The sequence below is a fragment of the Pararge aegeria genome, chromosome 1, assembly GCF_905163445.1.
Source record: "Pararge aegeria chromosome 1, ilParAegt1.1, whole genome shotgun sequence".
Classification (NCBI taxonomy): Eukaryota; Metazoa; Arthropoda; class Insecta; order Lepidoptera; family Nymphalidae; genus Pararge; species Pararge aegeria.
In genome coordinates this window covers 2,816,212-2,938,107 of record NC_053180.1, presented here as the reverse complement: position 1 = coordinate 2,938,107, position 121,896 = coordinate 2,816,212, and the positions used below count along the sequence as shown (strand labels likewise).

General features: G+C 35.9%; 5 protein-coding genes across 5 annotated transcripts in view; 1 reads left to right on the top strand and 4 right to left on the bottom strand.

The window, feature by feature from the left end:
- Window positions 1–677: 677 nt before the first annotated feature.
- On the bottom strand, window positions 678–23,437 carry LOC120626325 (myrosinase 1-like). The gene is made up of 12 exons (XM_039893850.1): window positions 23,404–23,437; window positions 16,047–16,153; window positions 15,163–15,310; window positions 12,402–12,568; window positions 11,124–11,384; window positions 8,415–8,503; window positions 7,450–7,597; window positions 5,752–5,915; window positions 5,303–5,455; window positions 4,703–4,794; window positions 1,342–1,592; window positions 678–688 (listed from the first exon to the last, which is right to left on the bottom strand). The coding sequence occupies exons 1-12, from the start codon at window positions 23,430–23,432 to the stop codon at window positions 678–680; spliced, it is 1,620 nt and encodes a 539-aa protein (XP_039749784.1). The 5' UTR covers window positions 23,433–23,437.
- A 5,640-nt stretch (window positions 23,438–29,077) lies between these two features.
- LOC120626255 (lactase-phlorizin hydrolase-like) lies at window positions 29,078–66,399 on the bottom strand. The gene is made up of 22 exons (XM_039893723.1): window positions 66,353–66,399; window positions 64,450–64,565; window positions 62,200–62,347; window positions 61,473–61,639; window positions 60,558–60,818; window positions 58,949–59,037; window positions 57,637–57,784; window positions 56,261–56,424; window positions 55,039–55,191; window positions 54,844–54,935; window positions 53,211–53,467; window positions 45,047–45,083; window positions 41,093–41,199; window positions 39,971–40,118; window positions 38,434–38,600; window positions 36,914–37,174; window positions 35,188–35,276; window positions 34,491–34,638; window positions 33,291–33,454; window positions 32,780–32,932; window positions 30,635–30,726; window positions 29,078–29,348 (listed from the first exon to the last, which is right to left on the bottom strand). The coding sequence occupies exons 1-22, from the start codon at window positions 66,397–66,399 to the stop codon at window positions 29,078–29,080; spliced, it is 3,279 nt and encodes a 1,092-aa protein (XP_039749657.1).
- An 84-nt stretch (window positions 66,400–66,483) lies between these two features.
- Window positions 66,484–85,466, bottom strand: LOC120626183 (myrosinase 1-like). The gene is made up of 12 exons (XM_039893599.1): window positions 85,403–85,466; window positions 84,321–84,424; window positions 82,506–82,653; window positions 81,811–81,977; window positions 79,696–79,956; window positions 78,193–78,281; window positions 76,767–76,914; window positions 74,935–75,092; window positions 73,026–73,178; window positions 71,164–71,255; window positions 69,205–69,419; window positions 66,484–66,578 (listed from the first exon to the last, which is right to left on the bottom strand). The coding sequence occupies exons 1-12, from the start codon at window positions 85,429–85,431 to the stop codon at window positions 66,484–66,486; spliced, it is 1,659 nt and encodes a 552-aa protein (XP_039749533.1). The 5' UTR covers window positions 85,432–85,466.
- A 15,029-nt stretch (window positions 85,467–100,495) lies between these two features.
- On the bottom strand, window positions 100,496–115,500 carry LOC120625028 (myrosinase 1-like). Its single transcript, XM_039891940.1, has 12 exons — window positions 115,441–115,500; window positions 113,630–113,739; window positions 109,813–109,960; window positions 109,400–109,566; window positions 107,979–108,104; window positions 107,500–107,634; window positions 106,679–106,767; window positions 105,699–105,846; window positions 103,439–103,605; window positions 102,036–102,191; window positions 101,018–101,109; window positions 100,496–100,658 (listed from the first exon to the last, which is right to left on the bottom strand). The coding sequence occupies exons 1-12, from the start codon at window positions 115,467–115,469 to the stop codon at window positions 100,511–100,513; spliced, it is 1,515 nt and encodes a 504-aa protein (XP_039747874.1). The 5' UTR covers window positions 115,470–115,500; the 3' UTR covers window positions 100,496–100,510.
- A 5,992-nt stretch (window positions 115,501–121,492) lies between these two features.
- LOC120623661 (protein SYS1 homolog) overlaps window positions 121,493–121,896 on the top strand; it is a 3,643-nt gene continuing 3,239 nt past the window's right edge. The window contains exons 1-2 of the mRNA XM_039889825.1: window positions 121,493–121,569; window positions 121,657–121,857. Of these exons, the coding sequence (XP_039745759.1) occupies window positions 121,678–121,857 (180 nt within the window). The 5' untranslated portion in view covers window positions 121,493–121,569; window positions 121,657–121,677. The remainder of the gene's footprint in view (window positions 121,570–121,656; window positions 121,858–121,896) is intronic.

Below are 121,896 nucleotides of genomic sequence, written 5' to 3'. Positions count from 1 at the left end.
TTTAAAATTTGAAAGTCCAGTTGACTTTTAATCTGAGATTTTAATACATTTTTAGGCTTAAGATAAAATCAGTAAGAGCAACTCAAGGTTTTTATGACATGAGGTAAGCAAGTAATTATTCTTAATCTCTACTTCTCATAACGAGTAAGTATTCTTGGTAGGAAAAGTTTTATTATACTGTAACACTTCGGCGTGCAAATATAAATAGGTAAATAGTTGACGGCTGATTAGCGCAGTGGGCAGCGACCCTGCTTTCTGAGTCTATAGCTGTGGGTTCGTTTCTCACAACCCTTAAATATTTGTGTGAATAACATGGATGTTTTGTGTGTCTGGGTCTGGGTTTATCTGTACATTACAAAACAGCGGAGGAGATATGTATGGTAAATATTGAATAAATAAATAAGTAAATAAATATATTACGACAATACACACACCTACTAACATAACTGATGAATAGTTTTATAACATACATAAATACTTATAATATACATATAAACACCCAAACAGTGAAAAAAATCATGTTCATTTGCAGTTCATGATCATTGTTCCACTGCGCCAATCGACCATTCGATTAATTCTAAAAATATAAACGTTTATTATAATCTAAATAATATACATTAAATTTTATTTGCATAATACGCGAAAGCCTAAATATTATACTGTGTCAGTATAATATTTTATGGTGTTACTAAAATTAATGAATTATTGAAGTTATACTTCTTTTGGCGCATTAGGGAAAAATTATGAGAGTAAATTTCAACGATGCGGCGCACACTGTAACAAAATCCGACCCCAGAACTTTGAAGTTTTGTTAGCTATAAAGTTTGACAGTGTTCACTTTCTATTGTCTAATCTGCGGGCTCACTATGGTGATTTATTGGTTCAATTGTACAAAAATCTCTTATTTTAATGTTGAGTGAAACTTGATTGTTCGATAATGAGTCTATGATTATTCCAAATTTAATTATGTTTATTATGTCAATTTCTTATATAACGTGGAAAAACGTTTTCGTCATATTAAAATAAACTTTATTTAACAAGATAAAGCGTTATAATAATCAATTTATAATACCTTTTTTCTATTGTTACTGTCGTTTTTTTTACAAACGTAGAAGATTTTTATCATGTTACGCCCAAGAAGTATAACTTCTAACGCGTGTACATAAGTACACACATGTTTTTTTTATTAAATATTAAATTTTAATATAATAAAAATTTAAATGTCTTAAAATAACACAAAAATAAAGCGGAACGTTGTCGCGAATTGTTGATAAATTAAGTTAAATTATTTTTTCTATTGATTTTGTATCTATCAAATAAATAATTGCTGTCATAATACTATAATTTGTTTACATAATAAAATACCGAATGCCACAGTTATGACTATTAAAAACAGTCCACCATTTGCTGGAATCTGGCCGCCGTTGCCGTCGTTCTTTTGTTGTAATCTTTGCACATTTTTGTCGAAGCAAGTGTTCGGGACGTGTAATGATCGATGTTTGATTACACACGCATAATAGTGTGACGATAAGCGTGCAGTTCTTGTGCGATTTGGATGGTTGAAGTCTATCTCATACAAACCAAATTTTACCCTGTAAACAAAAATTTATGCGATTAGCTTATGTATAGCCTAGGTTAAAAAATTAGGCCTAATAAATTGGTGATAGCCCAGTGGGTAGGAGCTCGAATTCACTTTTGGGGGGCCGAGTTAAAACCTTCAACTTTTCAAAATTATGTGCGTTTTAAGTAATTAACATACATCATCATTTATTGTATGTTATAGTATTTAAATATGTAAGTGTTGTTATTATATATTAGTTTATTTTTATATTTATTTATTAATTATATTATTTACTCTTTATCTTTTTGTGTACACTAGTTTATGTATTGGCATGTAGTCATTCGCATGTATGTATTTTAATATTTGTACCACCAGCAGTCTATTCTCCTCTTCTTAATTTTTTTCCTAATTCTAAATTTGCCTGGCAGAGATCGCTATTAAGCGATAAGGCCGCCTTTTGTATTACTACTTCTTTAGATATGTTTCTGTTTTTGTTATATTTTAAATATGTTAATGTCGTGGTATACAAATAAAGAGTTTCATAATAACATACCACTACCGGCATGCCTGAGAGGTCTCCATAATGCTCTTCAAAGTGTGTGGAGTGTACCAATTCGCACTGGGTCAGTGTCGGGGACTATGGCCTTAACCCCTTCTTATTGTGGGAGGTGACCCCTGGCCCTATAGTGGGCTGGTAATGGGTTTATGATGATGAAGATTAGGCCTAATATTATAAGCACTTTTAAACGTCACATCTGTCTGTTTGCAGTGCCAGATTAAGCAATCACGGGGAATCACTTTCCAACGGCTTTATCAATCAACTACAAAAACGAATCAGCTCTTAACCTTGACAAACCAAAAATCCTGTTTTGGAAATCAAAATCGGTTGATTCCTTTGTTAGAAAAAAACCAAGAAACGTGTGATTATCGTCGAAATTCCTAGTTCGATCAATACAATATCGATATTCAAAAAAATATCCTTTATGAGGCTTAAAAACCCGTGTCAAACGCCACCGAAGACGTGAAAATCGATTGATTCATTCAAAAGTTATTGCGATTTGAATACTCAACACATAGTGTTTTATTTAATCTCTATCAGACTTTTTAGCTCGAAGAACTCAAAAGCATAGAGCATCTTTTTGAGCTCTTGTTTTATTGTCTTAGAAGTAGACGTTTCACGTTTTTGTGGCATCAAACTAATTCAATATACCACATCTCAAAAAATTACGTTCAGGCATGGATGGTCATGGTCTTCGGACACAAAATTTTTTATTAACATAGTGTCACAAAAATTGGTCCTTACATCTGGTGACTCAAGAGCTGGCGCTTATTTAGCCCAACGGCTAAGTCTAGCTACTAGCTATTCAAATAGCTAATAGCGCCAGCATTTAGAGTACCATGCCCATAAGTGAACATTTAGACGGCTTATATTTAAATTATTTTTTTATTTGCATAAAACATTGTAGGTATACATGTTTAGTCATAATATATGACATGCAAATCTTAATTTAAACAAACTAATTTATGTAATAACTAAAAAAAACATCAAAATAATAAAAATAGTCGGCTGAATATAATAAAAATGTCATTAATTTTACCGTATGGAATAATAAATTTATTTATAAACATGGAATGTCAATTAAAAAATACCATATAAATTGCATTAGCACCTAAATAAATTTTATTTTACTATCCAAGAACTCCCTATTTATTGTAAATATTAATTTTAGTTCGTAATTATTATTTCCCTACAAAAATATATTTTCCGTTGGATTATTTAAGTGAAATAAAACTATATCCTCACGTTCAGGCAGAGATGAGTGGATTAAATATGCGGGGCCCCCTTTTGCGCGGGGCCCGTAGCAATTGCTACTCTTACTACGTGGTTCCGGCACTGTCTGTTTGTGTGGTGTGTGGCTCGACCGCCGGTTCAGAAGGCAAATAGTACCGAGAATACGGCAAGAGAAGCAGTAAGTAGGTGCTCTATTTCAACATCAGCTATTTTACATGAAAGCGTATCGGCGTGCTTACAAGTAACCTTAGTCTATACTAATTTTATAAGCGGAACGATGTGTTAGTTTGTTTGTAAGAGATAAAAAACCTCGAAACCGATAGACATTGGAAAGCTTTTGCTTATATAGGCTTTATTATTTAGACGGCCGACTGGCGCAGTGGGCAGCGACCCTGCTTTCTGAGTCCAAGGCTGTGGGTTCGATTCCCACAGCTGGAAAATGTTAGTGTCATGAACATGAACGTTATTCAGTGCCTGGGTGTTTATCTGTATATTATAAGTATTTATGTAGATATATTATTCATAAAAATATTCATCAGGCATCTTAGTACCCATAACACAAGCTACGCTTTCTTTGGGGCTAAATGGCGCTGTGTGTGTTGTCGTAGTATATTTATGTATTTATTTACTATATTTCAGGTAAAATAAAAAGACAATCGAAATAATGGTATTTGTAAAGCAAACCTTATGGAAAAGCGCTACTGTGTCCGTTTTTCGCGTGCGCTGACTAAATGGTACAACATATAAAAATAGTGGACTTTAGTAGGTCTGAAAAGAATTTTGTGCGCACATAAACCTATCTCTCTGCTACGCTGGTTCAGTGGTTAGCATGTTCGACTGCAGACCTCCTGGGTTCAAGCCAATGAATGTTATTGAGCGATGATTCACCTCCGTGCCTCGGAAAGCATGGAAGAAAGCTGTTTCCCGTGATATCAGAACTGTCTTCCCATCGGACTTTTTCTTCTATGTAGTTCAAAAAAATCCCTGGAGATTAAATACCTTGGACGAAACTTTTTTTTTAGTTGTTTTTCTATAGCCCCCACGCAAAAACGTCGGTGTGTTATAATTTTGAAGTGTCTGGGTGTGTCTGTCTGTGGCATCATATTTTCCGAACGGATGAGCTGATTTTGATTATGTTTTTTATTCGAAAGGTGAATTAGTCGGGATTGCTCCTAGCTATGTTTGATGAAAATCAATCCTAGATGGTTGCCGTCACAAAATGGCGGATCATATTTTTTTTCAACAATTAATATGGGTATCCATTGGAAGGGCTTACTTTATTAAAAGTCGGGGGTGTTTTAAATTTATAATTAATAAATTTTTTAAAGATATATACAAGTTTTACTTACGTGTATCCCGCTAGCCATTCGAGGTCATCAATAAGAGACCACACAGTGTACCCTGTAACACTTATATTGTCCTCTTTGATGGAAACCAGCACCTGACAACACATTTTCAAAATTTTAAAAAGATTAAAAAGCTATAGAAAAGTCCTATTATAGTATAAAGGACAACGTAATCGATAAAAATGATTCCATCCAGGTTGCTCTTTTAATGATTTTAAATGACAATGTGAGATGGTGATAACAAAAAAAACACCCGGCTAAGTTTGATGTGGGCTTCTTAGACCAGGACGCGTTTGGAGCCTTTGGAGCTTCCGTTTTAAGATTACGGTTAACACCAACATCTCACTACCGTGTAATTCTCATGAAATGTACGCATCAAAAGTTCCATGTATGGGCCTATATGAATAAATATATTTTTGACTGTGTCTTTGACTTTATTACAGTCCTGTGCTGGATTTAAGGCCTCTTCTGAGAGGGTTCGCCCATAATCTCCACGCTTTGTTATATTTCCTTAGTCGCGTGACACCTGTGGTAAAAGAAGGGATGGTGGCACCCGTGTTCTGATCTGCCGTCACCACACTGTAAATAAAGAAATTAACTTACTTCATTCAAACTTTCCTCAAGGAAGTCCACTCTGTCGTAATCATCCAATTGGGCCCCGCTCGTGGTAAACCCGTTCTCCGTGATGAGGATATCGATGTCGCCATATTGCTTTTTCAACCAATTCATCACTTTACGTAAACCCCCTGGGAACACCTTTGATAAAGCAGATTTTTAAACTGTTATTTTATTTATTTATATACGTTATTTGTACACCACAAATAGGAAAAAAAAAAACAATGGACACAACGAAAATAAACTTAAGAAGTAGGATACAAAGGGCGTCCTTATCGCTTAGTAGCACCTTATCACTGGTACTAACCAGTGATAAGGCAGCCTTTACGCCCTATGTTAGTTCATAAGTTTTGTTTGCTGTATTATGCATTTTACTTATTTGGTGTAATAAAGAGGTTTTTTTAATCGGTAAAAACCTTAAAACAATTATTGGTTACCGGAAGCATATGAGAAGAACCGTAGTACGCATTTAACGGGTTTTCCAAGGTTGCGTTTAACTCCGGGGACCCCGTGAGGAACCAGACTCCAGGTTTGTCCTCGGGCTTGGCTGGTCTGATCATGTAGGTCGTATAGTAATTTAACCCGTAGAAATCAGCGGTACCTGTTAAAGATACATTTAAAATTAAACCAATCATTTATATTGAAAGTTATAAAATAAATAAATAAATATACTACGACAATACACACACCGCCATCTCGTCCCAAATTAAGCGTAGCTTGTGTTATGGGTACTAAGATAACTGATGAATATTTTAATGAACAATATACATAAATACTTATAATATACATATAAACACCCAGACACTGAAAAACATTCACGGCCTTAGACTCAGAAAACAGTTTCGCTGCGCCAATCGACCGTCATATATAAACCTTATAACAAAGAACTTTAAGCTTCATTTGCTATAAACCCTGCGAATCTTCACGATTTTAACTTCTTGAATCTTTATACACCACACGACATACTACACCATCTGTATACCAAAATGCACTCACTTTTCTTATTTTTTATTCAACTACAAGTTAGCCCTTGACTGCAATCTCACCTGATGATAAGTTTGATGCAGTGTAAGATAGTAGCGGGCTAAACTGTTAGAGAGTATGTCAGTTATATTAAAACCATACTCCTCATTGGTTTCTACGTTGTCGGCAGGGTGGTATCAAGCCACGGGCGAAGCCTCCCACCAGAGAAGATTAGAGATATTTCAGAAATTATAAATTCCCAAATTTCCCCCTGCCGGGAATCGAACCCGGGAACTCAATCTTGAAACAACAGCTCTCACCGCTGCGCCAGGGAGGTCATAAAGTTACACTTGAATCTTCGCGGATAGAAAATTAAGTTTAATTTTCGTCGTATATCATGGAATTCCGCAAAGTATCGCCTCCTTCTGTCCAATAGTTGAATGTTAGATATTAAGATAACTGTTTATTTCGGAATCCTCTGTTATTTTTTTCTTAAGTCGGGATTGTTCCTAGCTGTGATTGATGAAAATCAGTCCTAGATGGCCGCTGTCACAAAATGGCGGTACATAAATTTATTCACAAGTACATATGGGTATCATTTGCAAGGGCTTTACTGTTAGAAAATTGTACATTATATTAAAAGTCGGGGGTGTTTTGAATTTTTATATTTTTTAAAGATATGTACTTTGTTTTGTACAAGTATCTGTGTGTTGTTTGTAGTGTATCTTCTTTATATTGTTGAAGAACGTCTAAATTTCACAATTCATGCAATGTTAGCCTTGGTTACTTCCTCGGACGAACTATGTCTGTTTGTCTGTATAATTCAAAAAAAAAAAAATGGCTTCCGAGTCCAATGCCGTGGGTTCGATTTCCGCAACTGGAAAATGAATGTGTGATGAATATGAATGTTTTTCAATTTCTAGGTTTTTACCTTTATTTTATAATTATTTATGTATATTATTCATAACATATTCATCAGTCATCTTAGTGACCATAACACAAGCTACGCTTACTTTGGAGCTACGCTTTTTACCCACATGGCGATGTGTGCATTGTCCGTAATATATTTATATATTCTTAATTCATTGTTATTTTGGTGATGATTGCTTTTCTACTATTCATAGTTATTATTCTGTAACCCTGAAGTTATTAAACAAATATTCAATACGTGCCTTTCATGAATTCAATCTCCTGTTCAGTGAACGCAGGAAGCCTGGATTCCTTGTAGCCTTGTTTAAGGCTAACTTGTAGCATCAACTTCTCAATAGAGGGCGGCCAGCCACCCTTCTTGGAAAAAATTGGATGGGAATATCTGCCTGCCTAAAAATAATATTATAAAATTGATGGATTATAATTAATTGAATCAATATTTAGTACTAGCTGTTTCCCGCGACTTCGTCTGCGTTTGATTTTGTTTTTTGATGTGGCATTCAATTAAGTTGTAGTTCTATAAAAAATTAAAGTATTCTGTATCGCTAAGCCTTAAATGAGGGGTTTGCTGCTGTCTGCTGAGGAGTTCTGTCCTCTATCTCCAACCACAGTTTGGGCAAAATTCAGCACATATTTTAACCACTATAGTACAAAAGTAATTATTTAAATAGGTTATAATTTGTCGGAGTTATGTTTTAAAATCATCAAACACTTTCATCCCCTCTCCCAAAGGAACCGAGCTTAATATCGGGATAAAAAGTATCCTATACTACTTCTAACACTTCAAAAAATATGTGTACAAAGTTTCATGAGGATCGGTTAAATAGTTTTTGCGGGAAAGCGTAACAAACAAACTTACATTGACATTTATAATATTAGGGATACCCGGTAAAAGGACAATAATATCTGAATGTGTAACTATATATGTTTTGATTATTGTGTGTGGATTGCCTTCGCAATAAGGCCGCCTATGCACATGAATGTATTTTTTTTTTCTTGTGTGTTTTTGTATTGTTTTAATGTATGTGCCAAGAAGTTTTCTAAATAAATAAATATGTTTGCTTGTGTCGATATTAAATTAATTTTGATTGTAAATTATCTAAACAAATCGCATTTTACATTTAAAAACGCAGTAAAAGCATATTATCTTACTCAAATCCCAAAAAGCCAAAATCATTTATATTTAAAAATTATCATATTATATTACCTGATGCTCTCTCCCAAGTTCTGCCAGCTCCGCGTCTTTAGGGGACGCAGGTTCTATTCCCAACACGTTGCTTGCAAGTGAAATTTTACCTAGAAAAAATTATAAAAATGTCAGTTATAGAGACCTAAAAAACTTATTAATCAATCAGTTTTAGTTGAATAGTTGAAAAGGTCTGCCTACCCCGCTGGTTTAGTGCCGAGCATGTTCGACTGCCACCAATCCGCACTGGGCCAGCGTGGTGGACTACGGTCTTAACCCCTCCTCATTGTGGGAGCAGACCCGTGCCCTGTAATGTACCGCTAATGGGATGATATGATGATGACGATGATTTTCGACTGCAGATCACGAGATTCTGTTCCCTGGTCTAGCCAAAGTATTTAGTTACACACACACATATGTTTTTTTCCTTTTACGCCATAGGTTGCCTGGAAGAAATCGCTATGTAGCGATAAGTCCACCAAATTGTACTCTCTTGATATGTATTTATATCTCTGTAACTACTTTTTTTTTCTTTGGTGTACAATAAAAGTTTATTCATTCATTCATTCATTCACATATATATTTATGTATATGTGTAATATAAATTATAAATATATAATATATATGCAACTCTCTGGTCTGGTCTGCTGGGAGGCTTCGGCCGGGGCAACGCAGCATCTTCCCGGCTTTCCCGGCCCTTTTGATTGCGTAGCGAAACGTCTTTGTCAAGGGTACTAATATTACTTTGAAATTACCAACAAAGACGTGCAGTGGGTTCGTACAGGTTTCTTTTAACTATAAAAGATTTATTGATTGATTGGCGGACCACCTGATGGTAAGTGGAAACCATCGCTAAACAGAGCAAAACCTTCGCAGAGCATGCCAGGGACATTTCCTGCGAAGCGACGTGCTGCCCTGTGCCCATCAATCGGGGGCTAACTTGTGGTACAATTCTACTATATCTTTATATATATATATATATATATATATATATATATTAATATATATAAAAGAAAGTTGTATTAGTTACACCATTTCTAACTCAAGAACGGCTAGACCAATTTTTATTGTATTAGATTTTTTGGATTCCTCTTAGACCGGAATAGGATAATAAGTATTAAAATATAAAATTCATCAAAAAAAAAAAAGTTCGCCGGGACAGCTAGTAATATTAAAAATGTGAAAATGTGGATGTTTGTTACTCAATCACGCAAAAACGGCTAGACAGATTCGGGTGGAATTTGGCATGCATGTAGCCTTTGACATAGAAAAGGATAAGGGCTAACTTTTATCTCGATTCCTTAAGTAGTTCCCGAGGGAAAATTGAAAATTGTTTATGAGCTTAGCCGCGTGCAGAAAGCTTTTGAACTTGGTATGCATGTCACCTATTTCATGGAAAACGACATGTACTTTCTATACCGATCTCTCATATAGTTCGTGTGATGGGATTAAAAACTGTTAACGAGCGAAGCTTTAGACCCAATCTTAAATCCACGCAGGCGAATTCGCGGGCAGAAGCTACTACTAATACTTTTACTTTTATTTTATTTAATGGACAATCAACAGGCTACCATGACTCTTATAAAAGTAAAGCCCACTCAGAGCCTGCCACAACTTGCGAAAAAAAACCTAGATTGTCAGTTAGAATGAGAAAAAACGATTAAGAAGAGAGAGAGACATGAGTGTATAAGCTGTAAGATCGTTCAATCTGTGACATAAACAAGCCGGATCTAGTGCCGCGAACAAAAACATACATTTTAGAATTAATTACAATTATTACAATAATTACTTTTAATACCCGGCTCTCAAATTATTCCCGTGGGAAAAAGCATAAATAATTACAGCATACCAATCATTTGTTTTCCGCTCGCGACCTCGCCGTGATAGTGTAATAAAGGGCTAACAGAAAGTTAACCACATTATTAAGTAGACATTAGACACAGATTGCATACACTTGCCACCAAAATAGCAGTTCTTGGCCGGTCCGGGATGTCGAGAGAGGTTTCCTGAAAATCAGCGCTGCAGCAGTGATCACTACACAACTGCTACAGCATAACGCTGACCGATACTCTGTGTGGGAAATGTGATACACTGCCACCATCCCTATCCCTATCCCTATCCCTACTTAATATTATAAATGTCAATGTAAGTTTGTTTGTTACGCTTTCACGCAAAAACTACTTAACCGATCCTCATTAAACTTTGTACACATATTCTTGGAAGTGTTAGAAGTAATATAGGATACTTTTTATCCCGATATTATGCTCGGTTCCTTTGGGAGAGGGGATGAAAGCGTTTGACGATTTTACACCATAACTCCGTCAAATTATAACCGATTTAAATAATTATTTTTGCACTATGGGGGTTATAATATGTGTTTAATTTTGCCCAAACTTTGTGTAGATCTGACGAATGTGGTTGGAGATAGAGGACAGAACTCATCATCGGACAGCAGCAAACCCCGCATTTAAGGCTTAGCGATACTGAATACTTTAAAAACAAATTCAAACGCAGACGAAGTCGCGGGAACAGCTAGTAGAATTATATTAGTTTGTTTTTAGCTTATTTAATTTTTATTTCGTTACTTATTTTAAGATCCTTTTTTTTATTGTTTAAGTCCTCATTGATATGTTTTTGTGTGGCGTTTACTCTATATGTTAATACCTATGTGTTGTTTTTTTCCAAAATAAAAGATTTGTTACAACTTGTGATACAATAAAAAAAACTCACCTGAATACCTTGGTCTAAATTCCTGATCGAATATCCTGTAGGCTTTTGCGTGCGCCAGCATCACGTGTTTATTACACAGATACGGTGCGAGCTCTGGTTCTTTGACTCCCGGAGCGGAGTCTCCAGAAATATAGAAAATGTCGCAGAACACGTTAGGTTCGTTGATGGTCAGCCAGGTCTTGACGCGGTCGGCGTAAAGGGTGAAGATAACCCTGGCGTAGTCCCCAAACCAGTCGACGATATGAGGGTTCGTCCAGCCTCCTGAAAAATGCATACCCAAGGAAAAATATGGATAAATGGTTCAAAAGAGAGTTAGGGAGTTAGTTAATTTTAAGAAATAAGTGATGTGTTTTGACTACTCAACTGTTCCTGCCACTAGTCCGTAGTAGAATTTGTCATATTCTTAATACAGTAATAACTAGTTAGGAGTCAGATACTCATCCACACTATGGCCAAATTATGAGTAAACCTTATTTTTAAAACTTACCTCGTAGTATGAACTTGAAACATAGCATGATCAAAGTTTAATTGTTATCCATTCAGTAGTTTGGGCGTAATGCGCGGCCAAGATGCAGATATACAGACAGACAGACCAAAATAAAAAAAAACAGTTATAACTTCAGTATCGAAAAAAATTTATAATATTTTTAACAAGACGCTGCCATACGTCTTCAAATATCACATAAGAGTTTGTGAATCGTTTTTTTTCTCTAGGAATCTCCTAAATTACTAGGCAAACTGTTGTGGGTATTTTGATAATAAAGTAGTGGGGGTCTTGCATGCTCCATGGCGAATAAATATGCAATACACCGTTTACTACTTTTATTATAGTGTAACGGATACGCAAATAAAACAATATTGGTACAACAAAATATTTTTATACTTTTTAAAAAAATGGCGGGCTTTGGCTAGCTTGACGTACCAAACCATAATGGTGGCATTTTTGGCATTGCGGTGAGGTACGACAACATGGCGGCTAGCCATTAAAAAAAAAAAAAAAAAAAAAACATGGCGGCTTGGCTTTGACAAATTGTCTATCTATAATCTGTGGTCGGTGCACTGGCTGACGTCTTATTCGTTACAATAGTAAATCAAAGAAAACACTGCACTATATCAACGTTAACTTAATTCATTTCACACCGCTGCCACCATGTTATGTTAATGAAACTCGTGTTGGATGACAATTACTTTATCATCAAAATACCCACAACACCTCCCCCATTAATATGTTGTTATTAAAGAGTAATTTCACATGATATTTTAACGAGGATTTCTCACCTAGGTTCTGGATTGTCACAGGCAATTCCCAATGGTATAAAGTCACCATCGGTTCAATGCCCTCAGCTAGGAGTGCGTCGATCAGATCACTGTAATACTTCGCACCGGCTTTGTTAATTTTGTTGTCAAGCCCCGTGGGTAATACCCGGGCCCAATTTATTGAGAACCTAGAAAAGTAGAGATTTTCTATTATTTTTATTACACTACAAGAACTACACGGCTACTAAATGTTGGAACGACCTACCTCCGCCAGATACGAGATATGAGCATGTCTAAACTTTCTTTTAAAAAGAAATTAATAGAATATCTTTTCCAGCAACAAAACATTTGAACAAGGCTGCCTACGTGTGTTTATTCATTTTTGTTTTATTCTTATCGGTTTGATCGTAACAAAATATTATATATGTATACAAATCTTTTATATTATTTTTATTTATTATTACACATTTTTCTCTTATTTTTTATTATATAATACTTTTAAATTGTATTATTTTAGCCATAGTTTTTAAGCGTCGCTCTGTCAGTGCCTACCGTCCAAACGTCACGTCTGGCTTCACGGAAGATCAGCGCTGTGTCTTTAACAGGCACTGCAAACATGCTGAGTGAAGACCATTTTGGGATCACACCGTTCCTAAAATTCTTGTGTAGACTATTAAGTTGTATTTTAATTCTAGTATGTGTGTATCCAAATAAAGTTTACTTTCTTTCTTCTTTCTACAAGTCAACCCTTGACTGCAATCTCACCTGGTCGTAGGTGTCGATGCAGTCTAAGATGGTAGCGGGCTAACCTGTTAGGGATCATTGCAGTTATATTTCAACCATACCCCGAATGGTTTCTACGTGACATCGGACCGGAACGCTAAATCGCTTAGTGGCACGTATTTGTCGGTAGGATGGTAACTAGCCACGGCCGAAGCCTAGACTCCCGATTGACCATTTGATTTTAAAGAAGCCGACTAAATGTTTTTTTTTGTTGTTGTATGAAAACACAGTTCAGGGGGTTTCGGTTATTCACAGATGTCGCTATAAACCCTAATTAATAGCTTATTATTTTAAAATTTTTCTTAGTGTTTTACTTAAACTTGGCGGAATCATCAATTTTATATAGGAGAATGCCGGAACACGGTTTCGTTTGGTGCTTCACTCAAATTAGTATCAAAAATTAAGTTTTTATTTTTTAAAAAAACCTCTCAAATCCGGTGTAAAAATCTTTTAATGAAATAGATTAGTGGTTCTAATATATTGTGAACAGTACCATCAATAGGTAGGTACAATAATCGCATGTGTCAAAAATAACCTTAATTCACGAACTTCATTTGCATGTACCTAACTCTGAAATCCGGCGAACTAGAGTTTTAATGTTTTTGGTAATGTATTGTAATTATTAAACCCTTCAAAATAGGATAAATTCCAAGAAGGCACCTTATAAGTACTATGTGAAACCAAATCCCATACTACATCCGGCTTTCTAATTTAAAAATGCATATAAAAATTTTCGGAACCGGCAAGATTTAAATTCAAATTCAAATTCATTTATTGCATATTACAGGTCAGGTTGGATAGAATTATAAGTATGAAGTCCCAATGTATATTGCCTCTTTGGGCGTGCAACAATTACAGTGTAGGTATTATATTTTACAGACTAAAGTTAATTATTTAGAACTAGTACATTAAATGTCATATTTAAACTAAATAAAATTCATTAATATTATAAAATGTATTGTTAACTGAAAATTTAAAACACTCTTTTTTAAAATTAATTAAATTATTTTCCCTTACGATCTTTGGTAACTTATTAAATATTTGTATAGCCATCACACAGACACTTTTGGTAAAGAACGCGGTTTTGTGAGTGTAAAATTTGGTAATCTAATCGAATTTAATTTTTGGAAATCGAAGCCTGAGCGCTTTAACCAATTCGGCTCTTTTACCGTCGATGCCGAAATTAGTATATGCCTTTTACAGTCTTATAGCGACTGTAGCGCCATCTAGTAGGAAACATGGCAGTTTCGATCTTTCTTTCTTCTTCAAAGGTCTATATTACCATGAGACTCTCTGGCAATCGAGCGCTTTAACCAATTAAACTACAGCTCTTTTACCTTCGATGCCGAAATTAGTATATGCCTTTTACATCAGTCTTATAGCGACTGTAGCGCCATCTAGTAGGAAACATGGCAGTTTCGATCTTTCTTTCTTCTTCAAAGGTCTATATTACCATGAGACTCTCTGGCAATCGAGCGCTTTAACCAATTAAACTACAGCTCTTTTACCTTCGATGCCGAAATTAGTATATGCCTTTTACATCAGTCTTATAGCGACTGTAGCGCCATCTAGTAAGAAACATGGCAGTTTCGATCTTTCTTTCTTCTTCAAAGGTCTATATTACCATGAGACTCTCTGGCAATCGAGCGCTTTAACCAATTAAACTACAGCTCTTTTACCTTCGATGCCGAAATTAGTATATGCCTTTTACATCAGTCTTATAGCGACTGTAGCGCCATCTAGTAGGAAACATGGCAGTTTCGATCTTTCTTTCTTCTTCAAAGGTCTATATTACCATGAGACTCTCTGGCAATCGAGCGCTTTAAGCAATTAAGCTCTACTACCTCCAAGCAGCTTTTTGTATGACAGAGCTCGTCTGGGGAAGTGACGACAAACCAAACGACTGTTCGAGAAACACTAGTGGAGTGGTTTTTCATTGGTCGTGTTTTCTGTACGTTCTTAATTCTGTGGCTGAAACACGCGCTAAAATAAAACTGACCTGTAAAATTGAAGTTTCATGCGGGCCGCAGCCATGACGTCCTCCCGCCACTTGTGGTAGGAGTCTGCGGAAACGTCACCAGTTGCATTATTAGCTGCCTTACCGGGATGTTCATGGAGGTACTTGTCCCATACGGTTTCGCCTTTCCCTGGAAATCAGAAGGACAAAGCTATATATTATATGATAAGCATATAAAATTTGAAGCGGTGATAGCCCAGTGGCTAAGACTTCGGCTTCTCTTTCCGGTTTCGTGTTCGAAACCCAGCACGCACATCTAACTTTTCGTATGTCATTTTAATTTGTTGGAGTAATGGTGTAAAATTGTCAAACATTCATCCCCTCTCCCAGAGGAACCGAGCTTAATGTTGGGATAAAAGGTATCTTATATTACTTCTAACACTTCCAAGAATATGTTTACAAAGCTTCATGAGGATCGGTTAAGTAGTTTTTGCGTGACAGCGTAACAAACAAACTTACATTGACATATATAATATTAGGGATTCAATATTCATTATTAATACTATACAATATTTATATAATATTCAATATAATTATAAATACATATAGAAATTGCGGAATCGACAGTATTTGCACGACTGCGACTTCCAGGCCCCTGTGCCGTGTGCGCTATACCAACTAAATTATTTATTTACTTTTATATCTATGTGTTTCAAAGTTTGTTATTTCCAAATAGCATCAACAAGCAAGATAATATAAACATCCCACGCAGTGGCGTGCACTTCATATATGCACAAAAGCGCTGCCTACCCCAACATTTTCAAATAACTGGCAACGGAGGAGGATTTCGCCATTTTACTTCTTTAAGCTTACCCTGGTCCAAATTCCTGTGCCCGCCACAGCACCACGGTAGGTAAGCGACTTACCATCAGCATTCCAGCCACCCTCCACTTGGTAGGCAGACGTCGCGGCACCGAATATGAAATGTGCAGGAAAACTTTGATCGATGCCCCATGATATTTGTAGCAGAGCGCTGTTGAGTTAAAATACCTATAAGAATGTAATCCTGTCATTTCCACGCTTAAGGATAGAATTCAAATTCAAAATTCATTTATTTCAAGTAGGTCTAATATAAGCACTTTTGAAACTTCAAGTCTGTCTGTTTGTAGTGACGCTACCAACGCGCACCAGTTCGGAAGGCAGATTCTGCCGAGACGAAGCCGACAAGAAAATCAGCAGTTGCTCTGTTCCAACAATAACAATTTACATTTTACATTTCAACATTCATTTTTCTATCTTCTGAGAGATGAAAGCGGAGTCGGATGCTTCCAAGCAACCTTGTCATAAAGAATATGCATAATCATTTGAATTTGAAGGCCGATTGGGTCAGTGGGCAGCGACCCTGCTTCCTAAGTCCAAGGCTGTGGGTTCGATTCCCACAATCAAATGTGTGTGTGATGAACATAAAGGTTTTTCAGTGTCTGGGTGTTCATCTGTATGTTATAAGTATTTATGTATATTATTCATAAAAATATTGATCAGTCATCTTAGTACCCATAACACAAGCTACGCTTACTTTGGGGCTATGTATGTATTGTCGTAGTATATTTATATATTTTCCCGGCCGATTTTTGTATTTAAAACCTCTACTACCCCTTTTAATAAGATTTAATCGGAGTCAATTTACTCATTTCACACTCATATTATATTTTCAGGAACTATTACTTCCACAAATTACCCGCCGAGTTTAGAACTCGGGACTTCCAATTTAAGAGAGCCATTGTGCCAGCCAGTATTCAGCTAATGAATAGGATTATTATTGTATCGTAACCTTGTGATATTCATAATTATTTACATACCATTGCTAATGCTAATGTCGTTATTAAAACATCATTAGTAATGTGAAAAAAAAAGACAAACAAATTACGTGCCGAGCAATCGTAGTGAAACACCTACTCTTAGTTATGAAATTACGATTTAATAACTGTCTTGTTAGATAAAAACACCAAACTCGTTGAAAGATTAATACAAGTAACGTAATTTTAAAGATCCGCAAATCGTTAACGTAAATCTTGCAATCACTGCAGTCAAACGTCACTTTTCCAAACAGTAAATAAACAAAAGTCACACAGCCACACCCTGCGGATTGCCCCGCACTAATTTCGGCCCAGTGTATAAGCACTTTCGAAACGTCAAGTCAGTCTGTTTGTAGTGGCTCTACCACGGGTTCGGAAGACAGATTCCACCGAGAAGAGCCGGCAATAAACTCAGCAGATTGCTCTTTTTCAACAACATTTTACAGTTTATATACTTTTGAATTCACTATCTTGTGAGAGATGAGAGTGGAGCCTGCTTCCAAGCAGCCTTGTCGGTAAGAAATTCATCAATCGTATAGTAACCACGATTTATTAAATGTGTTTGAACACATTGTTTAAACTTATGCATTGGCAAGTTCAAAATTACCTTGGGAATCAGATTATAAAAGCATATACTTAATCCCACAAATGACTTCTGCACCTTTCGCAAACGATATGCAGATGTCACTAACTTATGTCAATTTCGAGTAAGGCGGTTGTTTATATCCACTATTCGTTTATAAAGTATAGTTATAACAATATAGTATTGTAAGAACAAACATTACTCTTTATAAACGAATAGTGGATATAAACAACCGCCTTACTCGAAATTGACATAAGTTAGTGACTTCTGCACCTTTCGCAAACGATATGCAGAGATCTTACAATACTATATTGTTATAACTATACTGTAAGGCTGCCGTAAGTATACCTATTTCTTTAAATTTATCACGGAGGGATTCACGTGATTTAAGTTTATATATTGACCGTACAGCTCTTTTCTGCAATATGAATATAGTTTCAATATCAGCAGCTTGGCCCCATGATAAGATCCCGTAAGACATCACACTATAAAAGTACGCAAAGTAGACAAGTCTTGCTGTTTCTACGGCGTCGTAGGCAGCCCAGCTCAGTTTACCTGCTAGTGTATCTATATGGATACCCCACTGAAGCTTACAATCTAATGTCATGCCCAGAAAAAGGCCGCCTTTTGTATTCTACTTCAGTCTTTGTATTTCTATTATTCTTTTATTTCCCCAACTTCATAGTGGTGTACAAACAAAGAGTTAAATAAATAATAGTACTTACCTATATAACACGACGCGGACCTACGAGTATATAAAGTGACAGGAGTCATTGTTTTTTTAATTTTGCATGTGATCTCAGGACTATCAGATTTCTTTTAGTAAAACTATGACACTGGTTTGCTCAAAAACTATAGCGTTTCGGTTTTACAGATACGTCTCAGGGACAGTAAATAATGTGCCTCTAAAGCATGTTGAAGTAATATTTAGATTTTTATGTACACGTTGCGTTGTATATACTTATAAAAAATAAACCGTTCGCCTGCGGTAACCTTAAAATGAGGTTTTGTATGTGTTATAATAACGTAATAAATGCAACGATAAATTTTCAGGTTTTATCTGGTTTAACCCTGATTTTGTGCGATTAAACGCTACTTACTTCCTTTTCGCTGTGTTAATGTTTTATTTCAAATCCTTCTCTCCTAGGATTTTTTTATACTACGACAATTTTTGTACCGCCATCTTGCACCAAAGTAAGCGTAGCTTGTGTTGTGGGTGGTGACTGAATAATATTTTTGTGAATAATATACATAAATACTTATAATAACAAAAGCACCAAAGAAAGCACGACCCTGCTTTCGTTGCTGCTTTGGTTGAACATATCGGTTTTTCATATTAAATCCAGATTACATTTTACTGATGATAGGAAGATACAAAAAAAACGGGTTTAACCCATTCTTTGCCTGCTAAGCACAAGTTAAATGCCGTTTCCTCTCATAATTACCGTAAAGAAAAAAGCGTAAAATATAAGCACAATATATAGGTGAAATCCCGAGCCTTAATATTTTGTGTGGTCCTCTGTTTTTATTTATAATCTAAGGCAGGGCTAAAAAAACATAATTAATTGCACATTTTTTGTACGAATATTTTAGTTACGTAAGCAAATACGTACGTTCTACGTGGGTACATCGATTAACGATATTTCAATCCTTTAACATACAAAAAATCTAATTAATGGTCATGATTTAGATGTAACTGCCGTGAGTAAATCTTGTGCGATCATTGCTGTCAAAGTTCACTTTTACATACAAAAAAATACAAAAGTCACGTACGACAGCAAAAATGCAGAATTGCATGACTTTCGCCTGCCGCTAGCCTGTTGTGAGATATGTAATCACCCTTACGATCTGCTCAGCATGGTAAATTATGGGGAAACTCTGCCTTTAAAAGTGGCCTTTAGTCTAACAATGTACTTTTATTGGCAAATGTATCTTTTGATAATAATTTCTTTTTTACCAATGCATTTCAGGTCAATTTTCACTCAATACTCAATCCATTTTGACAGCAAGTTGGCGCAGTGGGCAGCGACCCTGCTTTCTGCGTCCAAGGCCGTGTGTTCGATTCCCACAACTGAAATGATGCTTGTGTGATGGACAAGAATGTTTTACAGTGTCTTGGTATTTATCTTTATATTATAAGTGTTTTTGTGTATTATATTTAGTAAATATTCATTAGCTATCTTAGTACCCAAAACAGAAGCTACTGAGTGTAGCTTTGGGGCTAGATGGCGATAATTGTATTGTCATAGTATATTTATTTATAGCTATTTATTTATGTAGAGCCTAGTATCCTGGATATAGACATAGAATACGACTTCCGTAAGAGAATAGAAGAATAGGTACGTCTAACGATAAACAAATCATACGTCTTCCTAATGCCTGATTAACATTAGGGTGTCTTTTCATGTCGTGATGCATGAATAGGTGCTTTAGAAGCCTAAGTCTATTTTTGTTTAGTTTTATAACAGTTATTGTAACCTGTTGATTAGTGTTGCCCAAATTCAGTCTTGGTCTTGCAGTCTTGGTCTTGTTCTTGCGTTTTTGCAAGACCAAGACCAAGAACAAGACCGCGTATTTTTAGCAAGACCAAGACCAAGACTGACCGTGCAAGACTTGAGCAAGAACAAGACATAGCCTGCAAGACTCTTGCGTCTTGCAGCTAGGACTTAGCGCTATTTCACGGAGTAGTTAGGTGTAACAGTTCGGTGTATAGGTAGGTAGGTACGCTTAGGAATTCTATGAGACGCAAAAAACTATATCAAAGAATATGAAAAACTGGACCTATGCGCATTACGACTAATACCATAAACATAGCGAATAAAAAAATATCTATTAAAATCAAACTGAGTGCATGCATAGTTATGTTTTAACCATCGGCACTTTGATAATGCGGCATCAAAGGTTTTGTACTTACTTCTCAAAGAAATTTGCCGCTTTTCGGAAGTACATGGTTATGATACACGCGCCGGCGGCTTCTTTTGAAATCTAAAACAATCGTTGCCGCCGCGCCGAAATCATAACATTTGACACTATTCATGCAAAATAATTTCGAATTTTAAGAGTACCTACAGGTGTTCCAAAGAATAAATAAGTTTCAGATTGGTGATTTTAGATTGGTGGAGGACGCATGAGACAGAGTATCCGATTTTATCGAAAATGGCCCGTGATTTTCTCTCAATACCTGCAACTTCAGTACCTGCTGAGAGGTTATTTTCTAAAGCATCATCAGTAATTAGAAAACATAGAAATAGGTTAAGTGATGAGTCAGCCAGATGGTTACTTTGTATTAATTCTTGGTCAAAAGAATTGATATAAAGTATCATAACCTAATGATAAAGCTGTTGATTTGTGTTGTATTTTATTTTTTATTCAAATAAATGATAAATCGTAAAACTCTTTTATTAAATTTCTTATAAGTTGAGGGTTCAATCTCTTTCTAGACAGATAAGTATTGTTCTTTAAAATACAGTCAAGTTATTGTAATTAATTTGTTTTTTTACATGTTTTAGCAAATGTAAGCTTATAAATCATAAATGTTTATTAAGAAACAGTTACTTCCATGGAAAAAACATATAGGTCAGTTGATTTTTCGAATTTCTTATCAAATCTTCAGTTATTTATTAATCTGCTTGATCTTTACTATGGCTATGTTAATTCAAGCTCACAATGTTCCAATTCTAATACGTTTTTCTAAGATTTAAAGTAAACTTTAATAAATAGTAATAGACTAATAGGTAATTGCAAGACTTGCAAGACTCTTGCTGCAAGACCAAGACCAAGACCAAGACTGGGAGCGCAAGACCAAGACCAAGACCAAGACCAGGTGTATTGGCGCAAGACCAAGACCAAGACTGGCTAAGTCTCGTCTTGTTCTTGCATTTGGGCAACACTACTGTTGATTGTCCATTAAAAAAATAAATAAGCCTATCACATTCATACATTCGCTGTTGCCCTCATTCTTCGTCAGCTTTATTTACGGTTTTTTACCAATACCCAGGGAACTGTTTTTTTTTTCTTGGGATAAATAGTAGCCTAAGTTCTTCTTCGTTCTTTCTACTATCTCTATGCCTAAATTGAAGTTGATTGTTTGCTTAAATAGTCGTTGAGGTCCACACACCCGCATAGGTGCAGAGTGGTGGGTATGTGGTCTTAAACTATTAAATTAAGAGAATTTGTGACAGGCCTGATGATATGATGATGGATGACTGACTATTTCCTTGAGCTGAGCAATATACAACGTGTAACGGAATTACGAAATACTGTTGGAGGGGTCATAAGTAATTTTGATAAGAAATCACCCTGAAAACTATTAAACCAAATTAACCATATTTATTTATTCATACAAATTAATTCAAAACCTTCCCAGTGTTTACTTATGACAACCCTATTGAAGATAAAGGACCGACCCGTGCATAGTATCTACGCTACGCGACGCGTACTTAGTAAAGTGACAGGAGTAACTTGATTTTACTTTTGCATGTGATGTTAGGGCTGTATCTGATTTCTTTCAAGAAAGAAAAGAAAATACGCAATAAATATTAGCATTTCGGTTTCACTGAAAAGTCTCAGATACAGTAAATAATGTAAAGCCTCTGAAGTGTTATTTTTTTTCATGTACACGTTATATACACTTATCAACACATGTGGGGAATGTAGAAGACAATTTTCACATTCATCCTATTACTAGCCGGGAATTCGGCCACGCCTATTTCATATTTTTTTCAAATTCCGTGGGAACATTTTGTTTACCCGGGTTTAAAAGTATATACTTATTTATTTATTAGCTTTTCAAGGGAAACCAATGAAGTTTCCATAACTTAGTTATATTTCAATGATATATTAAACACAAATTGCTTAGGGATTAAGTTTTAAGCGAAAATTACACAACAAAATGAAATTTAAAAAAAAACCTTTAAAAATTTTAATAAGGAAACTTTGAAAAGTTTATATATGTCTCAAGGAAGCGAGATATTTCTTTGCAAAACTTCGGTTGTGCTGACATGCCGTACAAAATTATCAAAGTTAATTTTTAGCACAAATTTTTATAGCCGAATCGATTCGGGAACTCTATCGCGGATAAAAAAGTACTCATGTCCATCTTCAGGATACAAAGTATCTCTGCATTCAATTTCGTTCAAACCGATTTAAAGTCACAAACAAACAAGTATTATTTATTTATTTTATTTATTTATTATTATTTTTTTATTACACAAACTACTAAAATTAGTATTCTTCGCTCATGTTTTTTTTGTTCTTGTTTATTTGTTACATTTCACTAAAATCTAATAAGTTCAAATGTATACAAAATCAAATTTACACCCGTGTTATCGCTTGCGCTGTAATAGAGGAAAATAAATGCAGTTTTGCGTTTCAGCTATTACCTATTTAATAGAGTCACAAAATTTTTATTTTTGTTTGTCGCACATAATTTAAATTAATATACTCCTTTTTATCCACGGAAACTATTTGAGAGATCGTTATAGAAAGTACATGTCCTTTTCCATAGCGTAGGTGACATGCATACCATATTTCAAAGCTGTCTGCCCTTTGCCCTTAAACAATTTTCAATTTCCCTCGGGAACTTACTTAAGGAATAGGGATAAAATTCTATGTTCTTTTCCATATCAAAGGCATGCCAAATTTTATCAAAATCCGTTCAACCGTTTTTGCGTTATCGAGTAACACACGCAGTAGGATAAGAACATTAATGTTTATAAACACAAACAATTGTTTTAAAATAAACACACTTATTATATATACTATATTATTAAAGAGTTCTTCTTACGATCGCACAACATAATCTAATAATCATAATATCAATTAAGATAAGATAAATTGACTTACCACAAGACAAGTGCTTTGAGAGACAGCATGTTTAGTACTGAAATTCGGCCAGTGTAAATCCAGTTTTTTAAGTACTTTGGCGGACGTTGGTAATGCAACAGTAACGAGGGATTTAAGAGAGTCAACCAGCATTCAATGTTTTTTTTGTTCAAATAGTCCTGTGAAAAATATAAATTTTGAAACTTAACTATATTAGATAGAAGCAGGCGTTACTTTGTGGAATTCCATGATATATTATGAAAATTATTCTTAATTTAAAGGTCTGTTTGGTGTGGAGTAAAAGGATTAAAGGAATTATAAATGATTGATGATGCAGATTCTCCTGCTTTTCGCGGAGAAATTAAGCTTAATTTTCATATCTCAACGATTGTTTTCATTAACTAGGCTATCAAAAATAATGGAATTCACAAGTGATGTAAACAACGCTATTAGCTTTAAACAGTAGTCATTTATGAAAAATATATAAATGTTGAAACCTAAAAGTGTTATCATCATCATCATCATCATCATCACATCAACCATTTACGGGTCAACTACAGAGAACAGGTCTCCTCCCACAATGAGAAGGGGTGAAGGACGTATTCCACCACGCTGACATGGTGGACTCCACACACTTCAGAAAACATTACATAGAACTATCTGGCATGCAGGTTTCCGCCCGATGTTTTCCTTCACCGTTGATTTCCGCAAGTGATATTTTAATTAATTAAAACGCACATAACTAAGGAAAACTTGAGGTGCGTTCTGGGATTCGAACTCGGCGCCTCGAAATGGGAGTCGAGCACCTGCCCAATGCGCTATCACATACCTACAGTGTAAAGTGTTATCGTTAGGTAGTTATTCACGTACATTGACGTTTGACAGAAAAAAAAAGTAATTGTAAAAAAGTGCTGATTTTAATATTATGATATTATGATCAGCAAAACCTGACAATGATTTAATGTTATAAGCGGTGATAGCCCAGTGGGTAGGACTTCAGTTATTTTTCTAAGTTATGCGCGTTTTAACCAATTAAAATAACACTTGCTTCAACTCTGAAGGAAAACAACGTGAGAAAACCTGCATGCCTGAGAGTTCTGCATAATATTCCCAACGGCAAATATAGTAGCAGAATTCCCGAAACCAGTACAACTTTTAGTCAACGTGTTTTTATTTATTTATCAAGAGCACTAACAACATGCAGTTTACGCGTTTTTTAAATAAAGCACACACACAAAAACATGGACGCACGTCAATTACAAGTGCACATAGCATTGCATTTCCCTGTCAGGGGATACAATCGGGTATATAATTTTTATCTCCTGCCTGTGCCGCCTTTATAACGAGTTCGTTTCCTCCTGCAATCTTGACATATTTAATCATAAATCTGTTCCTTTATTGGGTTTCTGCATAGTTGTAGCACTCTGCTTGGCAAATGTATAAAATAATTTTTCATAATAAAACTTGGCACTGTATTATCTTACACTTCATTATTTTATATACCTTATGTAACTTGTTTTTTTTTTAAAGTATCCTAGAACGCAAGTCCGTCACGTCTATTGGCTGAATTTATACACGCATGTGGTGGAGAGTTGCTCGTTATTTTAATGGTTGTTGTTCTTATCTTTATGTTATGTCATGAACCGTTTTGTGTGTACTTATGTACGCGCGCTAGAAGTTATACTTCTTTGGCGTAACAATTTTTATCTTTCACCTTATTCTGCGTTTATAGAAAAGACGACACTAATAATAGAAAAATGGTATTTAATACATTGAAAGTTTTATTATAACCCATAACCCATTATCTAGTTAAGTAAAGTTTATATAAATATCACAATATTTTTTCTACATAAGTAAAGAAATGGACATAATAAACTGAATTAAATTTGGAATACTTATAAGCTCATCATCGGACCACCAAGTTTCATTCAACATTCAAATGTGAGATTCTTGTACAATAAATGAAATCATCGGAATGAGCGCGCAGATTTCGACAATTGAAAGTGTACACTGTCTGACCTTAAAGTTAACTTCGGGTGTCGGTTTTTGTGACGGAGTGCGCGCGCATCGGTGTGTGACTGCGGTCTTAACCCCTTCTGGGAGGACAGCGGGAGGACCCGTGCCCTGTAGTGGGCCGGTAAATGGGTTGAAATGATGATGATGAATAGCACATTTCTTCAATATATAGGAGACGAGATTTATAAATTCCGCTGCCAAACCCGATGACTTTACCTGAAAACATACTGCGCACGATCGAAGTTGGACCGGTAAAGCAGCGTAGGTAGACCCCCCAAGAGGTGGACAGGTGCGCCAACCCAAGCGGCACAAGACCGTGGTATTTGGAGCTCCCTACAAAAAACCTATATCCAGCAGTGGACGCCCATTGGTTGTCATGATGCTAATGATAATAAAACGAATGTGTGTGTGTGTGTGTGTGTGTTGAGCGCGCAATAAATTAGTGTAGCAATTATCATTTTCGACTTTCTTGTCTGATACGGTGGGAGGTTTCGGCCGTGGCTAGCTACCACTTTATCGACAAAGACGTACTGTCAAGTGATTGAGCTTTCCGGTAAATTCTGCATAGAAACCGATTAGGATAGGCTTCATATAACTGCACACCTTCAGCACATCAGGCCGCGTTAACTTAGACTGCATAATCACTTACCACGGCGAGTTTGCAGTATAGGGCTTACATGTAGTGGCATTTAAAAAAAAAAGCGTGTGTAGACGCGTTAGAAAAAACAAAAAAAAATATCTTACGCCTTATTCTACGCTTGTAGAAAAAACGACACTAACAATAGAAAAAAGGTATTTAATACAGTTTTATTATAGCGCATTATCTAGTTATCTCATTATTAGACCACCAAGTTTCACTGAACATTAAAATTTGACATTGTTGTACATTGCAATCAATCAAATCACCGGAATGACTGACTTTGACAGTTGAAAGAGTAGACTGTCAAAACTTATTTTTAAAAACTAAGATGTGGACTATAGCTAACTTCAGGGTGTCGCGTTTTGTGATGGTGTGCGCGAGCATCGTAAAAAGTGAGCTGGCGTACGATGTACTCCCCCTTTTCGCAACTACCTTCATCCTGTTATAATCCTGTAACCATGTGCGCGCGCGCATTTCGTTACATCGTATAATTTCACTCCCATGATTTTTTCCTAACGCCGCTAAAGAAGTATAACTTCAAAAAGTATATTGAATGAACCATAATCAAAATAATGCTAAATGAAACAACTTTTTGTTGCTACTAATGCAGTAATTAAAAGCCAAAACATACATTAATCTACAAGATAAGTGTTTTTTTTTATGAACCCTGCGATAATTAAAATGATAACCGCGAAGAAAAAAACTTGGAGCCTCTAATTTTTCGAAAAGACATTGACTAATGATTTAATTGAATCTACGTAATATAGGGTCTATAAGATTAACATATTCAACTTGGAAACACTTCGTTTTTCTGATTACCGGGTTTGATCAATTAAGAAATCTCACCAGCTAACCCCCAGAGTTAGCAAACTGGTGTTGTACACCTCCGTGCCTTTTAGAGCACGTAAGGTACAGGGATCATTTGTGGGATTGAGTATACGCTTTTATAATATGATTCCTAAGGTGATTTTGGACCTGCCAATGCACAAGTTTAAAGAATTTGTTAAAACACTTTACGCGAGGTTACTATACAATTGATGATTTTTTTAATGACAAGGTTGCTTGGAAGCATCCGGCTCCGCTTTCAGCTCTCACAAGATAGAAAAATGAATGTTAAAATGCAAAATGTAAATTGTTGATGTTGGAAAAGAGCAACTGCTGAGTTTCTTGCCGGCTTCTTCTCGGTAGAATCTGCCTTCCGAACCGGTGGTAGAATCACTACAAACAGACTTGACGTTTCAAAAGTGCTTATATTAGGCCTACTTGAAATAAATGAATTTTGAATTTGAATTTGAATTTAAAGTTAATTCATCGGTCGCGGGTATTATGAGTACTATGTGATAATAATCGTTACTGCTCGCCGACCCGCATTCGTGAGGCTTGGTGGGTCTATGTTTTAAAACATTCTTTCACCAATGTGAATATGAGAGAGGAAGTCTATGCCCATGAGTAGGACGTGTGACTATGAAAAAAATATTATATGTATAAATAAATTGCTTCCAAATGTTACTTCCGCAAAACTCGAAAACTCCGTTGACATCTATACCAAAAAGTTGACAATTTAAAGCAAGTTTTTAGTTTAAAATTATTATAATACGATAGGTATTGTGACTAATGTATAAAAATATAGTTGGAAATGGTGAGATTAAAGTCAAGGAAAGCTTTCTAAAACAATTGGAAATACCAGGCTAAAAATAATAAAAATAGATTTTACTCTGGATACTTATTTATTAGGTCTATGCTATATCTAATAGTTATAAGAGTATTTCAATTCTATGTACCTATATAATTTAAACCTACTCTAGAATATAAAGTCTCACATACGTTTGTTCACAATAAATAAATTATTAACATCTTAATCCTTACTAGGTATTATACCTACTTATATTAATAACGCCAAGAAGCTGTCTTCTACAAAAATAATTAATAAATTATTTAATTAATAAATAAATATACTACAACAATACACACATCGCCATCTAGTCCCAAAGTAAGCGTAGCTTGCGTTACATTTACTAAGATCACCGATGAATATTTTTATGAATGTAATACAAATTAATAATTTTAATACACACATGCAGATATACTTTGAGTCACCGTCACACACACATTTTCCAAGTGTGGGAATCGAACCCAAGGACTCAGACATATCGCTGCCTTCTGTGCCAACCAGCTGTCATCACAATAAAGCAGAAAGCATTACAATATGCAGCTTTTTAATGTGCGAACGACGATCGCACATTAAAAAGCTGCATATTGTAATACTGTCATACGGAATAAAAGTATTCCGTCAATGACTTTTTTGATTTTGAGCATTCCCAATAAAATCGGTTTCCCTACTATACGATGTCTTGAATCATCAGTTCATAAAATTATTTAATTTAAAAAAATGGCTGCGCCCAAACTTTTTTTAAACTAGCTGTTGCCCGCGACTGCGTCTGCGTTTTATTTTGTTTTTTCATGTGGCATTCAATTTAGTTGTAGTTCTAAAAAAAAATTAAGTATTCAGTATCGCTAAGCCAATTAGGGGTTTTACTGCTGTCCGCAGAGGAGTTCTGTCCTCTATCTCCAACCACATTCATCAGATCTACATAAAGTTTGGGCAAAATTAAACACATAATATAACCTCTATAGTACAAAAATAATTATTTAAATCGGTTATAATTTGTCAGAGTTATGGTGTTAAATCGTCAAACACTTTCATTCCCTCTCCCAAAGGAACAGGAACATTCATTTCGATTTTCGGCGCGAAAGCTCGCCATAACGACGAACATTCATTTTTGGAAGTTGTAGTCAATGTTTGTGAACACTTCGCTAGCGTAATACAGGATTTTTGTGGCGCCATCTAGATCGGTAATGTGTAGACCGCTACATGGAACAACTCGGACTGACCTCCAGATTTTATGGACGCTATACGCTGGGGTTTGATAGCAAAATACAGTTGAACTAGTACGTTACGTATCAAAAAGGCCCGTTAGCACGAGCCTCAATATTTGTGGCCATGGTGGGAGACTTCTTGACGTCATTTATAGAAGTTTTCTATAGTTTGCTTAATATAAAACTTAATGCTAAGGGGAAAATATTTAAACAGTGTCCACTGTTTGTTAAAACATAGCCACTGTTTGGACATTTTTTTGGTTCCGTTTCCCTTGTTCTGATATTATGAACGGGGTAGTTCTTCTTGAAGCAGGAATCCGGGACGTCCAGAGATCGCTTTTCGATGATACAACTGTAGTAATACGCGGAAGCGCGTGCAGTTCTGGTCCGATTAGGATGCTCAAAATCTACTTCGTATAGACCGAATTTAGTCCTGAAAATAAAATGGATTGACGTATTTAATTCTATTATTTAGTGTAGGAAATGGTTAAAGCATCGTATTCAATCGAAGGGCCCAATTCGATTCCAACACACACCTCAAACTTATCGAAGTTATGTGAGTTTTTAATTTAGGCAATTAAAATATCACTTGCTTAACGGTGAAAGAAAAACATTCTGAGGAAACCTTCATGCCTAAGAGTTTAACTTAAAGTTCTCAAAGGCGTGTTAAGTGTACATATCCGTCCTTGGCCAGCGTGGTGGACTACGGCCTAAACCCTTCTCATATCGAAAGATTACGCTTGCCGTAGTGGGTTCGTAATGAGTTGATAATGATTACGATAAATATAAAATATTATTATTTAGTCTACAAAAATTTGTGAGTAAACAAAGAATGTGGACAAGGATTTTTTTTTAGTGAGTATCGACTCTTGACAGCAGCTTGTGCTCTATCTGTTTCCGAGATTCAGATTATACAACGCGTGAATGAAAACCGAAATAATACTTCGCAGGCTTTAGAGGTTCATTATGTACTGTCTCTGAGACATATCTCTGAAACGAACCCCTTATAGTTTTCGTGTCAATACTAGTATAGTTTTTACTTAAAGAAATCAGATACAACCCTCACAGCCATCACAACAGTGAGTATTAGGTACGCGTCGCGTAGCGTAGGTACCTATGCGCGTGTCGGTATTTTATCTTCAATAGGGTTGTCGCAAGTAAATACTTAGAATGTTTTGGATTATAAATAATAATAAATATAAAAGAAATATATTATGAATATATTACGACAACGCACACATCGCCATCTAGCCCCAAAGTAAGCGTAGCTTGTGTTATGGGTACTAAGATTACTGATGAATATTTTTACGAATAATATACATAAATACTTCGAAGAAACATATAAACACGCAGACACTGAAAAACATTCATTCTCATCACACAAACATTTTCCAGTTGTGGGAATCGAACCCACGGCCTTGGACTCAGAAAGCAGGGTCGCTGCAAACGACAACTATTTATATATTTTTTTATAGTGAAATAAAAAAAAACCCTTTTAATACTTTTTATCCTGGAACAGCTCCAGGAAAACGTTTCCGGAGGATTTAAATGAATCAATAAAGCCTTTGTTACGTCTGCCCAGCTAAACCTTGGAGACGAAACTAATAAAGAGTGTTTACGGCAAGTATAATAGCTAGGATTGGGAAAGCGTGGTGGGTTATGCTCCAATTCTCTTCCTCCAACGAATTTAAATAATGGTGATTAGTAAAATTGACTTACCCGTATCCTCCCAACCATTCGAAGTTGTCGATGAGAGACCAAGCTCCGTATCCTATCACGCTGACATTGTCCGCTTTGATTGAGAGCAGGATCTGAAAAAGATTTTTTATTTTAATATACTACGACCATACACCCATCTAGCCCCAACTACTACGATATCTGATGAATATTTTGATAAATAATACACATAAATACTTACAATATACAAATAAACACCTTGCGTTGTCTTAGGCGGACAGTATCGCTTTATGCAGCACTTGTGGCTTATCACGGTTATGTCATGTCTGTCCTGCGCTACGGTATTGTTATATAGGGGAACTCAGTGCATATAAACAAATTGTTTGTGACACGAAAAAAGTGTATTAGAAGCATATTTCTTATAGACCCAACGGATTCCTGTAGACCAATATTTCAAAAACACAATCTCCTTACTCTGCCTTTTCTGTATATCTACGAAATATCAGTCTTTGTTCATCGCCACCTGGAGTATTTTAAAACTTTCTCGAACATAAGCCATTTTAAAACGAGGAATAAAATTCCCCCTTTGTTATGTGCGTTAAAATATACAATAAATTAGATGCAGGTCTAAAAATTCAACCTACGCGTTTTTAAAAGAAAAATCTGGCGCATTGGCTGTGTACAAAATGTTTCTATACAATATCCGAGTATCTGACTTCGAATTAAAAATGATATTATTTTGACATTACTATTATAACATTTATATTACCTGTATAATTTAATAAATTACTTTACAATGCTTGCTCAACAAGATTATGCAGACATGTGTAATGATTTTTCTTGTTGTGCACTTTACATTTCGCATGCTTAATACGAGTAGAATGTGGAGGAATGTTATATTATAATAATAAGAAGATTATAGTAAGCTAATATTCAGAGAATAAAATTTAATTTAATTTCATTTCATTTCATTTCACCCAGATAATGATAAATATTTATTTACAGCCCACAAACATTTTGCAGTTGTGGGAGCCATGATTCAGAAATCAGGGTCGCTGCCCACTGCGCCAATTAGCTGTTCAATTATAACTATTAGAGCTTTTTGAGCCAGAGCTCGTCAGAACTACCACCAAGTTTATTTCTGTCGCTAAGCAGCATTGTTGCAATGTCAGAAGGGCGTCGTTTTAATTACTGGCACATGAGCCTTATCACCTACGCCTCAGCTTGATGGATACAGGGGGGCAGGACGTGTTCTGCAACGTGTTCTGTTTATAGACGATGGTTTTCCAGTTACCATCAGGTGTGCCATCTGCTTGGTCAGTCAATCATTATAACTATCCAAAAAAAAAAATCATGTACACAAAAATATAACAAAATTTAAAAAGAAAGTGGAAAAAACAATTAATTTAAGAAGTGAAAATAAACTTGTAGTGCAGTTTACTAGGCTGCAATAAATTAGAAATTCATTTACAGATTAATATGATTGTTTATCATTTTATAACAAATTACCAGATGAAATCCTTAAGATGTCTCTTAATAAGTTGAATTTTATATGAAACGTAAGCTTTAGAAATATCCTATTATAATATTAAGGACTATATGCAGTGGCGTGCACGTGTTAAAAAAATCTCTAGTATGGGTCAAAAAAAACATAAGGATAGGCATTGTACGTGTTATAAAAAGCCTACTCTAAAGTTTTTATAACTTGTACTGGAGATTTTCTTCATTTTATATCATCTGCATACCCTGTGCCCCTCTGTGCCCCTCTGTGCACGCCACTGATTACATGTATGATAAAAAAACAGGTTGGGTATGAATTGATCTAACTTCATAGCTCAACATTAACTCGACTGTGAGATGGTGATAACAAAAAAAAACCTGGCTAAGTGTGTTGTGGGCTCTTCTTAGTCCAGGGCGCGATTGGAATCCTCCTAGCTTTAGTTTATCACCATAACCTCACATAAGTGGTAACATGTTGGATGTATGAACGCTTCATAACACCCTGTGATAAGTTCTACATGAATAAAACATTTTAGAATTTTTGAATTTTTGAATTTCAATATATATGTTGAACTTTGTCATCTTCACATGCAAAATAAGGGTGAGATGATGGAGTGAATTCACAACGAAAAAGGGATTTTGCGCAAGTGCTTAATGAATCCTTTATGATTTAGTATTTCCAGTTACCTGCTCCAAATGTTCCTTCATATATTTGACTCTGTCGTAGTCTGCGAGATTGTAGCTGCTCGTGGAAAGACCGTTCTCCGTGATGAGGAAATCGATGTCGCCGTACTGCTCTTTCAACCACGCCAGCTCTTTGCGGAGGCCTTTAGGGACGATCTTTAAAAAAAAACATGTAACTATGTAATTATAACGACACAGAATCTGTACTAATCCTCATTGTTGGATAGAAGCTTTACTTTGCGGAATTCCATGATATATTATGAAAATTCTAAATTCAATATACAAAATTAATTTATTTCAAGTAGGCCTGTTATAAGCACTTTTGAAACGTAAAGTCTGCCTGTTTGTAGTGACTCTACCACCGGTTCGGAAGAAGCCGGCGCAGTACCTACTTTCGGGGCGTATTGGTTACAAACAAACATACAAACAAAAACTTTTCTATTCATAATACTAGTATATATAGATGATAAAATTATAAACTCACTTAAATGTTGAAAAAAAAACTAAAAATTACCGGAAGTAAGGGAGATTCGCCATAATACGCGTCCAGCGGATATTCTAAAATTGCGTCCAGCTCCGGTGATCCTGTGAAGAACCAAACACCGTAATCTTCACCAGGTTTGGCTCGTCTAATCAGATTGGTGGTGTAGTAGTTCATTCCGTAGAAATCTGCTGTACCTGAAAAGGACAAAGCATTCATTCATTGTTCCGGTCCCACTCCTGCTCATATCTCCAATCATAGTAGACGGGGATTTAGAGCTTAGGCCCGCCACGCTGTTCCAATTTGTGTGTGTTTAACGATTTTTATTATGTGTTAGTGATTATAATCTGGAACGTCAAATTTCCAAAGTGTTTTTGTAAGCGGGATGGCCTGGGGTCGACCTCCGGCAGGGATTATTTTGGAATTCATAACTTCTGGTTCAGCTACGGTTAGTTACCACCCTACGAAAAAATACGTAATGCCAAGCGATTTAAAATTTATTTTTCTCTTCACAAACACCGATCACATATTAAATCTCACTGCGGTGTCAGCAGCGTAAACCACATATTACAAGAAAATTTTGCTAAGTGGACTTATTTGAGACCTAATAAATTATTTTAACAACAATTTTACTCAGATACTAATAAAAAGGAATGATGAAAAGAAATATTATAATTTTTTTTTAAAACCTTTATCATAAGGTTTAAATTTATTTATTCTTTAAACTATTTGTTTTATAAATATAACCTAAAATAAACTATGTAAAACTAAATAAAATCTAAAACGTCTTCGAAACCACCGCAGCGAGGCACAGTTCCTAAGATGCTGGCAGCATTGCCCTTTTGGATGGCCAAACTAATTCCTTGGCCAAGGTAACTGCCCGCTCTAGGATCACCGGTAGACTCGATAATCCTTTTCGATAATTCTTTGAAAAGAGCTCGTGCCTCCGGACCCCACGGTCCCAAAGTATCTACGAGTACACCAAAAGGCAAACGGTGCTTTAAACGGTGAAGGAAAACATCGTGAGGAACCTGCACGCCTGGGATTTCTCCATAACGTTCTTAAGGGCGTGTGAAGTCTACGAATCCGTACTTGGCCAGCGTGGTGGACTACGGCCTTAACCCTTCATTCAAAACTCCTCATTCTGATGGAGACCCGTGCCCTGTTACTAGTGGGCCGGAAATGGGTTAATATTATGATGAATGATGATGATAAATAACCTCTCAGTCTTACCTTTCATAAATTCGATCTCCTCTTTAGTGAATGGGGGCAGTCTGGACTCCTTGAATCCATGTTTCAGACTGTACTCCAACATCACCTTTTCAACGGAAGGCGGCCAGCCGCCCTTCGTCGAGAAAACTTGATGCGAGTATCTTCCGGTCTGAAAATGATAACGGAATACATATACACTACACGATGACAACTAAATGAAACATTAGTTGTATGTAGTATAGTGTAGTGTGTAAGACAAACAGCTGCAAATTAACTATTTGCGACTGTTTATAGGTAGTATACTTATAATAAAACTGTAAAATTCCACGCATCACGCCGAAACTACAGGATTTTTTTCCGAATTTCAGCAGAGTTGGGAATTAAATTTTTTTTCGTTTTATATAATTACTCGGTCAAATGTGAACATGTTTTTTCATTCCAGTACAGGTTAGCCCTTAACTGCCATCTCACCACGTAGTAAGTTTTGATGCAGTCTAAGATGGTAGCGGGCTAACCTGTTAGGTTAGGTGATTATAATTTACAGCTGTATTGGTACCTTTTTTTTGGCATGGTGGAATAGCTTTATTGCTACAAGGTGGAGGTTATGTGGGACTAAAGGGAGTGTACCTAAACTTAAAACCACCACGGCATTTCCCTTTTGTTGGGTTTGTTAGACGTTCGGGGAACCCCTTGTATACTTCCCGGTTGGTGACTGTACCTGGTGCTCCCGGCCAAGTTGTGCCAGCTCAGTATCGTTAGCGGTCAGAGGCTCTATCCACAGTACGTTGTTCGCGAGCGAGATTTTCCCTGCAAATTAAAAAAAAAATCTTGTCTCACACATACAGCGAGAAAAGGAATTGAGTAGGAACTTGACTTCACTTTCGCGGGGCTCTAAATTTTCTGAGTTATATGCCTTTTAATTAAAATATCACTCGCTTCAACAGTGAAGGAAAATATCGTAAGGAAACCTGCATGCCTGAGTGTTCTACATAATGTTCTCAAACGTGTTGAGTCTACCAATCCGCACTGGGCCAGCGTGGTGGACTACGGCCTTAACCCCTTCTCATTGTGAGAGGAGACCCGTGCTCTGTACTGGGCCGGTAATGGGTTAATGTGATGATATGCCATTCCAGAAACCATATAAAAGATATCGGGGAAGACGGAAGCTCAGGCCATTCCAGATTTTTGTGGTGGGTGAGAATTACTGTTTGTAAATATCCATCGGATTTTATGGCTCCATGGCCAGTGGTATCATAAATTATTTTTTTGATGCCAAAGCTACGTAAGTACTGCCTCGTAAGTCTAGTGGTTAGAATGCTCAACTATGGAAGATGAGATTCTTGGTTCTATTCCTGGGTCAAGCCAATAATGCTAACAGGCTGGTGATGATACCATAAAGAGTGTTCACTGCAAGAAAGTATAACAAAAATAAGAACCGGAAGTGCATTGTGCAGCCGGAAGTGCGAAAGTGCAGAAACATGTTTATTTACATGTTTATTTATTTATTTAGAATATTGGTAAGGGTACAGAATTTACAATAAACATAGTACCGCGATAACGGTTGCAGTAGTGTAAACTGTGTCTCAACAATTAAGTAAATTAAACGAAGATAAATAAAACTAATGATTGTATGATATAGCTTTTAAAGTTGCCTTGTCGTTGGTTTAGTGTTTAGCAAGTTTGATAACGGATCACGAGATCCTGGGTTCGGATCCCGGGTCTAACAAAAAGTTGTAAGGTTTCCACTTTTGCTATGAAATTTTTAGTACTAGTAAGAGTCATTATTATATTTCATACATTAAATGAAATTTATCCAAACAGGAGGGGCAGACCATATCCTAAATATAAACTTTGGGTACCAGCAAAAAGATTGGCTGTCTCAAACAATTCATTTTGTATGGCTATTACTTTGTACTATAAACTTCCGGACTGTCACAAAAATCCACCACTAGTAAAATTCAAGCGAAAAAAACTATTATAGTGTAAAATAATACCTTAGTGAACAATAATATACCTAGTAGTTAACTTTTCTAACTGTATAACAACATTTGTATTTGTATTATTTGCCTAATTAATTTAAAATGACATCATTACTTATTTCTGATTATTGTATTTTTACTTTTTAAATTTTAATGTAATTTATATTTTATTTTTATAAACATTTGCACACTGTCTGTGACAGTCGATTGTGAAGGGTCTGTTTAATGAAATGTGTTCTTGTTATGTACCCACAATTTGGCAAATAAATAAAAAAATAAATATTTTTATTATTATTATATTATTACGTTCGTATTGTTAAGACGTGGGACCCGGCTATAAAAACTAACATACTATAAGTTAAAACACGGCAACCTTCAATGAAACAGGTTGGTGGGTCTAAGCTCCTAATCTCTCTAAGACAGGACTTTCGGTAGTGGACGTTAATATGCTGAAGATTATCTAACCTGTGTATTTCGGTCTGAACTCCTCATCGAAAATTCTGTAAGCTTTAGCGTGTGCAAGCATCAAATGCTTATTGCACAGATACGGTCCGAAGAATGGCTCCTTAACTCCAGGAGCGTAGAGACCAGAGTTGTATACGTAGTCGCAGACGGCGACGGGTTCGTTCATAGTCAGCCAGGTCTTGACGCGGTTGGCGTACAACGAAAATATTACTCTTGAATAATCTCCGAACCATTTTACGATAAGCGGGTTGGCCCAGCCTCCTGAAAAATTTAATCACATAACGTGAGTTATGGTTTACGGAAATTACGTAACTAAGTTGTAAAATATCATTTAGTAGTGTAAGTACATTTATATTATAAGACTATGAGTTAGCACTTGACTGCAATCTCACGTGGTGGTAAGTAAAATAATAAATATACTACAACAATACACACATTGCTATCTAGCCCCAAAGTAAGCGTTGCTTGTGTTATGGGTACTAAGATAGCTGATGAATATTTTTATAGATATAATACACATAAATAATTATACAGATAAACACCCAGACACTGAAAAACATTCTTGTTCATCACACAAACATTTTTCCAGTTGTGGGAATCGAACCCACGGCCTTGGACGCAGGAAGCAGGGTCGCTGCCCATTGCGCCAATCGGCTGTCGAAGTGCTGATGCAGTCAAAGATGTACAAGAATAAAAAACAATAAAGCTTAGTTAGTATGTCTTTGACTTCACTTTCAGGGGGCAGAGTTCGAACCTCATGCACGCACCTCTAACTTTTCTAAGTTATGTGCGTTTTAAGCTATTAAAATATCACTTGCTTCAACGGTAAAGAAAAAGATGACGAGGCAACCTGCATGCCTGAGAGTTCTCCATAATTTTGTCAAAGGTGTATGAAGTCCACCAATCCGTACTGGGACAGCGTGGTGTAGCCCTTTCTCATTTTGGGAGTGGGAGTTGACCCGTGCCTTAGAGTGGGTCGGTATTGGGTTGATACGACGATAATGGTGATGTAACTTAATTTCAATATTATATAGTTTATTATAGAAATATGTATATATATACTCGTATGTAATTGAAATTATCGTTCGATATTTTCTGAAGAATAATGTCTATTACAATGAGATAATGTTTGTTGTGGGCTTCTTCTTTGACCATTACGCGTTTGGAACCCTCGTAGCTATAGTTTTTAGTTTAAAATTTACAAACATGTAAATTATCATCGCCATCATCTCACTACCGTGTACTTTTCATGTAATGTACGCATCAAAAATGCCACCTATGGCCCATACTTGAATAAAGATAATTTAGACTTTGACTTTTTTTTTATTTTATGGTTGCACCAACCCAATGGTTGGTTATTTTTTGAGTCCTCTCACGAAAAGTTTTCTGGGTGAGATCGCTTCAGCGAAAAGACCGCCTTTGCACGTCCTTATATCTAGCTTTAAGTTTCGTCTGTTTTATTTTATTGTATCTTATATTTTGTGTGTGATAAAGAGTGCAATCAATCAATCGGTATTTACCAAGGTCTTGGATCTTCACTGGCAGTTCCCAGTGGTATAGAGTTACAATCGGTTCGATGCCCGCTTCGAGGAGAGAGTCGATGAGGTCGCTGTAGTATTTGACGCCAGCTTGGTTGATCTCGTTGGTAAAACCCGAGGGCAAAATACGAGGCCAGTTTATTGAGATCCTAAAAAAAACGTTTTACATTATAAAAACGAGAAGAACAAAAAATATATATCTCTACTGTGTACCATAAAGCAGCGGTACACGACATTTTGTTTGGAATAGCGCTTCTATCTATATATGTCTAAAGGGGTATCGTATTAATTATAAATTTAAAATGCATATAAAAAAATCCTATTCAACAGGATTTGGAACCTGCTTCTCTCTGGCAATCACTGCCTAGGTACTTTGCCAATTCAGTTATAACGGTTCTCATATCGTCGATGACAAAATGAATACGTATATGCCTTTTTATCACTTAGGAAACATTGAAGTTTCGATCTACATTTCAAAGGTATTGCAATGAGAAACTTTAAAACAAGATGCTTTTTTATAATTTTTATTGAAGTGGTATTACCTACACTTGGAGGAAATATCAAACTGGAAATTGAAGGTGATATAAGTAAATCCCTACTAATATTATAAATGTGAATGTAAGTTTGTTTGTTACGCTTTCACGCAAAAACTACTTAACCGATCCTGATGAAACTTTGTACACATATTTTTAGAAGTGTTAGAAGTAATATAGAATACTTTTTATCCCGACATTAAGCTCGGTTCCTTTGGGAGAGGGGATGAGTGTTTGACGATTTTATACCATTACTCCGACAAATTATAACCGATTTAAATAATTATTTTTGTACTATAGAGAGTTGTTGGAGATAGAGGACAGAACTCCTTGGTGGACAGCAGCAAACCCCTCATTTAAGGCTTAGCGATACTGAAAACTGCAACTAAATTTAACGCCACATCAAAAACCAAACGCAGACAAAGTCGCAGGCAACATCTAGTTACTTATATTTAAACTAAAGCTTCAAGTTATCGTTAAAGTAAAGCTGCGATGATTTCAAATGTAAGGTACATTGGTATAGGCTCTAAGAAGTTAAAAGGCCTCCAAGATACTTCACGTATGATCGTTGCAAACATCCACCACACCACATCACAGTTGAGAATAATTGCATACTTTTCCTGTTTTAAAAACTCTAGTTTCCACTTTTTTTACTACCACTAGTTTGTCCTTGACTGTGTTATATAATGTTAAATGATAATGGAGTCTGAGATGGTAGCGGGCTAACCATGTATGGCAGTTATTTAAACCCCTAATCGGTGTCAAACAGCATCGTACCGGAACGCTAATCGGCGGCACATATTTGTTGGTACAGAGGTAACTAGCCACAGCGGAAGTCTCCCACCATACCAAGGTAACCAGAACAGGTCAAAAAAATAACTCAAATAAAAAATTAGAAACTGCCCCCGCCGGAGATCGAACCCAAGACGGCCTTCTTTAGTACCACAGCGCTCAGCACTGCGCCATGGAGGTCTACAGAAACTGACCTGTAGAACTGTAGTTTCAGCTTTGTCGCGGCTCGCACATCATCACGCCACCGATGGTAGGAATCTGCAGCCACGTCACCAGTCGCACCACCTTTGATCACCTCTGGGTGCTCATGGACGTATCTGTCCCATATGCTTTCACCTTTGCCTGAAATAGCAACAACAAGGGTGTACAACCAGGGTGAAGCGGTGAAAGCGCATTGGGCAGGAGCTCGACTTCCTTTTCGGGGTGCAGAGTTCGAATCACGCACCTCTAACTTTTCTAAGTTATGTGCGTTTAAAGTTTTAATTAAAATATCACTTGCTTCAACGGTAAAGGAATCATCGTGAGGGAACCTGCTTGCCTGAGAGTTCTACATAGTGTTCTCAAAGTTTTGTGGAACCCACCAAACCGCACTGGGCCAGCGTGGTGGACTACGGCCTTAACCCCATCTCATTGCGGGAAGAGCCCGGTAATGGGTTGATGTTATGATGATGATGAAAAGAAATGTAATGTAAATGTAATACACTGAACTAATGTTCACGGTACATTACGGAACAGAATCGAATGCTTTAAATATATCAAAAGTTACATAAATTCAACTAACTTGTTATGAAAAGTAGCATTTTAATTTAAGGTAACAATATTTTTTGGCCCATAACTTCCGAGGGCAATAAATTCAAAATTGAAATTCAAAATTTCTTTATTCATGTAGGCCTATCACAGGCACTTATGAAGCGTTCTTACATACATGGTGACAACTTCGTTCGCCAACTTAAATCTAAAGCTACGAGGGTTCCAAACACGCCCTGGTCTAAGAAGAGCCCACAACAAACTTAGCCGGGTAAATTTATTTTTTTGTTATCACCATCTTCCAGTAAATTTATGAAATTAGAGCAATTCACACCCAAGCTTTTTTATCGTTTAAATAATCCTTAATATTATAATAGGATTTTTCTGTAAACTTACGTTTTATATAAACTTTGAACTTATTGAGATATTTGAACTTAATAAAATATTTAATATATCGCTTATCATTTATTACTCGCGAAGCGTCCGCTTTCCGTCAGTCCGTCCGCCTGTAGTTTGCTGTCTAACATAATCTGCTGACTAGTAGGCTACAAGTCACCAGATTAACTTACCATCAGCGTTCCATCCACCTTCGACTTGGTACGCAGCTGACGCGGCTCCAAATTTAAAGTTTCGTGGAAAGGTCAGGTCGATGCCCCACGTCCGCGTGAAGAGAGCACTGCAAACAAATAACCTTGAATATAAATGTTTCAAAATAACTAATTTTATTTATTTTTTATTTTTTTTTATAGACGAGCGCTTGTCTGCAATCACACCTGATGGTAAGCGATGATGCAGCCTAAGGTGGAGCGCGCTTCCCTAGAAGATGCCTATTCACTCTTGATTTGAAGGTACTCATATTGTAGGCACTGGGGAAAATGGATGCTGGAAGGGCGGATGCGGATGCGAAATTAATGAAACCAAAACTTTTAATTGTCTAAAAACAGATTTAAATTTAGTTCAAACTATTTTTTTTTATTGCTCATGCGGGATAAGTAGTATTTTAGTACTCGCTGTTGCGGTTGAAAAAGAGCTGTTTGCCCATTTTAAAATGACGCGTTAATTTTTTCGTAAATTAAACTGTTATTTGAGTGCGACAAGTTTACTTGTGGCACGCAAAATGACGTTGACAACATCGCACGGGTTGTAGACACTATTTGACGTTTTCAAATTGTTCAAATGTGACAATTTATTTGAACGAAAGTAAAAATAATTAATTAATATTGAGCTGTTTAATTCTACGCATTGATTGTTCCAAATAAATTTATTATGTTTTGTTAATTAATATTAATTAATTTGTATTTATTGTTTGAAGTAAAATAGAAACAAATAGTTTCTTTTTTTTAAACTTTTCATCCGTTTAGGACTTGGAATTTTGTGCCCACATAATATATCTCCGCATTTGTAATAAAAAATGGTATCTGCAACCCGTGCGATGTTGTCGATTGCTCACTCGATATTAATTAATTATTTTTACTTTCGTTCAAATAAATTGTCACATTTGAACAATTTGAAAACGTCAAATAGTATCTGCAACCCGTGCGATGTTGTCGATTGCTCACTCGAGCGAATGATTGCGATGCGAACTTATCGCACTTGTTGCACAATATACTATTATTGGCTTTTCAAAAGGAACAAACAGTACTATTACACATAAGGGTAATGCCGTATTTTTATATCACATAAACCAAGTGAAGTTTCCACAACTTAGTTATAGGTACATAAACGATAACATTAACCACAAGTGCTTAGGAATCAATTACCAAGCAAAAATTATTCAACAAAATTAAATATTATTTTTCTAAAAGTGCCAATTTTGACGTGAAATATGTAAAATTATGTAGTTAATAAGGGTCTATGAAATGTTTATAGTAGATTATGAATTTAGTTTTGTTACATTGCATTTTAAAGTCGAGGCGGTAATAGGCGCATGAACAAAAGGCGAATGCGCCAAGAAGGCCAAAGAGTGTAACAAGTAATGTACCGAACGCGTTTCATTAGATGACTTTCATCACACTTGCGAAAAAAAACCGGATAAACTTTTAAATACGTTCTCACAAAATAACTGTCATTTTTTGCTCGATTGTTATTCCCGGCGCAGTAAAATCTAGTACTGCTATACTTTACAATTTAAACTGGACACTTTAATGTATGCAATTTTAAAACAAACATGCGTGTGATAAACGACTAAGACACCGGGAGGTATTTTTGCATCGAGTCCATGTAGGACTGCGGTGCATCGATAATGCAGTCGTATTTATATCAGAATACGAAATACCACCAACTCAATGTCATGAACATAAATATCTGGCAAATATGAATTTATAGTTATCAAAAGTTTAATTATTTACCCACTTTATAAATTTACTGTAACACGTGTTATAATATCTTGGATTGCCTTACATCGACGTAATAAGATTCTCGTTACGAGCAAGTGTGATGAAAAATAAATTGAAAATGCATATTTTATTCAAGAAGAAATTAAAGCGGCGAAAAGGTACTAATTTTGATGACTGATAGACTTACCTATATTGAAAAGAAACAACAATCAACTCGATTGTTATCTCGAGCCTTAGTGTTTATCTCAAACGAATATTAATTTTAGTTTGTAGTTATTATAAAATATATTTTTTGTTTTAGGTTATTTTTGTTTATGAATAAAATTATACTTACTTAAAATAAAAAACCTAATAAACTATGTAAAATGAGTAACACAGAATATTCATACGACTGTACAGCTGAACCGTGGCTTTAGTTTAGAATAATTAACTCTTACGTTATATTAACATATTCTTATAATTATTAGTTACTTAGTTACAAGTAAATAGGTACTTCAAGTACCTATTTACTTGTTAAATATTTCTCACATTCGAGGCGTCCTGGAAAAAATCTCTCGTGCATAAAGACAATTCATGTCTAAAATGAATTGTCTGTGTCTGTCCTTTTTTATCTAAATCCTTTGTATTTGATACATACTAGATCTATACATATGCATGATCTTTTTATTATATAATAAAATCGTAGACTAGCTGTGGCTATACATTAAAGATTTTTGCATAAAAATAACTGGGAGACGTTTGAAATAAGTAATAGAAAGCAAAATGCATTTTTTTGTAATTATTGTCTCTTTGTCTGTGTAACTGTTTGTCTATGTGTATGTTTGTCTATATGTCTGTTTGACTGCTGGTTTGTGCGCGCATCACGCAAAAACTACTGAATGTATTTGAGTGCAATTAGGTACATTAATAACTGGTCATTACATAAACCCATTACCGGCCCACTACAAAGTACGGGTCTCCTCTCACTGAGAAGCGATTAAGGCCGTAGTCCACCACGCTGGCCCATCGCGGATTGGTGGACTCCACACACCTCACGTGGAAAAAATCTGGCTATATTGAGGAAATTGTCGACTATGGATCACTATGCTGTATAATAAATTACTCGTGAATTGCGATATTGGTGGGATTAAATTGAATCACACATGCTATCGCAAATCATGTCTTTAGGTATCATCAACCGATTACTATCCTGCAGCTGGGCGCAGGCTCTTTCGTTTTATATATAAGACTCAAAGTTGAACAACTCCATACGTATTTGACATATTTACCCACGTTAAGTCAAATTAGTTAACTTGATAAGTACTTTAAGGGGGCACAAATACCCCATCCGCGTAAACCCTTACCTTTACACTCACTAAATATGTCTCAGAGAAGACGAAACACTTTCTAATGAAAATACTTTTTTTATCTCTATTAGTTATGCCTTAACTGAAACCTTCAGCAGGGATAACACAGGCAGGAGAAAAAAATTATATCCCCCGATTATATCCCCTGGCAGGGGATATAACTAACGTTATATCCCCGTCCACATGCTAAAGCACGGGAACAAATAATAGGAAAGTTTACCACGTTTATTGTTACGAATATATTATTTGGATAATATTTCGGCACCAGCTCTGGTTGTTTGATAAAGCTGTGGGGCAAGACAATTATTTATCCTTTCCCCGGGAAGAAAATTGTCTCCTGCCCATGCTAGCCGTGCTGAAGAGATATAATTATCGTTTCTACTTGCTAAAGTACGGGAAAAGGGAATCGGAGAAGTTTTACACCTTTTATTATTACGAATATATTATTTGGATAATATTTCCACTTGTGCGCCAGTGCTCTGCGAGTTAATAAAGCTGTATGAGAAGAGAAATTTATATTCTTTCCTTGGGCATATAATTGTCTCCTGTCCATGCTAGACGGGGATACAACTTTTATCTCCTGCCTGTGCTATCAAAAGGGGAAAGGATAAAAATTTACCTTCTCCCATTTATCTCCAGTTCCAGTGATTTAGCAGGTGGGCACGTTAATTAAATCCCTTGTCAGGGGATATAATTTTTATCTCCCCCCTGCAGGAAGATCGTCGAAAAAATAAAACTCATCGTAATACCGCTAAGAAAAGAATACCAACGCGTCGTTTTATTCTATGACACCAAATCTCGTTTAAACACGCGTTAGAAACTAAAAATAAGTGGCACTCACCACAAAACAACTGCTTGGAAAGAAACCATTGTGATAACTGAAGCATAGTTACTGAGCATTAGTTTCTTATATATGTTCTCATATTATGTTAAAAAAGGGGTCTCTGCGTATTTCCCCATGGCTGCGGATCATCGCAAATTTTCCTTCCCCCAAAATCATACCTAATATGCAGTTAAAGATGTATTTATTGATGTGAACTTTGAGAACGTTATACAATCGGTTTCGATTTCAGAACGGCATTGAATTCATACGAGTATGTCGTGGTATAATAAAGATGTCGGAATTTGGTATTATTTATTTTGCAATTTTTTAAATATTTCCAGTCGAGTTCAGTGTGGGTTATACTGTGGAGTTGTTTTACCTAAACTTGTAGGAAATATCAGTATATAGTTAACTAGCGATCCGCCCCGGTTTCGCAGGTATGCAATGTACATAATATTATTAACGCACTTTAGTGAGATTTATAATAAAAGTCAGTATTACTTACATTAATTTAATCTATCTAGTTAGGTTTAGACAGCGTTTTCAATGTTAGGGCATAATAATACTCGTATATATGCTACGAGGTATCATCACAAATCATTGAATTTCTTTGATATTCTCTAAGATAAAATGCTCGTTTTTAAATATTGGTTAGAGGCAGGCGTAACTTTGCGAAATTCCATGATACATTATTAAATGTAACCTTGATTTGCTATAGTCCGCGAAAAGCAGGAGAATCTGTATGGTCTATGTTTATAATTTCATACATCTTCATACTCCACACCAAACAGAACATTCGGCAATGTATCTTTCCGACACCGGAGTATCCTCAGGAGATGCTGACTTAAAAAATAATAATTTTTAACTTAACAATTATTAGATTAGATACTGACTTAACAATTATTCATTGTAAAGTCAACATAGCCTGAGGATACTCCGGTGTCGGAGCGAAACGTACTTTATTAGTATTTACATTAGTACATTGCCTAAATGCCTATAAATTTAGCTTAATTTTTATAATTCAAAATGCTCGTTTACTAATTATAAACCTTCCTCATGAATAATTATATTTATTGAACACGTACAAATAGCAACTTTTTTTCATCATACATCAAAATATTCAGTAACGTTTGTAAATATTATTTTTAGAATTTTTTGATCCCCAAGTTTGACTAAATAACTAAGAAAAACGTACTAGTGATAACTTTGATATTTTTTTTTTAGACAAAATTTTACTGTATCGCTTAAAGCGGCTAACCATTTCGCTTTGAAGAATTACATATAGGATTTCAATGGTAAGTTTTAGTAGTAGTAGAACTTATTGTGACCGAGCTCGTCCGGGGAAGTCCTATTGCCATGCTTATTTATGCCGCTAAGCAGCAATGTTGCAATGCTGTGTTGCGGTCTGAAGGGGCTGGTTGCTGGTAAGAAACCCATTGCACGACTGAGGACTTGCCTTGCATGAAGTGTTGCTCTGTTTATTGGCGAAGGTTTTTACTTAGTTTAGTTAACAAATTTGATAAAGTAAGAGTAGGTATGGCCGCATAAGTAGGCTCAGAATCACTCAGCGAGCGATGGAGAGAGCTATGTTGAGATTACCGCAACGTGATCGAACCAGAAATGCGGAGAACCGTAGAAGAAAATTGAGATTGCAGTCAAAGTTTTTATCATAATCAATTCAACCAAATACGTTTTTCGTGGTTAATCAACATTATCGTGGTGTGTACCCGTTGAACTATATTTAAGAAATGTTGATTAACCACGAAAATCGTAGTTTAAAATCTTGAAGAGTAGGTATACTCATGTTTGGTTACGACGTAATTCCTATGTACATGAAAATCCTTAGGCTAACTAATATATGATCCTAAAAAAAGAGCTATTTTTATCAAGAAATTTGTGGAGACTAGATTTTTTTTAATTTCTGTATAAAACTGCAGTCTTATCATGGATCTTAAGACGGTAACGTTAAAAATAGCAATTGCTGAGTTCTTCTTCTCGTTGAAATCTGGCTTTCAAACAGCCCAGGGTCAAGGTTAGACGAACTTCTGCAGAGTTACGACATAGCAATTAATGTTTATGATCATTTTCTTCAATTATAATTAGTATTAAGCCATATACTAAGTCTTTTTTGTGAGTAATTTACGTTATTAATCTCTCATTCATTTATTTCCTTATCGTATTTAAACTTTTTATTGCACAGTAAAGAAAGTTGCAAAATAACGGAACGTAAATAGGCGTAGGTATACAAAGGGGTGTTCCTTTTTATTTTCCAAGTTACATTTTGACTGCCGGTACGGGTATCCATTCCAGCACTTTAAGAACCCAACGTCCATCGGTTCTCCGGTTATGGGCCCTACCCAGCACCCCATCAAACTGGAAAATCTTTGTGTGATAAGCATAAACGTTTTTCAGTGTCTTGGTGTTTTATGTATATTCTAAGTATTTATGTATATAATTCATAAAAATATTCATAAGGCATCTTAGTACCCATAACACAAGCTGTGCTTACTTTGGGGCTAGATGGCGTTGTGTGTTTTGTCGTAGTATATTGATTTACATTAGCCTCGCGACTCACTGAGCTATGTCGGTAACTCTAGTTTTTATACGAATCTCCGGTAAAGGCAGAGTAGGTCAGCCCTAAACGAGTTGGACTAATCTGGGAGCCGCTGGAGGAAAGCGGCCCAGGACCGTGGATAGTGGAACTCCCTACAAAACACCCCACAAAAGTCATTGTGACATGAAGTCTATCCCAAACACAAACACACACACACACACACACACGATAACACACACACAAACTCGTTTGTTTCATCTATCTATCCTGTAGGAGCAATGTATTTGAGAGTGTCGCAGTAGCAGGAGCAAAATTGATTTTCAGTTTGACTGTCGTAACACCAAAGCAGCTGTGTAAATCTAGGATATGGGGCTAACCTGTGATTATTATGGCACACATTTGAATATTTAAATACTTAAACTTAATCACTTAAATTTAATAACTTCGCAGTTCTCCCTATTCTACACAATATACTCAGACCCACCACGTGTCATCGCCCGCCCATCCATCTAATTACATGAAATAGACAAACATTAAGGTTACTGTTGACTAGAGCTAAGTTAAACTATACCAGTTTAATAGATTATCTGCTAGAAGTCTTTTGTTTAATTTAAAAAAAGTTTAAAAAGGTTCTTATAATTCTACCTTTATTACTATAAGTCAGGGCTTCCAAAACTGGGCGCTGCGGCGCTCTGGGGCGCCGTAGAAAGTACAGAGTGAAGTGGAAATGGGCGGGGCACATAGCTCGTAGAACCGATGGACGTTGGGTTCCCAATGTACTGGGAGGCAGCCACCGCGCGTCGGTAAAAGCAGCGTTGGTAGACAGCCAACAGTAATTTTCATGTCATAAATGGTTGAATCGGCCCAGTTTTGAATGAGAAATTTATCAAATGTTTAAAGGTAAAATCCGTCTGAGCTACATCTGTCCCTATCGCACTCTACGCTGTAACTATTGCTGAAAAATGGATTCAAATCCGTTGCGTAGAATTAAAAGATTTAAGCGTTCAAACAGGGGTAGCGCCTTATACTACGTAAAATTATAAAGAAGATTCGCGGTATGTCTTTATTCAAGTAGGCCCATAGGTGGCACTTTTGATCCGTAAATTACTTGAGAATTACACGGTAGTGAGATGATTGCGATAAACATATTCGTATACTTAAAACTAAAGCTACGAGCCGAAGTTTTATTTTTGTTATCACCATCTCACATTGGCAATAAGCTGGCCTCGCCTGGCCTCTTTACTCAAAGGTCAAAACCATGTTTCGCTAGAAAATTCAAGCTTTCAACTTAATTAGCCTAATCTTATTATATGTCTCCAACAATTAACCTTTCACAATATAATTACGACATTACGGCATTACCCAGTAGAGCTTAAGTAATAACATTTTAAATAATCAGCTTACTAATTAGGATCAAAAACCCTAATTAGTGCCTTATTATAATGCAATAATTGAACGGATCTTAGTGCCTAAAGACTAAAGTCTTCGAACAGTTCGTGTCGCCAGTGATGACTTACGGATCTGAAACATGGTCGCTTACTAAATGGGCCTCATGAGAAAGCTCAGAGTCTTTCAACTCAGCGGCGATGGAGGTGTATCTCTACATGATGCTAGGAGTATCTCTACGTGATCAAATCAGAAATGAGGAAATCCGTAGAAGTTGAGTTACCGATATAGCTCAACGAGTCGCGAAGCTAAAGTAGCAATGGACGGGGCACATCGCTCGGAGAACGACTGCACTCCGGTAACGCAGCGTAGATCGACCCCCAACGAGGTGGACAGACGTAAGACTAAATCAGGCGAGTCCCTGGGAGCCGCTGGAGGAAACCGGCCCAGGACCGCGGATTGTGGAACTCCCTTCAAATGACAACACTATGTCCAGCAGTCAATGGCGTGCATAGAGGGACGCGAGGTATGCACAGGGTATGCAGATGATATAAAATGAGTTATATTAATCCAGTACTAGTTATAAAAAGACGGCCGATTGGCGCAGTTTGCAGCAACCCTGCTTTCTGAGCCCAGGGCCGTGGGTTCGATTCCCACAACTGGAAAATTTTTGTGTGATATGCATGAATGTTTGTCAGTGTCTGAGTGTTTATATGTATATTCTAAGTATTTATGTATATAATTCATAGAAATATTCATCAGTCATCTTAGTACCCATAACACAAGCTACGCTTATTGGGGCTAGATGGCGGTGTGTGTATTGTCGTAGTATATTTATTTATTTAAAAAACTTCAGGATAGGATTTTTATAACTCTGTAAGAGTGTCTATCCTCATGTGTTTTATAACTCGTACTGAGATTTTTATACTTTTATATTATCTGCATTCTCATATCTGCAGTGGCGTGCATAGAGGGTCTATGCACGCCACTGCCAGCATGTGAATTGGTTGAATAGTTGAATGGACAAAACAACCAAGTGTCGATTCTTGTCAAAGTGTTTGTATTAGCTGTTCCCAGCGTTATTTATCCGAGTTTATTACGTTTTTAACAAGTCCTGCGGGATCCTGTTCGTAGCCTATATTACTCTCCGTCCTTTTAACTAACACTATGCAAAAAATTAAATTCGATTGGTTGCGTGGGCGTGAAGGAAGGATAAACAAACAAACACTCTCGCATTCATAATGCTAGTAAAGATAGTCATTATATCGACCCATTACCGGCCCCTGGGACCCGTGCAGTGTAGTGGGCCAAAATAAGAAGGTTTAAGGCCGTAGTCCACCAAGCTGGTCCAGTGCGGATAGGTACAGGTTTCCACACGAAATTTTCCTGCACCGTCGAAGCAAGTGATATTTTTAATTACTTAAAACGCACATACGCACATAAGGTTTGTATATATTTATGTATATATACATATATATATATATATATGAATATAATATGTATATATATATATATATATATTTTTTTATATGTGTATGTATTAATTGTTATATATAGTAGATGTAGTTTATGTTATAACATATTTTTAAAATTGCACTATCCCGTTTCCATACTCATTTTATTCTTTCATTAAGAATTGTCTGCTTAAAGCGATAAGATCGCCTTTGCGCATTTTTATTCTTCTTATATTTATGTTTTCAATTTATATTATCTTTATCTCTTAATTGTGTGCAGTAAAGAATTTATCTATCTATCTATCTATCAAAAGTTAGTGCTGGGGTTCGAACTCGGCCCCCCGAAGACGAGCTCCTACCCACTGCGCTAACGCAGTAAAGATAGTATCTAACATATAATATCCAGTATATTTTATTAGTTCAAGATACACATGTATGTCATAAATATCAGGCCTGGGACGTTAGGACGTTATTAGGTTGCGGATGATATATTTTACATACTAGTGGACAAACGTAAAAAGTTAAATAATGTAGACGCGGTATATATTCTAATAAAGGTATCATTATAATGTCGCGTTATTTAGTGGCATTAAGTGGCACAAAAACAGAGTTTTAAGTTTTATTTATATATTATTTAACAGTTATTTTTAAGTCAATATCATTTTTATATATTATATTTATATTGGCATTTACTTAAATATTTATTTGTCTTTGGTTACAAATATTTTTTTATAAATATTATATATTTATTTTATGGGTATATGTATATATTCACCACCTAACTATTTTCTGTATTTGTTATCTTTGCCATTGGTTGCCTGGAAGAAATCGCTATGAAGCGATAAGGCCGCCAAATCGTACGTTGTTTTGTTATACTTTTCTTTTTTTTATATACTTTTTGTGGTGTGTAATAAAAGTATATTCATTCATTTATTAATTCAACATTTGAGATTTTTGTTTCTATTCCCTCGCGTATGTTTATATAAAATCACGTAATTAATTAAGTAAGCTATTACGTTCTACGTACGTACGTAAGTTTTCTTAGTACATAAAAAAATGCAAACATACATTTTTGCCAAGGTATGCTCGCCAAAATATACTTTGCATAGTGCTGAGTGTTATATGAACTTACTTATATTTTTAAATTTACCATAATTATTTTGTTTATTTTAATTTTAGTTTGTAATTATTATTACTTATAACTTAAAGTCTGATCTATATACTACTAGCTGTTGCCCGCGACTTCGTCTGCGTTTGATTTTGTTTTTAAAGTATTCAGTATCGCTAAGCCATAAATGAGTATAGTAGTATATATATATATATATAGCATGTGACTGTCAATTAATTATAGACAAATAATTTGCAATAAAATACAATTGTGACTATAATTAAAGATCTAAGCTATCCTATCTCTTAAGTTGGACCAGACTGCTCACGGTGTGCCAATTTAATTTAAAATCGGTTAAGTAGTTTAGGAGTCCATCGCGGACAAACATCGTGACAGGAGATTTTTATATATTAAGATATACTATATACTTTGACTATTCCAATAAAAAAATTCGAATTTACCATTCAGTTAAGAGATTTACAAGAAGTACAAGAAAATTGGCACCAATATTTTGTAAACCAGCTAAAAGGCTCTTTAACAAGTAATCTTATCATTAAAACGAATTAAGATACAGAAGCCACTTGAAAATCGATTTACGGCAATCTAAAAATCATTATAACTTTAACTTATCATTCTCTAAATTATGCAACAAGTAAAACATAAGTCAATATATAAATGCCTCTTTGAGTAAGTAGTTAATATGTTTATCTACGGATCAAGAGGCCTTGGGTTTAATGCCCTGGGCAGGCTAAACATGGTAGGCATTCAAACTGAATACGTCTTTATTCAAAAAAATTACCGGTGGTAAAAAAAAATTAGCTTTTGTGCGCTATTACGGGTCTTGGCTTTTTCCAGCGGAGGCAGTCAGAAGCCGCTTCATTCCAACTCCGAACTCCCATAACCCTCATGTCTCTCTCTAATCCATCACTTCAATGACCCCTATGTCATCATCGGCCTCTATCCATCTAATTCCTTTAAACGAGCATATTTGTATATATGTATATATATATACAACGTGTAACAGAATTACGAAATACTGTTGAAGGGCGCATAAGGATATCTCATAAGGAATCACCCTGTGTAGATATTATAAAAGCATAAAACATTCTAAGTTCTTATGACAACCCTATTGAAGTTAAAGGACCGACACGCGCACAGTACCTACGCTACGAGACGCGTACCTAAAATGACTTGATTTTAATTTTGTATGCGATGTAAAGGCTGTATCTGCTTTCTTTCTGTAAAACGCACAGCAGTGGTGGAACTAAACTCTATTAGCTTTTGGATTTCACAGATAAGTCTGCGAGACAATTAATAATGTTCTTGTAAAGCCTATGAAGTATTCTTTCGGTTTTCATTAACACGTTGTATAATCTGAATCTCGGAAACAACGATTTGCCACTTTCCAAACGATTGCTCTATGCAGACGGTTACGCCTGAACTCTGTAAGACTGAAATAAAATTGTATGTGAACCCTTAAAACAAAAACTCCATAATAAGGCAGTCGTTTTAAAAAATCGCTCTAGTAGTAGTACCTTGAAGTACCTTGAAGTTTGCGCTAAATTTAATAGATCTTTTCCTTAGAATCTTTGCGAAAGTTGTTAAGCGCCGCTTTGGATCAAAATCCGTGATTCAGTCGACATCCGTGAATCAAGCGACAGTAAAAAATGAATATTCAGTGCATTGTTTTTACTAAAATATATGCTAAACTAAGCGTGTATATAAGCATTAATTCACAATTAACTCTAATCCTAGACGTAGCTGACGTTTTATCTTGTATCAAGTTCTTTCTTTTCAAGTGATGGTATTGATGTGATGAGTGTGGTATGTCCAGGGAGTGGTGTTTGATAACACTCGAATAGAAGAATGCGGAGGCACGTGGCTCACGTAGGCGCTGTGGATCTTTGAAATCCACTGAGTATAGACCGAATTTCAACCTGAAATAGAAAAAGAAAACAATATCTATATATATAAAAGAGAAAGTGTTTGGGTATGTTCCGTATAGGCTCCGAAACGGCTGGACCGATTTCAATGAGACTTTCAGAGAATCTCCGGATTGACCTGTCGAGTAATCCTGTAAAGTTTGGTGACGATCGGAGCACTTCTATTTTTGAACTGTCAGATACAGCTTTTATTTCCTATGATGATATTGATAATTATCTTCACCCGCTCGAGAAGAGAATAGAAGATAATGAACACGGAGAGATATAAATGATTTAATATATGATGAGACTTTAAATTAAAAATTTAATGATGTAAGTTTATTGTTTAAAGAAAATAAAGCAAAATCGAGCCCGACGAAGCGGGCTGGGTACGCTAGTAACTTGTGCTTTATGGGTGATGGAAAACATGGTAACCTGCATGCCTGAGAGTTTTTCATAAAGTTCGCACAGAAGTGACCGAGTCTTTTTGAAGTCGAGGCCCGTGCCTTGTAGTGGGCCGGTGATAGGTTAATGGCGATGATAAGTATTTATCGGTACACATACAGGTGTTATGAGCCATTTTGAAAATATTTTTTTATTTTTATTTTGGACGTTGGGGTTCTGGAATGGGGTCTTGTACGACGGGGTAGTCCAAAGAAAATTTAGAAATTTTCAATTACCAGACTTCCGAGCGACAGATATAGCTCAAGCATAACCATCTTTACGAGGAACCCAGTTTCCGACATAGCTGAACGAGTTGCAAAACTAAAGCGTAAGCGTCATGGGCGGGGTAAATAGCTCGTAGAACTTATGGACGTTGGAGTGGAACTTGGAACGCAGCATTCGTAGACCCCGTTAGGTGGGCAGACGACATCAAAGAAACCACTGGACTCAATAGACATAAGACTTGGGAAGTCTCTACAAAATACCTTAATGACATGTATTATATATAGAATGGGGTCTATTCCATGACGGATGGACAGCATTTTTCCGTGAATTGTTTAGGTACTCTGGGTATATGAATGACCTTTACTTCAATGCAGAGTATCACTATATTACATTATATTAATATCATGTCTTTTATAGTGTTTGATGTCATCTTCCATTCATTTGTATAATAGCTATCCACAGTGGCGTGCACAGGCTTCCTTACCAGGGTATGCATACAGCAGAAAAATTGCATAGAATGGCGATAATCCTCCTCCTATACTAGGCTCCTATGCGAGCTATATATATATAAGTTATAGGGTAGGCAATGCTTCTGTGCATGTATGAAGTGCACGCCACTGGCTATCCATAAATTATGTAGTTCCATCTGATCAGTGTAAGTGGCCCCGTGACAAGATGTAAAATTAATAAATAAATAAAGTTTATCTGATATCTTTACTTACGAATATCCGAACATCCACTCGAAGTTGTCCATAAGCGACCAGACTGTGTAGCCAATCACATTCGCGCCGTCTTCTTTTATGGCCAGCAATATCTTTAAGAGTAATAAAAAAAATTAATTTGGCATTTAGTAATGTGAGCCTATTAAGTTGAAATTTTACAAGGATAAATCTAAGAAATAATGAAAAAAAAACTACCTCTTTCAAATAATCCCGTATAAAGTTGATCCGCCCGGTGTCATACAAATCTGGGTCGCGTGTCGCGAAGCCATTTTCCGTAATTAAAATGCTGACATTGTTGTAGCGATCTTTAAGCCATTTGATTTGACGACGAATGCCTTTCGGTGCTACCTGAAATTTACCTCATTCATCCTCAGCCTGTTCATGACCTTCATTTCAGTGAGATAGAGGGAATTAAAACGGAGTTTTTCAGATGTTTCATGAGGTTATGGTAAATTATATGGGAACAGTCGGGTGTACCGTGTGCCGGGTTTTGTAGAACCAGCGGAAGTTGAGGGTTTCTAATTCTTGCCGATTGGTGACCGATTAATAGCCATGTATCATTTCACTGTAACACTAAAGCCCTTTTTTTTAAATACATATATACATACACTACGAGTCGTAGATGGCGATTTGTGTAGTGTCGTAGTCTACGACAATACCAAAGTAAGCGTAGCTTGTGCTATGGGTACTAGATAACTGATGAATATTTTTCTAGATAATATAGGTACACAAATACATAAAATATACAGATAAACGCCCAGACACTGAAAAACATTCATGTTCATAATACAAACATTTTCCAGTAGCGGGAATCGAACCCACAGCCCTGGACACAGAAAGCAGGATCGTGGCCCACTGCGCCAACCGGCCTGCGGGAATGTTCTATAATCCACACGCTGGCAGAAAATTTGGTGATCGCCGTAGACGGTAGTAGAAGCACGGAGAATGCTGTTGTCCGCACTCTGTTAAATATTCCCTAAGTCGTCTCGTACGACACCCGCGGGAAGAGGAAGGGTGGTGACAACTGTATTCTGACATATTATGAAAATGAAGCTTAATTTGCTACTCCGCGAAAGCTTACTCTCTGTGCAATGTACCCTCAAAACATTGCTAAAAATCTGTTTGGTCTGGACTATAAAGATTGAAGAAATTATAAATCACACCATACAGATTCTCCTACTTTTCGAGTATAGCAAGTTAAGCTTATTTTTAAAAATATATCATGGAATTCTGCAAAGTGACGCCTGCTTCTATCCAATATTCTGATATATTTACCACACGGCACATAGGCGATGGTAGGCGAAAATGGGAACCTCAAATAGTCCTTCGACTACCAACTTCATAGCGGCACTAGTCCGTACGGCTTAAACGGGCCGTCATTTTGTGGTCGATACTCGATTCAAGTGTACCTACTCACCGCTAGGTAACTTAAATCGGTGTACGCCCATGTCGGATCAATCTCCAATACAGCATTCAGCTCCTTCGAGCCGGCGACGAACCAGGGTCCTGGTGTCTCGTTTTTATGTGCTTCTCGTACTAGACGAGCTGTGTAGTGGTTCAGACTGTAGAAATCGTATGTGCCTGGAAGAATAATACTAATATTCTTAAAGGTTACAGATCAATATACAACGCGTACCTGAATTAAGAAAAACTGTTATTGTACCCATATCCTTAAATGAAAATATTCTGGACGAACTAAATAATTATAAATTAACGTTTAGTTTGATCAAATTATTCACAAAAGTTATTTTTGAAAACAAAACTTTCATGCAGTGGAATAAGACAAAATGAGGTTTAGCTTTTTTCTGAGAGTATTTTAATGTTTAGCCTGTTTTTTTCTTCGCAAGTGTGATGTCAAACATCATATGTAACGCGTATGCATTGTTCTAAGGGTGCATAAGTATATCTCACAAAGAATTATTACATTATTTATTTTTCCATACAAACTAATTCAGAACTTTTTAGGTTTAATTAAAATTCACAAATGTTTTATTCACGTAGATCGTCACAGGAAGCTTTCATACATTTAACATGTTAACAGAATTGTAAGGTGATGGTGATAACTGCTTTCGTTAACTTAAAACTAAAGCTAGGATTGTTCCAAACGCGCTCTGGTCTAAAAAGAGCCCATAACAAACGTAGCCAGGTTTTTACTTATAGCAACCCTATTCAAGATAAAAGACTGACACTTGATTTTAATTTAGCATGTGACGTCTCATAAGGAACCACCAGGTAAAAAAAGAAGCATATAATTATTTTACAATGCAAACTAATTCAAAACATTCTAAGTGTTTACTTATAACAACCCTATTAAAGATAAAAGACCGACACGCGCATAGTACCTTAGGTACGCGACGCATACCATAAAGTGCAAGGAGTCACTTGATTATAATTCTGCTGCTAAATTTGACGTTAGGGCTGTATCTGATTTCTTTCAGTAAAAACTATGGCAGTGACTCAAAAACAATAAGAGTAACAAAAATAAAACAATTAGAGTGAGTATACTCAAAGACAATTAGCGTATCGGTTTCACAGATAAGTCTCAGAGACAGTAAATAATGTACCTCTGAAGCCTGTAAAGTAAAATTTCGGTTTTCGGTGCTAAATTCCTTTGAAATATAAAAACCAGTCATCGATTCGACAATGTATCGTTATAAACTTACGTACTTCTAACGACTCAGTTAGTAGTTAGTACTCAGTTAAATGTAATAATTTGTCGATAAAAATCTACTCTACGGCTCTGAAAATAGAATACAAATCGGATGGACTCCATAATACCACAACATTAGGTACCTTGAATGAGTTTCTTCTCTTCGTCAGTGAACGAGGGTAACCTTGAATAAGGATAGCCTTGCTTTTTGCTATATTCCGCCATTATCTTCTCTATGGATGGCGGCCACCCGCCTTCCGCGGAATAAATGGGATCCGAGTAACGGCCAGCCTATAATCGAGAAGATATACTATAGGAATCCTTGATTAATAATCAATGTACTTACTATATTTCATCGTCATCATCATATCAACCCATTACCGGGCACGGAAGCGGTGAAAGCCCAGTGGGTAGGAGCTCGAATGCACTTTCGGGGGGACCTCCAACTTTTCAAGGTTATGTGCGTTTTAATTAAATAAAACATCACTTGCTTCGATGGTGAAGAAATACATCGTGAGGAAACCTGCATGCCTGAGAGTTCTACATTAAATATACATAGTTGTATATACTTGTAATAAAACGAGTATAGTTTAAAAAAAAATATCTATTTATTGAATTGCTTTTTTTTATTTAAACTCGCGATAATTTTTACATTTATTGTCCGATCGGAATAAAGTAATTTAGTGCTACATAAATACCCTAAATGACATAAATGTTCATTTAAAAAAATAATTAATACTGCAATACTAGCGTAATACACTTTTTTTTCTTCCGGCGATCTATTAAAATTTTAGAACACAAAAGTTACTATTGCGACCTAACTATGATAGTTAGATATATTCCCTTATGGACTTTTTTGTAGATAATCATAAGCATTTTAATTATATAATACATAATTATTATGTATCATTAATACTTTTATAGCGCACCTCAAGTAATGAATATATATAGAGAAATGTTTGCTACTTTGGGTTACATTATTGCTATTTTCGTAACGACCTCCAATTTTTTTAAAATAAATTATAGTCTATGTTACTTTGTGATAGTTAAGCTTTCATTTGGCGAAGAAATGGCTTGAATCGGTCCAGAACTTTTGGAGCCTATTGGGTACAAACAAAAGATTAAAGATGCCTTTATTATGGTTCGGTTTGACATAAGGTTTGATCTCCAATTTTTTTTTAATAAATTATAGTCTTTGTTACTTTGTGATAGTTAAGCTTTCATTTGGCGAATAAATGGCATGAATAGGTCCAGAACTTTTGGAGCCTATTGGGTACAAACAAAAGATTAAAGATGCTTTTATTATGGTTCGGTTTGACCTAAGTTCTTTGAAGGACGTATTCTTTGCATGCCATTTAAAGAATCCGTCTGTTGATTGGCGATGGTATTCAAACCAGGTGGGCATTTGCTTAGCCTGATAACGGTTACTTAAAAAAAAAAACTTAATCAACTTACTCCGAATTCTCTCGCAAGTTCTGTCAGCTCCTCATCTTTTTCTGAAGCTGGATCGAGCCATATAGGGTTGTTTGCTATTGAAAGCTTACCTGTAATATATATTCAATTGTTATATTAATGTATGGGATTGTAGGTATGAAAACTTATCTGACTTAAATGTGCTAAGTATAAGCTATTCATATGTTTTCTCTGCTGTATGAAAAAACCGCAATTGATTAAATTCATACCGCCTTCGCACCGCGCCGTTTACACTCTATATAGGATGCTTCGTATACACCAAACGATTTATTTAATTTTCTTAATTTTTTTTTTAATATTGTTACGAATGTTGAAGTTAGACAAACAAATAAATAAATATACTACGACAATACAAACATCGCCACCTAGCCCCAAAGTAAGCGTAGCGTAGTTATGGGTACTAGGATGACTGATGAATATTTTTATGAATAATATACCTAAATACTTAGAATATACATATAAACACCCAGACACTGAAAAACATTCATGCTCATCACACAAACATTATCCAATAGTGGGAATCGAACCCACGGCCTTGGGCTCAGAAAGCAGGGTCGCTGCAAACTGAGCCAATCGGCCGTCACAAGACACTTTTGTATTACATAAAAAATTACCGTGAATTATCGAAGATCGGGGTTCACTAGTGAAATATATAAAGATCATCATCATATCAATCCATTACCGTTCCTTTACAGGGTATCCTCTCACAATTACTTTCAGTTGAGATAATTATGGAGAACTCTCAGACACGTAGGTTTCTCTCGTGTTTTCCGATGTTACCTTTATAGTTGCAAGTGGTATTTTAATTGTTTAAAACGCACATAACTTAAAAATGTTAGAGGTGTATGCTGGGAATCGAACTCGGTAGTGAGTGTAGAAAGTAAAGTCGAAGTCCTACGTACTCGACTATCACCGCTATAATAATATGTAGGTGATAATAAAAGTACTTAGTTACATAGATATACGCATAAAGCGAGAGAGTAAAATTTGGTGGCCTTATCGCTACATAGCGATTTCGCCCAGGCATCCAAAGACGCAAAAGGATCAATTAAAAAGCTGATAAGACTAAAGTTAATTTTCAAGTTTTTAGTTTTAATTTAGTTTCTTAAAATTCCTTTCATTTCATACCCTTGTTAAATTTAAATCGCCAATTTGGACGGCGGCCATGTTGCATTTGAAATTTGTCATAGTGTAGTATTGCTCATATATTGTGGGAGTTGTGTGGAAAATATGTAATCGACCATTATGTTGAGGCGGCCGTCTTGGACCGATTTACATCAACAATACCTAAGAAAACACCCCGCTAATTCGGGAAAAAAAAAATAAAGTGAAAGTCGGTTCGTCCGTTTAAGAGCTACTATGCCACAGACACACAAATACACACACACACCCTCCGCTAATTCAGGCAAAAAAAAACAAAATCAAAGTCGGTTCGTCCGTTTAAGAGCTACGATGCCACAGACACACACAAATACACACACACACACACACACACACACACCCTCCGCTAATTCGCGTCACATTTCGGTCAGTTCGTACACATACATACACACCACGTCGTTCTTGCGTCGGGGGTTAAAAACACAGTTACCATTGTATTGCGGCTTAAAGTCCTCATCATAAATCCTCCAAGCCTTAGCATGCGCCAGAAGGACGTTCTTGTTGCACAGGAAAGGCCCAAGCTCCTCTTCGTGCACCATCGGGACAACGTTGCCCAGGTTGTAAATGTGGTCACACATTATTAGTGGCTCGTTGATGGTTATCCAGGTCTTGACCCGGTCGGCGTAGAGGCTGAAGACGATGCGAGCGTAGTCGGCGAACCAGTCAGCTATTAGGGGGTTAGTCCAGCCTCCTGAAATTAATAAGTCATCAGCGTCAGCTCCGTCCATTTATATATTTTATTCCTCTATACGTTAGCCCTTGACTGCAATCTCAACTGGTAGTTGATGGTGTCTAAGATGGTAGCGGCCTAAACTGTTCGGCGTGCAAGGCATACGCTCAAGGTTATTGGCGTGATCACAAGCCCTAGTGCTTGCGGCCATCTTAGATTTGAAACTTGTCATTGTGTATGCATTATATGTGGGGTTTGTGAAAGGATATGTTATCGAGCATTTCCTAACGGCGGCAATCTTAGATCGATTTTCATCAAACATAGATCACTTCCGACTAATTCACCTTTCAGAGAAAAACAAACCAACATTTTAAATTTTGGTTCATCACGTGCATCCGTTCGGGAAATACGATGCCACAGACACACACACATTTAAACACGTGTACACGCACACCCACGCGCACTCGTCACGAAATAAACCAATTAAATAAAAACTAACATAACAGCGGTCTTGTGCCACTTGGGTCCAGCTCCCTGCGACTCGTTTGATGTCATATTTCTACCTCTACCTAAGTGATTCAAAAAAGTACAAAAAACCGCATTCAAACAACAGACAAAGCGCTTAAACTCATACACAGGTTTCTTTGCATCGGTGTAAAAAAAGTACTTATTTACCGAGGGTTTGTATACTCTGAGGCAGATCGAAATGGTAAAGTGTTACTACAGGCTCTATTCCTTTCTTCAGCAGGCCGTCGATTAGTTTATTGTAATATTTTGCTCCGTCTTCGCTTATCCTGTTCGGGAATCCTGTCGGTAAAATCCTGCTCCAGGATACTGAGAAACTGAAAATGACCATAATCAAAGGGAAGTAAAAAATTTCTTAATAAATCCTTGCACAGGCTATCAAAGCCAATATTTTATTTTTGTTTATGTAGTCTTGAATCGTTGGTCTAATGGTTAGCACTTTCAACTACAGATCGCGAGCTCTTGCTCAATCAGCCGTCGAAATTAATATAATTTTTTTTAAGCTTATATCGTTAAACGAGCAATTCTTGTATACTTGGAATCTCGAAATCGGCTCCAACGATTTTCATGAAATTTAGTATACAAGGGGTTTCGCGGGCGATAAATCGATCTAGCTAGGATTCATTTTTAGAAAATGTCATTTTATTCGTGTTTTCCGGTAATAACCGATTTGGTGCAATGAAGTTGCACGGGTCAGCTAGTATTTATTTCTTTGGGAACCAAATTGTGTTTGTAATTTGTTGCACGCCAATCTATAGTAAGTAGATCATGAATTACGCTTAACATAATGTTATGTTTTTGTACCATGTTCAAGCAAATAAAATTAATAAATAAATAAATGTTACTGTAACTTTGACCGAATTAGTTTTTAACTCACCGATAGAAATGTAATCCCAAGTTGTGAGCCATCTGTACATCAGTTCTCCACTGGTGGTAGGAGTCGCAGGACACGTCACCGTTCATACCATCGCTTATTAAACTTGGATTACTATGCAGCATAGAATCCCATATATTTTCACCCTTATCTATGGAATTCAAATAATAGCATACATATTTTTAGCTGAGCACATTCCTTCCTTTCAATGAATAAATGAATGAATGAATACACTTTTATTGTAAACAACAAATAAAAAGAAAATCTGTAAATAAAAATTAAACGTACATACAATTGTCCGGCCTTATCGCTACATAGCGATCTCTTCCACGCAACCAATGGCGTAAAACACAGCTCAAGAAGAGAGGAAGGTGGTGCATATAAATATACTTATATATATATAAATATAGATATATATATAGATACTGATAATTAATATACACCTATACAATGACTATCAATAATACAGAAGGGAAAAGGAATGACTAAGGTTCCGAAGATTCAGGCCAAAAATAATCTAACATATTAAAACATGATTATATATACATAATCATTGCTTTAATATGTTACTATCGCATGTAAAGAAACATTGGACATTTTAATCACTAAACACGGTACCTGTGATTTACATTAGCATCATACGTCCATCTCACGTAACTTTATGAGAAATTCTAATAAACTTACGTGAAATAGACGTATGATATTTTTTATCCATACAGTTCATACACGGGGTTTGACATACAGAGTGCACAGTGTGAAACTTTCTATCTGAATTTACGTATTCGATTGCGTGAGAGTTGTCTACGATTTATGTCGTATCGAGGTAGCGCCATCTATTTACAATACTAGGAAACCGTACTGTCACTAGATGGCGCAATTTCGATACTATATTCATCGTCATAACAACCCATTATCGGCCCACTACAAGATACGGGTTCCTTCCACACTGAGAAAGGTTAAGGCCGAAGTCCGCCACGCTGGCCCAGTGCGGATTGGTGCACTGCTCTTACCTGTGCGAACATTATATAGAACTCTCAGGCATGCAGGTTTCCTCACGATGTTTTCGATGATTGAAACATCAAAACCACTCCACTTTAGTAGTGTTTCTCGAACGGGCGGCTCGTCACTTCGCTCCATTTAGCAGGTGACAGCAATTATTTTACCTCTAATGTTCTAAACGTTTACCATAAAATGGGAAAAGTTTGTAAGCTAGGAACATTCCGCGGGTGTGAAGTGAGAACTGTTTTTAGATTAATGCACTGCATGCAATAATGGCTAAATGAGGGTTCTGTATTTTCCTAATTCAGTGGCTATGTAGCGATAAGGCCATCTAATTATAACAAACCTTTTACTATTGCGTTCATATCTCTGTTACTACTTTCTTTGGTTTTTGTTATATCATTTATAGGCTCATTGGCAATTTCACACAAACAGCAACACATGAGCCAAGCATTCGAAACATACAAGTGAATAAAAACACAAACAAACAAACAGACACACTATATATGATTATATTAGTATGAATTAGTATGGATACTCAACAACTAACCCATTATTTAACTTAATTAAGGTAAGACCTCAAATGTATATCCGAGAATTAACAAGATAATTAGCATCATAATAATATATTTGCAATGGCATTCACTGAACAATTAATAAACTTGTTGACCGTAATCTAATCGTTTAGCCTAGTTAGTTAACGCGTTAATCGTTGGTTAAGGTTAATTATAATTGGTGGCATGCGAGGTATTCGAGCGGGGTAGGCATACAACGAACAGATCATCCATACCAGTCTCTTTTGTTGTATACCAATATTATGTAGCAGCACAGAATTGAAAACAAACAGAAACCGTGTACACGACCAATATTGAAGCATCAACAACCACTCCAATTTAGAATGGTTTGTCGAACAAACGGTTAGTCATTTTTTTACCATTTAGCAGATGACAGTAATTATTTTACCTCTAATGTTCTAAGCGTTCACTATAAAATGTGAAAAATGGGAGAAAGTTTGTGAGCTAGCAACATTCCGTAGGTGTAAGTCGTGCGCGGGGCGTTTTCATTGTTTTTGGACACAATGCACCGCATACTAACCGCAATAATAACTGAATGAGGATTCCGTATATTCTTAATTCTGAGTCTAGCAACTTTGATTCTCAAAAAAAAATTACAATGCAAGATATAAAGTGGTCTTATAAAGGTTATTTATGATGTTAAAACATAAAGCTATGTTTTTTTGGGGGAATTTCTCACCACTGACGTTCCAAGCACCTTCCACTTGATACGCTGATGTAGCTGCACCAAACTGAAACCCTGGGGGGAATTTTAGGTCTAGGCACCAGCCCCCTACCCATAGAAGACTGAAAGCGCTGAAAATAAGGTGATTATATATAAGAATCCGTAACCTAATTTTTTATTCATTTCTTATAGCCTAGGTAATCTAATAACGGTACCTTAAACGGTGATAACGCAACGGGTAGGAGCTCGACTTTACTTTCGGGTGGCCGGGTTCGAATCCTAGCACGCACCTTTAACTTTTGTAAGCTATGTGCGTTTTAAGTAATTAAAAATATCACTTGCTTCGAATGTGAAGGAAAACATCGTGAGGAAACCTGCATGCCTGAGAGTTCTGCATAACGTTTTCAAAGGTATGTGGAGTCCGCCAATCCGCACTGGTACAGCGTGGTGAATTACGGCCTTAACTCCTTCTCATTGTGGGGGGAGACCCGTGCTCTGTAGAGGCCGGTAATGGGTGGATACGATGATGAAACTAATAAACTGCGTAAGTTCTCTCTGCGTTCTCTGTAATGTTCTCTAAGGAATGTGAAGCCCATTAATTCGCACTGAACAAAACATAGAAGCGTAGCTACTGCTCAAAAATAGCCCAAGGAAAACTAAGCCTCGGTGGGAGTGGGTTACGAACTGAGCCTCGCATACGTTTATTTTGCTCGTGACAGTGTTAACAGATTAAAAAAATTCATAAAACGAGATATACATATTTTTTTTTGTTATAGTCATAACAAAAAAAAAAAAACAGCCGGCTAAGTTTGTTGTGGGCTTCTTCTTAGACCAGGACGCGTTTGGAACCCTGGTAGCTTTAGTTTTAAGTTTACGAATGTGGTTATCGCCATCATCTCACTACCGTTAGTGGCGTGCACTTCATACATGCACAAAAGCACTGCATACCCAAATTATTTTATATCACTCGTATTGGAAGCGAATTTATCCATTTCATGCCATTTACCTGCTTTATGCATACCCTGGTCAAAAACTCTATGCACGCCACTGAGTCTACCGTGTAATTCTTATGTACGCATCAAAAGTGCCACCTATGGGCCTACTTGAATAAAGATATTTTTGACTTTGACTTTTGACTTTCAGATTTCTATAATTTTCAATACCTTCATGTGGAGTGAAGTGGCGTCGAAATCATTCACATAATCACCACATTAATATTGGAATTAACTTTCACTCGTAAATACACCGATAACATTAGTAGAACATAATAAAATTTAATTACAGGAATGTCTCTTCGGATGTTGTTATCCCAAATGTAGTTAAGTAGGTACCTAATTATAATATAATTAATCCCAGTTTCATATTATATGAATGAATTCACTGAATGAATGAATTCACTGAATGAATGAATGAATGAATACACTTTTATTGTACGCCACAGAGAAAATTTACAGAGATACAAATACAACATCACAATAAGGTAGAACGTACAATATGGCGGCCTTATAGCTAAATAGCGATATTATAAAATATTTTTGTATTCAAATATTTTATAACAAAACTAATTATTGTATTCAAGATTTTAAACTAACAATTTCGTAGTTAATCAACATTTCTTAAATATAGTTCAACGGGTACATACCACTATAATATTTTGGGATTTGTTGATATTTCGACCCAGTTGCATCGATCGTGGTCACGACGGGACAATCAGAATCTGACTACCCGCTTTCGTGTTCTTTTTGTCGGTATTTCACGTTCGATATACTACACTGACAACGTCACTTTTAAATTGAGAAGCTGCACGATGCTTTCTTGGTTTGCATAATTCTACCATTGGATTCCACACACTTGCTAATTTAAAACCGTGCTCACGATTGTAGTTTTTCTGCTTCCGAATTTCAATCGCTTCACGAACTAGTCTTGGAATATAGTGACGGTCGGTGGAGAGAACTTTAGGGTCATGTAGCTCTATCCATAATATGCTCTGCAATCGCTGACTTTTGTGTTTTATTGTCTCTATCCGCTTTTATATGTAAACACCCGGACTTAAACAAAAACGGAAGGAGCGCCCTCTGGAGGCTGAACGGTGATTGGCCTTTCTTCCTTTTGTAAGGGGCGTGACAGATAAGATTGGAATATTCCTTAAACAGCGGTATGATATACAAACTATCTTCAGACCCTTACAAAAGATTGCCTTATGAAATGTAAGCTTAATTTGCTATACCTATTGTTAAAATTGTTAAGGTATAAAAGGCGACACATTAGGCAAATTTTTCACTTCACAATTCATTGTAAAGTCAACATCTCCTGAGGATGCTCCGGTTTCGGATTTATAGTTATTACGGATTGAAATAACTATAAATTACACCATACAGATTCTCCTGCTTTTCGCGGAGTATAGCAAATTAAGCTTGATTTTCATAATTATGGATTTCCGCAAAGTAACGCCTGCTTCTATCCAGTATCCAAAAGATTGCCACTTGATGCGCTCTCCAAAGGATAGTTTACCATACCAGTGTCCATGCAACTGTGTCGAAAAATTATTGTGGTAACTATATTTAAGAAATATTGTATTTAATTTTAATAATAATATAATCTGATATGTCGTTCATAGTGTGGATAATTGTGGTGGTCACATTTGTTTTATTTATTTCAATCGCGAGTCTAGTTCTCGTAAGCCTTGCATATCTTCTCCCACTTCTATATCAACTCTCAGAGCACTGGCTGTGCGCCAGTGGATATAATATCCAAATAATAAATGTGTAATAAAAAACCTGTGTAAACTTCTCCTATTCCATGCTCCTGTGCTTTAGCAGGTGGACACGTTAATTATATTCCTTCCCAGGGGGTATAATCGGGGAGATATAATTTTGTCTCGTACCCGTGCTAGCCCTACTTTATGTGAAAAACACTGCGTAATTTAGGATATTCCACAGTTATGCCATGTTTATAAGACCCTCTATTAAACGAAATAGTTACCTGATTAGATTGACACACAACATTGCACACTGTAAGCACTATACACTTCTATAATATTCTGTCGTATTTATAAGTTAAAGCCAAAGTCCGTAATTAACATAGTAAATACATACATTGGAGGGAGCGTATTTAACTCAATGTTAATTATTAATTCACGGTTAGCACCAATTAAGTATCTACCTGACGCAGGGGTGAGCGCTCCGAGCAGGGTTGCCACGTTTTTTAAAACAAAATAAATTTAAGTCAAAGTCAAAGTCAAATATTTCTTTATCCAAATAGGCACATAGATGGCATTTTTGATGCGTACATTACATGTAAAATATGACATAGGAGTGTGTTAATGGCGATAAATAAATTCGTCAACTAATACATAAAGCTACGAGGGTTCAGCAAAATTATTTAAATTTAAATTGTCCTTCAAAGTTCTGTTTGCATCAAGAATAGAGAATCGTGATTAGTGTTTTGGGCAGGGCTGCCACGTTATCTTTAAATAAAATAAGTTAAGATTAAATAATGACGTATAATTTTGTAATTATGACATTAAAATTAAATTTACTATATTATGGTTATATATATTCCTAGACTATCACATGTAATTAATTGGACAAAAAATATTGATTGTTGTGTTAAAATGTAATGAAAAACATTGCATGCAATTGTGCGGCTGATTGGAAATTGCACAATTTTAATTTTTGTCTGTCTTGTATACGATCTGGTTATAAAGATTATTGTTATTCAAAGTTCGGTTTACATTAGAACCGTGATTAGAGTTCTGAGCAGGGTTGCCAAGTTTTAAAATACAATAAGGAAAGTTTAAATTTAAATTGCCCTTCAATCTTCGGTTTACATCCGCATCGTGGTTGATGTTTCGGGTTTCTCGGCAGATGTGAAACACCGAAGTAGTGCAAAAGTTGGGAAAAAAACTTTTTAAATAACAACTGATATACTTTTTAGTTTTACTTTTGTAACTAATTAAATCATTGTAATACATTAAAATTATAAATTACAAAAAATATAAATATGAAGTTAGGAAGGGCACACGGCTACGAGAATAGGTACAACATTTCCATTAAATACCTTTGCTAGCTACATTTACATACTACCTAATTATTTCTGAAATTTCGCTAAAATATTGCATTAAGGAAAACTTAAGTGCATATCTATATTAGCAAAATTTATTATTTTCCTTGAATCATCAAGGAAAGTAATAAAATTGACACTCCATTTCGCTAAGTTACTTTGTTTGGTTTTCCAGGGCACCCACAATCACTTTATTTGTCTTACATATTTTAATAAAAAAGTATTTATTGCGATGGTCTAGCAGTGTTGACGCGAATCTGTAACTTTTTCATTACGTTACAAGGTAATGATAATATTTTTTAAAACCGCCGAACAACGAGCATTGAAGCCGACGGTCTTATTTTTTAATATCTGTTTTCCTGTTAAGCAGTGGTTCTGTGGGCTATGGGGTGACAAACTTTTGGATATAAGGTAATGATGACGATGATGGAATCGATAGAATAATCCCCTTTGTTTTATGAGAATTTCTATGTTTCTACGAGTATTTCGAAAAGTTACAAATGTTTTATTTTATACTTGTGTTTTTCTGGGTTACAAAAGACTATGTCACTTTTCAGGGTACATGTTACATATGTGCCCAATTTCATACAGATCGGCAAAATGTTTGAGTCAAACATACCTGTATCAAACAAACAAATAAACACACATTCTCATATATATTATTTGGTATGGATGTAGTAAAATTGAAAGATAAATAGGTTTTATTACCGGTGAGGTCGGTCTGTAGAACAAATTTGGCTATTTTATCAGGACCATGAGATGTATTAATAAGTACAAAGTACAGTTCATCAGTAAATTTATTATTCGGATCTACATCGAGTGAGTGTGCTTTGATGACGTTCGCATAGTAGTGTGCAGAAGCTCGTGGCCTGCGCGTGCGCATCGGATCTTCGAAGTCTACCTCGTAAAGACCGAATTTGGACCTGCAAGAAAAGTTACATTGAAAATTTCACCATTTTTTTTTATTATTGTGACATAATTATTGCTGAACTAAGCATTTATGCCTTGAGAAGTATTGCTTCTCAGGGCATGTAAGGAAAACATCCCGAAAACTGCCTCGCTGTGTCCATCAACCTGAGCCGTAGATGTAAAATGCCATGTATCTATAATCACATCGGAAACCATGCCCATCAGACCGGATCACAGCATTGCTTGACGGCAGAAATAAGCGTTGCGGTAGAATTTATCGGACGAGCTGTCACAAAAATCTCTACTACTACTAATTATTATTACTCCGGTTAAAGCATCGAACAGTATTTAAATGTATGCAAGCCTTGTAGATAAGGACACAATCTATAGAAAACTTTTACTAATACTTGATATATTATTATGTCAAACAAGTTTAAAAAAAATGTAACCTATAAAATTGACAACCCTAACAAATTGTAATGACTTAAAATCACATGTATATCTGTAGGTACGCGTATGAACTTATGTCTAATTTTGTTTGTAGTGAAAACTTCTTTAGGAGCGTTTAGTTTTTGAGTGGACGAAAATTATGGAACTCGCGTCATCGCGTCGCTCATAAATAGTACGATTTATAATATAAATTTTCGTTGAGTTATATATAACACTAACCAAAGACTATACTCCATTACGAACGCCTTATTTTGGAATACTAAGATTTTTAAAAAGGATAGCACTATATTTATATAATCTTTATTGTTCTTCCAAGTATACGTGTCATTGGCGAGCGATTGGCGTGCTGATTTGGCACACCTAAAAGCCAAAAAAATCTGTAACCCGGTTTGACCTCAATAACCCTATATGACTGCCACTACGTTTGCTGTAACTTTATAAGAAAACTATGTACAGACATTTTTTATTTTTTAGATTTCCGTACCCAAAGGTTGAAACCGGCCAAGACTCCGTTGTCCGTCCGTTTGTCTGTCTGTCACCAGGCTGTATCTCATGAGCCTTGACAGTTAGACACTTGAAATTTTCAGAAATGATTTAGTTTTGATAGATAAATAAATATACTACGTCAATAGACACATCGCCATCTAGCCCCAAAGTACGCTTAGCTTGTGTTATGGGTACTAAGATAGCTGATAAATATTTTTATGAACATAATACACATAAATAATTATACAGATAAATAACCTTTCTAAGTTATGTGCGTTTTAACATATCACTGGTTTCAACGGTGAAGGGAAACATCGTGAGGAAAACTGCATACCTGAGAGTTCTCCAGAATTTTCTCAAAGGTGTGTAAAGTCCACAAATCCGTACTGGGCCAGCGTGGTTTAGCCCATTCTCAATGTGGGGTTAGATCCGTGCCCTGTACTAGGTCGTGTGTATCTCATGAGCCTTGACAGTGGGACACTTGAAAATGATTTCGTTTTCATAGATAAATAAATATGCTACGTCAATACACACATCGCCATCTAGCCCCAAAGTAAGCTTAGCTAGTTTTATGTAAAATAAATGTGTTTTTAATAAAATACATATATTCATGTTCATCACACAAACATTTTCCAGTTGAGGGAATCGAACCCAAAGCCTTGGACTCTGAAATCGGCCGTCAAACATAACATGCAAATATAACATAGGTAGTTTTAAAATAACTCCAGAACAAAACAATGATTATGATGTGAAAGATGGGCGGTGGTGAGGGTGAAGGAAACTATAGTTTCACTCTTTCTTTGCCGGTTCTAAAATAATTACCGGTAACCGTCGCTCCATTCGAAATTATCTATCATAGTCCACGCTGTATATCTTGATATTTTCACTCCATCCTCATTAATTGACAGAAGCACCTGTAAGAAGCACACGAGCAAAATATTGTAATTGCGACATTGCAAACTCAATTCAACAGCTTGTTACACGTTCCTGCTAGTCGTTCATTGGCGTATGGCAATTCTTTTACGGTAAAGGTGGTTTTATGGAATGAGCTGCCGAGGGATATAAGACAGTCCAAATCATTAAATATCTTTAAATCGCGGTTAAAAGACTATTTCCTGTCTAGTATGTAGCAAAATATCTATGTATTATATGTTTAAATAGTAATATGTATTTAAGTTTATATATTGATATATATATACATATATATAAATATATATGTTTTTACTTTATATATGTAGTATTAGTATGTATTGTGTATGTAATGTTTATGATTAGAACAATGTAAGTATTGCACTATCCCGTTTTCTCTTTCTCTAATATGTTTTTTCAACCAAAGGTTGTCTGGAGGAGATCGCTTCAAGCGATAAGGCCGCCTTTGTGCATATGTATATTATCGTTTTTCTTTTCTTTTGTTAACCTGGTTTTATATTTGTATGTGCAATAAAGACGTTTTCTTCTTTCTTCTTCTTTAATTGAACTCACTACAAAAAAGCGCAGTGTAGGAGCAGAGCAGAAGCTCGACTTCACTTTCGGGGGGCCGAGTTCGAATCCCAGCATAAGTTAGAGCTTTTCTAAGTTATGTGCGTTTTAAGTAAATAAAAACATCGCTTGCTTTAATGCAAGGAAAACATCGTGAGGAAACCTGCATGCCTCAGAGTTCTAAATAATGTTCTTAAAGGTGTGGAGTCGACCAATCCGCACTGGGCCAGCGTGTTGGACTACGGCCTTAACCCCTTCTCATTGTGCGAGGAGACTCGTGCACTGTGGTGGGCCGGTAATGGATCGATAAGACGTTGATGATGACACTTAACTATCGATTAAAATATCGCTTGCTTTAACGGTGAAGGAGTTTTCCTTCCCGAAGAAACCTGCATGCCTGAGAGTTCACGGTAACGTTCTCATGTCGTGTGAAATCTATCAATCCGCACTGGGCCAGCGTGGTGGACTACGGAATAAACCCTTATCATTCTGATAGGAGATCCTTGCTCTGAAGTGGGCCGGTAATAGGTCGATTTGGTTCAGCCTTCAGAACTGTTATAGTCATTCAAAAGTCATTCTGAAGATTAACCAAGAAAAACCTACAGAAAGACGGACCTCATTTCTCTTGTTGTGTTCAACGCCGTTGGTTGACCTAAAAAGATTGCAATGTAGCGATAAGGCCGCCAAATTGTATGCATTGCCTACACTTTTTTGATGTGACAACGTCTTATAACTCGATGGAGCCGGCTACACGCATGAAAAACATGACTCATGCGCTCGCTCTGAGGCGTTAAGGCCATTTAAGGCTTGAACTGCAAGCGAGAGCGCGGAACGAGCGACAGAGGCACAATCGACATCTGTATCTCTCCTACTTGAGTGAGCGATGCGTCCTCTAGGACAGCTGCTATACAATAATACATTTACATGATTTCGTCAAGTATGAAGTTCAGTGAAAAGACTAAAAAAAAATATTACATAATTGTATTTATGCGTACAAATAAATGTATACAGTATTTTCTTATGACGTTGTCACGTTCAACTATACAGACAACTGATTTTTAATTTTACAGTGTAAATTCTAAGTGAATTTACTTACTTCATTCAATAATAATAATATCATGAACTTAATAAGGGGCATCGAAATACTGTGTGTTTTGGATAAAGGTTTCAAAGATATGTGAGTCCTCAGAGGACGGACTGTATACCTGTTCTAAATGATCTTTATAGAAGTTGACACGGTCTATGTCGTTCAGATCTGTGTCGTAACCCGCAATACCGTTTTCCAGGATGAAGATGTCCACGTCACCGTACTGCTGCTTTACCCAGGACAACTGCAGGCGTAACGCCGCAGGGTACACCTGGAACATTTCATTTCAAATTATCAGATAGGTGCCGTAGATAACCTCTCAACTATAACACAAACAGCACTTTTGTGTTAAAGTTGGGAGGTTTCAGGGGCATTTTGAGTTTATGCAGAAACCGATTAAGGGTGTGGGTTCAATATAACTGCCATAACCCTAACAGGTTAGCCCGATAATGACTTAAGACTTTATCATCATTTATCACCAGTTGACGTTGAGGTAGATTGTATTGATATAATAAAAATATGATACCAACACCGGATAGCAATAATATTTTTTAGAGTCGCCAATTTAGGTCCCTCGTTCCTTTAAGGACCTATTATTTTAAACAAGCTGTTGCCCGCGACTTCGTCTGCGTTTGTTTTATCAAAATTAAGCTTAATTTTCTATACTCCGCGAAAGGCAGGAGAATCTGTTTGGTGTAATTTATAATTTCTTCAATCCTTATACTCCACACCAAACAGATCTTCGGCAATATACACAACACTGTTGACAATAAAATTCAACATCAAAGTAAAGTCAACATCTCCTGAGGGTGCTCCGGTTTCGGAGCGAAACGTGCGTAGAGGGTATATTGCCGAAGATCTTCGATCGATTTTTATAATATATCATAGATTTCCGCAAAGTAACGCCTGCTTCTATCCAATATGCGTTTGTTTTTGTTTTTTGAGAGAATTGTGGCATTCAATTTAAGGTGTAGTTCTACTGAAATTTAAGTTTTGTATTCTTAAAAAAAATACTGGTGTAATTTAAAAAAAAAAAAAATTCAATTCACATAGTAAACAATATCTGATAAGAACTGTTTGATCAGTCTCAGCTCTTTCTATCACTTACAAAGAATAGTACCTAATCGTTAAAGGAAGAATAAAAATCACATTGTTAGTTGATTCATATGTTAATGGGTAACGAAGAACATTTCTAACAGTTTTTAATTTCGTCCTAGCACTAAAGTCCTCATAAATGTGGCAGCAGTGTGTATTCAGTACCGCTAACCCTTAAATGAGGGGTTTGCTGCTGTCCGCTGAGAGTTCTGTCCTCTATCTTCAATCACATTCATCAGATGTACACGAAATTAAGGCAAAACTAAAACCTCTTTAGTACAAAAATGATTATTTAAATCGGTTATCATTTGACGGAGTTATGGTGTACAATCGTCAAACACTTTCATCCGCTCTCCTAAAGGAACTGAGCTTAATGTCGGGATAACAATTAGTATCCTGTGATACTTCTGATATCGACGGCCAATTGGCGCAGTGGGCAGCGACCCTGCTTTGCATGTGATAAACATGAATGTTTTTTCAGTGTCTGGGTGTTTATCTATATATTATAAGTATTTATGTTTATTATTCATAAAAAATATTCATCAGTTATCTTGGTACCCATAGCACAAGCTGCGCTTACTTTGGGGCTAGATGGCGATGTGTGTATTTTCGTAGTGTATTTATTTATTTATTAATTAAAAAAAAATACTTCTAAGAAAATGTGTACAAAGCTTCATGATGATCGGCTAAGTAGTTTTTTCGTGAAAGCGTAACAAACAAACTTACATTGACATTTAAAATATTAGCAGGGAGTAGATAGGGATAGGTATTATCAACTTATTTTTATCAATAGAACATTCTTCGTATCGACCTAAATAATAATTAATTTTTACTTTTAAAACGTTTTTCTATTGAAAATTAACACATTGATTTGCCTTAAGACTTACCCACGAATCCCGAACGTAAGCTTAAAAAAACAATGCGATACTTACGAAAAACCATCGGGTCGCCCCGCGCTTCCAATGAGGTCGGACTGAAAATTGGACACCGATGTCCGGGGCGCTAGTGAGGAGTCCGAATTTCTCGCCTTCCTTCGCCTTACGTGTCGTCCGAGCTGTGTAGAAGTTAAAACCGAAGAAGTCGTAGGTTCCTGATGAAGAAACGAAAACTTTTATAACTAAGAAAAAAACGTGTGAGCCGTCACGGGCCGCCTGGCAGATGTGAAACAACGAAATTGTTTTCGGTAAGCTATTGCAGATATTAAATAATGAAAAGATAAAGCATTACAAATTTGTTCCACAAATAAAAAAAAATACAACCAAATGGTTAACCACTCCCTTTTGTAAGTCGGTTAATAATGACTGATATAGCGTGGCGATGCGTCACCACGGCCTGTGTCGCAACGCCAAATATCAGGTTTACATCGATGTTTTTGTTTGTTTATAAGTAGGTGTTTCACATCAAAAAGCAAAACATATTTCTTTTTATAGTAATAATGTGTTATACGCCATTGGTTGCCTGAAGAGATCGCTATGCAGCGATAAGACCGCCAAATTGTATACTTTGTGTAAAATTTTTATTTACAATTTTTTCTGTATGTTTTTGTTTTTTGTAAGTTATAAAATTCAAATATAAAATTATAAAATATTATAACCACCAGTCTCAGAGTGACTGTTAACTGGCGGTGCCATTCAGATGTAGGTACTCACCGCTATGGTGAGTCTGAGTCTGAATCTGAATCGTGTGCAATATTGTAACTGCAGAATTAGTTTTTTTTAGTTTGTTTAGTGCTTGTATTTAACCCTAATGACGCCCACTAGAACCGTGAACGATAACGGCGATATCGACAAGAATCGTCTTTCTAAGACAAATATATAATAAGTAATTTTGGTTTGAGTATGTTTATTATAGCGTACCTATATATATATATAAGTATATATATATACTATATGTACAATTATGTAAGATTGTGTGAAGCGGCGATAGCCCAGTGGGTAGGAACGAGACTACAATTTGGGGGGGCCGAGTTCGATTCCCAGCACGCACCTCTAACTTTTCAAAGTTACGTTCGTTTTAAGTAATTATAATATTACTTGCTACAACGGTGAAGGAAAATATAGTGAGGAAACCTGCATGCCTGAGAGTTCTTCATAATGTTCTCAAAGGTGTGGATTCCAACAATCCGCACTGGGCTAGCGTGGTGGACTACGGCTTTAACTCCTTCTCATTGCATATATAGCATATAGTATATATGCCTTATATAGCATACGTAATTTAATATAAGTTTATTGCATATGTTTATATCTTTTAATTTGTACACCAACCACTACTCATTGTTTTTATCTTCTGTTCTCCTTTTATTTAATGGTTGCCTGGAAGAGATAACTATCAGTGATAAGTTTTGAAATTATAAATCGCCAAATTGCTACTGCTGGAATCCGAACTCGGGAGCTCCAACTTAAATCACCTTAAATCACCATCACACAGCTCACCTCGGCATCGTAGATCTTCTATAGAGAAGTATCAAAGATTTAAACCAATCAACTAAAGCAATTTGACATCCGACTGGCGCAGTAGGCAGCGACCCTGCTTCAGTGCTTTGTGTGATTTGTGAAGATGTTTGTGTGATGAACATGAATGTTTTTCAGTGTCTGAGTGTTCATCTGTATATTATATGTGTTTATGTATATTATTCATAAAAATATTCAACAGTCATCTTAGTACCCATAACACAAGCTTCGCTTACTTTGAGGCTAGATGGCGATGTGTGTATTATCGTAGTGTATTTATTATTTATTTATTTATTTATTATTTAATGTCAAACCTCTAACAAATTGTTTCTCTTCCGGGGTGAACGGCGGTAACCTCGATACCGCATACCCTTCCTGCTCACTCTTCTCAGCAATTTTCTTCTCTAAAGCCGGAGGCCATCCCCCTTCCTCTGAGAATATAGGATGCGTGTATATCCCAGCCTGTAATTATTATAATAACTTTTTATGGCGAAATAAAGTTTAATATAAACATTTATTATTTATTAACCTACACCTACTCATATTAAATGTTTATGGTATATTAAAGGATATTTATTAAGGTTTTTTTTTCCAATATTTATTATCATTATTGTTTTATGTGTGTAGTCTGGTTTATGCATAAATATGTAGTTGATAGTATGTATGTTTTAATAGTGTACACCCTTTTTGTTTTCTTTTTAGTTTACATAATCCTAAGGTTGCCTGGCAGAGATACTTAGCGATAAGGCCGCCTTTTGTATCCTACTATTAATATAATACGACAAAAGACACATCGCCACCTAGCCCCAAAGTAAGTGTAGCTTGTGTTATGGGTACTTAGAAGACTGATCATTCATTGATTATGAATAATAAACATAAATAAATAGTAAACATAATATACATATAAAAACCCAGACTCTGAAAAACATTCATGCTCATCACACAAACATTCTCCAGTAGTGGGAATCGAACCCACGGCCCTGGGCTCAGAAAGCAGGGTCGCTGCAAACTGCGCCAATCGGCCCTCAAACTTGTACACTATGTACTTGAAGTGTCTGTTCTTTTATTCTCTTAGTTTTGGGGTACATATAAAGAGTATAAATAAATATAACTAATTAATTAGTGTACCTATATGTAGTACTAGATATATAGAAGAAGATCTTACAAAATAAATATAAATAAATATACTATAAATATACTACGACAATAAACACATCGCCATCTAGCCCCAAAGTAAGCGTAACTTGTGTTATGGGTACTAAGATAGCTGATGAATATTTTTTTTTATGAATATAATACACATAAATACTTATAAGATATAGATAAACACCCAGACACTGAAAAACATTAATGTTCATCACACAAACATTTCCCAGTTGTGGGAATCGAACCCACGACCTTGGACTCAGAAAGCAGGGTCGCTGCCCACTGCGCCACTCGGTCGTCAAACAAAAAAACCATAAGTGCGTAGATAAGGATAAGTGCGAGCCGAACTTCGGTAGGCGAGGTAAACTCGCACGCAGGGTTCAAAAGTGAGTATAAATCATAAGTAGTTCAGGAATCTAGTCTCGCAACGAGTACCTAAATGTAACTCGATACCTTCACGCGTTACCGTAATAAAGGGTCTTGGCAACCAGACAGACAGACGGACAAAATATTGACCCTAAAAACATTGTGCAAAGGCCTTATCGCTTAAAGCGATCTCCTCAAGACTAACAGAAGAAGCACATAAGTACATACCCAGAACTGTTGAGTAAGATCTGCAGATTCCTTTTCATCTTCGTTTTCTGGCTCAAACCACATCAACTGATTAGTTAGAGAGACTTTACCTGTGCAAACAATTTTTATCTAATAACTGCTGAAAAAGACGACTTAAAATGTTGGTAGTTTAGATGAACTCGTAGTAAAAATTCCGAGCCTCAAATACGAGATGATACCTGTGAGAGATCTTCTTTTCAGTCTCCTAGATCCCCGGCACGCAACTCTAACTTTTCGTAGTATGAGGGTTTTAGGCAATTAAATATCACTTGCTTTACAGTGAAGGAAAACATCGTGAGGTATCCTGCATTCCTCAGTTTTTCATTAGTGTTATCAAAGGCAAGTGAAATCAACCAATCTGCACCTGGCCAGATTGGTGGACAGCGGCCAAAACCCTTCCCATTCGGAGTGGAGACCCGATCATCCCTACTTCCCTATCCCTATCCCTACTTAATATTTTAAAAATTAAGTGATGTCAATGTAAGTTTGTTTGTTACGCTTTCACGCAAAAACTACTTAACCGATCCTCATGAAACTGTGTACACATATTCTTGGAAGTGTTAAAAGTAATATGGGATACTTTTTATCCCGAAATAAAGCTCGGTTCCTATGGGAGAGGGGATGCAATTGTTTGAAGATTTTACACCATAACTCCGACAAATTATAACCGATTTAAATAATTATTTTTGTACTATAGAAGTTATAATATGTGTTTAATTTTGCCCAAACTGTAGTTGGAGATAGACGACAAAACTCCTCAGCGGACAGCACCAAACCCCTCATTTAAGGCTTAGCGATACTGAATACTTTAAACTCTTTTAGAACTACAACTAAATTTAATGCCACTTCAAAAAACAAAATCAAACGCAGACGAAGTCGCGGGCAAGCTAATATTTATCATAAATGTGGTTATTATAAATATACTACATAAGGGGGTCAAGATTATGATAGGATTTTAACATACTTTGATATTTCAATTGCAAGCCTGAACTGTTTCGATAATGTTCTCAAAGGCGTGTTAACTCTACATTCTACTCTGGACTGCGGCCTTTTCATTCTTAGAGGAGTCCCGTGCTCTGTAGTGGGTCGGCAATGGTGATGATGTTAAGAATTAAGAATTCCTTGACAATTTAAGTTTGAACTCCTCATCATAAATCCTCCACGACTTGGCAATTAACTATCAATTGTGCTGGCCTACGACATAGAACCTTCCTATTCAAAGTCTAAAAAAATTTTATTCAAGTAGGCCCATAGATGGCACTTTCGATGCGTACATAAGAATTACACGGTGTTGAGATGATGGCGATAACCACATTCGTAAACATAAAACTAAAGCTACGAGGGTTCCAAACGCGTCCTGGTCTAAGAAGAAGCCCACAACTTTTTTTTTTGTTATCTAAAAGGAGACCCGAGCAAAGTAGTAGTCGTTAATAAGTTTATACAAGTTCATGATGTGATAGAGGAATCAACCTAAATCCAACGTACCTTGATATTTAGGCTTGAATTCCTCGTCATAGATCCTCCACGCCTTCGCATGTGCCAGAACAGAGTGTCTGCCGCACAAATAGCCTCCTATCCCGGGACTTAAGATCCCGGGCGCGTGCATCCCGGCAGCGTAGTTCACCTCGCAGTAGATGACGGGCTCGTTCAAGGTTATCCAGGTCTTGACCCGGTCAGCGTATAGGTGATATGCGACCCGGGCGTAACGTGCGAACCAATCCACAATGAGAGGGTTCGCCCAACCTCCTGGAATAAATACAATTTTATTAATACTAATAATACAATACTCACAATAAAGCTGAGGAGTTCATTTCATTTAATATTCTATAGAAAATTCATTAATATCACTTTTACATTTTATAAATATTTTCATTTGTTAAATAGATAAATATAATAAATAGATAAATAATTAAATTTGTTATATATTCAGAGTCGAAGATTCAAGGTTAGATGAGCACGTGTCAATATAACCTTGTCATTGAATATTATAGAATGTCGCAATCGTCAGAAAATTTATTCATAATTTATTTATTACAAAAGTTATAAACAAACAAGTATATTTAGAGATTTTCAGAAAACTTTGCAATTAAAAATATTTTTTATTCACTTTACTTTTCACAATTGATTCGTTTGAAATGATGTGTCATATGTACCTACTTTTCTTGTTGTAAATAATTATTACACTTCTGATTGGAAAGTCTTTGTGTAATTCAATCTAACTTAATTCGCCCTAAATTACGTACGAAAAGTCAAATTAGCACTTGTTTTCAATAAAAAAATAAAAATTTGAACACCAATTGCCGGTTCCCCGCGTACTACTCCTGATTTCCCGGGAGATTAAGAAATCTGTCTGCTGTAACCTTGTACAAACTATGTACTTATATGCCTATAAATAGTTTGCTAATCAAAGTTTTCAGTTAATTAATACTTTTACAGTTACTACTGCCATCAAAGAAAAAAATAAAAAAATTTGGAAAATCCAAAAGTGCACGACTCATAATGCTCATTTAATTATCAAATATTGAAAAAAAAAAAAAAAAAATTTTAAAACCGCTGTACTAGGAAAGTGATGCACAGGCGCCCCTGGTGGAATAAAATGTACATAATATCTATAGATATAGATATATCACCATACATGTTAATTTTACATGGATATATATAGATATACAGTCTTGCAGTTTTCGTTTTTTATTAATTGCAATTAAACTACACAGAATTAATTAATCATTTGCATTTAGTGACCTACAATCGTCGATTAGAATTTAAAAAAAACAAATTTAACTCTAATAATGGAGTTTTTCACAAGTTAAGAGTGTTTTCGGGTTTCACACATGACGGACAGGAAAATTTTTTGACCTATTTTGGTGTTTTTTTCCATTCTATTGCAGTAAATAAATTTTTTAAAAGTATGGAATTAATCTCCATTACATTATCTCGACAATAGTATGCAAAATATCTTGATTCCGTGAACTAACAAGGCTATAATAATAAAAATAGCCGCCGAAATGAGGCGAAAAAAATTTTTCGATCGTAAAGCACTCTCTGATGCTTCGCATCATGAGTCGTGCAAAAAATTGAGTTTATCAATGCTTTCAATTGAATTTAATTGAAAAGATTTTTAGGTTTCTATTTTTATTCATCTCACTAGATTTAATTTAAGTGTATGGTTCTCGCTCCAGAGATGGGCGATAATAACTGTGACTCAGTCTTGCACTATAGCAGTATTATCGAATTTGGGTTTCATGATACACATTACCTTATGTTTGCCTTATTTTGTACCATTTTTAATTTACTGTGTAACTTTTAATTGATATAAACTTATTATTATTATTATTATCCATCGCACAAACCTGTCTGCCCAGCATGGCGGTTATGGGCAAATCCTAACCTCAAAGCTTCAATCAAACTCTTAGAGTGGGTATTTGAAGGTATTTGGGGTGAGGGGATTCAAGGGGGCGAGTACAAGAGATCCTGGAAGGGCGAAGTGTCTCCGCCGAAGCGGGCCCCACTACCAGATAGATAGATAGACCCTACGGAGAGGCTTTTAGTCTATCAGTGGACTGTTACAGGCTCTTGATGAATATGAAGGTGTGTACTTGCCTAATTTCTGTAGGGACTGCGGCAGATCCCAGTGGTACAGAGTGACAACAGGTTCGATGCCCTTCGCCAAGAGTGCGTCGATAAGGTCGCTGTAATACTTCTTGCCGTCTTCGCTTATGTTATTTGAGAAACCGTTCGGTAGAAGTCTTGTCCATGATATGGAAAATCTGAAATGGAACGTAAGTGCAATATATACTTAACGTGCTACAAAACGGACAAAAGACGTCAATAATTGCGATTTTTTAAAGAAGAATATTTTCACGATAAAACTAATCCTAATTTCATTAAAACTGAATAGAGAGAAAGAGAAGACGATGCGTCACCTGTAGCATTTTGTTTGCTCTGTACCTGGTGAGCCCAATATTAATAACATAAGTAGGTATCATCTTCATCAACCCATTACAGGGCAAGAGTCTCCTTCAGAATGAAGGCTGGCCAAATGCTGGCTGGCGGATTGCTAGACTTCACACGCCTGTGGGAACATTATGGAGGACTCTCAGGCATGCAGGTTTCCTCACGATGTTTTCCTTCACCGTTATAGCAAGCTATTTTTAATTTAATTTTAAAATACGCACTTAACTCTAGTTTAACTAACAGTTAGAGGTTCGTGCCGGAACTCGAATTCGGTCTCCAGAAAGGGAGTCCAAAGCCCTACCACTAGGTAATACAAATATCTAGTAGTAGGTGGTAGGTACCTATAGAAGTGCAGGCCCAGTTCGGAAGCGATTTCTACGTCCCACTTCCAGTGGTGGTAGCTATCGCAAGCCAAGTCCCCGTTGGAGCCGTCGATGATGGCATCGGGGTGGTTGTGGGTGAACACATCCCAGATGCTCTCCGATTTATCTGCGGGTTGTATGCCAATATTTTGATAAAAAAAATTATATCGGTAGAATTGATGATAATAATCCCTATCCCTATCCCTATCCCTATCCCTACTAATATTATAATTATAAATGTCAATGTAAGTTTGTTTGTTACGCTTTCACGCAAAAACTACTTAACCGATCCTCGTGAAACTTTGTACACATTCTTGAAAGTGTTAGAAGTAATATAGAATACTTTTTATCCCGACATTAAGCCCGGTTCCTTTGGGAGAGGGGATGAAGGTATTTGACGATTTTACACCATAACTCCGGCAAATTATAAACGATTAAAATAATTATTTTTGTACTATAGAGTTTATAATATGTGTTTTATTTTGTCCAAATATTGTGTATATCTGATGAATGTGGTTGGAGATAGAGGACAGAAATTCTCAGCGGACGACAGAAAACCCCTCATTTAAGGATTAGCGATACTGAATACTTTATTTATTTAGAACTACAACTAAATTATATGCCACATAAAAAAACACAATCAAACGCAGATGAAGTCACGGGCAAGCTAGTAATTAATAAATAGGTTGGTTTTTTATAAATTTTAATAGTTGTAGGGTCTAATAACAATATATAAACAAATATTTATATTATAATAATGTATCATATAAATACTTTACATACATATAAATTTAACACCTTATTCAATTTACCTATAATAATTTGAACATACAAACATTCACTCAAACATACATATCAACATTCGCAAGTTTATTTATAATTTATTTAATTAAGCACTGTAAAGAATTAAAAAAAAATTAAAATCAATAAATTACAGAAATAATATGAAAAATTATAAAAACGACACATACCTACACTTAACGCTACTTACAAAATAAAACATATATACTTATAATAATACATATATACACAAAAACTTAAAGCTACTTACAAAATTATACATATATACTTATAACAATACATATATACACATATACTTAACGATACTAAAATAATTCATCCAATCCGTGTAGTTCCATCGAAATCAGCCAGAAAGTGCAGTTTTATTTATTTGTATATATAGATGTACCTACAATTGCATGTGGAGTAGTGTAAACAAACGTATTTTATCAATGATATTAAATAAAATACATAAATATACTACACACACTGCACACATCGCCATCTAGCCACAAAGTAAAGTAAAGCGTAGCTTGTGTTATGGGTACTAAGATGACTTGAATATTTTTATGAATAATATACATGAATACTTAGAATATACATATGAACACCCAGGCACTGAAAAACATTCATGTTCATCACACAAACGAGATAATGGGTACACATAACTCTCTCGTGGCGCGTATCCTAGCCCTACAGTGAATTATATACGTCAATTGACGGCTATATATTGCCGACTAGCGCAGTGGGCAGCGACCCTGCTTTCTGAGTCCAAGGTCGTGGGTTCGATTCCCACAACTGGAATATGTTTGTGTGATGAACATGAATGTTTTTTAGTGTCTGGGTGTTTATCTGTATATTATGCGTATTTATGTGTATTATATTCATAAAAAAATATTCATTAGCTATCTCAGTGTTAAAAAAAAATATAAACTGTATTAATAAAAATGTCAGTATGTTTACATTTTGTTAAATAGGTACCTAGAGATTACCAATGGTAGATCACTTACTTACCACTAGTATTCCATGCCCCTTCGACCTGGTAGGCAGCAGTTGCGGCCCCAAACTTGAAGCCGGGAGGGAAATTTCGATTGCAGCGTACTACTCCCACTAAAAAACTGAAAAATAAGGAATCCTTAGACAATGCCTGGTTTATCCATAACTATTATACCTCTTGCTCTTATCTTATATCTCATACTTGTATACAAGTGTAAATGAAAACCAAGATAATACTTCACAGGCTTCAGAGGTACATTATATACTGTCTCTGAGACTTATATGTGAAACCGAAAACCTAATATATTATGAAAATAAAGCTAAATTTGCTATACTCCGCGTAAAGCAGGAGAATCTGCATGGTGTTATTTATAATTTCTCTAATACCTATACTCCAGATCTTCGGCAATCTACCCTCTACGCACGTTTAGCTCCGAAACCGGAGCAGAAAGAAAGAAAGAAAGAAATCGAATACAGCCATAACATGCAGAATTAAAATAATGTGACTCTTGTCACCTTATAAAATTTGCGTCGCGTAGCGTAGGGTCTATGCGTGTGTTGGTCTTTTATCTCCAATAGGGTTGTCAAAAGTAAACACTTAAAATTAATAAATGTTTTGAAATCCGTTGTGAGAAAAAATAAATATGAACTGATGAATATTTTTATGAATAATATACATAAATACTTATAATATACATATAAACAGACAGACACTGCAAGAACGTTCATGTTCATCACACAAACATTTTCCATTTGTAAGAATTGACATGGGTTCAAAAAGCAGGGTTGCTGCCCACTAATCTAATCTATACTAATCCCAATGCTTTGGGCGATGAACGCTAAAATTTTGTAACCGGTCCCCCTCTCCCATATACCAACGCTGCATTTACCGGTGCGAGGTCGCCATTCCAGCACCTTGGGACACGTCCATCGGTTCTCACAGCTTTGTGCCCAGAAAACTGACACTGCAGCTTCGCGACTCGTTAAACTATGTCGGTAACTTTGTCTACAGATATCCTCATTCCTGATTTGATCACGTAGAGATACTCCGAGCAGCATAGCTCATAAATTATACTAATTATGCACAAAACGCCACTAACCTGCACACGAGTACGTCTCGCCACCACATTTCGAATACTGAAGATTAGGTTTCAATACAGCGCCTATCACCGCTTTGCAGGAGATAACTGTAATTAAAGTAAATAATAAGCAAGATTATAGTCTTAAGTCCACCGCAACTAGTAATACCTCCCAGACGCAGTGGTGAGCGGCTTGCGTCTGATAATTTGGAAGTCCTAGGTTTGATCGATTAGAGTAACAACAGGATAGTTCAAAAAAACAAAAAAGAACACTCTTGATATAACTTAATTACCAAACTGATATATCAGTTTTATTTGAGCAAAATTCCTGGGCGCATTGAAAAGAGGCTTGCGTCTCATAATATGGAAGTCCCAGATTTGATCTCGGTCGATATTAACCCGCACCGATCGCTTAAGGTCCAAACAGGATATTTTAACCAAAATAATTTAGGCAATAGTTCAAAAAACAAAAAAACAAGCTTTACATAAAAACAAAACAAACTGATTTCTACCTTTTAGCATAGTTTATTTATAAAAGGGTGTTTTTAAAGGCTTTCTTAAACTATATTTTTATTAGAGCAAAATTAATAGGTAGCCCTTCAACCATCAAATTCGTTAATATTAGGGAAATCTGCGAAAGATAATGGTTCGAAATTAAAATTTATATAATCGACTATAGCTGTAAATTATATAAATTGACACAAATCTTAAGTAACACATCAATGTGTTAATTAAGATTTGTGTCAATTAACTGGAATAATCATATAAAATTATTTAATTTTCATTGATATTTCCTGGATATATTTATAAAAATTGAACGAAATCAGACAGTTTGAAGAGAGTCAAAGTCAATTTCAAAGGAGTCGGTTACAACATACGAACAAACATACAGGTGAATCTATTAAAAAGCGTGTTATAATCGAGAGAAGTTACTTTTCAGATTGAGCTGTAGAGGCTGAGAAAGTGGCCCAAAATACACACGTTTATTTTGTTTTAGCTCTTTATCATAAAAGGGTGTTTGGTGGACTCCACACCTTTGAGAACATTATGTAGAACTCTCAGGCATGCAGGTTTCCTCACTATGTTTTCCTTCACCGTTGAAGCATGTGATATTTTAATTACTTAAAAAGCACATAACTTACAAAAGTTGGCGGTTCGTGCTGGGATTAGAACTCGGCCCCACGAAAGTGAAGTCGCCCTCTGAGCTATCACTGCTTCTATTATTTTATTTTTTGTCGCTTTGCTCACAGGATTATAAACCTTATTTTAGTAAGGTACTTCGAAGCATGCGCTATATACAGACTTCAATAAATTACAGTACACTGCTGGACAAATCATTAATTTTAAAACAGCACTGCTTACTGCTTAAAGCGATGTACGAGGGTTGCTTAACTCCTGGTACAAATGGTTAAGCCAACGAGATAAAAACGCCTCACAGTTCAGCGACGTGCAGCGTTCGGAAACTCCGTATCACTATTTCGTCTGAAACCCCTCGGTTCCTGAACTCATTCCTTCGAAAAATGCTTTTGATCTTTGCACGATATCGACTTATTAATAGTCCTTTATCTGAGTATCAATATATCTAAATTGACCAATAATTCAATGCAGTTTACTGGATGTCAGTTGACAAATTAAAGGATGTTGAACTCGTGACATTGTGATATTGAGTGCGTGCATTCAACTCGCATTTCGGTCTAATTGGAATCAGAGCACATGTTTATATTGTGGCTGTCTCAACAAGATGGCGCCAAAAGTACGTATTCCTGTATTTTTATATGGTATACAATAAAAGTGTATTGAATCATTCATGGCTCCCTAACACTGCCTCATTGGTCTAGTGGCGAGCAGGTTTGACTACAGATCACGAGATGTTGGAAAAATTTACGGTGATTAACCCCCGTACCTCGGTGAGCACGTTAAACTGTCCTGCGCCTGATCTTCCGGTCGTGTCGGATCGGCCATCCCATCTGGCTATAAGAGTGAGGGAATAAATTCAAAATTCGTTTATTTCAAGTAGGCCCAGTTTATAAGAACTTTTAAAACGTTAAGTCAGTCTGTTTGTAGTGACTCTACCACCAGCTCGGAAGGCAGATTCCGCCGAGCAGAGCCGGCAAGAAACTCAGCAGATTGTTTTTTTTTCAACATCATTTTACAGTTTACAATGTTTTAAGTTTACTATCTTGTGAGAGATGAGAGCTGAGCCTGCTTCCAAGCAGCCTTGTCATTAAGAAATTCATCAATCGTATAGACAGTGCATGATATCTGTGCTTGCATACACAGTTGTGAACTAAAAATCTCTCTGTGTTCATTCACGTACGAATTCGTCGAAATTCATACGTGAATGAAATAGAAAGTGGTAATGTAATCTAACACCGGCTATTCTGTTAGGTGTACCGCAGTTTTATTAAACCCAAAATCGGTTTCTTCGTGGCATCTTAAGTACTGGAACAGCAAGCGGCCGAAGCCTATAAGACCAACCCAGAAAAAATCAGTATTGATAAATTCTCAAACTGCCTCAGCCGGGGATCGAGGCCGGAACCTGAACTGCGCTGCGCCAGATTGCTAAATACTAGTACTAGTAATCTAGTGCTAGTAGAGCTTTATGTGACATAGCTCGGCTTATTTCTGCCGCTAAGCAGCACTGTTACAATGCTGTGTTCCGGTCTGAAGGGCTGGTGTAATTACAGGCACATGACACCTTTTTTTTTTCTTCTTAAAAGATACGTGGGAGAATTTGAGTTATGTGGGATTTCCACCCACTAAAACCCCCTCGGTAGCCAGCCTCAGTACATAACAGGTGTCCATTAATTTGAGGCTTAACAGCTACGCCTCAAATTAATGGACACAGGGCGACATGTTGCAGGAAGTGCTCCCTGCATGCCCTGTGAACTGTTGCCCTGATTATAGGCGATAGTTTTTCACTAATTGATTAATTATAACTAGTGTTGCCCAAATGCAAGAACAAGACGAGACTTAGCCAGTCTTGGTCTTGGTCTTGCGCCAATACACCTGGTCTTGGTCTTGGTCTTGGTCTTGCGCTCCCAGTCTTGGTCTTGGTCTTGGTCTTGCAGCAAGAGTCTTGCAAGTCTTGCAATTACCTATTAGTCTATTACTATTTATTAAAGTTTACTTTAAATCTTAGAAAAACGTATTAGAATTGGAACATTGTGAGCTTGAATTAACATAGCCATAGTAAAGATCAAGCAGATTAATAAATAACTGAAGATTTGATAAGAAATTCGAAAAATCAACTGACCTATATGTCGTTTTCCATGGAAGTAACTGTTTCTTAATAAACATTTATGATTTATAAGCTTACATTTGCTAAAACAACTTGTAAAAACTTAAGAAATATAATGACTAAATGTACAATAATAGTACCTAAGTAATTAGTTTAAAACCATATAAGTAATCAATATTATAATTACTTACTAGAATGAATTATTATGACATCTACTACCTATCCTCACCATTTTATCCTAATCATAATACTACTTGCGTGATCAGTATAATGTATTCATTTTCATTCTAAGCACTCTGAAACTTATTTATTCTTTGGAACACCTGTAGGTACTCTTAAAATTCGAAATTATTTTGCATGAATAGTGTCAAATGTTATGATTTCGGCGCGGCGGCAACGATTGTTTTAGATTTCAAAAGAAGCCGCCGGCGCGTGTATCATAACCATGTACTTCCGAAAAGCGGCAAATTTCTTTGAGAAGTAAGTACAAAACCTTTGATGCCGCATTATCAAAGTGCCGATGGTTAAAACATAACTATGCATGCACTCAGTTTGATTTTAATAGATATTTTTTTATTCGCTATGTTTATGGTATTAGTCGTAATGCGCATAGGTCCAGTTTTTCATATTCTTTGATATAGTTTTTTGCGTCTCATAGAATTCCTAAGCGTACCTACCTACCTATACACCGAACTGTTACACCTAACTACTCCGTGAAATAGCGCTAAGTCCTAGCTGCAAGACGCAAGAGTCTTGCAGGCTATGTCTTGTTCTTGCTCAAGTCTTGCACGGTCAGTCTTGGTCTTGGTCTTGCTAAAAATACGCGGTCTTGTTCTTGGTCTTGGTCTTGCAAAAACGCAAGAACAAGACCAAGACTGCAAGACCAAGACTGAATTTGGGCAACACTAATTATAACTATAAAAAAAAAACATAAAACCTTTATGTAACTTATTTTAAATGTCAAAGTCGTGTTATCTATTACCTTAAAGATAAACACCTTCTTACAATAAATTTTAAAGTATAGCAAATATCGGTCAAACGACAATGTTTACGACCCTTTTTGCACGTTGATAAGATATAAGGTATCCTCTATCAGGTATTAGGTGTACCTACAGTTATCGAAGGTTATTTGGTTTTATAAAGTCATTAACTGTTGCTTTATGACGTCAATAAATCGGTTTGTAACTAGGATTTGATAGGCACCAAGCGAATAATACACCCTGACGGCCGATTGGCGCAGTGGGCAGCGACCCTTCTTTCTGACTCCAAGGCCGTGGGTTCGATTCCCACAACTGGACAATTTTTGTGTGATGAACATGAATGTTTTTCAGTATTGGGTGTTTATCTATATATTATAGATATTTATGTATATTATTCCTAAAAATTATTCATCAGTTATCTTAGTACCAATAACACAAGCTACGCTTACTTTGGGACTAGATGGCGATATGTGTATTGTCGTAGTATATATTTTATTTATAATATCACAATCGTCACAGCTGGTCAAAACTTCAAAAGACCTTTTTGTAGGGAATTCCAAATTCCACGGTTTTGTGCCGCTTGCGTCAAGCGAATCCATGTGACGAGCTTAATGTCGTCTGTCTACCTCGTTGTGGTCGACCAACGCTGCGCTTACCATTGCGGGGCTACCATTCCAGCACCTTAGGACCCCAACGTCCATCCTGTCTCCGAGCTATGTTCCCCGCCCATTGCCAGCTTCGCGACTCGTTGAGCTACGTCGCTAACTGCGGTTATTCTAGGAATCTCCTAATTTCTGATTTGACCACGTAGATATTCCCAGAATAGCTTTCTCCATCGCCCGCTTATTGACCATCGCCTTCTTAGCAGGCCCATAGTGTGCGATTGTGTTTCGGAACTTATCTCGCATTTTGTTGGTATCAAATTCAAATTGAAATTAAAAATTTCTTTATTCATGTAGGTCTATCACAGGCTCTTATGAAGCGAACATACATATATGTTTACATAATTGTACGGGGATGGTGATAACTTCGTTCGCCAACTTAATCTAAAGCTTCGAGGGTTCCAAACGCGCTCTGGTCTAAGAAGACAACAAACTTAGCCGAGTAAATTTTTTTTTTGTTATCACCATCTCACAGTAAATTTATATTAAGCTATCTATCTCAGGATTTTTTATAGATAGTCGACTATCGATAAAAAATGTTTTTTATTAAAATAACAAAACCTGTTAAGTTTTATAAGGTTGAAAATATATAATATACATATTCGTTTATTTCGTTTGCAGTAATAATAATTCTCCGTAGGGTAACACAACACTACCGCAGGTGGTTAATACCTGATGTAATGGAATACCCTAGAGCAGGCACTCTCTAGTTTCCATTGAACTGCGACCATGCCAATATTATAGCTCAAATTAATGATGGACCGAGTACTCAATTATGACTACTCGCCACTTTTCACTAGGCCGAATAAATCGGTTTAAATGGAGAATTATTCGGCTAAACACGAATCAGACAGAATTTTACTGTCAAATTATCGGTCACAAAGCTACCAGTCTGCATATTTAAATAAGGTAGAAACTCTTCCATAAACGACACTTTCTTCATGTTTACGAGACGAACTAACTACTAAACATGGATGAACGAAACTTGCAATCTGTAAACGGGAAGTAGGTACTGAACATGCATAGAAGCCACTTATTATTATTATTAAATTCTTTATTGCACACACAAAAACAAAATACAAAGAGAAACGCATTAAAAAATAAAAATTAAAAACTAGATTAGTTGTGCAAAGGCGGTCTTATCGCTAAAGCGAACTCTCCCAGACAACTTTTGGCAAAAGAAGTTCTTATAAGGAGTGGGTTGGTGCGGCAATGAACATTTATACCTACATAAAAATATTGAAAACTAAACTACATGTTATAAATTCTAATACTACACATATAATTATTATATACTAGGTGTTGCAGGCGACTTCGTCTGCTTTTGATTTTGTTTTTTGATGTGGCATTAAATTTAGTTGCAGATTAAAAAAAAATTAAAGTATTTAGTGTCGTTAAGCCTTAAATGAGGGGTTTGATGCTGTCCGCTGAGGAGTTCTGTTCTCTATCTCCAACCACACCTTGGGCAAAATTAAACACATATTATAACCTTTATAGTCCAAAAATAATTATTTATATCGGTTATAGTTCGTTGGAGTTATTGTGTGTGAACCGAGCTTAATGTCGGGATAAATAGTATCCTATATTACTTCTAACACTTCCAAGAATATGTGTACAAAGTTTCATGAGGATCGGTTAAGTAGTTTTTGCGTGAAAGCGTAACAAACAAACTTACATTGACATTTATAATATTAGTAGGGATAATACATATTCTACCACTTGTGATCTGTATACTAAACTTGCTTAAATGACACTTTCTTCCTGTATACGAGAAGTACTTAACTTGCTTAAACAACACTTTCTTCCTATATAAGAGACGTTCTAAACATGCATAAAAGACACTTTCTTCCTACGAGAGTTCTAGACATGCATAAAAGACGCATTCTTCCTATATACGAGAGGTACTAAACCTGCTTAAACGACACTTTCTTCCTGTATACGAGACGTTCTGAACATGCATAAAAGACCCATTGTTCCTATATAGAAGACGTACTAAACTTGCTTAAACGACACTTTCTTCCTGTATACGAGACGTTCTTAACATGCATAAAATACCCTTTCTTCCTATACACGAGACGTAGTAAACTTGCTTAAACGACACTTTCTTCCTGTATACGAAACGTTCTAAACATGCATAAAAGACCCATTCTTACATTATACGAGAGGTACTAAACTTGCTAAAACGACACTTTCTTCCTGTATACGAGATGTTCTAAGCATGAATAAAAGACCCATTCTTCCTATATACGAGACATACTAAACTTCCTTAAACAACACTTTCTTTCTATATACGATACGTACTAAACTTGCTTAAACGACACTATCTTCCTGTATAAGAGACGTTCTAAACATGCATAAAAGACCTATTCTTCCTATATACGAGACGTACTAAACTTGCTTAAACGACACGTTCTAAACATGCATAAAAGACCCATTCCTCCTATATACTAGAGGTACTAAACCTGCTTAAACGACACTTTCTTCCTGTACACGAGACGTTCTGAACATGCATAAAAGACCCATTCTTCCAATATACGAGAGGTACTAAACTTGCTTAGACGACACTTTCTTCCTGTATACGAGACGTTCTTAACATGCATAAAATACCCTTTCTTCCTATACACGAGACGTAGTAAACTTGCTTAAACGACACTTTCTTCCTGTATACGAAACGTTCTAAACATGCATAAAAGACCCATTCTTACATTATACGAGAGGTACTAAACTTGCTAAAACGACACTTTCTTCCTGTATACGAGATGTTCTAAGCATGAATAAAAGACCCATTCTTCCTATATACGAGACATACTAAACTTCCTTAAACAACACTTTCTTTCTATATACGATACGTACTAAACTTGCTTAAACGACACTATCTTCCTGTATAAGAGACGTTCTAAACATGCATAAAAGACCTATTCTTCCTATATACGAGACGTACTAAACTTGCTTAAACGACACGTTCTAAACATGCATAAAAGACCCATTCCTCCTATATACTAGAGGTACTAAACCTGCTTAAACGACACTTTCTTCCTGTACACGAGACGTTCTGAACATGCATAAAAGACCCATTCTTCCAATATACGAGAGGTACTAAACTTGCTTAGACGACACTTTCTTCCTGTATACGAGACGTTCTTAACATGCATAAAATACCCTTTCTTCCTATACACGAGACGTAGTAAACTTGCTTAAACGACACTTTCTTCCTGTATACGAAACGTTCTAAACATGCATAAAAGACCCATTCTTACATTATACGAGACATACTAAACTTCCTTAAACAACACTTTCTTTCTATATACGATACGTACTAAACTTGCTTAAACGACACTTTCTTCCTGTATACGAGACGTTCTAAACATGCATAAAAGACCTATTCTTCCTATATACGAGACGTACTAAACTTGCTTACACGACACTTTCTTCCTGTATACGAGACGTTCTAAACATGCATAAAAGACCTATTCTTCCTATATACCAGAGGTACTAAACCTGCTTAAACGACACTTTCTTCCTGTACACGTGACGTTCTGAACATGCATAAAAGACCCATTCTTCCAATATACGAGAGGTACTAAACTTGCTAAAACGACACTTTCTTCCTGTATACGAGATGTTCTGAACATGCATAAAATACCCATTCTTCCTATATACGAGACGTTCTAAACATGCATAAAATACCCATTCTTCCTATATACGAGAGGTACTAAACTTGCTTAAACGACACTTTCTTCCTGTATACGAGACGTTCTAAACATGCATAAAAGACCTATTCTTCCTATATACGAGACGTACTAAACTTGCTTAAACGACACGATCTAAACATGCATAAAAGACCCATTCTTCCTATATACCAGAGGTACTAAACCTGCTTAAACGACACTTTCTTCCTGTACACGAGACGTTCTGAACATGCATAAAAGACCCATTCTTCCTATATACGAGAGGTACTAAACTTACTTACACGACACTTTCTTCCTGTATACGAGACGTTCTAAACATGCATAAAAGACCCATTCTTCCTATATACAAGACGTAGTAAACTTGCTTAAACGACACTTTCTTCCTATATACGAGATGTTCTAAGCATGAATAAAAGACCCATTCTTTCTATATACGAGACATACTAAACTTCCTTAAACAACTTTCTTTCTATATACGATACGTACTAAACTTGCTTAAACGACACTTTCTTCCTGTATACGATACGTTCTAAACATGCATAAAAGACCTATTCTTCCTATATACGAGACGTACTTAACTTGCTAAAACAACACTTTCTTCCTATATACGAGACGTTCTAAACATGCATAAAAGACACTTTCTTCCTACGAAAGTTCTAGACATGCATAAAAGACGCATTCTTCCTATATACGAGAGGTACTAAATCCGCTTAAACGACACTTTCTTCCTGTATACGAGACGTTCTCAACATGCATAAAAGACCCATTGTTCCTATATACAAGACGTACTAAACTTGCTTAAACGACACTTTATTCCTGTATACGAGACGTTCTTAACATGCATAAAAGACACTTTCTTCCTACGAGAGCTCTAAGCATGCATAAATTCAAAATTCAAAATTCAAAATTCATTTATTTCAAGTAGGCCTAATACAAGCACTTTTGAAACGTCAAGTCTGTCCGTGTGTAGTGACTCTACCACCGGTTCGGAAGGCAGATTGTACCGAGAAGAAGCCGGCAAGAAACTCAGCAGTTGCTCTTTTCCAACATCAAAAATTTACATTTTATATTTTAACATTCATTTTTCTATCTTGTGAGAGATGAAAGCGGAGCCGGATGCTTCAAAGCAACCTTGTCATTAAGAAACTCATCAATTGTAATAAACTCACCTGGCTGTAATAAATGTTTTTTAACACATTCTTTAAACTTATGCATTGGTAGGTCCAAAATTACCTTAGGAATCATATTATAAAAGCGTATACTCAATCCCACAAATGACTTCTGCACCTTTCGCAGACGATATGCAGATGTCATTAATTTATGACCATTTCTTGTAAGTCGACTGTTTATATCCACTTTTTGTTTATAAAGACTAATATGTTGTCTTACAAATACTATATTGTTATAAATGTATTGTGAGGCTACCGTAAGTATACCAATTTCTTTAAATTTTTCACGGAGGGATTCACGTTATTTAAGTTTATATATTGACCGAACAGCTCTTTTCTGCAATATGAATATAGTTTCAATATCAGCAGCTTTGCCCCATAATAAGATCCCGTAAGACATCACACTATGAAAGTACGCGAAGTAAACAAGTCTTGCTGTTTCTACGTCAGTAATCTGTCTAATTTTCCTGACGGCGTAGGCAGCCGAGCTTAGTTTACCTGCTAGTGTATCTATATGGGTACCCCAGTGAAGCTTACAATCCAAGGTCATGCCCAGGAAAACTGTGGAATCTTCCATTTTTAGTGATTCTCCATTTATTACTATATTTTTATTAACTTTCTTAAAAAACCTATTCTTCCTATATACGAGACGTACTAAACTTGCTTAAACGACACGTTCTAAACATGCATAAAAGACCCATTCCTCCTTTATACTAGAGGTACTAAACCTGCTTAAACGACACTTTCTTCCTGTACACGAGACGTTCTGAACATGCATAAAAGACCCGTTCTTCCTATATACAAGACGTAGTAAACTTGCTTAAACGACACTTTCTTCCTGTATACGACACGTTCTAAACATGCATAAAAGACACTTTCTTCCTGTATACGAGAGTTCTAAACATGCATAAAAGACCTATTCTTCCTATATACGAGACGTACTAAACTTGCTTAAACGACACGTTCTAAACATGCATAAAAGACCCATTCCTCCTATATACTAGAGGTACTAAACCTGCTTAAACGACACTTTCTTCCTATACACGAGACGTTCTGAACATGCATAAAAGACCCATTCTTCCAATATACGAGAGGTACTAAACTTGCTTAAACGACACTTTCTTCCTGTATACGAGACGTTCTGAACATGCATAAAATACCCATTCTTCCTATATACGAGACGTTCTAAACATGCATAAAATACCCATTCTTCCTATATACGAGAGGTACTAAACTTGCTTAAACGACACTTTCTTCCTGTATACGAGACGTTCTAAACATGCATAAAATACCCATTTTTCCTATATACGAGAGGTACTAAACTTGCTTACACGACACTTTCTTCCTGTATACGAGACGTTCTAAACATGCATAAAAGACCTATTCTTCCTATATACGAGACGTACTAAACTTGCTTAAACGACACGTTCTAAACATGCATAAAAGACCCATTCCTCCTATATACTAGAGGTACTAAACCTGCTTAAACGACACTTTCTTCCTATACACGAGACGTTCTGAACATGCATAAAAGACCCATTCTTCCAATATACGAGAGGTACTAAACTTGCTTAAACGACACTTTCTTCCTGTATACGAGACGTTCTGAACATGCATAAAATACCCATTCTTCCTATATACGAGACGTTCTAAACATGCATAAAATACCCATTCTTCCTATATACGAGAGGTACTAAACTTGCTTAAACGACACTTTCTTCCTGTATACGAGACGTTCTAAACATGCATAAAAGACCTATTCTTCCTATATACGAGACGTACTAAACTTGCTTAAACGACACGTTCTAAACATGCATAAAAGACCCATTCTTCCTATATACCAGAGGTACTAAACCTGCTTAAACGACAGTTTCTTCCTGTACACGAGACGTTATGAACATGCATAAAAGACCCATTCCTCCTATATACTAGAGGTACTAAACCTGCTTAAACGACACTTTCTTCCTATACACGAGACGTTCTGAACATGCATAAAAGACCCATTCTTCCAATATACGAGAGGTACTAAACTTGCTTAAACGACACTTTCTTCCTGTATACGAGACGTTCTGAACATGCATAAAATACCCATTCTTCCTATATACGAGACGTTCTAAACATGCATAAAATACCCATTCTTCCTATATACGAGAGGTACTAAACTTGCTTAAACGACACTTTCTTCCTGTATACGAGACGTTCTAAACATGCATAAAATACCCATTTTTCCTATATACGAGAGGTACTAAACTTGCTTACACGACACTTTCTTCCTGTATACGAGACGTTCTAAACATGCATAAAAGACCTATTCTTCCTATATACTAGAGGTACTAAACCTGCTTAAACGACACTTTCTTCCTATACACGAGACGTTCTGAACATGCATAAAAGACCCATTCTTCCAATATACGAGAGGTACTAAACTTGCTTAAACGACACTTTCTTCCTGTATACGAGACGTTCTGAACATGCATAAAATACCCATTCTTCCTATATACGAGACGTTCTAAACATGCATAAAATACCCATTCTTCCTATATACGAGAGGTACTAAACTTGCTTAAACGACACTTTCTTCCTGTATACGAGACGTTCTAAACATGCATAAAAGACCTATTCTTCCTATATACGAGACGTACTAAACCTGCTTAAACGACACTTTCTTCCTGTACACGAGACGTTATGAACATGCATAAAAGACCCATTCTTCCTATATACGAGAGGTACTAAACTTGCTTAAACGACGCTTTCTTCCTGTATACGAGACGTTCTAAACATGCATAAAATACCCATTTTTCCTATATACGAGAGGTACTAAACTTGCTTACACGACACTTTCTTCCTGTATACGAGACGTTCTAAACATGCATAAAAGACCCATTCTTCCTATATAGCAGAGGTACTAAACCTGCTTAAACGACACTTTCTTCCTGTACACGAGACGTTCTGAACATGCGTAAAAGACCCATTCTTCCTATATACGAGAGGTACTAAACTTGCTTACACGACACTTTCTTCCTGTATACGAGACGTTCTAAACATGCATAAAAGACCCATTCTTCCTATATACAAGACGTAGTAAACTTGCTTAAACGACACTTTCTTCCTGTATACGAGACGTTCCAAACATGCATAAAAGACCCATTGTTCCTATATACAAGACGTACTAAACTTCCTTAAACAACACTTTCTTCCTACGAAAGTTCTAGACATGCATAAAAGACGCATTCTTCCTATATACGAGAGGTACTAAATCCGCTTAAACGACACTTTCTTCCTGTATACGAGACGTTCTCAACATGCATAAAAGACCCATTCTTCCAATATACGAGAGGTACTAAACTTGCTTAAACGACACTTTCTTCCTGTATACGAGACGTTCTGAACATGCATAAAATACCCATTCTTCCTATATACGAGACGTTCTAAACATGCATAAAATACCCATTCTTCCTATATACGAGAGGTACTAAACTTGCTTAAACGACACTTTTTTCCTGTATACGAGACGTTCTAAACATGCATAAAAGACCTATTCTTCCTATATACGAGACGTACTAAACTTGCTTAAACGGCACGTTCTAAACATGCATAAAAGACCCATTCTTCCTATATACCAGAGGTACTAAACCTGCTTAAACGACACTTTCTTCCTGTACACGAGACGTTATGAACATGCATAAAAGACCCATTCTTCCTATATACGAGAGGTACTAAACTTGCTTAAACGACACTTTCTTCCTGTATACGAGACGTTCTAAACATGCATAAAATACCCATTCTTCCTATATACGAGATGTACTAAACTTGCTTACACGACACTTTCTTCCTGTATACGAGACGTTCTAAACATGCATAAAAGACATTCTCTTCCTGTATACGAGAGTACTCTACAATTGCAATCTACAGTGCAATTTTATGCATGTTTAGTACTAAACAGGTATAAAATTGCATGCGTTTTGAACTAACCTTAAACGAAAAAATAAATTGATTGGTTGCTCGATTAGAGCGTAACAGGAGGACAATTAAACAAGCATACTTTTGCATTTGTAATACAAGAAATGATTATATTATCATATTACCAATTTATTTGTCTACTCATTGAGAGTGACGGTGCGCAAGCAAAAACGACGAATTCTGTCACAAAAAGCTGTACTACTTGTACTAAAATTCACGGAAATAATTTGTACGTTAAAAATATAATAGGTACACAACCTATTATATTTTTAACGTAGGTATATATTTTTATTTATTTGTAAGTTCTGCGTGTATTTTGATTTCGTTGAATAGGACTTAGTTTTAATATACGTCTTAACGGGATGCAAAATCTTTTACTATACCATTAATTGTAGTATTGTAAATCTTAAATAAGTCAACGATTACTTCTGACAATTATTTTTTTGAATCTTAAAGTTTGGATAGCTTTTGGGTTAAGTATGGTCGTCTCAAATCGGTCCCTATTATAAAAATGCTCATGCTTAATAAGAAAACAAGTATACCTAGTAAAAAAACATTTATTAATACAAATATTCTTAAATAAAAAACGCCTTTAAAAGAACTCAATATATAAAACAAAAAAAAAACCTATTATGACCTATCAGAAACAAAAGTTTTTTTGTATAATAGTCTGTACCAAAAACCATTTTATAGTCTCATACTATCAGCTTTTAGACCGATCCGACGTATCTATACAAGTCTAGTTTTTAGGGGGGTTAGTATGTCAATAGGGTATGACAGTATTTATGGTAAAATTCTTGCTATATACCATCAATATATACATATTGTTGAAGCCCATTATCTTATGTAATATAGACGACATTCATCACCACCATCACATCAACCCATTTCCGGCCAGCTACAGGACATGGGTCTCCTCCCACAATGACAAGGGGTTAAGGCCGTAGTCCACCACGCTGGCCCAGTGCGGATTGGTGGACTCCACACACCTTTGAAAACATTATGTAGAACTCTGAGGCATGTACGTTTCCTCACAATGTTTTCCTTTACCGTTAAAGCAAATTACTTTATACTTTATAAAAAAAAACAATAGGATTTTAGGAGGATTCGTTCGGGATGTACGATGAAAGTTTTTGTAGATTACTTCCTAACTGCATCATACCTTTACCGATTTTCACACTTCTTCTCTCACTGGAAAGGCTGTATGATAACTTTCATTTTGCCAAATTTTTTTGCAAAAGCAAATATTACTTTTGGTAGAGGATATAACTCCTAAGCGGACAAATTCTAACCCGCCACTTAAGAAATAACGAAACATTGAAAACTATTGGTGATAGATAAAAATGATAAAATAGAACTGTTTACGGGATGCTTTAAAAATAAAAACAAACGCGTACGAAGTCGCGCGCAACGTCTAGTGCATTAATATTATAATTCATCAGTTATCGTGCTAAATTTCTTTGGTATCTCAATGTTGTTAGTTTGGATCACATTCTTGTAATACTTGGCGGAGGCGCGCGGGGTGCGCTGACGGTTTGGATCATCAAAATTGACTTCGTACAATCCGAATTTCGTTCTGTAAAAAAATTAGGTATTTTTATTCAACTTTACAACAATTAATAATATTAACCTTTAAGTTATAGTTGCAATACTGTGTTCCGTCAACCGAAATCTGCGCAATCACTGGTGACAAACATAAATAAATAAGTATACTACGACAAAACACACATCGCCATCTAGCCCCAAAGAGATAAAAAAAATAGTCGTATGTCCAATATAAATGAATCCTAGCTAGATCGATTTTTCGCCCCCGAAACCCCCTGTATACTAAATTTCATGAAAATCGTTGGAGCCGATTCCGAGATTCCAATTATAAATATACAAGAATTGCTTGTTTAAAGATATAAGATAATAAGAAAAATGGCGTTTACGTACGTGTATCCGTCATTCCACTCGAAGTTGTCTATGAGAGACCACGCGGTATACCCTGTGATATTGACCTTATCCTCGTGGATTGCGAGGAGCACCTGAAAAAACGAGACGCAAGTAACATAAAATATAACATTTCTAGTATTCCTAACGTCACGTACTTAGAGCCACAGAATTAAGAACATACAGAAACCGTGTGACTAATATTGAAGCCACGACACTTTAGTATTGTTTCTCGAACAGGCGGTTAGTCACTTAATTCCGAATAAAATGTTCTAAACCTTTACCATAAAATTAGCAAAATGGAAAAACGTTGCGAGCTAGCAACTTTCCACGGGTGTGAAGTAAGATGTACGCAGGGCGTTCTCACTGTTTTTGGACACGATGCACAGAATGCAATAATAGCTGAATGATGCTTCTCTATAGTTTTAATTCTGTGGGTTTATTATTAGGAGCTGGAATGGCAGCCCCGCACTGGTAATCGTAGCGTTGGTCAACCGCCAACGAGGTGGACAGACGACATTAAGCGCTTCGCTGGACAAAAGCGGCACAAAACCGTGGAATTTGGAACTCCCTACAAAAGACCTATGTCCAGCAGTGGACGTCTATCGGTTGATATGATGAAGATCATGATAACTAGGTAGTAACCTATACCTAAAAATAAATCAACAGAATAAAAACTACCTACTTATATAATTTTCCGTATTCAAAAATGTAACATTAGATCGGAAAGAGTTCCAAAGTCCCGCTGCAAGATTATTCATTTAAACAACTCTTGTAATATTAGAGCTTTTTATGACACTGCTCGTCAGGGAAGGACATGCTTATTTCATCCGCTAAGAAGTATTGCTGCAATACTGTGTCGCCGCTGAGAAACACTACTAAAGTGGAGTTGTTTTGGATGCTTCAATATTAGTAGTGTAAATGGTTTCCGTATATTCTTAATTCTGAGAAAAATCAATGATATATATCTGTAGTATAGCAACTAAATTAAATGTTTTTTTTTTAAATAACCAAATCTCACCTGTTCCAAGTGATCTCTGTAGTACTTGATCCTATCGTAATCATTCGAACCGGATTCTGGTTTAGTGGAGTAACCATTTTCCGTGATCACAATCTCAACGTCCCCATACTGATTCTTCACCCACGAAAGTAGTTTGCGGATGCCTTCAGGATAAACCTATAAGCCAATGAGAAACAAAAATTTAAAGATATTGCCCTATAGACAAACCTTAGTTCTTCGACTGACATCGTCTTTCAGCCTAGAAACGGTGGCTGTAAAATGTTGATTGTGATGACCTCCCTGGCGCAACGGTGAGCGCTGTGAATTTAAGTAGGGGGTTCCGGGTTCGATTCGGGGGCAATTTGGGTATTAATAATTTCTGATTTTTTGTAAGATTTTAAGCTTAGATTTTCGTAGTTAATCAACATTTCTTAAATATAGTTCAACGGGTACATACCACGATAATATTTTGGGATTTGTTGATATTTCGACCCAGTTGCATGAATCGTGGTCATGAAGGGATTGCGGAAGTACGAGATGTCAAGTTGGATGTCCCGGGCAGAACCAGACTACCCCCTTACGTGGTAACACGAAAAATAAATTTTATTCTCTCTCAGGTCTGGTCTGGAGGGCAGCTTTGGTCGTGGTTAGTTACCACCCGAACCTAAGCGATTTAGTGCTCCGATACGATGACGCGTAGTAACCGATTAGGGGTCTGACTACCATACTCCCTAACAGGTTAGCCCGCTAACATCTTAGACTGCATTATTACTTAAGAGGTGAGATTGCATTCAAGGGCTAACTTGTATTGGAATAAAAATAAAAAAAAAGACTTTTGAATTGACTTTTCCATGCGTTTCCGACCCGGTATATTTAACGATTTATTCTTTATTTAATTGATTTTATTTCATTTATCTATTGTTACCATTAATATTATTTGTATTGTTTCTCCCTTTTCTATTTTTTGTACGCTTATTTTAAATAAATACATATTGTTCGTGTAGTTCATAAGTATAATGAGAAAAATGATGTAATTGTTAGTAAGTTTAAGTGGATTTGTCCGTACTTATTAAACCCTACTAATTCCTACTAATATTATAAATGAGAATGTAATTTTGTTTGTTACGCTTTCACGCAAAAACTACTAAACCGATCATCACGAAACTTTGTACACATGTTTCTGAAGGTATAAGAAGTAATATAGGATGCTTTTTATCTCGAAATTAAGCTCAGTTCTCTCGGGACAGGGGACGAAAGTGTTTGACGATTTTACACCAGGCTACCCTAAATACATAAAGTGCTGCCACATTTATGAGGCACATGTCTTTCGAAAGACAAAAACAAAAGCGGACGAAATCGCGGGCAACAGCTAGTTTATAATAAATAAATAAAATAAGGTCCAAACTACTCTTAATATCACTTACGTAAAACCAAAAACAAGCTGCTCTGTCCCATCCACGATCAACTTCTAATATAGCGTCTAACTCTTTGATATTTCTCATGGGGGATAATTGACCCAGACTCTCTCCGTCCCTTCGCCTACGGATTTTCCGGGAGGTGTAATAGTTGAAGCCGTAAAAGTCGTATGCTCCTGTTAAATACAATTAATACTTAAAATTAGGCAAACGTCAGCAATTAGCAAAAGTATATTTCAGCACTCTGTCTTCTGCTCGCTTTAACTCTACTGATATTGTTCTTCGCACTTCAGAATCTAGGCCTGCTTATAGATACTTTAGGGGACCAGGATAGCCTGGTCCTTTCGCGTTCGCGTATGAATAGACAGACATTCGATTGTTGATATTTTTTTTGATAGCTTGTTGCATTCCGGAGACAGGTCTAAGATAGTTTTTAGACGGGAAATCTACAAACAATTCGCGGATGAATAGACAGACATTAGCTTGATGATATTTTTTTTGATAGCTTGTTGCATTCCGGAGACAGGTCTAAGATAGTTTGTAGACGGGAAATCTACAAACAATTCGCGGATGAATAGACAGACATTAGCTTGTTGATATTTTTTTATATAGCTTGTTGCATTCCGGAGATTGATCTAAGATAGTTTGTAGACGGGAAATCTACAAACAATTCGCGGATGAATAGACAGACATTAGCTTGTTGATATTTTTTTATATAGCTTGTTGCATTCCGGAGATTGATCTAAGATAGTTTGTAGACGGGAAATCTACAAACAATTCGCGGATGAATAGACAGACATTAGCTTGTTGATATTTTTTTATATAGCTTGTTGCATTCCGGAGATTGATCTAAGATAGTTTGTAGACGGGAAATCTACAAACAATTCGCGGATGAATAGACAGACATTAGCTTGTTGATATTTTTTTATATAGCTTGTTGCATTCCGGAGATTGATCTAAGATAGTTTGTAGACGGGAAATCTACAAACAATTCGCGGATGAATAGACAGACATTAGCTTGTTGATATTTTTTTATATAGCTTGTTGCATTCCGGAGACAGGTCTAAGATAGTTTGTAGACGGGAAATCTACAAACAATTCGCGGATGAATAGACAGACATTAGCTTGTTGATATTTTTTTATATAGCTTGTTGCATTCCGGAGATTGATCTAAGATAGTTTGTAGACGGGAAATCTACAAACAATTCGCGGATGAATAGACAGACATTAGCTTGTTGATATTTTTTTATATAGCTTGTTGCATTCCGGAGATAGGTCTAAGATAGTTTGTAGGCGGGAAATCTAAAAACAATTCGCGGATGAATAGACAGACATTAGCTTGTTGGGAGGAAATAGGTAATCAAAATATTCATGTGTCATGTTATTTAATCTTGACCTCGCTGAACACTCAAGTTCATCTGATAAGTAGATAGTGAGAAAACAATAAGTGAAAATGTAGAGTAGATAAGGAATCGCATCGTACTACAAACAATTATAATAATCTAAACAAAATTATCGATATTTTATCTTATTATTCGTTATCTATATACTATTACGTTTAGAAGATTCATAAAATTATTTAATTAAAAAAATGGCTGCGTCCAATCTGGGTGTACGTAACTTACATTATATATAATTAGATTTAATTTAAATAATGTATTATAAATGTAACATTATGTATGTGCTGAATAAATTGAAATGGAAATTGATACTTACTTTGACTTACTTTGTGAAAGCTGTAAAAAAGAAGACATTACCTACTTACTAGTCTACTTATTAATTTGGCTTTTCTTTATTTTAATGGCAGACTATATTAGTCATTACATCTACCCATTACCAGCCCACTACAGAGCACGGGTCTCCTCCCACAATGAGAAGGGGTTAAGGCCAACCCACCACGCTGACCCAGTGCGGATTGGTGGACTTCACACACCTTTGAGAACAGTAGAACTCTCAGGAATTCAGGTTTCCTCACAATGTTTTCCTTTATCGTTGAAGAAAGTGATATTTTAATTACTTAAAACGCACATAACTTATAAAAATTAGTGATGCGTGCTGGGATGCGAACTCGGCCCCCCGGAAGTTTTCTCGTTACTAGAGAGATAAAGTTAGAGATATTTTCCAGTTACGGGAATTGAACACACGACCTTTGACTCAGAAAGCAGGATCGATGTCCAAAGCGCCAATCGGCTGTGGAATTTTGATGTGTCACTATGAAGGAAATAAATTTTAACCTGTCCTAGTACATCTTAAATTAAATCCGGTTTACCTTTAGCTAACTCTTTTTCTTCATCGGTAAAGGCTGGGAGTCTAGAGCGAGTGAATCCCTGCATTTTGCTGTTCTTCTCTATCACTTTCTCAATGCCCGGAGGCCAGCCGCCTTCTTTGGAGAACACAGGATGCGAATACAAGCCGTACTGGAAATTTTGATGTGAAACATCTATAGGCGAGGGTAAACCTGGTTGTTGGTGTGGCGATGGCGACTCTTCGCCACGCTATAGATGACACGATGAAGCGATGACAGAATGAAGCTTCATGACACGATAAAGCTTCATCGTGTCATCGCTGGCAGCAAAAACATGCAGCATTTCCTAATTATGTTCATAGATTATTATCTATTCTAACTAAGGCGGATTATAGAAAAGAGTTAAATATAATATTTGGTTACAATTCAGGTTTAGTTGATAGCATAATTGAAAAGAAACAACAGAGGCTGACACAACCAAAACAATTCAGAACAAATAACCAACTGAGAGCTATTTATAACGGTGTGGACACTAAGCAAAGGTCAGGGGTATAAAAACTCTAATGTTCTGAATGCCACGTCAATAATGTTGGTCAGACCGGACGAAAATTTGAAACGCGTTACACAGAGCATATGGCAGCCTTCAATCAAAACAATCCTGAAAAATCTCATTTTGCAAAATATCTTTTAGACAGTGGAATTTACTTTTAGAATTTTTCATTTAACGATTATGCAGTGTGCAGTCAACATCTCCCGAGGATGCTCCGGTTTCGGAGAAAAACGTGCGTAGAGGGTATATTGCCGAAGATCTGTTTGGTGTGGAGTATAAGGATTGAAGAAATTATAAATTACACCATGCATATTCTCCTGCTTTTCGCGGAGTATAGCAAATTAAGCTTTATTTTCATGGTATAATTGTAAAATTTACTACTTTATATGATATTTACAGATGTATTGACGTGTGATGAGTCAAGATGAGAGGTGATCTTAGTGGAACTACTCACATAATGTTCATGAGCCAGAGAAGCTATTTCTTCATCTTCCTCTGACGTCGGATGCAGGTAAAATAGCTGATGAGATATACCAACGCGACCTGACACCAAATACAAAAAGAATGTTATTACATTGAGCCTTAAAATTGTTAATAAACAGTGTTAACAGTTTACATGGAATGCAGCCTAAAATTTATTTTACATCTAGTTAGTACGGCAGGGCCACTTACACTGACTAGATGGAACTATATTATGTATGGATAAATATAACACAAATGGAGATAAATATAGTAAAATAAGAAATATACTACGAAGTAAGCGTAGCTTGTGATGAATAATTTTATGAATGATATACATAAATACATATGTATATCATCTATCTTCTTCTATATATATAAAAGAGAAAGTGTGTGGGTATGTTCCGTATAGGCTCCGAAACGGCTGGACCGATTTCAATGAAACTTTCAGGGAATCTCCGGATTGACCTGGCGAGTAATCCTGTAAAATTTGGTGACGATCGGAGCACTCCTATTTTTGAACTGTCAAATACAGCTTTTATTTACTATGATGATATTCTATTGTTGGGTGTACATGGGTGTAGATAATGATCTTCACCCGCTCGAGAAGAGAATAGAAGAGAATGAATACGGAGATAAATAAATGATTTAATATATTATGAGACTTAAATTAAAAATTTAATGATGTAAGTTTATTGTTTAAATAAAATAAGCAAAGTATAGCCCGGCCAAGCAGGCTGGGTACGCTAGACATACATAAAATACCTTTTGATTTGAAGAATAGTGGAACGGAAACTTATGTAATTGATAACTTACCTTTAAATTGCTTCCTGTATTCCTTATGATACAGCCTCCAGGCCTTAGCGTGGGCCATCACGACGTTTTTTATACACAGGTAAGTCCCGACTTCAGGGTCGTGCACGCCGGACGAGAAGGCTCCTATGGCGTAACCTGTACAATACACAGTCAGCTTTGGGACACGCGTCAGCCAAGCTGAAGTGGCAACGGGCGGGACACATAGCTCATGATCACCACGCTGGGCAGACGGGTTGGTGATCGCAGGAGATGGTAGTATTAGCAAAGAGAACCCTGCTACCCGCTCTCTGTTATATTCCCTTAGTCGCCTCGTATGAAACCCCCCGTGTATTGGTAGAGGGGGGTGATAACATCTGTATTCGATCTGTATATGATCTGCCCTCACCACATAGCCACCTTATTTTAATGAATAAATATCCTATTAAAATTTTAAGCGTATATAAAGTGTAGTGAATATTAATTGATAGTTAGTTATATACCTATAGTACAAATGGTGAAAGGTTCATTGATAGTGACCCAGTTCTTCACACGGTCGCCGAAAAGCTTGTACAGGACCCTCGCATATTCCTCAAACCATTCCACTATGAGGGGATTAGACCAGCCACCTGAGAGAAACAGAAGTTGACGTTATTGAAAAATTTATAAAACTGTTACTATTGGATAGAAACAGGCGTTACTTTGCGAAAATCCATAATATATTATGAAAATTAAGCTTGATTGATGTTCTTTTTTGTCATTTTTTTTTTTGTATTTTCCATTGCAGTACCTACGCTATTTTAGCTTATACATATTTAATGATTTTGGAAGTACTACAAAAGTCATAATACATTCAATATATTGGACAGAAGCAGGCGTTAGGTACTTTGCGAAATTCCATGATATTCCATTTTCTAAAGAATTATTAATTGTAAAGTCAAAATCCCCTGAAGATGCTCCGGTTTCGGAGCGAAGCGAGCGTTGAGGGTACATTGCTCAAGATCTGTTTGGTGTGGAGTATAAAGATTGATTGAATTATAAATTACACCAAATACAGATTTTCCTGCTTTTCGCGGAGTATACCAAATAAAGCTTAATTTTCATGGCATATGTGTTATATATGTGTATTTTTATACTTACTTCTTCTGGGTACTAATATTTTTTTCGGCGTCGTTATCTCTTGACTAGTTATCTTCAAGGACGTAATAATAAGGTTGTATAATTACCGTCTCTTCTTCATTGAGGTTATACATAAACTTGTTTTTTGACATAAGTACCTATGGCAATGTTTCGAAAAAAAACTTCAATTTTCAGGTTAAGGTAATCACCTTAACCTTAATAATAGTTTAATCTTACTATTGTCTAGTTAGATTAATAGTTTTATTTTGCTATCAGTATTTTGATTGCAAGGCATCTCGCGTTTTTGATAACATAATGGAGAACTCTTGGACATGAAAGTCTCCTGACGATGTTTTCCTTCGCCAATGAAGCAAGTAATATTTAATTGCTAAAAACACTCGTAATTCCGAAAAGTTAGAAGTGCTGTTGGGGATTGCACTCGGCCCCTTCGAAAGGGTAGCCGAAGTCTTATATTATTATCAATTTATATATACATGACCAATTATTAATTCTTATTATTTTAGATTTCAAAAATGAAATGAAATGAAAATACACTTTATTGTACACCTAACAAAAATTAAATGATAAACAAAAACAACACAATAAAACACAGGTACAATGGGCGGCCTTATCGCTAAAAAGCGATCTCTGCCAGGCAACCCAATCAAGGAACAGAGCAGAGCAGTTAACAAATTAAAAATAAATATATATCAATTATTATATCATACAAAGTACAAGCCTACAACACAAAGATTATAATTTTTCATGATAAATCAAAAATCATGCGGTCAGAAAGGATGCTTACCATGATCTTGCAATCGTTGCGGTAGATCCCAGTGGTACATTGTGATTATGGGTTCAATCCCCTTGTCTAGGAGCCCGTTGATCAAGTTGTCATAATAGCGGCGTCCATCTTCGTTTATTTCGTCCGGGAAACTAGTCGGCATGAGGCGAGGCCAAGATATTGAAAATCTAAAGTATTACGAACAAGATCATCCAGGGCACGATATTTGAAAGCACAAAGAGGAAAGCTAGAAAACCAATGCTATTAGGTAACTGTTCAAATTCAGGATAACTTTATTTTAAGACGGCCGAATATAAAACCTTATGTTAGGTCAAGTCTATTTACAATAGTGTAGTGACTTTAAGTCTACCACTGGTTTTGAAAGCAGATTCTACCGAGAGGAAGAAAGAAACTCAAACTATTAAAACCTTTACCTATAGAAGTCCAGTCCCAATTCCGAAGCAATTTGTATATCGTCTTTCCATTGATGGTACGAGTCGCAGGCGACGTCGCCGCTGCTTCCATCAGTGATAAGTTGTGGTCGATTGTGAGTTAACGTGTCCCACGTACTTGGCGTCTTACCTTCGATACAAAGATAAAATATATTTTCAAACATATTTTAAAAAGATAATTCGATATAGTACTTTGAAATACTTTTAACATGCTAAAAATTCAAGAGTAAATTATTATCGTCTAACCTTTAGCGAGAGAGTTGTTTACATTGTCAAAAGCGTGAAATTATTCGTTGTTATTTTATAACATATAAGCTATCTACGATCAGCAATTAATAGGTCTTCTGTCCCTGTAATTGTCCTGAGCAAGTTAATGAGGTTCAATAATATAAATTAGGAATGGAAAGGGTCCTAACATTGCGCCCTGAGAGACACTATTTTTACTAATTTTCATCACACTTATTTATTCTGAAATCATGGCAGTTATTTTTATAAAATACCTAAGACAAGCGGCGTCTAATCTGTGTACGTAGAGGCGTCCCGCATGCAAACAATCGACAGTCACGTACATTCGAGGAAGTTATGTGATTGGTCGAAAGTCAAACGCCGCTACGCGCTCTGACGTCGCAGCGTGGACTTTGCTTGAAACTAACATCACAACGTTATTTTTCTCTGACTATTTTCAGACACGTTGATCAATTTCCAGAGAGATATTTCAAATACGCAAAGATAAATTGCACAAGTGCGCATACACAAACGGATAGAGATCAGGTTCGGGACTGAAAGCTTAAAGTGCTCTTTGCACGGGGGTGAATAACCGCCAATTTTCGAACTCCGGTATTCACCAAGAATTTCTTGATAGAAAACCCCAGTAGGTACTATTTGCTCGACCCAGGAATCGAACTCGTGTACCTCGTGTAGTAGAACATGTTCACCACTCGACCAACAAGGCAGTAACACCACAATAGTTATAACCTACTTTTTTAATGATTTAAAAAGTAATTACCTCATACAGTATCTTGGAATTACTATCATGCAATGTCATATCTCTCTATCTTCTATCTATATTTATTTAATAAAAATTGCCGTGCGTGTGCGCCAATTCTCTCTATCTTCTATCTATATTTATTTAATAAAATAGTTAAACCATTTTTGAATACTATTTTATTGTTTTTTTTGTTCATAATCACCAATATCAATCCCTAACCATCCAGTTACTAAGAGAAGGTCTTAAGGCCGTATTCCACCACGCTGGCCCAGTGCGGATTGGTGGACTCCACACACCTTTAAGAACATTATGGAGAACTCTTAGGCATGCAGGTTGAATTACTTAAAACGCATTGATTTAGAAAAGTTAGAGGTGTGTGTTCAAATTCAAATTCATTTATTGATATTTCAGGTTGGATATATGTAATTACTTGTTATGAAGTCCCAATTTATACTGCCTCTTTGGGCGTGCAACAATTACAAACTATTATTTCAAGACTAAAATTTAAAACTAGTATATTAAATTTCATATTTAAACTAATTATAAAATTCAAATTAATATCAACTAAAAATGTATAACATTATTTTTTAGAATTAATTTAGTTATTTTCTCTTCTGATCTTTTGTAACTTATTGTATTTTTGTATAGCCATCACGCGGCCACTTTTATTATAGAACGCTGTTTTGTTTGGGGGAAACCTAAACTTATTGTTGTTTTGGGATTCGAATTCGGCACCCTGAAAGTAAAGCTGAAGTCCTACAACTAAGCTTCGATAGCTCAGTGATTCCGTAAATCCATAAATTATTAGTAGGACGCTTCCATAAATTATTAGTGAAAGGAACAAGTATCGGCGAGCCATTATCATAAATTATCAACATGTGGAATGTCGACTCAACATTTAGGTACTAAACCGGTTCACGTCTAGATCAACTATTTTATACAGAAAGATAAGAACAACATCTAAAAAAACTTTCACTCGGCTGTAGTCGTAATGGTCTTGGACAATGAAAATTAAGCTAAACTTTGATGTGATTCGACTAATAAAACCTACTTATAGGCAATTTTATTAAGGATAAGCAATGCAAGCAAATGTTTGCGGAGAATCATGTTGATGACTTCCACGCAATTATGAGAAAAAGATCTGCATCAATGATGAGCACACACTTACACACCAGGTGCTCAAGAGGGTACTTACCTTAGTTAGGAGATTCCTAATTTTTTATTATTCATATGTTTGGCCAATTTTAGTTTATAATAAAGTAAATAAGATAATTGTTATTTTTGTAGCTATGGATTTTCAACTGAATTAAACGTTATTATTATTATTAATAATAACTAATGAAAAATGTATTTATTTATTTTATTTTACTTGCATCCATGCCTTAGCATAGTCATAAGGCCCTGTCAGGGCGTAGCAATAAGAAACATTTTGACGCTTTATTTTAGAAGTTTTATTACAAATACCGATTTCTGTCTTAGGATTCTTATTAGCGTTAGTAGAATCTATATATATATAAATGTTATGTTGGTTTGTGTACGCTTCAAAAACTCAAAAAGTTCTTCACCGATCGAACTGAAATTTTAGAATGATATAATATAATACGCATCAAAGATTGTTTTTATCTATTTTTCTCAACCATTCAATCACAATGTGCCACAGCGAAGCGTGGCAGGGTACAGCTAGTATATATATATATATATATATATATATAAAAATATAGTCAATAATTTAACTTGTCAAGTGTTTAAACTTACGAAATTTAATTACAAATTAAACATTCTATATACTTACCACCGTACACGACGCGTGAGCAGTTATTAATATATAATATCACGTGTTTTAGTTCTGTGTAATATTTTTTGCGAACATAAATTAACGCATATTATTGTTAATTAAGAATTTAAGTATATGAGTTCAACGTTTTTTGGTTTGGTGTGCTAAGGTAGATAAGTTAAAATAGCTCGTTTGTATAACTAGCGGCTCCGCGTGACTTTATTCGAGAACAAATTCTGATAAGTTCCGCTTCAAAATCTTTATGTGTTATCCTACTTTATACTCTGACACACCGCATCGCATTGCCTGATTGTGGTAGGTATTTATTAGTTTTTTTGCTTTGTGGCGTCTCTGCGCCCAGGTTGGGAAGCCCTTCATTAGCACATTCCGACAAAAATAACTTAATTATTAGCAGATACTAGAGGTACTCGTATCCTGCATCTTCGGCCGTGTGGGTACAATATACCGACCCACCGACTCGAATGCGCCTAAACTATTTCTATATTTGTTTGGCGCCTAAGGTCGTAGCGTGATGTTCAACACTCTATAACGTTTTTGGAGAGTTGAGACTATCAAATGCAATAAAAAATGCTTTTTTTCTAAATAGTACTGATATTTCCGGTGATTACTGCCTTACAAGTAAACTTTCATCCCATATTTAACCCAAAAATTAAGTTAAGGTTATACAATATTTTTTGAATCCGACTGGAAATAAGAGAGGTTAGCGAGTCGAATCAAAAACAAACAGAAATACCAACTCTTCAAATTTATTATTAGTAAATAAGGGGATAGCCCAGTGGTTAGGACTACGGCTACACTTTCGGGTGGGCCGAGTTCGAACACAAGCCTCAGACCTCTAATACTTCTTTTTAAGCAGTTAAATCTCACTTGCTTTAACGGTGCAGGAAAACATCGATAGGATATCTGCATGCCTGAGAGCTCCCCATGTTCTTCAAGGCTACGGCCTACACCCTTCTCATTGTGGGAGGAGACCAGTGCCCTGTAGTTGGCCGGTGATGGGATAGCGGTAAACTCACCACTGGTATTCCATGCACCCTCAACTTGATATGCAGATGTCGCAGCTCCAAATTTGAACCCTGAAGGGAATTTCAGATGGCTAGCACACCAAGCACTTTCCGCCAAAAGCCTGGTGAAGGAAGCAAGAGGTTCTATGTAACTAACGTGTTTATTGTGCAAATAAAGATTCTATTCTATTCTAAATAGGTTGTTTTTACCATAATCTTGTTTTTTTCATTCCTCTACAAGTTAGCCCTTGACTACAATCTCACCTGGTGGTAAGTTATGATGCAGTCTAAGATGGTAGCGGGCTAACCTGATAGGGAGTATGGTAGTAATACCCGTAATCGGTTACTGCGCGACTTCGAACCGGAACACTAAATCGCTTAGCGGCACGTCTTTGTCGGTAAGGTAGTAACTAGCCACGGCCAAAGCCTCCCACCAGACCAGACCAGAGAAAATTCAGAAATTATAAATTTCCAAATTGCTCATCAGATGGATACCTTATGATATATTATGAAAATTAAGCTGAATTTGCTATACTCCGCGAAAACTAACTCTGCGAAAAGCTGCTTTTCGCGGAGTATAGCAAATTATCTACTATTCAGTGCCATCAGAACCATTTTTTACTTTTTTACTTCGGTTTTTTGTCTATGGGCTGTGGACATAGTCTTTTTATTTCACTGAAAATCACCAGTACCTATAACTTTTTTTTCTGGCTTAACACAGATTTGCCATTGTCACACTGCCCCAAATCTACCGCGAACCCGTCCCGAAAAGGACTGGTGCAGTTTATACTGCACATACCGCAGAACCAGTGTCATTCCCACAGCAGCTACCCGCCTATATAGACAAGTTCTCCAAAACATTATATTGTAAATTTCAAACTTTTATAATATTTTAAAAGAACTCACCCATACAAACAGCCACCACTATGAGAACGACACCAATATTTTAACATGCACAAACAACACCAATCCTTCCCAAAACAAGTTCACAATAAACTCAAGGATAAATCAGAAAGAACCGCGTCCGCAATGAACGAAGTCTCCCGCCTTTTTCACCTATAACCTTAATATAGGGGCAGGTGGGCGCTGTTTTGAAAAAAAATTAGGCTCCACCGTAACGTATTCAAACCTCGAATCGGACTTCGTGAAGAACTACCTACTTCCGCCAAAACGATCAATGCCAGTGTTCTTTTTATTAAGCATTGTTAAGAATTTAAAAAAAAAATGAAAATCAATAATACTTAATTATTGATTGATGATAGAGATTAAAAGTCTGAATAAGGGAACGCTATAATACACTACTTTTTAAAATTAACAAATTAAAACTATGATTTTTATATTTTGGATATAAATTTTGAATTTTACTTTATCTTCAAATGATTGTTAAATTCATGCGTACTTAGTTCATTTCACTAACAACTACTATTGCAGGTCGAAGTTATGAAATAGGCATTCCTTTTTCTTTACTGACCACTCTAGTTCGTGCCTTTTCCAAGCTACTTGACACTGGCAAAGTACATTGTCCTGTTTTGGCACTACGAAAAGTCATAAATCAAAAGAAGAAGAAGAAGTACACTAAGTATAATTGCAATCAAATGTTGAACAATTTATATCCTCGCTTCTTTCTCAAATAGGTATATGAGATATTTTTCTTGTTAAAAACCGCAGATAATTATTTAAAACGCGCCTACTTTTCAACACATAAGTATCACGTAAGAGATTTGTGAATCCTATTATATACTGTCCAAAATCATAATTTAATTATATAAATTTCAAACACTTTTAAATTAACGCTTTTTTTATATGTTAAAAATATTATTTACCACACAACAACCGCCGCCCATGGCGCCATTTTGAATGTGCCTGTTTACAAGTGAATTCAGTCGGTTATACTAATTAATTAATATGATTAGTATAATCATATTAATAAATACTCGTGCCTAAGGCTGAGGTCGCACAGGCGATAATCACCGCGCGTTATTCTCAGTCCATATTCAAAACCGCAAATTTTAATTGCTTGAAACACGTATAATTATGAGATGTTAGAGAGGCGCCAGCAGTGTTGAAATTGGTTACTTAAAAACCTTTGATATGAAAAAAAAACAGTGGGTCTGGACGTTATCAGGTGATTCACTGGCCAGTTTAATTTTATTAAAGTGAAAACTTCTTTAGTCGCGATGAGCGATTATTGATAGAAGAAAAACTTAACGACATAGTAGTATAACGGCCTGTATACCTGTACCTGCATATATACACTAATAAATTGTATATACTCGAGACTCTATCTTATATGCGTTTTACTTTTAGGGTGGGTAACATTTTGTTAGTCCGCGTCACCGACTGATTCCATTTTTGTTATACCATTGTTTTAAGTTTTACTTGTGCCTTACAAAAGCTTGTTCATTTTAATTTTAATAGCACTCTGTAGTTACGCGAAGTACGTCTGTCTGTCTCTCCATCAGCTTAGCTTAGAGATATTCGTTGCGCGTGTACTTACAAATTAAACTAGATTTTATACAGATCTATAGATCCCTTTTTGTTCTAATAAGTAGCAATTATTATATTACATAGTAAACCTTTATTAACTCAGGTAAAGTTTTGTGGTGCTTTTTTTTCTTTTACTTGTTTAATTATGTTATAATTACGTACTAACGATCCCCCTTTATAATATTATGGTATATAAACAAGTAGATACTATGTTCATGTTATTTTATATTCCAATGCCTTTAGATTCTATTAAATTTTTTTTGCCTTACCACCCTGCGCGCCGTCGAACGTTATGTCAAACGGCACATTTTAGCGAAAAATCTTTCAAACTGTATGTTCTAATAATTAATAAAAGAAAAAAAATATGTACCTTAAAATAAGCGCAATAAAGGTATTTATTTTGATAACAATTAATTTTATACTATAAAATGTGCATTGTAAATAGTATCTAATTGAAATGAATTCATTGCTCACTATTTTGGATATAACGCCTTCACATAATTATTATTAAGATGTCGCGGTAAACGCTAACTATTGATGCAGCGTTCGCCAAGATCTCTGATGGCGGATTTGTTTTCGACTTAATTGAAAATTATTCTTATGTTTTTGTCAATGTGTTCATCTGATGTAGAACCTATATAACTGTAAAATGTTACCAAAATACGTTCAGAAATGTTTGCTTAAAAGAGTAACAAGCATCCATCCATACATCCATTATTACAAACTATCGCATTTATGATATAAGTAGGAAGTATGATGCAGGAAGTAGGACAATCCTTCACGTTAAATTCGCGTGGAAATTTTCGATTGTGTGTACTAGCTTTAGATTTGCACCCCGTAATCAGCGGAAGATTCATGATATTGTTATCCAACATCTTACAGTGAGGTCTTCTTATCTTACTCGTAAACGTAAATAGCATACAAAGATAGACGGCGTGACGTATACAAAAAAAAACTTGGATAGGCCTTCCCCAAATTTTATTCATTATTTTTACGACTTCTATTATTATTACAAAGAGATTGGTTGGTTTGTAGGAGGAGTATTTTAAATTAATAGTGAACCGAGTTTTTATTTTACTTTTAAAATGCAATAGATACCTACTTGAAGCCCGTGCTTCAAGTAGTAGATAAGTACAGATAATATATTGAAGACTGTTATATTTTTAATTTAACGCGGGTTAAGCTACAGAACAAAGTTAATTAAAGATTAAAAAAAAATTGTATTTCTTAAAAATGCCGTTCGTTCAGTAGGTTATTAAAAAAAATTATGAAACTAAGAATGTGAAAAATTAATACGAACTTCAAATTAAATGCAAAAAAAACTGAAACCATATTATTTGGTCCAATAGGTACAAATAGCTGGATTTTGACGCCCTACCTAGTACAGTGGTAAGCGCTGGGCGGGTGAAGATATAGTTAACGGGTCCGATACCCGGGAAATTTACAATTCCTTAATTTTCTGTGGTCTGGCCTGGTTAAAACCGTGGCTTTTTAACACCATACCAATAAAATTAATACATTATATTATCACCAAGCGATTTAGCGTTAGGGGTATGGTTTTAAAATAAGTGTGCTTCCACCATCTCGTTGTTGGTATATACCTACAAACTGAGTTCTGTTTTGGAAAATCATTAAATCGTTTTCTATATTTTGTCAAAAATAAATATTTTTCCAATGCATCCGAACAGTAATCCATTGGTTAAATGAATTGTTTTCTCCCTTTGAATGCATGAACGAATATACGACGTGTAACGGAATTACGAAACACTGTTGAAGGGTACAAAAGTATATTTCATAAGGCATATTTATTTTTCCATATAAAAATTATTCAAAACATTCTCTGTGTTTACTTATGACAACCCTATTGAAGATAAAAGACCGACACGTGCATAGTACCTACGCTACGTGTACGCGTATCTAACAGACGTAAAGTAAAGTAACAGAAGTCACTTGATTTTACCTTTGCATGTGGCGTTAGGGCTATATCTTATTTCTTTTAGTGAAAAACATGGCAATGATTTGCTCAAAAACTATTAGCGTTTCGGTTCCACAGATAAATCTCAGAGACAGTAAATAATGTACCTCTAATGGCTCTGAAGTTTTATTTCGGTTTTCATTCACACGTTTTGTACACTTTTTAAGTACAGAGCAAATAACTAGTTAAAGAGTCAAGAATACAATACAGCAAAATATAAAGAATTCTTTGGTGATCTTAAGATTTTTTGACGAAATTACTGACGTCGTCATTTTCCTGCAACATGCGCATTTAAGATCAAAATACCTAATCATATTCAAGATAGGTTAGATAGGTTAGAATGATAAGGATTACTTTAGTGTTCGTTGACTCGATGTCAGTAGACCATGATGACCTGATGATAATTAGTGATAATGCGGAGATGGGAGCGAAACCTGGCTGTAAAGTATACGTAATAGGAGACACTCGTGAGCACATCTTTATTTGATAGCCGATTGACGCCTTGGGCAGAGACCCTGCTTTCTGAGTTCAAGACTGTGGGTTCGCTTCTTTCAATTGGAAACTGTTTCTGAATGTTTTCCAGTGTCTGTGTGATTATTCGTATATTACAAGTATTTATGTGTATTATATTCATAAAATATTAATCAGTCATCTTAGCACCCATAACACAAGCTACGCTTTAGTGTTGCCCAAATGCAAGAACAAGACGAGACTTAGCCAGTCTTGGTCTTGGTCTTGCGCCAATACACCTGGTCTTGGTCTTGGTCTTGGTCTTGCGCTCCCAGTCTTGGTCTTGGTCTTGGTCTTGCAGCAAGAGTCTTGCAAGTCTTGCAATTACCTATTAGTCTATTACTATTTATTAAAGTTTACTTTAAATCTTAGAAAAACGTATTAGAATTGGAACATTGTGAGCTTGAATTAACATAGCCATAGTAAAGATCAAGCAGATTAATAAATAACTGAAGATTTGATAAGAAATTCGAAAAATCAACTGACCTATATGTCGTTTTCCATGGAAGTAACTGTTTCTTAATAAACATTTATGATTTATAAGCTTACATTTGCTAAAACAACTTGTAAAAACTTAAGAAATATAATGACTAAATGTACAATAATAGTACCTAAGTAATTAGTTTAAAACCATATAAGTAATCAATATTATAATTACTTACTAGAATGAATTATTATGACATCTACTACCTATCCTCACCATTTTATCCTAATCATAATACTACTTGCGTGATCAGTATAATGTATTCATTTTCATTCTAAGCACTCTGAAACTTATTTATTCTTTGGAACACCTGTAGGTACTCTTAAAATTCGAAATTATTTTGCATGAATAGTGTCAAATGTTATGATTTCGGCGCGGCGGCAACGATTGTTTTAGATTTCAAAAGAAGCCGCCGGCGCGTGTATCATAACCATGTACTTCCGAAAAGCGGCAAATTTCTTTGAGAAGTAAGTACAAAACCTTTGATGCCGCATTATCAAAGTGCCGATGGTTAAAACATAACTATGCATGCACTCAGTTTGATTTTAATAGATATTTTTTTATTCGCTATGTTTATGGTATTAGTCGTAATGCGCATAGGTCCAGTTTTTCATATTCTTTGATATAGTTTTTTGCGTCTCATAGAATTCCTAAGCGTACCTACCTACCTATACACCGAACTGTTACACCTAACTACTCCGTGAAATAGCGCTAAGTCCTAGCTGCAAGACGCAAGAGTCTTGCAGGCTATGTCTTGTTCTTGCTCAAGTCTTGCACGGTCAGTCTTGGTCTTGGTCTTGCTAAAAATACGCGGTCTTGTTCTTGGTCTTGGTCTTGCAAAAACGCAAGAACAAGACCAAGACTGCAAGACCAAGACTGAATTTGGGCAACACTACTACGCTTACTTTGGGGCTAGATAGCGATGTGTATATTGTTTTAATATTTATTTTATTTCTGCAATTTTAATTGCCGTAGTGTGTCACAACAAAATATAGAATCAATCAAATTATTGGCTGTAGTGGGAAGTGGGAACTTTAATAATATTTAAGAAATAATAGAATAAGTAAATTCGACAGTTTCGTGGCAAGTTTATATTATATATTTTTCTAACTTCTAAAAATAAGTATTACTTCACAGGAATGAGAACATACAGAACCCTAATTCATTCATTATTGTGCCCAAAAACGCCCCGCGCATGTCTCACTTCACAACCGCGGAAATATGCTTCAAAATTAGTCGTCTACACGGTATCTTAATTATGTGTATAGCTTAACATATTGTGATCCATCCATGTGTTATTCACTGAATTTTTCAATAGGGAAACGGACTTTTTTACAGTAATTAATAATAGTGCTTAAATGTAAGTATAAACAATATTTTAAATTTTTTTAGAGCATTTAATGTACAAAAAATCAGGCCAAAAATAAATTAAACACAAACCGAGTGACGTCGTATGTGGGTAAATAAAGTTGTGGAGATTCGCCTCTGTATTTATTTTTAAGTAGCAACACTATTGTTCATATAATTGTTTAGAAAAGATAAGTTCAAACTAGTTACTTGAACTCAACTTTGCAATCTTGAAGCTACTAACGGAAATGTAAGACTTTTAATGTAAATGTGTGTTATAAATATGAAATGTAATAAAAAATAATAAACAATTATTTATTATTACAAATAGGAATTTTATTGTGAGTTCTAATTCGTATATATATATATATATATATATATATATATATATATATATAAATAAATAATATAAATAAATATACTACGACAATATATATATATATATATATATATATATATATATATATATATATAAATAAATAATATAAATAAATATACTACGACAATACACACATCGCCATCTAGCCCCAAAGTAAGCGTAGCTTGTGTTATGGGTACTGAGATAGCTGATGAATATTTTTTTATGAATATAATACACATAAATACTTATAACATACAGATAAATACCCAGACACTGAAAAACATTCATGTTCATCACACAAACACTCTCCAGTTGTGGGAATCGAACCCACGGCCTTGGACTCAGAAAGCAGGGTCGATGCCCACTGCGCCACTCGGCCGTCATATATATATATATATATATATATTTATATCTCCTTTCGGTGACGTTTGTAAGGATTATTTAATTTAATACTAATATTTTTTAATCGCCAACCAATCCGCACTGGGCCAGCGTGATGGACTAAACCCTTTACATTATGGGATTCTAAATAACCTATAGGTCTAATATACCGCTTATATAATCGATTTTGCTAAACCGGATACATACAAAAATGACAGTGACAAATTGTGCTGTACGGTGATATACCTCTGCCTTTTCCCTATGGTAACGAATACAAAAAAAATTGGTTGTGACATTGACACTGACAATTAAAATTAAAAATAAATCACGTAAAAAGTTGGCCTAAATTTCATCACTCTTCAAGCATAAAATTACACTTAAGTTTTTATTTTCCTAATTATTTCAACGTACGCATAATTTTCATATCCAATGCATAATTTTTCCGTTTAAATGTGCCACAAATGTGTCAATGAACTTTCAATCGATGTTCGCAGTCGAATCCTGTGTGTTTAGAAATGTCCAAGATGAAGAAGTTAACTGGCTCATTCCGCTATACACAGTGGGACCCTTGCCTAATAGTGTCTCAGATAGTGGCAATGCAGTGCGTATTGTACCTTACGTTAAGTCTTTTGATCGCTGTTATGCAGGATCTGACTACTTCGACAAGGACTTTGGATCATCTCTTTCAGTACCATGTGAGTAAAATTCTGCAATCAGACACGGTTCGCAAACTA

What these genes read in the sequence shown, in the direction of transcription:
- LOC120626255 (XM_039893723.1), bottom strand. Translation starts at nt 66,399, where the DNA reads ATGACCCTAAAGTTCTCTCCACCGACCGTCACTATATTCCAAGACTA. An exon ending in AGGTGCTTGGAACGTCAGTG is followed by an intron (nt 62,348 to 64,449) that starts GTGAGAAATTCC and finishes TGAATTCCATAG; the next exon opens with ATAAGGGTGAAAATATATGG. An exon ending in AGTGAAGATCCAAGACCTTG is followed by an intron (nt 37,175 to 38,433) that starts GTAAATACCGAT and finishes TAAATTTTTCAG; the next exon opens with GAGGCTGGGCCAACCCGCTT.
- LOC120626183 (XM_039893599.1), bottom strand. Translation starts at nt 85,431, where the DNA reads ATGTGGTGGCGAGACGTACTCGTGTGCAG. An exon ending in GCAGTCCCTACAGAAATTAG is followed by an intron (nt 79,957 to 81,810) that starts GCAAGTACACAC and finishes TATTTATTCCAG; the next exon opens with GAGGTTGGGCGAACCCTCTC. An exon ending in GGGCGACCCGATGGTTTTTC is followed by an intron (nt 73,179 to 74,934) that starts GTAAGTATCGCA and finishes GAAATGTTCCAG; the next exon opens with GTGTACCCTGCGGCGTTACG.
- LOC120625028 (XM_039891940.1), bottom strand. Translation starts at nt 115,469, where the DNA reads ATGGCGCCATGGGCGGCGGTTGTTGTGTG. An exon ending in ATACAGGAAGCAATTTAAAG is followed by an intron (nt 106,768 to 107,499) that starts GTAAGTTATCAA and finishes ATTTGGTGTCAG; the next exon opens with GTCGCGTTGGTATATCTCAT. An exon ending in CTCTGGCTCATGAACATTAT is followed by an intron (nt 105,847 to 106,678) that starts GTGAGTAGTTCC and finishes CAAAATTTCCAG; the next exon opens with TACGGCTTGTATTCGCATCC.
- LOC120626325 (XM_039893850.1), bottom strand. Translation starts at nt 23,432, where the DNA reads ATGCTGTCTCTCAAAGCACTTGTCTTGTG. An exon ending in GGAGATTGAATTCATGAAAG is followed by an intron (nt 5,916 to 7,449) that starts GCACGTATTGAA and finishes TATCTTTAACAG; the next exon opens with GTACCGCTGATTTCTACGGG. An exon ending in TTGAGGAAAGTTTGAATGAA is followed by an intron (nt 4,795 to 5,302) that starts GTAAGTTAATTT and finishes ATGTGTTGTCAG; the next exon opens with GTGCTGGTTTCCATCAAAGA.